This window comes from Monodelphis domestica, chromosome 1 (genome assembly GCF_027887165.1).
Source record: "Monodelphis domestica isolate mMonDom1 chromosome 1, mMonDom1.pri, whole genome shotgun sequence".
In the NCBI taxonomy this organism is placed as follows: Eukaryota; Metazoa; Chordata; class Mammalia; order Didelphimorphia; family Didelphidae; genus Monodelphis; species Monodelphis domestica.
In genome coordinates, this window is record NC_077227.1 from 88,652,647 (window position 1) to 88,796,825 (window position 144,179).

General features: G+C 36.5%; 1 non-coding gene across 1 annotated transcript; it reads right to left on the reverse strand.

The window, feature by feature from the left end:
- Positions 1–33,496: 33,496 nt before the first annotated feature.
- LOC130456630 (U6 spliceosomal RNA) lies at positions 33,497–33,603 on the reverse strand. The gene has a single exon (XR_008915699.1). It is a non-coding gene; the product is annotated as a U6 spliceosomal RNA (small nuclear RNA).
- Between the last annotated feature and the right edge of the window lie 110,576 nt (positions 33,604–144,179).

Below are 144,179 nucleotides of genomic sequence, written 5' to 3' on the forward strand. Positions count from 1 at the left end.
GGATATCTTGATTTGCTAAGAGGAAGCTATGTTTGCAATAATGACCCCCAAAGTCTCCATGCTATCCTATCTCTAAATCTTTGCAGGGAACATGGGGTAGTGGAAAGAAGTATTGAGTCTGAAGGAGGCATTGGATTTGATGTCTAGTTCTTTCATTTACCTATGTGGTCTTAGCCAAGTCACTTAAACTCTTATGGTCCTGGTTTTTTCAGCTGTAAAATAAGAAGGTTTGGGACAGCTAGGACAGTTTTTAACTTTATTTTTATTCTTCAATACTTATTTCTTTTTTAAGTTCAAAGATATTCTGTTTTCCCAATTACATGTAATAATAATTTTCAACATACGTTTTCCAAAATAATAAGATCCAAACAATCTGCCTCCCTTACTTTCCTCTCCCTCCTCAGAGATGGTTAGCAATTTGATCTGAGCCATACATGCGTTATCATGAAAAACTCACTTTCATATACAAAACCAAAATAAAACCAAAAATAAACTGATCTGAAAGATGGTATGTTTTGATCTGCATCTGACTCCAACAGTTCTTCTCTGGAGGTAGATAACATTCCCCATCATAAGTTCTTTAGAATTGTTCCAGATCATTATATTGCTTGAGAGTAGCCAGGTCTCTCAGAGTTGATCTTCATACCAGATCCTCAGCATCAGTTCATGTAGTTTCTAGACTTTTTCTGAAATCATTCTGTTTACCATTTCATATAGCACAATAATATTTTGTCACCAACATATACCACAGTTCCTTAAGCCATTCCCTAACTGATGGACTGATGCCCTCTCAATTTCCAAATCTCTGCCACCACAAAAAGAGTTGTATATTTTTGTACAAGTAGGTCCTTTCCCCTTTTTTATTATCTCTTTGGGTGTATCCCCAATGTTTAGGAAAATACCCAGCACTTAACACAAGTCTTGGCACATAGCACTTAGCAAATATTTATTGATTTATTTAAGTGCCCATAGGAAGTACTTAATAAATGATTTTGTATTACGTACTCTAAAACTCTGTCTCTCATCATTATAGCTAACATTTCTATACCTATGTGCTAGAAATTTTTTTAAAACCTTACCTTCTGTCTTGGAGTCAATATTGCGTACTGGCTCCAAGGCAGAAGAGTGGTAAGGGCTAGGCAATGGGGATCAAGTGACTTGCCCAGGGTCACACAGCTGGGAAGTGTCTGAGGCCAGATTTGAACCTAGGACCTCCCATCTCTAGGCCTGGCTCTCAATCCACTGAGCTACCCAGCTGCCCCCTGTGCTAGACATTTTGCTAAACCCTTTATAATGATTATTTCATGTGATTCCCACAATAACCCTATTAATTAATTAATAACAATTCTATTGTTATTCCCATTTTATAGATGAGACTAAGAGATTAAGTGATTTGTCTAGAGTCACACAGGTAGTAGGTACCTAAGTCTGGATTTGAATTCAGGTCTTCCTGCTCCAGGTCCAGCTCTCTAGCCACTGTATCACCTAGCTGCTCTTTTCCAAAAGACATATTTTCAGAGAATATATAATTAATTTGCAACCCAGCATGGGATTTAATAGAAATCCCTATACTGATTCCTAAAACCTTTAAGACTGATAAATCTTAAAGATCAATGATTCCAATTCCCTCATTTTACAGATGAAGAAACTGAGCTCAAGATAGTTGAAAGATTTGTCTATGGTAATACAGTTGGTTAGTGAGGACTGGAGTCAAGTAGAGTCCTTATTCTCAGCTTTTTCTGCTAAAATAGAGAAAAGTGATAAAAACTTTATGATAGTGATTTGAGATGGGTTTTTAGGAACATAATGATGCCTACAATCATGGAAAGGGGAATTAGTAGAAACAGGGTTAGATGACCTGCTCCCCCACCCTACTGTATTCTCTACCTGTTCTCCCAGGGTGTCCCTGGTCATAATTCTGTTGGTAGACTCATCTATGCTAATTGACTAGCTTCTTGTATCTGCTTTCAAGGGAGAGTTGCTCCTTCATCTCACCCTGTTATGGAGAGGAGAGAGGACAAAGAGAAAGAGGAGGAGGAGGAGGAGATGATAAAGAAGAGGAGGAAAAGAAGAAGAAGTGGAGGAGGAAGAAGAGGAGAGGTAGAAGAGGAGGGGGAAGAAGAAGTAGAGGTATTAGAGGAGGAAGGGGAGGGGAGATTTAGCATGAAATTTTGTTCTAAGTTTCCTAAGAAGGCAGACATGTTCTTTTCTCATTCGCATCTTCTTCATCTTTACTGAGTTGGCCTTAGCTTTCTTTCTTGCCATCAACAGAAATCATAAGCAGCTCTTAAGCTGTGTATCTCTGAACCTTCAGTACACAGAATGCCTGCAGTCACTCATCAAATGTTATTCTTCATCTTTATCTTGTTAGCATAATGTGCAGCTTCATTAAGCAGCCAAATGAATCATTTAGTAATTGAATATAATGAATTTAATTTTCTAATTTTTTTTCATAATGAAACAAAGTCATATTTTACCAACAGAACACGGATTGTTCAAAGTTGCGATTCTGAGCTCAGTTTTGGCCAGGAAAGGAAAATGGAGGACTGGGAGCTTTTCTCCACCCCCTTCCTTCTTGCCTTAGAATTTCTCAGAAACCTTTAGCAAGGTCTTGGGAAGAGGGGAGGAGATGGGAGAATGGCCTCTTGGCTGAAATTTTATAAAACTACAGAAAATCTAAGTAACTCCCAATGAAGGGAATTGAGGCAGCCCTCCGGGCAGCTGAGCTATCAATTTGATGGGGTACCTACCTTAAGCCAACCAATTTGAGTAGGGGAGATTTTTTTTCTCTCCTAATATCAAACCTTTCCTAATGCCAAAACATCGAGTGACTCTAGTGACCTGGACTGATAATATCTACCACCCTTCTCACTAGCCAGTGACTTAAGAGGTTCCAAAGAAATGAAATCTGATCATAAAACAGTACTTGAAATATCAACATCTGAGGACTAATTAGAGCTGGACCAATGGGCCCTAATTGCCTAGCTGAAATGTACCAGTTGAGGTCTTCCTATTGTAACTTGACTATATGTCTCAGCCCTGATTAATAGAGCCAGGGCTGAAAACTAAAATGCAGTTAATTTATTGTAAGTTTTATTAGGCATATAAAAGGAGAGCAGGAATGACTAGCCTTTCGTTGCTCGAGATACATTTCATCTATGACTCAGAGCAGATTCCTCACAGATTAAGCTTGTTAATTTTACTTACTGCCAACATTCTTCCCTGCATTGCTGAAGCAAAAAGCCATGGGCTCTTGTCTAAAATGGACAGAATGAAAAGAGCCGGGGGGCCCCGGACAACAGTTACATTAACCACTTTGTCCTTTTAATTCATCTAATTACATGCAAGAAAAAAGAAACAGCATTTGCAGGCTGCTGTCCGTCGTTGCCTTGATGCAATGATGCCGGCCAGTGCTTTTGTGGGCTTTTTGTTGTCTTATTAGAGGAGCTTTTGTTCAGAGAGATGTTAAAGCCATTTTCAGAAGCTAGCGAGATGAAACAGTTTCAATAAGGACACAATGTACTTGTTTAAATTACCTTTCAAAATGCTAGAAACCATTAAGGGGGAGGCGCTGCAAATAAAAGTTGGATTTTTTGTTATAATGTTTTACCCTAATAACAGCTTTTATTTTATTATCATCCATTAGTTGACAATATTATTCTATAGATTATTAGGCAGCAATTTTGTTATTTTATCACACTTTCCAGCACTCACTCACTGGGCTGGAAACCACAAATCTCGGTATAATATGCTTTCAATTTTGTTAAAATCTCTATTTAACTGGTTGGGCTGTGAAACATCTTGGAAAATGTGTTTTTAATTTCATCCTAATTAACTTGACAGTTGACAGGCTGAACAGTGGAGTGATAGTGTCCCTTTTCCAAGGTGCCTGATATTCCTTGACTTGGGTTTATTTGTTATTTTCCCGGTCCTAATGAGTAAAAGTAGCATTGCTAACACCCATGAAAAGGATCCCTTCTCTCTGTTGAAAGAGTAAGCTATTTTTTAAACCAATTAAAAAAAACCAAACACTTAATTTCCCTGTCTAAGAGGTAGACTTATAGTCCTATGGGGTGCTCAGCTGAGTCTCATTCCTATAGATGTGATGGGAAAGGCTCCAATAAATGTAAAATAAAGGCTGAAGGAATATGTCACAGGATTTTCTGTTACCTATGTAGAAAGGAAACTCATTCCCAGAGAAAGGCTAACAAAAAGGGCCATGCTTATTCGATTTCACATGTACTTAGCTGGCAAACTACCTAAAATTCTCGACTATATTGGGGTCATCCGAAAGACCACATTGTTTCTTGTGTGTTTACACAAGAAATGGCAGGTTTAAGAGAAGTTGCCCTTACTGTTTAAATTATTCTCTAATTCTTTTTTTTCTTTTCCAGAGATTGGAGCTCTCAGAAATGGTGCCAGGCAAGAACTTTTGAGATGAAGGGTATGTCTACAGCTTCTGATGAACCCCAATAGCAGAGAGTAATATTTCTGGTTTTCCCTATCTCTGGTGTTTCTATTCTCATCTGAAGAGGCTGATATTGGAAAAATTTAGTCTCTATTTCCATTCAATCTTGTCCCGAGACTGTCCATTGTACATTTGGTGATCTTACAAGAAGAGTCCCTTTAATTACTTGCTCATTTATGCAAGTTGATTGATTTTTCTCATGGTGATTCAATTCAATGAGTGTTTCTTAAAGCCCTACTATGTGTCTACAATGATGCTGCACAGGTGGAAGGAGAATGGGAAAGAAGTGAAATAAATAATCCTAGAATTTAGGAGCTTTGCCCAAATTCTTCTACCAACTAAATAGCAATGGACAGATTAATATTAATAATGAAAACCAGTGCTATTTTAAGGAAACTTAAAAATTATAAAATGTTTTTTTTTAATTTATTTGAACCTCTTTTTAAAATACTTTGAATTGAATACTATAGAGAGCATTATTTCCATTTTATAGTCTCAGGAAACTGAGACTCAGAAATTAAGTGCCTTACCAATATCAGAGAACTAGTAGATGGCAAAAGAAAGACCTGAACCTAGGTTTTCATGACTCCAAATCCATTACTCCATCCAACATTCTACTATGCTTCTAGTTTTCCATACGTCCCCTCCAATGTTCCACTCCCTTCAACTCTCTATCTGAACTATGGTCTAGGATAAAAATTCAGAATTTTGGTCTCAGAAGACTTGGGGGCTGATTAATAACTCTGTTACCCATTATCTGAATGATCTGGATAATATTTCCTAATCATCTCTGTACCTCACTTCTTCATCCATAAAATGGGGATAACTATACTACGTACTTCAAAGGTTGTTGTAGGGACAAAATAAGATAGAATTTGTAAAGCACTACATAAGCGTCAGCTCTTACAATGGAGCTGGCATGTCATAACACATTTTTGAAAGTATGCATCACACTGTAAAATGGTGTATACTACCTAAAAATTCCTTAAATTTAATGCCCTAGGTGCTGCCAAAAAAATCAATACTCTATTTTTTCAATTGTGTAAGTCTGAATTTCTGTAAAAGAAATTTTACTTATAATCAAGATAACCTCATCTCCTGTTTCTGGCCCTTTGTCACCCAGGGCTGTAATATACTCTGCTTCTCAGAATGCCTAGCCTCTTCCAAGCATAGCTCACATGCCAGTTATTAGTTTTTCTAGATCAATCCCCTAGTCATTAGGACTTTTTCCCTCTTGAAATAACTTTGTGTTTCTTTGCACATATTTGTATTTCTTGCATAAATGTTACCTCCTCCTAGTAGAATATAAACTCCTTAAGCACAGGGATTTTTTTACTTTGGTTTCTCAATCCTCAGTGCCTAGCAGAATGCCTTGGACATAAGCCCTCAATAAATATTTGTTGAATTGAACATTTAGTATGAAACCTTATGTTAAAGATAATGAGCATTTATTCATTTGATTAAGCACCTACTATATGTTTGGCCCTGGACTAGACCCTGGGGGAATAGATAAAAGAAACAAAAGACATAATCTCTACCTTTGAGGAGTCCAAAAATTAATTGGGGACACAAGACTAATACATATAAAGAAGACAATTGGATAATAAACTCTGAGACTAAAGAGAAATTAAAAAGAAGTTTAGGATAGGAATCAACATAACCTTCTTAGTGTAGCCTGGAAATGCTTCATGAAAAGGGTAACATTTGAGCCACCATTCATTTACTTCATCACTCAACAAGCCTATCAAGTACCTACTATGCTGGAAAGATTCTCTAAGGAGAACCTAAGGAAAGAATCCCACATGATGAGAATATGTGACCAAAAATGTATGAATATGAATCCATCTAAATGTGTTTAATGTATTATTCCAGGTACCACACGCAAAAATAAGAACCCTAGTTGGTTGACTTCACAGTGTCCATGTGGAATGCTTTTGATTAATCAACTCTCTTACTTTTATACTTTGTTTTTAACCAGTAATGCTAGCCTGACCATATGAGGTCCTTAACAGTTGATTTTCATTCTCCTTGTTAATTAGCATCATCTTTAATAATGGATTTTTTTTTCCTATCTGTGTCAGTAGTGAGGATTTCTTACTAACTGAAGGTGAGATGGTTAGGACAAAGCCAATCAAGTCATTGTTAAAGAGTTGGGTTTTTTTAAGCTTTCAGTGTCCAAGGTAGGGGGTAAATGGAAAGTTCCCTGTGCAGCAGCTAGTACTATAGTATTCTGCCATTTTAACAGATGAAGGAACTCTGATAAAGGTAACCATTTTTAGATCTGAGAGGAACATAAACAGAAAGAAGTGAGGGGAAATCCAAATGATCTTTGATCGAGTTTAGTTTTTCATGTCTTTGTGGTTTTACTCTTGATCTCAAGCTAAATGTTTTTTTTTTCTGGGTTTTATGTAGACACTAATGCTGAACGTCAATAGTTTCCAATCCTAGAAACAGTTCAGATATAAAGAGGTTGTCTTTTCTAAGTAATTCTTGCCTGTTAATTCCATAAACATGTATTAAGTGCATACTATGTACTAGGCATTAATAGGTACCAAGATAAATAAAACATAATTACTCACCTTAAGCAGCTAAAAAATTTCAATTCAAATTATTTTAAAGACTTTTCTCTTAAATAATATCCCATTTCCCCCAAATACATGTAAAAACAATTTTGACATTCTTTTTTTAATATGAGTTTCAAATTCTCTCCCTACTTGTTGCCCTCTCTCCCACTGCCCTTCCTCCTTTACCATCACTCCTCCTTTCTTGAAGTGGTTAGAAATTTGACATCAATTTTACATATGTAATACTATAACATTTTTCTATATTAGTCATTTTGTGGATTAGATCTCAAAAAAAGGCAGAGGAGAAGAGGGGAGAAAGAGGAGGAGAAGGGAGAGGAGGAAGAGGAGGGTGTGGAGGACGAGGAGAGAAAGCAGAAGGAAGATGAGGAGGAGGAGGAGAAAGGAAGGAAAGGAAGGAAGGAAGGAAGGAAGGAAGGAAGGAAGGAAGGAAGGAAGGAAGGAAGGAAGGAAGGAAGGAAGGAAGGAAGGAAGGAAGGAAGGAAGGAAGGAAGGAAGGAAGGAAGGAAGGAAGGAAGGAAGGAAGGAAGGAAGGAAGGAAGGAAGGAAGGAAGGAAGGAAGGAGAGAGGGAGGGAGGGAGGGAGGGAGGGAGGGAGGGAGGGAGGGAGGGAGGAAGGAAGGAAGGAAGGAAGGAAGGAAGGAAGGAAGGAAGGAAGGAAGGAAGGAAGGAAGGAAGGAAGGAAGGAAGGAAGGAAGGAAGGAAGGAAGGAAGGAAGGAAGGAAGGAGGGAGGGAGGGAGGGAGGGAGGGAGGGAGGGAGGGAGGGAGGGAGGGAGGGAGGGAGGGAGGGAGGGAGGGAGGGAGGGAGGGAGGGAGGGAAGGAAGGAAGGAAGGAAGGAAGGAAGGAAGGAAGGAAGGAAGGAAGGAAGGAAGGAAGGAAGGAAGGAAGGAAGGAAGGAAGGAAGGAAGGAAGGAAGGAAGGAAGGAAGGAAGGAAGGAAGGAAGGAAGGAAGGAAGGAAGGAAGGAAGGAAGGAAGGAAAGAAGGAAGGAAGGAAGGAAGGAAGGAAGGAAGGAAGGAAGGAAGGAAGGAAGGAAGGAAGGAAGGAAGGAAGGAAGGAAGGAAGGAAGGAAGGAAGGAAGGAAGGAAGGAAGGAAGGAAGGAAGGAAGGAAGGAAGGAAGGAAAGGAGGGAGGGAGGGAGGGAGGGAAGGAAAGGAGGGAGGGAGGAAGAAAGGAAGGAAAGAAGTAAGGAAGGAGGGAGGGAGGGAGGGAGGGAGGGAAGGAAAGGAGGGAGGGAGGAAGAAAGGAAGGAAAGAAGTAAGGAAGGAGGGAGGGAGGGAGGAAGGAAGGACCGAAGGAATGAAGGAACGAAGGAACGAAGGAAGGAACGAAGGAACAAAGTGAGGAAGGAATTTAAATACAGTTTGTTTTGGTCTATATTCAGCCTCCATGTGTTAAAGATCTAACTTATTTACTGATATAGTGTGTTGTTCTAATAGAGTGTACAATCCTTGAGGTCCAGAATGGTTTTCTGTATCATCAATGACTAACACAGCATCTGGCACACAGTACAGAGTTAATAAACACTCACTGGTTTAACTTGGATTAGATGTTTCAAATTCTGAATCACTTTCAAAATCTCTAGATCCTCCATCCAGATTCAGACCAGATGTAAAATTCTAATCTACAAAGTCCTACTCATCCCTACTATGAAGCAGTCATTTGTTTTAAAAACTTCACAATCACGTTAAATATTTGTGATTGATAATGATAAAAAAATAATAATAGGTAGCCTTTATATAGTGCTTACTATGTGCTGGGCTAGTGCTATGCTGAGTGCTTTTTTAAAATTCTTACCTTCTGTGTTAGAATCAATACTAAGTATCATTTAGAAGGCAGAAGAGTGGTAAGAGCTAGGCAATTGGGTTGCCCAGGGTCATATATCTAGGAATTAGATGAGACCACATTTGAACCCAGGTTCTCCCATCTCTGGACCTGGCTCTTTATCCACTGAAACACCTAGTTGCTCCTTTCTGATGACTTTTAAATGTATAGAGACTAGTAAAATTTCATCAATAAATTTGGTAATAACAAATAACTGCTTCAAGTACTCTGAAAATTCAGAGGAAAGAATTAAGCTCCTCGGTTTATTTGAAAAAAAAAAAGAATTACAACATTACACACCACAATTTTTTTAATGGGGTCAATTATCAGCAAGTACCTATATGGCAATAAGCAAATCTCTTCCCCTCTCATCCATAAGATGAGGAGGTTGGAACAAAACAGAAGTGTCAAGCACATGCAGCCACAGGCCTAAAGGCGACAAAATTCCTGAGTATGACCAGAATCAGATTAAAATGTAATTGGGAAAAAATTGATAAAATAAATAAAAATGAAATAGATAATAGATAATGTTAATATATTATTTTCTAAATCATTATATGACTATCTACGATTTTTATGTTTGGTTTAGTAGTCCCATGTCTATTTGAGTTTGATGTTACTGGACTAGATAATTTCTAATGCCTCTTTCCAATTCTGAGTCTATTATTCTGTGATTATGCACTTAGTTGACACCCAGTCAGATTAATATAATTATCTAACCTGCCAGTGGAGAGGTGAAGATTTCAGAATCTCTGTTATCTACAAAAAGAGAGAGAGAATGATAGAGTAGAACAAACACTGGATTTGGGGAAGAAGACTTGAGCCTGAGTCTTGGCTCTGGTTCTTACTGCTATCTGCCTCTTACTAAGAGAACAATAAATTCATTTCCATAAACTTGTGAAAATAAGACTGTCAGTACCCACCTTATATGTTATAAGCAAAGTATCTTTTAAATTGTGAAGTTGCTCTAAATGTGAACTGTTCTTAAGAAAAGATATACAATTGATCATAATAACCCAATAGCACAAAACATGAAAACAACAATACTCTCTTGATTCTGATTCTGCATTCATTCTAGTGACTTAGGAAAAAGACTAATACTAGCAACCTAGAGAACAAACATGTTGTTAGCTACAGCTCCAGGACAGAGTAAAGATTTTTATCAAGTTATTTATGTCCCTGCCACTTGGATTTCAATATCTCCTTAATCTGTGTGTCTTTGCTCGTTTTCATAGATTTCTAACTTGAAGAGACCATAGAAGACTGAGCTAGATTACAGAATTCTGGAGGCTGGGTCCCCAGGTAATATAGTTTGCTAGTATGGAACAATGTTTAGGTTAAGTCCATGCCATTAGTTGCTTTATAAATCCAACTTCTTTCTATCTCTCCTACCTTGTTTCCTATTATGAGAATCCTCCAACATAGCTTGGCCACACTCCCCAAATCCATTGGACCCATCTTGAACTCTATGCCTTGGATTATATTCTGTCTCCTTGGAATTTCCTGCTCTCTTCTTTCTATTCTACTTATTGGAGTCCCTCCCTCCTTCCAGGGCTAGTCAGATCGCATCTGGAGTGTTGTGTTCAGTTCTAGATATCATATATTAACAGAAACAATGTCAAGCTAGTCCAAAGGGATGATTCTAGATCAGGGAATCAAAATCATTTCATATGATGATCAGTTGAAATAAACGAGGTGGTTTAGCCTGGAGAAGAGAATACTTAAGGGTGGAAAGGATCGTTATAATCAAGTATTTGAAAGTTTATTATTCAGCAAACAGATTAGACTTTGCTTTGCTCAAGAGACAAGAACTTGAACCATTCATTGGGTGATAATAAAAATAATTATTCCTGAATTCAGATTTAGACTTAAAATACAATTCTAGTCTACAAAGTCCTAGTAATCCATATTCTTCACTTGGAAGAAGTAGCTATTTATTTTTAAAAGTCTCATAACCCCATGAAATGTATAGTATTGAAAAATGTGAATTCTGTACTCATACAATAGGTAACAAGCCCATAGTGGGTAGGAGAATATAGGCTGGTGTTACTGAAGATCTAAATAGGAAGGAATAGCTACTGGAACATATCCAGGAGAACCAGTGCTCAGAAACTTCTCTTGAGAAAAATGTCACCAGATAATTAATGACCAATGAATAGAAGGCTAAACTTTTGTAAAGCCAGTTTAAGCGCAATATAAGGAAGAACTTAACAATCAAATGTACTTTTATAAAATGGAATGGGTTGCTTCTCTGTAACTTCCCAGTCACTGGAAATGTTCAAACAGGGTCTGAGTGACCATTTTTCAGGGATGCTGTACAGAGAATACATCTATTTAGTCAAGATACTGTGCTAGTCTTTGGGCTCTCTCATCTTTAGCATTCTGTGATTCTAAAAGCCAGTTTACATGTCATTCCTTCTAAGGAGCTTTTATCCAACAACTCCACAAATGATCACCTTCTCCTTGAAGTTCAAAATGGACTTTATCAGTGGCACTTATTTGATGTTTGGTATTATCTGCCCTCTATCATTATTTATGTTTTTATGTTCATAACTTATTCTGATGACACCCTGGCTTCAAACAACAAACATTTATTAAAATGCCTACACTGTAGTAGGCATAGAGCTAAGCTACTAAGGATATGATGACAAAATATGAAATGACTGCTACTCTCAAAGAGCTTACTTTCTCTCAGAACTGTAAAGATGTAGATACATACAGAAAAAATATTAATAATGCAAGGTAGTTAACTATAAAGTATTTAGGTTGGGAAGGTACCAGCAATTTGGGGAATCAGGGAAGAATTCATGGAGAAGGTGGCATTCAAGCTGAGCCTTGTGGGAAATGAGGGATTCTATGAGGCAAGGATGAGGAGAGAAAGCATTTCAGGCAAGGGGAATGGCTGACACCAAGACACAGATAGAGCATAGAATAATATGGGCAAGGAACAGATAGAAGGCCTGTTTGACTGGACTGGAGGGTGCAGAAAGGGGAATGATATCTAGTTAGAAAGATAGGTTGGAGTCAAATTGTGAAGATTTTTAAGAGCCAGAGAAGAATTTATAATTATTTTTTGGAGGCAACAGGGGACCATTGGATTGTATTGAGCAAGGAAGAAACATGGGCAATTCTTCACTTAAGGAACATCATTTTGGCAATTGTGTAAAGGATGGATGAGAATGAGGAGACATTTGAAGTAGGAAGAAATGGAATGGAAAGGAGCACTGAGTTCTTCTATCAAGTTAAAATGGCTACAACATCAAACCCAAGGAGGGATTATTTTGTCTGTCATACACAGGTCAGCCATGTTAAGTTAAGACAGGTTAATCATTGAAGTTTGGCTACCAGGTGACTTTGGGGGAGCCAAAGCAACCCCATAAAATAAGATTACAAAATGTAAAATAGGCCTTAAATCCATGTGGCACTTTTGCATTTTTTTGTACTGATTGTAGCTGAGTATTGGAAAAGGGAAGTAGGAGTGGGGGAAAAAAGTAATAATGATCACACCCTTTATAAATACTATAAATTTAGTTGTTGGAATTTATAACCAGCCAGTTGGCACATGACTGGAGGAACTGAATTGAATCCAAGCTAACATTCTCATGAGAAATAAAACAGACCACATAAAGAAATTATAATGGTCAAACAACTCAAGTTCTTGGAGAAGCAAGCAACTTAATGAAATTGGTTTCAGCATATTTACACAGGCAACAGGAACTATCATTTCAGGCACTTGATCATCTTGTTTTTCAGTTCTTGCAATTAAATCACACCAACAGATCACCTTCTAATAATTGCAGCTTATGTACCAATATCTACTACAAAAGGTGAAAAATCAAGTAAAGAAATTCTGTGAAGAATCTAACAAGATCTTACAACTTGAATCTACATATATTTTTTTAATGCCCAGTGATGTCATTGGGAATGTGAGCACAAGGAAAAGCAGCAAAACCTGTGTTGAGAAATAGTTGATATTTATCCTTCATTTTAAGGGACCAATGACATCATGAGATGAGGTCTTGACTTGTTTTTTAATTAGATTTAAGTGAAATAGAGTTGTACAAAGTTGTCAGTCTTACTCTCTCTTCCAAGAGTCTTGAAGTCCAGTGGGAAGACAAAAGTCAAGATGACTAGTCATTACCAGTATGTAATGGATAACCTTGATTTCTCTGATATCTGACCAAGCTCTATGTGCTCCACAGCTGCCTTCTTGGCTATTGGAACAAATAGTTCTCATTTATCCATTCCATGGGGTTACATCTTCCTATACTTGGAGTGGACATCTCCCTAAGTCACTGAAAGGCTTTTCAGTTACCCACAATCTGGTTTAGCCCAACTGCTAAGACAGTTTTGCCAGAGTGTGGATGCTATGCATGCTACAGCTTCTTGGAGCTACAGGTGAGAACTGGGTGACAGGTAAACACCAAACGCAAGCAAGCAGCTCTGAAAATGGCACAGTTAACCTTACACTAGAAGTGCTAGTTCTCTCTGCACAGTCCATACAATAACAGAAATGCAGTATAGTTGGGGATAGGGAAATGAAAGAGACCAAATGTTTATAGATTACTTAGAAGTCTCACATTTACACATTATGAATCCTTTCTTCTAACATGGATATAGGCAACATCAAGTGAGCATCTAAATAAAACTGAGACTCTTAGGCGATACTTTGTTAACAGGAAAACATTCTAAAATAAGCAATCATTTCTTCATCAGCATTATTGTGAGCCCTCAGCTCTTCAGCTGGTTAAAGTAAAATGCCAAATCTCAAGAATCACAGAAAACTCAGCTTTGTAATGAACTTCAAGATCATCTCATTTAAGCCACATCTGACGCAGAATCTTTTCTATAGCCTTGTCAAAAAGTGGTCATTTGGCTTCTTCTGGAAAACCTCTGAGACATACGAGAATATTAGATATATTACCTTCTAAGTGAGTCAGTCCACTTCTCTTCATTCTGCCATCTGCAGAAAAGGGCTTCTTCCATATGACAGCCTTTCAACTATTTGTAGATCATATCCTCCAAGACTTTTCTTTTCCAAGCTAAACATTCATTTCCTTCAATCAGTCTTCAAATGATAATGGTCTCCCATCTACTTACCAAGCTAGTCATCCTCCTTGGAGATACTCCAACTTGTAAATGTCTTTCTCTAAATACAGCAGCAAGAACTGATTAGAATACTCTGGATGAGATTTGATATTGAGTATCATACACAGAGTATGGTGAGACCTGCACCTCTCAATCTAAACTATTCTTAATTCCAGATCCTGGAAAACCAGAGGGTTGTTTTGCTCATAACAGATTTACAGAATCTTAATTTTGGAAGGGACCTCAGTGCCCTGGATCTGACCATGAGTCTCCTCTACAACGTTCCTGGCAATTGGTTATTCAAGCTGGGCTTGAATACCTCCAATGAGGGGTAACCAAGAACTCTTGATGCAGCCTGTTCCACTTTTTGATAGGTCTAATTGTTTAAAATCATTTCCTTAGCTCATGCCTAAATCTACTTCTCTGTGACTTCCACCCTGTTTTCCTCATTCTGTCTTATGCAGCAAAGCAGAGCAAGTAAAATTACTCTTCTACAAAATAGCACAGTACCTGGTATATAATAGGTGCTTAATAAATGTTTACTGATTGATTAATAATCCTTGGGATACTGGGACACACCAATCATATTCTTCTGTGCACTGACTCTTTTCAGGCTAAACTGTTTTCTAATTCCTTTACCAAATTTTCATACAGGGCTCCCCATCCTGGTTGTCCTTTAAATGCTATCCAGATTATCCATATTTTAATGAAATGAGAAATCAAGAACTGAGCACAACAATCTAGATCTGTTCTAGACACTGCAGAGCAGAATAGGACTTTCTGCTTCTATTATAGACATAGCATTTCTTTGTGCAACCTAAGATCATGTTCCCTTATTTGACTGCTCTATCACATTTTTTATTCACTTTGAGGAAAAGGGAGGGAACAAGAAACAAGTACTCTCCTGGGAGGTAGATCCTATCTTACCCATTTTACAGCTGAGGAAGCTGAATCAGACAAGGGGTGAGTTAATTGCCCAGGGCCATACAGTGTCTGAGGCTGGATTTGAATGAAGGTCTTCCTGACTCAAGCCCAGCACTCTATCTCTGCATGACCTACATGTCAAATTTTGACTTTGCAATATACTATGACTCCAAGTTTGTTGTTGTTTTGGGGTTTTTTTGCATGAGCAGCTATCTAAACTCTTCCATTTTGAAGTCAGGTAGTATAATAGATAGGCTTCTGGACCAGGATTCAGGAAGATCTGATTACGAATCCTGCCTCAGCCATTTACTAGCTATGTAAACCCTAGGCAAGTCACTTTACTTCTCACTTTAAAAAAAAAAGAGAGAGAGCCCTTACTTTCTGCCTTGGAGCAGAAAGGATAAGGCAATGGGGATTAAGTGACATGCACAGGGTCACACAGCTAGGCATTTTCTGAAGTCATATTTGAAGCCAAGATTTCCTGTCTCTAGGTTTGGCTCTTTCTAACTAGCTGCCCCTTAACCTCTCTTAGCCTCTATGTCTTCATCTATAAAATGGGAATAACTGCATTCACCCCACAAAATTATTACTGTGACCATGAAATTAGATGATACATATATATAGTATTTTATAAACTTAAAATGCTATATAGATGCTACTATTTTGAAGTTGATTATTTGAACCCACATGTAGAACTGTATTCACCCTATTAAATTTTGTCTTATTAGAAGAAACCACTCAGTCTGCCCTCTCATGATCTTTTTGGATGCTAGTTCTGCCATCAAACTTAGTAGATTTTCCACCTAGTTTCCTGTCATTTACAAATTGGATTACCATAACATCTATGCCTTTATTCAAGTCATTGAAAATAAAATTATTCAACAGCAGAAGACCAGGAAGAGATCCCTGGGGCACTTCACTAAAGAGTTCCTTACAAGTCACTATTAACCAATTATCAATTACTCTTTGGCCTTCTTCATTTAATCAGCGCCAAATCCATCTACTTTCTTCTGGCCCAAACCCCTCCATCTGGTTCAGAAAGATGGCGCTGAAATCTTAATAGATCATATCAACATCCTCACAGTGATTGTCCAAACTTGTAACCTTTTCAGAGAAGGAAAAAAGGTTAATCTGTTGGGACTTGTTCTTGATGAAGCTATGTTAGCTATTAATGATCACTGCTTCCCTCACTAAATATTCACATACCAATCCTGTTAATAATGAATTCTAAACATTTTCCAGGAAGGGACACAGAATTTACCAACATATAAATTCTAAATCTTCTGGTGTTAAGCCCATTTTTTTCTCTCTACTATGCTCTCTTTGTTGCCTACAAATGTATTGCCTCCGCTGTTTTTTTTTCAATATTCCATATTAGAAACTATGTTGCTAAATACAAAAAACAGTTGAATTTATGTCGATTTATAATTTTGAGTGTAAGCATTACTTTTATATAAACAAACATGTATGAGGTTTTTAAAACTCCCAAAACTCAAGGTTTTCTTTCCCTTATTTTAGTTTTTAAATCTAGCCAGAAGCCAAGGGAGAAAATTCTTTCTGAAAGATGCTTTGTCCATTTTAAAGAGGAGACTTTTGTGTATGTGCTTTGGGGGAAGAATTGGGTCTTTTTCTAATGAAAGTAAAAGGATATTCTTCTTTCTCTTTCTTTCTAAAACTGCTACCTAGATTTGTGATCATTCCTATAAGCATCAAATTAACACATTTCCACTATTCTTCCAAGTCTCTGTGATTTCAGTATCCCATTTGGCTAATCTGCTAGTGTTTAACAAATATACTGTTCCTCATGGCATGATCACTAGAATAGAAAGTGACTTCGATTACTTGGCCATTTTTTTATGGTAATTCAGAATTTTCCAGCACAGATCTCCTATCCATGTGGAAGTCATACAGACCTCTCTTTTGATGACTTTTTTTCATAAAGTCTTCCATTCACCAAACCCAAATGAAGTTTAGCTGGGACACTGTACCGTCTATGTGTTTTACCACAGTACGCCATGTGTGGCCATTAGAAATAAAAGGAAAATCAATAGGGTTTCATTAAAACAGCAGGCAATCAGGGCGCTGGGCACTAGCTTAATTACAGTTTCAGTAGCATTTGCTTTAATTGGAAAGAATAAAAGAAGTGAAGTGGAGTGAATGAAGAAATTAGCATATCTATCACTGTTGTCACATTGGACTGGGTTTGTTCTTTAGTGTGTGTCTGAAACCTTTGGAAGGGGGGGGGGAATATGGAAAAGCAATTAACAAATAACTCAAATGGCACCTTTGTAAAATTCTAATTAAAGTTTTCCATAGTCTTGAGAATGTATTTGTTTTATTGGCTAGATAGATGAGATACAATTTTGTGAATTCTACTAGTAGCTTAGCTCTGGAAGTGCACTAAAGACATAGAAGAGTCTTTCTTTGTGCTCCATGATTAATTTTGGTGTGCAAGAAAAAGCAGCCCTGGAATGAAATGGAACTCTTGTTTTATACACTGAATTTCTAATTGGGCTTCCAGCTTATGAATGTGGGATCACTGAAGATCTACCTTAAGGAAGACTAAGCCCATATATCCAACATTAAAATCTGGAGTCAGGACCCCTGGATTTGCCATTTGCTAGCCTTAGACCTTAGACAAGATAATTAATCTCTTTAAGTTTTATGGAAATATGGAAAATGTAATGCTTACCCTTGCTCAGGGTTTATGAGGACCTAATGAAATAAAAGGACACAGAAATGCTTCAACATAAGAAACTATTACATAAGTATGAATTGTATTGTTTATTATTATTAACATGCCAAAGTTAGGCACTTTCCTTTCCCCTGGGCCAAATGTCAGGTTGTGTGGTACATGCTATGCTCTGAAATGCATAACTTTATTTTTAAATTTTAACTATTTATTTTTAAATATTTTTCCATGGTTTTTTGATTTATGTTATCTCCCTCCCCTTTTCCCTCCTTCCTCCCAGGGCTGAAAAGCAATTCCACTGGGTTGTACATATATTATCACTCAATACCTTGAATATCACTTTAAAGTAAAGCAATGTAGTTAGCATGAAAGATTCAAAGCATGTTATTATTTCAGTTCTCCAAAAACCTCAATAATCAATTAATCATTGAATAATCTTCCTCTATTCAAGCCAACTGCAACTCTTCTCTGCTCACAAAATGGTCTTTGGGAGCTCCTGGGGCTAAAAAACCATCATATCATAGCCAGGTTGATGATAAGCCTCTCTGAGCTTGTCTAAGCTGGTACAGAGATGACAGAAATATATAGTCTATCTCTGGGCCCAAAAGTCTTTCAGATTGATAGGACTGACCAGAGCTCACTTGTGTTCTGCTGGCATAGACTTTGATAATCTCCACACTCTTGTGTGTTATCAGAAGAAGACTTTGGTGGAGGAAATATATATTTTTGTGGCAGGGTGAGGGAATTGTAGCTATGTCAAACCCAATACCAATTGAAAATTCAAATAGAATTGTCATAATGAAGCAATTCTTCTTTCTGTTAGCTACTCTCTCTCTTCCAGTTAGCCTTAAAAATAAGGATTCATTCGAGAGAAATTCATGATATCAACTTCAATTTATCGATCAACAAGCATTTATTAAGTAACTATCATGTGCCAGATATGATCTTTTAAAATAGGATTCATTGAATGAAAACATATTACATCAACCTCAATCTATCAATCAACAAGCATTTATTAAGTAAGTACCATGTTCCCGGCATGGTACTTGGTGTCAGAATACAAATAATAACAGGGAGAGATAGTCCCTGTCTTTTGTGGTGTTTATATTCTACAGAGAGATCACAAATAGGAAACATAAAAAAAGTGATGGAGAATCAGGAAAGGTCTTTGAAAAGCACTGGAGGTTCACTAACACTTAGTAGTATTTGGCATAGTAAGCCTTTAATAGGTTCTTTATCTATTTTTCTATTGAAATCAACAACATAAATCATTTCCCACCTCTGGGCTTTGGTGTCATTAAGAATAAAATGAAGGACTTTATAACTTTTAGACTGGATGACTTCTAAAGTCCCTCAACTTTCGCAATCTATGTTCTTAAAAGACTTTCCACTTCAAATATTCTAGCTCTAATTCTCTATAATCCACAATCTCCTAAAGATGTAATTCTATGGAATTAATATTGAAATTCCAGGGTGAAGATAACCAGTGAGGACCACTTAGTTTTTCTCAACATATAATAAAATTCTTTTTGTATAAGAGAACCCCCTAATTCCTACTTGAAAAAAAAGGTTGCTTTTCCTGTATCATTTGTGTTGTGAGACTGCTAAACCATTACCTGGGGTCCATGGACCACCTCCCAAGGTATCTATGGATAGATTTCAGGAGGATCAATGAACTAAGATAAGAAAAAAATACATCTTCACTTGAACTTTTGTTTTTCTTTGTAATCCTGTGTATTGATTATCTACATTTAATACTATTATTCTGAAAAGTCCATAGGCTTCTTTAGTCTGCCAAAGTATGAAACAACAATGACACAACAAAGGCAAAAGGGCATCTCTTCCCCCATTCCCTTTTTGACAGCAGAATTTAAAGTAGCCACAGTTGAAGACAAGAATTTTTCCCCCCTCAGGCCAGCTAACTAAACAGCACCATATTGTTCAGGTAAAGGAAAGGCCAACTCCAGGAAAGATGGAGGGCAACCTCAGAGGTCAGAGGGAAAGAGAAAAGGGAATGTGAGAAAGAGATCCCCATGCAGAAAATTACAGGGACAGAACAATTAATTGCCCCTTTCTATAAAGCACTGTGGTGTGATCCTCTATTGGTTTCTTAGAAGCTTGGAGGAGAAGGTTGCTGGGGAAGATTAGGTGGGAGGGGTAGAGAATGGAGCAGGCTTGAGTGTGAGCAACCCCCAGGCAAAGTTCTTCTTCCTCTTTCTCAAGTCTTCAAAATAACAAGAATAAATCTTTACACCCACTCTATCAGGATGTACAACAATCCCAGCAGTGTGCCCTGCATTCCAGAGTTTTAAAACATTCTCATGATATTGATTAAAAACAAGGCACCCTATATTTCACACACCTTACACAGACTCCGGAGTTTCCGATTTATATCACCTACTAGTTGCTATGTGCTATTATATCGCCATAAAACTTAATCAAATTCCCTACCAAAACTAGGATCTGAACTTAAATTTTTAATAGAGGTTTATAATGGAAATGCTGACACAACCTTAATTATAGGAGTGCAAGCGACTGGCTATAATTCAATTGAGCTTTATCACTTATTGTCCCTTTCTGGGGCCTGAGGGAAGAGAGGGTACAAAGCCCAGCCCTATAAGTGAACCATCCAGTTTCTACATGCAGAGGTTCATGGGAGCTCTCCCAGCCCTGCTGAAAATGTTTTCTCTTTTTCTGCTTCATATGACTGACAAAAATGTCCAAACATCTGAATCCTGAACTGTCAGACCTTTAGGCTCAAGTTGTTATTCCTAGGAAATACATGCAAGTTTTCCCAATTCCTTGGGCCATATTGATTCCCAATGGACTATAATCTTCGTGGCGCATTTGTCACATCAAATCCACTGATATTCATTGAACACTTACTTCTTAAGTGCATGATCACCAGGGTTCCTGCTTCCAGGGAGTTTATAATCTAGTTGGGGAGATGGTCATTCAACCTCTGAGTGGAGCTGGATGACTGCTAAAGCAGAAATATTGTAGAGGGGATTTCTTCATAGGTCTAGTCTAGATTTGATATACTCTGAAATTCCTTCTCTTTCTAAAAAAGCCATGGTACATTTTAGGAAGAGCACCTATTGGAGAACCTAGGTTATGGGGAAAAGGTGAATCACTGCTCCACTCAAGGTGTAAATGGCAGTAAAGATGTGTCAGTTATTCTTGGCTTCTCATCTCCATTGTCCCCCTTGCTCTGTGTTCTGGCTTTTGATGTTTCCCTTTATTTTCCATCCTGGAAATGTAAAAACTAGTTTCCTACCTGGTAGTGGCATCTTGCTTTCAGACTCACCATACTGGTACTAGACTTATCATGGAGCTCTATCACAGCTCAGAACTCCTGAACTCAAGCTATCTGTGAGCCTTACTCCTCAGAAGCAGGGAATATAGGCATACATTACCTCATTTCCTAAACTATGGATCACAAGCTCTGCAGTCTGGAATTGTGAAATGTCTCAGGTGCATGAATCTCCCAATTCATGTGCCTCAATGATAAGTTTCTGCAAGCCTATTCCCTCTCTCCCACATATACATATTGTAAATTGTTGGGATAGTATGACTCAGGTTTATGGGTGAATTGTTATGTTATGATTCCTATTGGTTTGTCTTTTGTTAGTGTTTTGTAATTAAAAATCAATGGTGTCATATTGGCAAATTTGTTTTAATGGAAACAATACTGATAAGTCTCAGTAGCTAATAAATAAATGTCTTCCCCCATACCAGAGTTACCTCTAGGGTTCCTTAAAGTGACTTGAGTCATGTGGTCACCTTTATCTAGGGAATACCCTAGCCTACTAGTGTAAGGGCAGATGGGTGAACAAGCCATCCCCAACCCAGGGAGAGAGAAGAATTTGAGGCCAGGATGCTATATTTTTTATGTGTGATGTGACTATAATTCAGGAGAGGAATTAGGACTCCATATAAGATCTGAGATCTGAATAGAAATGATACATAATTCCATGGGAGCTGATGAAATCAAAGACAATGACAGACAAGAAAATATATTGAAAGAAAAGGATGGAAAATACAGTCTAGGATTTAAATCTGCTTAAGGGACATAGATAATACAGCCAAGAAAAGTTAAAAGGATTGGTCAGATGGATATGAGGCAAGCAAGAAGAAAGTAGTATCCCAAAAATCCAGATAGGAAAGAAAATTTGGGAGAAAGAATGGTCAATAGTATTAAAATTGTAGAAAGGTAAAGAAGGATAAGGTCCAAGAAAATCACATCGGGTATTGAGTAACTACTATGTGCAAAGTCTAATCCTGATCTTGATATAGATATACAGATTGGTAAAAGTGGGATGTAGCATGGTTTAGATGTTAAAAGATGGGCTTTGGAATCAGGAAGCTCTGGATTCAAGTTCTGCCTCTGATACATCCTGGGTGCATGACAATGGGGAAATTACCTAATCTCTTAAAGTCCTAAGCAAATGTCTAAATCCAACTTGTTTCAGGAGAAGGAGGAAAGGGAAGAGGAAGGGAGAGGAGGAGGAGGAGGAGGAAGTAATAGGTCATGATTTGTGATTTAATCTGAATGGGAAATTACCAGTGTGGAAGTCCCCTCCACCAATGCAGATCAGCAACTCATTTAAAAGAATCATAGAAAGAGAGCTCAGTGGTCCTCTCTCCTAACATACCACCAAAAGAATATTGCTTTTTACATAATGTAGTTGTAATAGTAGTCGTAGTCATAGTAGTAGTAGTAGTAGTAGTAGTAGTAGTAGCAGCAGCAGCAGCAGCAGCAGCAGCAGCAACAGTAGCAGTAGTCTACTTATGTGATTTCAACCAGACAAATAATGATGATGATGATAACAATCACAATATTCTTTGGGGATACAGGTTTAACTAGATAAACACTGAGTTCCTTTCCAACTCTAAAATTCTGTGATTCTCTTAATCATCAATGAATAGCTGATATATATTGGTGAAAGGAATTTACATTCTAGCATTTCCTCGCTCAGATTAAATCACATGTAATAAATCACCACTACCATCTTTATCAACAATATCACAGTAGTTATGCAAAAGAAATTAAACTAGAGAAGAATTCTGAGGAAGGATGAATTAAAACTAATTGGGGAATGAAGAGAAGGAGGCAGCCTATGAGCTTAATCTTAAAAAATGGTTGCATTTGGGCAAATAAGGAACAGGGTCATGGGGATGGAATGAGGGCAGCAGGGGGAGCATTCAAGGCAAAGGGGAATGTCAAGAACAAAGGCAATCATTCAGTAAAAAAGTAGTAGGATTCACATGAAAGAATAATGTGAAATGTTACTAAATAAGTTCTTCTCAAGACTTCACATATTCCTTCCACTTTGCAATTCTAAGTTTTACCACATTTGATTTGACTCTATTTTTTGTTTCTATAGGAAGAGATAACATTTAAATGTTTTGAGAGAGAGCTGGTTTGCTGTCCATTTTCATCTCTTGCTGTTCAGAAGCCCAGCTAATACTGAGGGAATGAGCCATAGGGTATCTCCTTTTGGGGCAAGGAGATTTGTGTCTTGCCTAAAGACTACTGACAGTAATGAATGGCATTAACTGTAATTTTTGAGGAGGCTCTTACAGCACCTAGCACTTGGATCCCCAGTCGCCACTGGATTAGCCAATTAGCCTCTTACTTCATGTCCAAGAATCTTGACCTTGCCCACATGGGAATATTTGGGAAGGGAAACATCCTCATATAATGGAAATATGACTTGAGCAGAAGAGGCCGTAAATTATGACAAACAACACATACACACAGAAATACAAACACACACACACACACACACACACACACACACACACACATCTTCCTTTTTGCCAATGAGTGTTGTAACAATCAATAATTAAAGGTAAAAATATATTTCTACCAGTTTAGCAGTTAAAAATCATGTTAATTGAAAAAGCTACCTTTGTAATTGCAAATGGAGAGATTACCTGAAATAGTAGCAACAGACTCATTTCCTAATAAGATGAACAATATAGTTGATGACTGAAGCATCTGTATACAGTTACATACACCATTTCTATGCTGCAGGTTGCCAATTTATTTCAGCAGCGAAAAGCCTGATTTATTGTTTGTAGCATTACCATCTGTTGTAGTTATTACAGAAATTATATATAAACCAGTTAGTAAACACTTTGCCCCATTGTCTGTTGTTTTGATAATCACCCATAATAACATCTAGCATCAATATGGTCTTTAAACCCGATTTGGGAGTTAATGGAATAAGAGGAGGCAGTCAGTATATGCACCGGGGTAATGTCATTAGGAATGTTTGTGAAGAACAAATTAAATCAGCTGTAAATTGTGCTCTCAAGTCAGCCAGAAAACCAGTCTTGTTCAGGAGAAGGGATTTATATTTTAACCTCGTGCAGAAAATGCACTTAAGCAGATTAAAATAAAATAGGGACTTCGTCAATGGATGTAAATGGTAATTGCTGTAGCTCTAATGGCTTCCTGTTGGCTGTGTCATGCAGTGGGCACAGCTATTTTAAAAGTTAACCAGTGCTTGAGGTCATACTTTTACAGATTCAGTCATTAAACTAGGCTAGACATGTCACTAAATGGCTGATTATTCAAATGATGAGCCTGCTCAGAGGTGATCCATGTCATATTTTGGACATGGCGATTTTCAGGTACAGTTGTCATAAAATAAAGATGAAATGAATTCAAGTATAAGTCAATGGCAGCACCAGTTTGGGGTCTCGCCTGTTTTGGATGGTGAATTAAAACCTTGGGCCCCATTCTCAAGCAGGCTGGGCTAAATCTCATTTCTTGTGACTCTCTACAAGCTTAGTATGACCTGTCTTCTCTTATCATGAGTCATGAAGATGAGTGTGTGTGTGTGTGTGTATGTGTGAAAGCACTTAGCATGGTGTTTGGCACATAGTAGGCACTTAGCAAATGATTATAATATTTACATATTAGTAAATGTTTGTTGACTGACTGAAATTAGTGCTATAAGAAGAAATGGAGCCGGCAGTTGAGCTTGAGAATCTATAGATATAGATACCTCTAAGCTTAGCAGGGAAAAAAAACGAGTGCTTACACATATGAGGCAATTGAGAAGCCAAATGACTTAAAGTACCAAAGTACCAACTCTAATTGTTTCAGGGGCAGGATTTGAACCAGGGTTTCTCCTGACTCCAAGTTCAGCACTTATTTTCCCTCCAATCATGAAGAATAAAACCAAGTAGGAGAAATGGTACAGATACAAATTACAATTTTGTTAGGGAGCTCTAAGGCCTTTCTGATGACTGTGTCAAACTGTGGGCACAACTTTTCATAAGAGGGGAGTCCTGGTAGAGTAGATGGAAGAACAACCTTTGAATAAAGAAATGAAAAAAGGAAATTCTGGGTTAATTTCCTACTTCTAATACATACTATAAACAAGTTACCTCACTTCTGGGTTGTTCAGGCAACAAATTAATACAGGTTATAGATATAGGCAATTAAGTCCAGACTCTCTCTGTCTCTGTCTCTGTCTCTGTCTCTCTCCATTTCTCTCTCTCTCTCTCTCTCTCTCTCTCTCTCTCTCTCTCTCTGCCTTTCTCTCTGTGTCTCTATATGTGTCTGTATTGTATATATGAGTATGTGTCAGCATGTGTATGCATGTATGTATAGCATGTGTTTCCATGTATATTTGAGCATCCATGTGTATTTTATTATGTATGTGTATATAGATGCATATACATGTACAAATCCATTCACAGAAATAGAAAATGATCCTCTAGCTAGTTGGCATAGAAAAGGTAACAAGAACACTAGTGATACAACTCAATGTCCACTGAGGAAACTGTCCCGAGAGATGACTGGTGGATATAGGCAGATAGGAGTAGAGAAAATCCTCTAGCCATCAGCATTTCTTATGGCTCCTCTCTGAAATAGCTACCTGTTTCCATGTAAAGTGACCATCAGAGTTACCCACACCAAATGGAATTTGGAAAATGGAATAGGCACAGGGAAGAAAATAATGAGCATGTGAGGCATGTCTCTACATTAAAAAGATGGTGGGAGGAAGAAAATGATGTCCTTCACAATTTGGCTTCAGTCCACTTTTAGGCTTACTAGAACATTACTCTCTTTAACACATTACCTTCTGTCCATAGTGACCTATTAGCTGTTTCCCAGACACAACATTGAGTCTTCTTGCCTTTGCAGAAGCTATATCCAATTCATACCTTCCTCATATTCTCCTCTTAAATTCTTTAACTTCCCCCAAAGCTCAGGTCAACTGCTACCTCAAAGGATCTTGGGTTTTAGCTTGAGGGGCTTTAGAGGTCAATTAGTCCAACCTTCCTTTTTTCAGAGGAGAAAACTGAAGCTCAGATAGAACACAATCATATTTCTTGTACTCTAACCATTATGGATCACCACCTCTCCTACATGATATCTATCTTGAATTCCCTAGTTGTTTATCATTCCTCTTTGGAAATTACTATGTATATATTTTGTTTTTGCTTTTCTACATTCATATTTCCCTTGAATACAATTTAAGACCCTTGAGGTCAGCACTTGTTTTCTTTATCTTTGCATCCCTAATGCCTAATATAGCACATAATATATAGTAGGTACTTAATAAATACTCGTTTAATGAATGAATAAATGAATGAAAAAGCTGTGCATTCCAAACTCCGGTCAGCATTACATCCACTGTTAGCCTATTATTTATTTTCAAGAAGTTGTTTGTTTCTAAGATTAGATTAGAAACTACTTTGAGTGGCAATTAGGTGCCTTGTGCATCTTTGTGTCTCCAAAAGCCCATTGTCTCAAAGTTTGTAGATTTGATAAAGAATTATTAAATAAATGGACCAACATACAAACTAACCAAAGTCTACGGCAATGTGCTATGTTCTCCAGGGGCATCCTAAAGATGTCTTTGGATGACTAATAGAAACACTTCATAAAGATCAACTCTAATAGTGCTTCAGACCCAATACTTTGACCAACAGGATTAGGTTCATTTTCTGCCTCTTCTTAACAGTGAGCAAGTTTATTGCAGATGATCATGCGCCTAAGTATGTAAAAACACCATGGAATCATAATACTTTCTCCATCATTGAAGTGTATCTTCATGGTCTGAAAAGATTAAGTATTCTTTGGGTCATTGCTCTGTTTTATTCTTCTATGTAGCCTTCAAGGTGGAAAAATACTCTTTCATTATGGTAAATTAAGTGCAAAAGATTACTTATTTTTTGCTGCTTAATGAGTTAGCAAAATAGTCTTCTGCTAAAGGGGAATCACATTCCAGCTAGCAATGGGTCTTAGAGATCGTTTAGTCCCAAGACCTCCCTTTATGCATGAGGTTTCCAAAGCCCACAAAATCACGTCAATAATAAGTGGAACATTGATTTGAAAGCAGGACTTTGGATTTCAGACTCAGTTCTACAGTGAACAATCTCTTGCCTCTTGTTAGTCCTGGAAGATACTTCCCCTTCCTTTAGCTTTATCATGCTCCGCTTTTATAAAAGGAGAATTACAGTGATCTGCCACTGATCCATTCATCCAACAAATAGTCGTTGAGGACCTACTGTGTATTAGTAACTGTACAATATTGTCCTTGAGATGAATGAAAAAATAGAAAAAAAGAAATTATTTTTAATCCATATAAACAGCAAGAATATTCAGTAACACATCACTACAATATCAAAAATATATCGTAAAAAAGGAGATACAGATCCCATTTGATACAATAAATCTTTTCTTCCCCTTGGAGGTGGTATTAGGCATGGAGGGATGACTGCAGAAAAAAATATGTACACCCAAGTGACTATCCTAAAGGAGAAAATGTTTAGACTTGAGGTCTATAAAAAATTCTTAGGTATTTGATATTTTTCATAAACTAATGTAATTATTTTAATTAAGAATCTTTAAAATATTAATGGGGGGTGTCTAGAGCAGAGTTAATTATAGCCATTCGACTGGCCCAGATGTACTTAAGGCTCTGTCAGCAACCCCATTAGAAAATGCTGTTTTTCAGGGGGTTATAACTCAACCATATAAATTGGCCACAGGCTAGGCTTGACATCCAAGTTTGCAGTTTGGGAATTCATTTTTAATTGATTTGAATATTTTTGAGGTATAGACATAAGGGAAAATAGATTTGGCAATTTCAGATGTGCACAGCCCTAAGTACACAGGTTTTTTTGTAGAGAACTGGCCATCAGTAATCTGTAGTAAACTATTCCTTTCTGTCATCTCTGAACAACTCTAAAAATGTGGTGGACTCCCCCCACCCAATATAAGGGTTTTGTACCAAAGGGTTTCAAGTCCCTTACTTATCTCTAATATTTGTTTCTAAGTTTCCCATAAAATAAGTATGATTAATCTGGAAAAGGCAGAGTTTTTTTTTTTTCTATTCATGTTAACATGTTTTAAAATACCCCCTTCTCATTATGGGTAACTTCAGTACCCCAGGCGGATAGCAGCTTTACTCTCCCTTGCCTGAAACCTGATCATTAAACCAACTTCACTATTATGAGGTATCTAGCTTGAAAATGCATTTTATCCCCTAAGAATATGCCATATTAGTGAGAAAATTACTCTAAATGGGAACAAAACTGACAACTGTTGCTTGCAGACTAATGGCCTACTGTATATATTGTACCCAAAAAGCATGTCATCACCTGCCTGTTTAGTATATCATCCATCCGAGGCTTCTGGTTGGCTGAAAAGGTATATTAAGGTTGCAGTAAAGATTAGGGAGGGGGGTGAGAAGGAAGATTTGGATTTTTTTGTTCTCTTTCTTTTTTGCTTAAAACCAACATACTGAGTAACTCAAAATCTATGTAAGCCCAATACCGCTACTTTGTAAAGAGAGCTGTCAGCAGGTAGAAATACGTCCTATTCTTGCCTCTATATAGAATTCTTCTGTAGTCATTTAATGTAAAATCACATTATGTAAGTAGCGGTACATTTTCTCACCTACTGGGTAGTTGTTCAACTCAACCTACTTAGGGACTTGGGGGCCACCACAGATACACACAGACAACACAAGATGTCGTCTCAATGACTCTCTTTCAAAAGAGAAAAAAAATTTATCACTGTATTATCCAGCGAGAGCAGTCACTGGGAAGGGGGGAAGGGAAGGGGGGGGAGAGGAAAGGACCCTAAGAAGTCCACAAGATCAAAATACGAATGCTGTAATGAGGACAAATTACGTTTGTTTCATTTCCAATCCTTGTTACTATCTTCCTCATGATAATAGATTCAGATTTTGTGCCATTTTCTGTTCTTATTAAGGGGAAAGTGGTATCAATTTTAATGCCTCATCTGTAAAGTAAAAAGCACACCCGCTAATAGAATGCATTTTCCATCCACCGACCAAACATTGGGAAAGTCTCACAGCTGACTGGCAGCGTGTTGGAATAAAGGACCCTCCTCTCACTGCCTGTATCCTAATAGAGGCTCTGAAAAGGTTGGTGCCCAAACAATGCCAACCATTAGAAGTTTATTTCTTTTTTTAACTTCTTCTGCTCTGCTAATTCAGACATAATTTCCTACCATTTTTATTACAGCATAATTCATTCATTTACTTAGATTTTTTTTGGCATTTGGATTAGTATCCCTCTAGCTTCGGACACACAGTGAAGAGCTTAGATACTTAGCTTCATAAAGCACAGGAACCTGAAGGATACAGGCTCACAAACCTTTATAATATGAAACAGCTACACATTAAATTAAAAAGACAGCTAAGTGAGCAGGGCATAAAGGCTATTGAGCACATGATAATTCCTCCTCAGATTGGAAGCAGAAGGAAAATGATAGGAACACTGGCTACAAAACCCAAGCCTTTACATGGGACCAATAAAATCCAAGATCATTCCTTGCTTCCACTAAAGTATCATTTCTCCTGCTCTCTTCAACCTCACAGAGCTCCTACTGCCAGCATCTGGCATCCTGACTAACAACCCAACTCAGAAATAAGATCCTAGAAATGTCATCTCAATTCTTTCCCCTCCAGTCATGGAAAAGAAATATTTTCTCCTTTCCATTTTTTGAGACTAGAGTTCGAGATAATGTCTTAAAAGAGCCTATTTGAATCTGTGAGGCTAAGGGCAAGGGCAAGGAGCTGTCAAAATAATAGCTGTAAGGTTCTTTGAATGCTAGTAATTTTGCTGTTTATTTAAGTGACAATTAGTAAATATTTGTTAAGCATCTGCTTGCTATGTACCAGGACCCATGCCAGGTGCTGAAAGAGAAATATAAAAGATAGCTATAGATCTACATAGATATACATATGATAGGTTCTTGCCTTCAAGGAATTTTCAAACTAGTTGTAGAGATAAGACATATGCACATGAAAAGATAATTACCAATAGAAGGCAGTACAATATTTCATGCATCTCTGACATTTTATAGCTAAAAGGTACCTTAAAGACAAAATTCAAAATCATTCAAATTCAAACCCTTTACTTTACATATGAGGCAAATGGGGTTCTGAAAGAGCCTCTGGGATCCAATACAAGATCAGTAGGGCATTTAAAGGCCTTATAGAATGTGATTCAGACTTACCTTTCCAGATTTATTTCCCATTACTCTTCTTCTTGCACTCTACATTCCAGTCAAATCAGATGACCAGCTGTTCCCTGAATATCTGCTCAGTCGTACAAGTTGGTCCCCATACCTGGAATGCACCTTCTCCTTTATACTCTTTCTACTAATCCTTTATCTCAGCTCAGGTGCCACTTCTTTCCTAAAGCCTTCCCTGATCTTCCCCAGCCTCCAGCAGTTCTCACCCTCCTGAAATTGCTTTTCTTTTGCTTAGAATCACAAGTTGAGATCTGGAAAGGCCCTTAGAAGACATCTATTCCAACTCTGTATTTCATAGAATAGAAATTCTGGTCCAGAGATGTCAAGTGATTTCCTCAAGGTCACACCACAAATGGCAGAGCCCAGACTTGATACGGAATTCTACATTCTTTGCATTAAAACTCATTAACCTGTGTACATGCTGTAGACACCACCTCTTCCAGCAAAAGATAGCTCTTTGTTTGTCTTTAGTGCAATACCTTTTAGATAGTGGCCATCTGATAAATGCTTATGGAATTGAATTAAGTGCCTTCTGAGAGGCATGTACTTGATTAATGAGAGAACAAGAATTAGAATCATGGCCCTCCTAATTCTCCCTTCTGTGGAAAGTGGTAATTCAGTGTTAGGGATAAGGCACTAGATTTGGGGTCTAGAAAATTGAGGTTCAAATATCTCTAGACAATATAAAATATTTAGGAATTTTTCTACCAAGACAAACACAAGAATTATATGAATACAACTACAAAACACTTCGCACAATTAAAACTAGATCTAAATGAATGGAAAAACATTAATTGCTTATGGGTAGGATGAGTTAACATAATAAAAATGACACCCCTACCCAAATTATTCTACTTATTTAGTGCCATACCTATCAAGCTACCAAAAAACCTTTTTTATAGAATTAGAAAAAATTATAACAAAGTTCATCTAGAAGAATAAAAGATCAAGAATATTAAGGGAAATAATTTAAAAATTGCAAAAAAAGGTGGCCTTGCAGTCCCAGATCTCAAACTATACAATAAAGCAGTGGTCATCAAAACAATTTGGTAATGGCTAAGAGACAGAAAGGAGGATCAGTGTAACAGACTTGGGGTAAGTGACTTCAGCATCCTAGTATTCGATAAACCCAAAGATCCCAGCTTTTAGGACAAGAACTCACTATTTGACAAAAACTGCTGGGAAAATTGGAAAACAGTATGGGAGTGATTAGGTATAGATCAACATGTCACACCCTGTACCAGGATAAATTCAAAATGGGTAAATGACTTAAATAGAAAGAGTGTAATCATAAACAGCTCCAGGAAGGGGGAGGGAAGAAGAGAGGGAAAAATCATGAATCATGGAACCATGGAAAATATTCTAAATGCATCTAAAAAAAGAAAGAAAATCTAGGTTCAAATCTGTCTTTGGTACTCACTAACTGTGTGATCCTGGGAAAACCATTTTCCTTCACTGGGTCTCAGTTTCTTTATCTGTAAAATAAGGGACTTGAAATGATCCCCTACAGATCTAAATTGATTATCCTATGACCTTCTAGAAGGATTCATTGACTTTTGTGTCAAGAGCATAGCAGGGAGCTGGTAAGTGAGCATTAGCTTGACTGGTTTCAATTCCTGCCCCCCTCCCCTACCATGTGTATGAGACTAAAGAACCTGTTTGTGGAAAGGAATGAGAACTTGTAATTGGAAGGGCCAGGAAGAGATCTGAAGCATGTGTAGGCATTTTGTAACTGGTTCCAGTCTGGCAACCAAGGGATGAAAAGAAGCCTTTCTAGCTTGCTACAGAACTGGAGTGAATTCAAAAGGACTTAGTCAGCCAGAGCTAGCCCTTTGCATAGCCTATGCTTCTGGCATCAGCCTGGCAATAGTATGGTGGGAGAAAAGAATGCTGTAAAGGGAGAAGTCCTTGAACCCTTTCTATGAAAGGTCCACATGTGGTCCATAAATATGGCGCTCAGTTTTCTGTCCGTATTTATCTTTCCTGTTTAAGGTAAAAGATACTGAAATAGCTTTGATCTTGTAAACAATGAAAGGCCAAGAGATTGGGTTACCAAAACGTCCAAGAACAGAATCCATGTTGGTTTTTTTAAGCTAGCCAGTCCCACATCAATGCTCTGAGGAAAGAGGGAGGAAAGGAAGGAGTGACATTTATGTATTACCTACTATGTGCTAGGCACTGTGCTAATCCCATTGTAGTACCTACTATGTGCTAGGCACAATCTCCTTTCAAATATTATCTCATTTAATCCTCACAACAACCATGGGAAGTCATTGCTATTATTATCTCCATTTTATAAATGAAGAAACAGAGACAAACAGAAGTTAAATGACTTGCTCAGGGTCACACAACTAGTCAATGTTTGAGACCATATTTGAACTCATTTTCCTGACTCCAGGCTCAGCATTCTATGTACTGCAACACCTGAATTCTCTAAAAGTTGCTAAGGAGAAGCAGCTAGGTAGCATAGTGGGTAGAGCATCAGACCTGGAGCTGGGAGGACCTGGGTTCTTCCTAGCTGTGTGACCCTGGGCAAGTCACTTAACCCCAATTGCCAGCCCTTACTGCTTTTCTGCCTTAGAATTGATACTTAATATTGATTCTAAGACAGAAGGTAAGGTTTAAAAAAAAAGTTGCCAAGGAGGAAGAACTTTAGTGATTTAGTCCAGCTCTAGCTGATGAACCCTGGAGTCATCTAGGAGATATGCTATATTTGGACATGAACTTGATGAAGCCAATGACATATATAGAAAGTATGTTAAATAAAGCCACTTTGACCCTGAAATCAAAGGGGTAGAGGAGAGAGTGTGACACCCAGGAATTGACGGTTAATGTTTGCACTTTTATTCTTGCTGTGTCTATGAAATAAATATTTTAATAAAATTGAACAAGAAATGTTTCTTAAGTTTTCATACTGAATTTGGAATCCAGAAGTTCTAGATTCAAATCTCACCTCTGACACTTAGGAGTTCTGTGATTATGGACAAATCATTTAGTCTCACTGATCCCTAGTTTCCTCATCCACATAAACAGGGAATTAGACTAAATGGACTCAGAGGTCTTTCCTTGCTCTATATCTATAATTCTACAAAAGCAACTTTCCAACCAAAATGGAAATGTGGGGTCTTCCTCTTTTCCCTACAAATAAAGAAAAGGAACAGTGACTGATACAAGCTTAATAACATGTCTTTGGCTATTGTTGGAGAGAGCTGTGTGCTTATTATGACTGTAAGATATTTCAAGAAATAACACTGGTACCAGTATAGAGGCAGAACCTACAGGAGAATAAAATTGAAGATATTTTAAAATAATATTTTTCCAATGTATCATTTTTCATGCCATAAAATTCCAGGCTTCATGGTCTATAGATTTTTATCTTTTTTTTAATGAAATGGCTCACAAATTTGCATGTCATCCTTGCCCAGGGGCCATGATAATCTTCCCTGTATCAATCCAATTTTAGTGTATGTGCCTCCGAAGCCAGCCCCATAGGTTTTTCTTCTGTGGTTAATCCTACATGTCCCAGGAAAGGCTCAAAGACTCCACTGGCCAGAAGTACACAGAAAGTACCATTTTTATACCTTACAATGAATATACAAATATCTTGACCAAGCTCTGCAGTCAGAATTCAAGAGACAGAAGCAAAGATCATATTATAAACAGCATCAAATCAACCATTGTATGATCAATTCTAACGGATTATATAATCCATACCGTAAAGTACTATTTTTCTACTGTGGAAGGCAAAAGGCATGTTCTTGTGAATTTCACATATATTTAACCATTAAATGCCATGGATAATAGAGGAGCAAGCAAGATGGAACAGGAAACTTGTTAGGGAATAATCAGAGAGGAGGAGTCCTGGAGGAGAGGCTCAGGAAATGAAAAATAGATGATAAGAATAAGGGAAGTGGTGCTGAAATCCCAGAGTGATGAATGAATCCACTAAGAAGCAAAAACACAACTAAACAGCATAAAGCATCAGACTTACACAAAATGTTGTAGTTGTTAGACTTGGCAAGCCTCAAAAAAGGAGTAATTCTTTGAATTTGACATGAGGTATATCCAAAAGAGTGAGGTTAATAAGTCCCAGACCATTAAGCCTGGAGTCATTTGCATGATTGTCCATCCATCCGTCATGCTTTAGAGATTACAAGTGAGAGATACCTTACCAGCTATTCTTTAGATCAAAAACCTGAGCCAATGACTATTTTATTTGTAATAGTATCACCTTTGTCCTCTCTTAGGACACAGGGCTAGGTTACTGCCCTGGGGAAGGGAAGGGAAGCAGGGACAGAGGGGTGCAAAGCAAATTCAGTCAACATGAAAAGAGGTGATGCTTTTACTCTCTCCAGACTCTTATCTATCACAGACTTCCATATGATTACTCAAATTCCACTTGTTTGGGAATCTACAGGAGAGGGAAGAAATGGCTACAGACAGTTTAGTAACAAACAGAAACAAATATTATGGGATGCCCATCATTTAATTGGCATGGGCTCTAAGGCACAATTCAGTTTGAAATCTGCACTCTGCGATTTGTGTTTCCAACTATTTATGCCCGTGTCCAAATAAACCCTGAAATCCATCATCAGGAATGCCATTGTGCTGAGTCATCACCCAGCCAACGCTAGCACTGAACTCTTGAACTGCAGTGTATTGATTAGAGCTTACAATTGGGTAATTGTATTTACCAACAGAGCCCACAGTGACATCATTATTCTCCCGCTTTGTTTCAGATCATTTTGCTTAAAAAATATTATCGTAGACATGATTACAGCAAGCCAGAGTACATTGCAGTTCTTAAGGGGGAATAGCTCAGCCTGGCAGAAAGAACTAGGCTCTCCATGGAAAAGTTTTCATCTGTAATCCACTATATGCCAACTAGACTTAGGTCTTTCATTGAGCACTGTCAAGGCTGTCCTTATGGGCAAGTCAAGCAAACGAATGCCTGCTTAATGTGTTTTAGGCAGCAAAAGGAAAGGACCCATTTACCAGGAATATATATTTATGGTAAATATATCCACTATTAGTAGGAGGGGACAGCTTTTATTAAAAGAACTTGCATTTAGATAGGGTATTAACAATTATAAAGTACTTTCTATGTTTCATCTCTTTTGAGCTTCACGATAACCCTCATCAGGGTACTCATCTGGGCAGGGCCAGAGGGAAAGAGAGGTAGGGGGAGAGTCCAGAATTGTGAAGGCATCAGTGTGGGGAACTCCTGAAATGTTCACTCCCTTTACTAACCAATGCAGATAAGCTATAAGGTAGAATTGTTATAGGTGTAGACAGTTAACTGGGACAGTAATAAATTAAGTGCCACACTCATTGTATAGCCATGTCAGAGGCAAGAGTTAAATTCAGAAATTCCAGACTCCAGGGTTCACCCTCTAGTCCCAATTTCTTGCTAAGGTTTGCCCCCCTCTCTGACTCCTGATCTCCTATAAATATCATCTCCCACTGTTTGAATGTGCATTCCTTAAAGCCTAGGACTGGTTCCCATTTGTATTTATATCCTCATCACTCAGAACTGTGCCTGACACATTATAAGCACTTAATAAATGTTTTAATCATTTATTCATCACCCCTTCAACATCCTCCTGGAGGGAATGGGACATGGGGAGATAAGTTTTGATGACCTACAAATGATTGTTAGGATGAATTGATAAAGCGGTAGGGAGAGGTAGAGGAAAGGAAGGTAGGTCAGGAGCCTGGGACACTGCAGATCCATAGTGGGGGAAGTCTGGGAAGTTAGAGAACAACACGTAGGCACTGATCAACACAGAGGGTAACATATAGGAAAAGGGAGCACCCCAAAAGGGGGGAGCACCAAAATACATTTCACCTACTTCACAATTTTGCCTAGGGCTGACTCTGAGTACTCAAAATTACATTGTTAGCTAGTCCTTAAAGCTTATTAGGTCATTTCAAAACATTCAGGCAACTGGGGAAAAAGGAGAAATGCTTAAAGCCATCTTCCATTAAATCTAAATTATCATTGCCCTAAAAAATAGGTAGTGCAGGTGGATTGTAAAGCATTAGTGCTACTGAGGGATCGGCCCTGGTTAAATTCTCATTGCCCGGCACCAACTTGCTCGAGTGTGAAAATCAGATTTCCTCTGCCATAGCCTAGATAAATTCAGCAGGCCCAGGGGAAGGAAGGTCTCCCAGTGATATTGCTTATGATGGGTGCTATAGCAATTGGGGGCAGTTCATGCTTCAGGCTACAGAGCAGGGTAAAAGCTATACAATATGGCTTTCATTGAAGTGGCAATTAGTGGAAATTATAGAACAGGACATTGTGAAATTGTCATCATGAAAAGGATTTCCCCAACCCACATGCAGTCCAGTTCTCCTTAAGCCAGCCAAGAGCTAAAGAAATCTCTTTTTAAAAAAAATTGAATCAGCCCTTGGTCTATAATTCCAGTTATAACAACATTGGGGAATTTGTCTACTCCCTTCTGCTGGCTCATGTCCAGCTGCATTTAGGGAAGCAGGGGGGATCTACTCTGACTATTACATCTTGATTTTACATCTTTGATTGACAAAACTATTCAGAAGAAAATTGCTGGTGTGACTTTATTCATGACTAAGACAATGAAGGAACAGAACTTCTCAGAGCCTTTAAGTCTGTTGTAAATAGTCATTCCAGTTTTTATTTTATTTGAGCTAAGACATTGGAGCATGGTCTAAATCTAATGTGAGTCCCTGAGGAATTGGGAAGAGAGAGGATCCAGAAAAGAATAATCCAAATGGTTAAAGGATGAGATAGTGAAACTCACAAAGAAAGATTAAAGATAGTAGGATAAATTGAAGGAATGAAAACAACCTAAATAGTTACTTCCAAGCATTTCAAAGTATGTAATAAGAAGGGTGATGATAATATATTCCCCAACTACATAAGGGATAAAACTGAAAAATGAATTAAAGTTGTAGCAGGAGAGATTCAGGTGAGATGTAAGGAATAACCTCCCAGCAGTATAAAGAACTATAGATTACTAAGGAAACTGGCAGAATCTCCAAATGAGCAGGACTTTAAAGAAGTAATTTTCTACAATATGTCTGGATGGCTTGGAAGAAATCTGGTCAGTCTGTCAATAAGCATTTTTAGGTATCTGCTATGTGTTAGGACCTAATACATTTTTTGTTTAACCAGCACTTAACATGGTATACCATGTTAAACAAAAAAAGACATAAAACAGTCAATGTGGTACAATAGGGAGGCTACTGAATTTGGAATAAGAAAGCCTAGGTTCAGATCTTGACTTTATCAATCACTCCCTGGATGTCTTTGGACAAGTCACTTAACATGTTAGTTTCTTCCCCTAGAAAACAGGAAGAAGTATATGATCTTCATGATCTTCCAATTGTAATCTACAGTTTTATAATCCCATAAGGATTTACTAAATGCTGAATTAAATAAACTTTTGAAGTCCAATATGCCCCAAAATAAAATCAACCATTGTAATTTTAACACTAACATTTTACCTTATGCAACTATTTCAAGGGAGGATTTTTATAAATAAAAATCAGTTCAAATAATATTTTAAATTGATGGTTTAGACTAATTGTATCACATCCAGAATCTGTGAAAATGACTGACAGTTATGACCCTTTAAATCCCTTTGATCTAAATCTTGTAACTTAAAGTTCATGACTAGTTTACATCTCCATAAAACCAATTGGTCTATTTTGACTATATTATCTAATAGCATTGAAGTTCATCATGTCTATGTGTTAAACAGGTTTCCCAGAGTTTACATTTAACAAAACATGCCAATACAATTTTCCACCTTGGAGGTAAAAATCATATACTCTCATGAACTAGAAAAAATGATGGTAATATAATAATGATGATAATAATTACAATAATAAATAAACCCCTCAAAGCCTGACCCATCATCCATGTCATGGGCAGGGAGGTAGAGAGGGACAATTAAAGGAGTACTACCCAGGATAATAAAGATCAGGAATTCTCTGTGCCCTGAGACTTCTACAATATCTGTGAAGGCCTTAAAGGAGTGCTGGAAAGCTGGTCACTTGGGATCTGATGATATCAATGACCTGGAAAACATCCTGGCTCATTTGATATATCAGATACCATAAATCTAAGAAGTAAATTAGACCCCATAAAATTGCAGGTCAGCCTCCTCAGAACTGCTATAATGCTTGGCTTAACAATGGAGAAAGCAGAATGAATAGTATTTCCCCATGTTTTGATATAATAATAAGGAAGATATGCAGGCAAAAATCTTCACCAAAACTCCACCTGCCTGGAAATACTTTGGTATTGGAAGTGCTAACCACTAAAACAATGAATGAATACTTTATTATTATACGCCACAACTATATCATAACACAATTAGATACATCTTACCAATTGCAAGTGAGGGATACTTGGAATTTTGGAGGGTTATGAGATCCTCAATTCCTACTTACAAACCAAAATCTTTCAAATCATTGCAGGCAATTATTTTTTAAAAATAATCCTTAACCTTAGATTAGATGAAATAAGGAAGGACATTTGAAGATTTACTTAAAACCAAAGTAAGAAAAGCAAAAATAAATTTGAAGGCATTAAAAGACTATATTTAATGTAAATTCTAAAAGTGCTAGCAAATAATAAAATAAGTGACAATGGCAAAACTAATGCCAGTGTTTTGAATTATTTTGAGGGGGGTATACTCAATGGAATAAAAAAAAAACACTTGTAATTCAATAGCACAAATTCAACTAATAGATCAATGATACCAACATAAAATCATTCTTCAAAAAAGCTTATATCTGCTACAACCATCATGAACAAATGATTTTTCCTCATAGAATTTGACAGAGGGAAGAAAACCATTTTAGGATCTCCCAACAATTGTATATGCTGGGGTCATTGCCACAGTAAGAACCACAAGAGTAAAGGGGATGCTATCTAGAACTCTTATTAAGGACAACTATCATATGCCATCATGGCAGAATCACCTAGAGAAAACTATTGATGCCCTTGGAAAAGTATTAGAAGATTATGCAAATAATGTAATCTAGTGTGCACAGTAGAAAAGTGGATGCTATATAGCCCAGTTAAAGACAACACCAGAAAAGAAATATGCAGAAGAAAATCTATAAAAGTAAATAAGAAATTGTTGCTACCCTTAATCCACAAGTGAAGACCAAAAAGTTAACACAATAAAAGGAAGTAAAATAAGACAAGAAGAAAACTAAAGCATTCACTGGCAACATTTTACAGAGAGACAGAGAGATACCTAGATATATATATGAATATATGTGCATATACTTACTATAAGATTCTCCATTGGTGGAGATGAATGCCCTGCTAAGTGTAGGGATAGGATAGATATGTTAACCACAACCACCAATCATATATAGTAAATTTATCCTGGGATTGAGTAGAACGAACTGATAGACACTCACATAGGAAAAAGCTGAGAAAAAGAAACTGTTCTCCAGCTGTATAAAGATTTTCTGATCCAGATAGGGATACTGAATGGGATGTACCCAATGAAAGAAACTATATATATATATATATATATATATATATATATATATATATATATATATATATATATATATATATACATACATACATATACATACATACATATACATATACATATATATAATTATTATTATTATAGGACAGGAAAAAAAGATCCTGAAGCAAAGTTTCCTTCCCAAAACTGCTATAGAGACTCCTAGGGTATATGTTCAACCTACAGAGCTTGAATATGATTGATAAGCCAACCCAGAAGAGTTGCCTGCCCAGGTAGAGGCACATAATTCTGTAATGACGCTGATGATCATCCCATATCAACTTAGCTACAGCAAAGGGGCAGAAAGATTATTCAGTAAAAGAACTATTAGAAGACATAGTTACACATGTTTACACTAGAGATTATCCATGTGAAAAGTACCTTTCATAAAATTGCATATATTTATTCTACGTGTTTGAGGGTGTTTGTTTATATGTTTTATGTTATGTTAATTTGACTATTTATTGTGTTATGTTCAGGCGTTAGTAATGCCTGGGAATTGGTTAGCACACACATTACTACTTCTAGTTAAGCTGTACTTTATCAATACTTCAATTACTGAAACTAGCTGTTTAGTTATTCATGCTTTAACTTCTCAGCTATGTACTATGTATATACTTTTGAAATGTGTATGTGTTATAAATTTAGATTGTAATCAGATATGTTGTCACTGTAGCATACTTCCAGGTGCTGTTCTGAATAGTGTCATGTCTACTTTTAATATGTATTTTTTCTTTTACTTTCAGTGCTACAAAAGATTCACTTAGGTTAATAACATGTTATATGTTATAGGTTTTAGACTTGCCACAGATGATCCTTCCTTCTCATATTGAAAGTGATCAGAAATTAGCTTGAAACTAAAAGTCATTTCTCTTAGAACAGCACTGGTGAAATATTGGCATGCGTGCCCAGCCAGCATTGGGGAAGTTGCTCCATTCCCCCCTTCCTAGCACCCGAGGACATTTTTTGCATGTCCCACCCCTCTGTCCACCTGCCCAAAGTTAGCACTTTCTCCCTTAGCTCTCTGGGGGTAATGCAGAGGGCTCACAGGCAGTTTGAAGTTGCAGTTTGGGCATGCAAACTTGAAAACCTTAGCCAATGTTGACCTAGACTAATAATATTTAAGGGAGCAAATACATAATTCTAATCTAGTACTCTTTCACTGTGCTAAGTGATAATCCTCTTGTTTCCCCTCTTGACAGGGAATAAAATCTCCTGTGGAGAAGAGTGGGTGTAGAAGAGGCCAGAGATATCTATTCTTCCTCTCCTTGAGCCACACAAAGATCGCACCATGCCATATGTGAGAGGTGACCCTTACAACATGTGGGGCCTCACTACATTATAAATAAATAAATGAAAATAGGTGTGTTATATCTATTTTATGTTAAATGTCTATGTGTAGATATGCATGTATATATATACACATATATATGTATATATATATATATATATATATATATATATATATATATATATCTGTGTGTGTACACACACATATCAAAGAGGATAGAGAAAAAAATAAATCAGAGTAGAAAGAGAATCCCCAAAGTAAAAAGGTATGGAAAATTCCTGGTGGTCTAGCCATATGATTGAAGGAAATCTAATTCAATGAAAGTATAAATAGGATCAAATATAAAACACAAAAATTATACACGGCTATTTTAATGAACAATCAGCTGATAGACAGGAATGATCTAGAGTCAGGCCAACACTTTGAAAACCCATTGTTAGATTTTCAGTGCGAGCTTTTACACCACAGGAATGGTAATAACTACAAATAAGGGCTTAATTTAATGTTTTGGTAATTGTCTAGACTTAAGAAAATGTGAATAATAAAGATTAAACTTAAAAGTGTGCCTGCATACTTTTTTAGGAAGGGAGTTCAGTTGTTAAATATTTATCAGCACACCCCTGTGTTGCTCTAAAAAACATTGCTGGAGTACAGTACAAGGCTCAGGGGATGAAGTCATCACAAGACAGAAGCCATGCTCACTCTAAAATAGCAATCACAATCACAACCCCACAATAATAACAATACCTGACATTTATATAGCATATTGAGGTTTACAAAGTACTATACATTCATGATCTCATTTGAACTTCATGATACCCTTCCCTTGCAACTCTATCAAAGAAGGTGTTTAAAATTCTAATTTCTTCTCAAAACTGGTAAACAGTCAGTCCACATAGGATTTACAATTATCAGCTAAAATTCTTTGCAACAGTGCAAGAATTACTAGGAAAGTATTAGTAATTTGCTAATTTTCTCTAATGTACAAGTCTGACTCCATCTTTTTTTAACAGAACAAATCACACATTAGGTCAGAATATTGACCAGTCACATGTAAATATTCACAAACTGTGTCATTCAAAAAATCTATAAATACATGCAAACACATGATTTTGCTGAAGGGGGAGGGAATAAACATTTATATAGCACCTACTTTGTGCTCAGCATTGTGTTAAGCACTTTACAAATATTATATCATTAAATTATATCTTCATGACAATCTTGTCAAGCAATGCTGTTTACTACCTCCATTTTACAATTAAGGAAATTGAAGGAAACAAAAGTTGACTTTTCTGGGGTCACACAGCCAGTAAATGTCTAAAAGTTGATGTGGACTCGGGTTTTTCCTACCCCAAGTCCATACCTCTAACCACTATCCCACCTAGTTGCCTCTAAAAAATGAACAAAAAGTAAACACAAAAAGTCTCGAGGAATACCAAGAACAATTCATTTTTTATTCAGTAAATTCATTGATTGAATAAGCCACCTAAAGCACCATAATTCTCATACCCCCTTTATTAATTATCTCAAAGCCTTTGATTTAGTCCTGAAATCATGTATTAGTCATGTTCTACAGATATATGTAACACATTTTTCAACAGTCTCTCCCAGAGACTATGGATAATGTTTACTAAATCCTGAAGAGACATGGGAATCTTTTAGAGTAACATTTGAAAAGTCTACCAGGAGACTAAAAGTTGAACTATATTTTGGAATTTTCTAAATGCAATGGCTAGGGAAAAAATGACTGAAACCATGAAGAGAATTTATCTTCTGAGTGATGGAGTTTAATCTTGTGAAAATTTCTCATGAAGGGAATCCTTGAGAGATTTTTGCTGCTCTTCTGAGATTGCTGAATGATGATTCTATTCCATAACTGAGAAATCAGTGGAAGCTTTGATGACTAGAGTGACTGCGTGGATCTTTCTCAAAGCTAATGTATAAGTATTTATGTCTTTGTTTTATCATTTGTTATGCTGGCAATAAATTTTATAGCACATAAGGTTAATGTTTATTTAAGCCTAGAAGAAATCAAGTTATATGGCTCCCTGAAAAGCACATTAAACAGCTACTCATCTTGTATAAATGTTCTCCAATAACATCAAAATGTCATTTGGATTGAATGTGTAAAATACCTAATATATGCCAAGAGAGAATAAACATTGAAGATTCTGAGTTTGAATCTTGAGATGAAATTGAAATAATGCAGAAAGGTGAAATATATACAAATATCTTGGCTTCTGTGGGCATGATACAATAAGCATAAGGTAGAACTTAGGCTGAGTATGTAAGGAGACCAACTGGCATGCTGAAGTCAAAGCTCAATATGTTAATAATATATGACATGGGTTAATACCAGAAGCTAGATATTTTGTAGAGTAAGACAAAACTACTACAATGCTGATTGATTGATAATCAAGGCAGAAGCTTCTGGAAAAAAATTAAGAAATGTTTCTGGGGAATAACAATGGCACAACAGCACTCAGTACTTCAAAATTAAAGATATTGATTGAATTAAATTGAATTGTAACTTTCTAATCCAGTATTTCATATAATCACAGAGCATTAGTTCTAGAAAATTAGAGATTATATTACTGAAATGAAACTCTGGGTCCTCAGGTTCTATATAACATTTTGCCTAATTCTCCTGCACCATCAAATATGCTATTTCTACAAATAGCATATCCCACCTATCCAACTGTAACCTCCCTGAAGGCAAGAATTATGTCAGTTTTATTTCTATACTCAGAGTCTATTACAGTGCCCTAGCAAAGCAGCCACTCAGTAAATGTTGAAGTGAATATTACATCACCACCATTTTCTAGAGAGGAAAACTAAACTGGTACTTGTGACCTTCACAAGATTCCTACACTTAGTAAATGCTATATTTGGAAATAAATTCTCCTTCTCCACATGTATATCATACTTCACAATCCCATGAATCAGATTCCTTGATCATCTATTCTATAAGGGCAATGTGGGTGAACGGGAAAAATGGGTCACTGCCTATGGAGAGAAGGACTACTTTCAAAAGGGGTGTAAATTCCCCCAAAAGGATGTGGGGCCATTGTGGATATAGTCTTAAAGATTGTTTAAAATTTGTATGAAAGTACCTCAAAAAAATCCAAATCTGTTTTTTCTCCTTAGCCTTTTAAAATTTTATCTCCTACAATAAACATTTTTAAACAATGAATTCCTCCTCCAAAAAAATATTAATTTCATCACACAATCATTCCTGGCTTGTTCAAATCACACCTTGAGGGCAATGGCTATGGACTTACAAGGTTTGAGGTCCATACAGGTCAATGTTTTGGGTTATCCCCTTTCTCCAACTATTGCCTTTTTCATTCCCTAAGCTCTATATGGAATATCTCCTTGCCCCAAATGCCTGGGTCTAGGGTTTAAAGGAAACCATCTTCCTTCTAATTCAAGTGCATGTATATGGACTTCTTTAATATTGAGTGTTTTTTTTTTAAGAATAGAAGGGAAAGAAGGGAACCAAAAGCAAAATACATGTAGAAAAAAGAAGAAGAAAAATCAAATCTCTAAAGATACAGCCTGATATAATACAGAAGAGTATTCAGCTGTAAGAAATCCTAAGTTTTAATAGATCCATCTCTATTATTATTTTGCTGCAAATTATTTCACCCCTGTGGGCTCAGTTTTTCTTGGATTAGACAGTCTTTAAGGTCTCTTCTAGCTCTATCATTCTGTTGTTCTACATTCTAATACCCTATGTTTTAATGTTTTTTCAGGTCTAAGATTCTGTGATTCTACAGGATGAAATCAAAGAGCTTCTTATTTGAGACCAGGGAAATCTGATATGTCCTTTGTATCCCAATGCATTCGCAATGGATCTCTAACACAGGGCAAGGAAGCAAATCTCTGACTTGTTGATTAACTGTTCATAAGATAGTGTAACTATTCATGAATGCTGATTTTTTGATGAAAATAATCAAGATGATTTCCTATTTTCAAAATACTGACAAAATAGCTTTTTTATCTCCATAGACAAAAAACTAAGTGAAGACTATTTAATTCAAGATTGTGTACAACATGCAGCCTAATTACTACATGATTACTTAGCTAAAAAGTAGATATTGGTGAAAGGTTCTTTCTGCCAGCAGTCAACCCCAAATTAATAGCATACAGTGCTGATTGGAATCAAAGATAAAATTAAATTAATGTGCCTCTAAGCCAACTAGGCTTACAACCAAAATCCAAATACAAAGGGAACAGTAAACTTTTTAAAATGTAAAAATATTCTATTCTCTACAACCCAGTACTCATTATCAACTTTAATTAAACCACGAAAATATCCACCTAACATGGGAAATAATAAATCTATGACATTTTACACTTTGGGCGTAAGTGAAATAAGTATGCAATGGCAAGTTTAGAAAAGGTCTAGATGATATAGTTGAAAGGACATTAGACTTGGAATTAGAATGTATGATATGGAATCAAGAAGGATCAAAGTTTACAACTTTGATACTCAATTATGCGATCTTAGACAAGTCACTTCACCTTCTCTAAGTTTCAATTTCCTCTTTGCGGAGGAAACTATCAATCTTATCAAGTTGTAAAAAAATTCAATATACTTCAGTATTATTTAATATTTAATATACTTTGATACTTCTATGAATTCTACAATTGAGGTATAACTTTGCCCCAGTACATTTTTTTAAACCCATACTTTCTGTCTTAGAAAGGTTCTAAGGCAGAAGAGTGGTCAGATCCAGGCAATTAGGGTTAAGTGACTTTCCTAGTCACACAGTCAAGAAATACATGAGGTCAAATTTGAACCCAGGATCTCTCCTCTTAAGGCCTGGCTCTCTATCCACTGAGCGCCCTAGCTACACCACCCCTCTGTACATATTGCAACTTATCTGGTAAGTTTCATCTGCTATCATTCTTTTTTAATAAAATTTTTATTTTATTTTTTTGAAAATATTTTTCTATGATTACATGATTCATGTTCTCTCCCTCCCCTTTTCCCTTCCCCCTCCCAGAGCTGATAAGCAGTTCCACTGGGTTATATATTATCACTCAGAACTTATTTCCATATTATTTATTTTTGTAATTGAGTAATATTTTAAAATCAAAACCCCAACCCATATAAACAACTGATAAATCATTTGTTTTTTCTATATTTCTTCCCCAACCATTCTTTCTCTAGATGTGGTTAGTGTTCTTTCTCATAAGTCCCTCCAGATTGTCCTAGATCATTGCATTGCTATTCAGAGCAAAGTCTATCACATTTGATCATCCCACAATGTTTCAGTTACTGTGTATAATGCTCTCCTGGTTCTGCTCATTTCACTCCTCATCAGTCCGTGGAGGTCTTTCCAGTTCTTATAGAAATCAAGCAGTCCATCATTCCTTTTAGCACAGTAGTATTCTATCACCATCAGCTACACATTTTGTTCAGTCATTCCCCAATAGAGGTACACCCCCCCCATTTTCAGATTTTTTTGCCACCACAAAAAGCACAGCTATAAATATTTTTGTACAGACAGGTCCATCCCCATTTTTTATCTCTTTGGAGTACAAACCTAGTAGTGGTATTGCTGGATCAAAGGACATATACTCTTTTAAAGCACTTTGGACATGATTCTAAATTGCCTTCCAAAATGGTTAGATCAATTTACAACTTCAGCAATGCATTAGTGTCCCTCATATCATATAATTCTTATCTATATCTATTGTACATATAAACCATATACAGAAGAATAATACAATGTACTAAAAGCCTTCTTATAGGTCTTAACATATCATGGAATACCAATGTAAGATTTAGGTAGTTCATCCCTTGCTCTCACTATTCAACTAACATCCCTCCTTTTTTTGACCATACATGTTCTTAATTATATCTTCAACGCTACTTTTTCTGTCCAAGTAATCACTAGGAATATTTTGCAATCTACTATGCATCTTTGCATTGTCCTTTGGTTCACCTAGTTTTGATTCTTCAGAAATCACCATGTAGCATGACTTTTAGCCACGAGGCATCACTAGGAGAATGTTGATGTTAAAAAGAAGGGTTTTTGTGCAAGGGAGAAGTTTTGAGATTACTGAAACTATAGTCCAATATTGAAAATGCAGTCCAGTCTGTTGTATTCCTATTACATTTGGGGCCCAGTTCAGTGGCTATCCAGTAAACATGTACTGTTTAAGTCATTGGTCTACCCTTCTTTTGCTACAATCTGGTCAATATGCTTTCTTTATCCTCTTGTTTTTTGGGGTTTTTTTTCCTGTCTGGATTACTAACCCAACCATTTTAAGGATATTCCTTGAGGAGTGTCTATTGTATTCTAGGACTAAATGATCTTTTCTCTTCTTGCTAGAGATCAGTTCATCCCAGATTTTGGGGAAAATAACAAGCACAATTCCTTCCTATAGGCTAGCAGTTCACTATTGGAAATCAATTGGCGAACTAATATTTATTAACTACCTGCTAGGTCAAATATTGTGCTAAACCCTGAGGTTTCAAAAAAAAATAATCTCCTGTTCTCAAGAAATTTATATTCTATCCTGAGAGACAAATGCATATAGGATAAATATATGCAAAATAGATAGGTTATTAAAGACAGTACAATTGGAGATAGAGGGTAGAAGCAGTTGTGGGAATCACGAAAGGCTTGAAATAGAAGATGGATTTTAAATTGTGTTTCAATGGAAGTAAGGGAGAAAATATGGAGGGAGGTCATTCTGCAAATGGCAGATGGATAACACAAAAGCAAGGAGATGGGTGATGGAAAGTTGTGTGTCAGAAACAGCAAGTAGGTTAGTGTGACTACATCAGATAATATAGAAAGGGGAATAATATATAATTAATAATAATAATTAAGGGAAGATAGTTTGAGGCTAAGCTGTGAAGGACTTTAAAAGCTAAACAAAAGAGCTGATAGAGACAATAGAGAACCATAGGAGGTTATAAATACATCATATGAATCTCATTACAAATAGATCTAACACAGAAAGGGAGAATTGGTGCTCTTGGAAGTTGGAGTTTTTCTGAAAAATGACATTCAGACATAGTTTTTGGAAAGATATAAAATCTGCTAGATCCAGAGATTAAGAGGGTCTTGAACCATCATGGTTTCTGTTGCACTGAAGCTAAAAAGCATGTGCTCAAAATGGCATGAGGTTGACTTGTAACATCTGAACTTGAATACAGCAAGTCCTAAATTTCCTGGCACTATCAGTCTCTTATTGATTATGGATTCCCTTTAGCACAAGTTCAGGAGACTGTTAGGGTGGATGAAAAAAGTAAAATTTTGCATAATGGTGACATCTGAAGAGTCAGGAGTGAAGCCCTGAGAGGAATAAAGGAATAAAGAATAGGATTGATCTGGGCATTTTCCTTAAAATGGAGGTTCTAGTAGAGGACAGTGGGATGTTCCAAGGTGAAGGGTTTGCAAGAGCCTAGGGGAGACAAAAGTCTTGAACATCAGAAGCAGATCTAAATAAAGAATCAAAAGAAAAGGAGTATCAATACCATAGAGAGAGAAGCATAAGCAAGGAAAAATGGTCATGTATGCTGAAATTGACAAAGCAAAAAACCTCAAGATGATAAATTATTGTATATGTATCTATAGATTTTGCTGCTTATTAATCTTTACCTTCACACCCCAAAGATTTCTATATTGATATGTATCTGTGCCTCTGCCCAGGTTTTCACCCAAGACTGGATGAACGCTTTACTTACCTCAGTGTCTTAGAATTCTAACTACCCAAGATCACTGATTCTGAAGTCTTGATCATCAGGAGTTTTGGGGGTGGGAAAATGAAATCTTTGCCTGTGGGGAGAAAAAAATAAGCCTCGTTTCATGTCATTATACAAAACTTCTCAAAACTCTTCCTAGTTAAGTCCTGTCCTGAAAGTTACAAAAGCAAACAAAAAAGAAATATTCAGGTTCATCTCATGACAACAATAAAGGAATATATACCATAATTAACTCAATTTCTTTCTTTGAAAGGAAAACTACGTGTAATTAAGAGGATAATCATATACTTTTTTGCCCCAAGCTAGCTGGCTATTGGAATAGGTAATACTTGTACTGAGGGAAGGGGAAAGCAGTTTGAAAACAGCAAAAAGGACAATCAGTTACTAGAAACATTGTCTAACAGTAAGATGTAGCAATCATAGTGATGATGACCTTCATTCCATGTTTCAGAAGTGCTTTTTTTAAAGCCCACAACCATGGCATGGTGGGAAGAACTAGGAAAGAGACAAAGAGGAATATACTTATAAATAAATTTTATAAAGGAATTTTTTTTATTTTCCAAATTTTAAATGCATTAAAACTCCAGAATCAACTGTGCAGAAAAAGTTCAAGTTTAAAACGGTTTGAAACACATTTTAAAAAATGATACCCCGAACTGATTAAGGGAAACATAAAACAGCAAGATAAATATTTACCAAAGTGGTTGTCAATTGACATAGAAGCAGCCCAGGTAAAGTACAAACTAAAGGAGGATTGCCTATAGACTACAAGGACCTCCTGATGGTCCTATTTGCAAATGCTATTATTCTAATTATATCAAGTCCCATAATGTCACAGATGCTCCTAAATAAAATCCAAAACAACTCAAAATATTTTGGTCTGACTATCCACACTGGAAACATCAAGTGGATGTAAGATAGTCATTGTACAGATTGTGATATCCAATTGAATGTATACTATCCACTAATAGCACAATGAAATGAGCAAACAAAATACACATATAAATAATTATCCCTCCTAGTGTACATATCCCTGCCCCTGATACTTTTAACCCTTTCAATTACTCCCTTTTGTGGGAGGAACTTCCCCTCTTTCATTCTTCCTCTACAATTGTTTCTCCTATTTGTCTTTTTTATTCACATACTTACTGCCCAAGTTCAAAGTCCTTTACCTCTTGCCTAAGAGGAGCCTCCTAAATGATCTCCCTAATTCAATATTTCCCTTTTTCAATCCATCTTCCACATACTCACAAAATTGATTTTCCTAAAGCATAGTTCTGACCATTTCACTCACCTGCTCAGTAAACTCAAGTGGTTCCCTATCTTCTAGGATAAAATATAAACTGTTTGGCATTTAAAGCCTTTTTTTAGAGATTTAGCTCTTTTCACTCAGCTCAGCACTTTTCCAGCAACATTATATATTCCTCATCTTTATACATTTCATGATTTAGTTAAAAAGCCCTTTTATAGGTCCTTATACACAACACAATTTCATCTCCCATCTCCATGCCTTTGTACTCGGTAGTCCATGCCTTCTTCAATTCCACCTCTTAGACTTCTTAGCTTCCTTCAAACTCATCTTGGTTACCACCTTCTACATGGAGATTTTCCTGATCTCAGCTCACTGTCATTATAGCTACACTAAAAAAATTTATCATGCATTTATTATATATGTATATTATTGTTTCCCTACAAACTAATGCAAGCAACATAATGAGCTTGAGATCAAGGACTGCTTAATTTCTGTCTCTGTATCTCTGGCATCTAAACTGGCACATAGAAAGTCCTTAATAAATGTTTCCTTGATTGACTGCTTCCTCCCTCAGTAGTCCTTCATTGTAGTGACTCTCTTTCTTGTATTCAGTTAGGATGTTTATGTTTCTAAGCAACTTTGCCAGTTGCACAACTCCTGCTTTTAAAAGACAACTCTAGAAATTAAACAAGAGAGGAAGAGAAAGGTGGTGGTGATGATGATTATATAGAGAGATGAAGTGTCCGAGCTTACCCTGCTAGCATATCACAAAAGGAATACATCTGTTGAATTCTATTCTTTGTGAGGAGTGAAACAATTTGTTTCAAACAAACTCACATGATTTATTTCCATACTTATTGCCATATTCTATTCAGCTTTGCTTTCCCTCCTTTATTAAATAAAATAATGCTCACCTGACTCAGTCTGGAATTGTCACACTTCCTTCCTGATTTGGATTGCTCAAAACCATACATTAGGAGTAAAATTTAAAATGGCGGCCAACTGAGAACATTATACATTCTAATATTGATGAAAACATATTTCTCCAAATCTGTCAATGTTACTACAACTAAACTTCCTACTGAATCTTTCTGTGTAATTAAAGAAAAGTTATTTCAATGAAAAGAATGAGTTAAATCACTTATTTCCTTTTTGGTTTTAATAAAAACAGGTCGAATGACTGAATTTTCATTTTGCATTCATTCATTCAAACATTCATTCACTTAATAGCCATTTGGTAAATGCCTTCTACATACAGAGTCACTATGCAAGGTTCTAGAGATGATAAAGTTATAATTAAAATATAGTCTTTCCTTCATGGAGTTTACAACCTAGCATTAAGCACATAACCCAAGAATAAATAATCAAGTAAGGGCAGCTAGGTGGTGTAATGGATGTGTCCAGCTGGGAGGTAGAAAGACCCAACATGGGCGGTGGAGTCAAGATGGTGGCTTAGCAAGCAGCAAAAGTTCAGACCTTGTGGAAGACCCTTCCTTACCGATACAGACTGAATGCTCCTAGGGCACAGAAATCCAAGCTGAACAACAGGACAGAAGCGGGGAACCCTCCTTCTGGACTCAAATCAAAAGGTACGCCCCCCAAAAGCCGGAATCCTAGAATACCCAGGGCTAAGGGGAAGGCAGAGGGTAGGTCCCAGGACCCCTTCCCCACAACCCAGAGGGCTGAGCCCCCAGCAGCAGTGGGAACCTCTGAGTGGGCAAAGGTGCTGGTTTGGAGGGTCTACCTTGTGAGCAGAGGGGCGCCAGGCTGGGAGCATCCAGCTTGGACAGCAGGGAGGAAGCCAGGAAGAGATGGGCCTTGGCTGGGTCCCTCCATCAGGCTCCAGCCTCACCTTTGCCTCAGGGCACAACCAGATCAATCCAGCTGAACCCAATTCAATCAGAACTCCTCAGAGTTCAGGGAGGCAGGCAAAGGCACTTGCAAACAGCAGAGAAGCAGCTGGAGAGAAGTGGAGAGAGCCTGGGCAGCCCAGCCTTCCAGGAGTCTTCAGAGCCTCAGAGCTTCATACCACATACAGCCCGACCCAGTTGAACTCAATCCAATCAAAAGCCCCCAGAGGACAGGGAAGCTAACATTCCTCCCCTAGAGATTGTACCAAGAGATCTGACAAAGCTCCAAAAGGGGAGACTGACAGCTCCAAAACCAAAACAAAATGAGAGGAGCAAGAGCACAGCCAAATACGGGGAGCAAAGAAGGGGTAAACTCGAGCAAACAACAGAAAAAGAAGAAAGAAATTACAATAGACAGCTTCTGCACAGGTAATGAGCAAAGAGCGAATGAAACAGGGGGAGGACCCAGCAAAGGAAAAATCAGAAATCCCAGCGAATTGGATACAGGCTTTGGAAGAACTCAAAATGCAATTCAAAACACAATTAAGAGAGGCTGAAGACAATTGGGAAAAGAACTTAAAAACTAAGATGTCATGTAGAAACAGAAAATAGTGTCTTGAAAGCCAAAATCAACCAGTTGGAAAATGAGGCAAAGGAGATGAAAGATGAGGCAAAGCAGATAAAAGATGAGGTGAAGAAGATGAAAGATGACCTCCAAAGAAAATCCGACCAAAAGGAAAAGGATGACCAAAAACCTAAGGATGAAATCCAGTCTTTAAGAACCAGAATACAACAATTAGAATCGAGCGACCTCACAAGGCAGCAAGACTCTATAAAACAAAATCAAAAGAATGAAAAAATTGAGGAAAATATGAAGCATCTCATTCACAAAACAGAGGATTTAGAAAATCGTTCAAGGAGAGACAATTTAAGAATTATTGGCCTACCAGAAGACCATGACAAAAGAAAAAGCCTGGACATTATATTATAGGAAATTATTAAAGAAAACTGCCCTGAAATCCTTGAACAAGAGGGAAAAGTGGAGATTGATAGAATCCACAGATCACCTCCTGTACTTAACCCCCAACTGACAACACCCAGGAATGTTATAGCCAAATTCAAGAACTATCAGACCAAAGAAAAGATATTACAAGCTGCCAAGAAGAAGTCATTCAGATACCAAGGAACCACAGTGAGGATAACTCAGGATCTGACTGCATCCACACTGAAAAAAAGAAAGGCATGGGATACGTTATTCCGGAAAGCAAGGGAACTACGTCTACAACCAAGAATCAACTACCCAGCAAAACTGATTATATTCTTACAGGGGAAAGTATAGACATTCAACAAAATAGAAGAATTCCAAGCATTTGTAAAGAAAAGACCAGACCTGAACAGAAAATTTGATGTCCAAGCACATAACTCAAGAGAATCATCAAAAGGTAATTAAAAAAGAGGGGAAAAAAGAAAAACAAAAAAAATTTTTTTTAAAGACTCAATAAGTTAAAATGATATGTATCCCTATAAGAAAAGAGGTCATTGGTAACTCTTAAAAACTGTTGTTATTACCTGGGCAGCAAAAAGAAGTATACTTAGAGGGAACAGCAACAAACTGTATAGGATGAAAGGACAAAACATAAATAGGTATATAGATATATGCATGCAAAAATATATACACATAAGTATGCATATATATATATAACTAGAGCTTAAAAATAGGTTAATATTAAGAGAAATGGGAAAAGAAACAAATGGGGGTAAATTTATATGTCATAAAGAAGCTCATGGTGGGAGGGGGGAGAACATCAATACACTGAAAGGGTAAAGAGGTCAGAGACAGGAAATACTCGACTTTTACGTGATTTGAAAGTGACTCAAAGAGGGAAAAACAATCCAATCCATTGGGGGCAGAGAATAGATTTGCACCCTATAGGGGAGTAGAAGGGTAACAAACGGTCTGGTGGGGAGGGAAGCAGTACAAGAGAGGGAGGGAGTGGGGGGTTAATTTTTGAAAGACTATGGGGGGGGGGGCAGCTGGGTGGCTCAGTGGATTGAGAGTCAGGCCTAGAGACTGGAGGTCCTAGGTTCAAATCTGGCCTCAGACACTCCCCAGCTGTGTGACCCTGGGCAAGTCACTTGACCCCATTGCCTAGCCCTTACCACTCTTCTGCCTTGGAGCCAGTACACAGTATTGACTCCAAGACAGAAGGTAAGGGTTTAAAAAAAAAAGAAAGAAAGACTATAGGGAAAATAAGGGGGGGGGAATAGGGAGGGGGGTAGAAAGGGAAGTGAAATAAGGGTGGAAACAAGGGGGACTGTTCAAAAGCAAACATTGGTGTAGAAGGAAATAGTGAAAGAAGAAAAGGCAGGAAAAGGAGCAGAAATCAAAATGCTGGGAAATACACAGCTAGTAATCATAACTCTGAATGTGAATGGAATGAACTCACCCATAAAACGCAAGCGAATAGCAGAGTGGATTAGAGTCCAAAACCCTAATGACTTGAACATAAAGAAGGAAACTATAAGTAAATTAGATGAGCACAGAATAGTATACATGTCAGACCTTTGGGAAGGGAAAGATTTTAAAACCAAGCAAGACTTAGAAAGAGTCACAAAATGTAAAATAAATAATTTTGACTGCATCAAATTAAAAAGGTTTTGTAGAAACAAAACCAATGTAACCAAAATCAGAAGGGTAGCAACAAATTGGGAAACAATCTTCATAAAAACCTCTGACAAAGGTTTAATTACTCAAATTTACAAAGAGCTAAATCAATTGTACAAAAAATCAAGCCATTCTCCAATTGATAAATGGGCAAGGGACATGAACAGGCAGTTCTCAGCCAAAGAAATCAAAACTATTAATAAGCACATGAAAAAGTGCTCTACATCTCTTATAATCAGAGAGATGCAAATCAAAACAACTCTGAGGTATCACCTCACACCTAGCAGATTGGCTAACATAACAGCTAAGGAAAGTAATGAATGCTGGAGGGGATGTGGCAAAGCGGGGACACTAATTCATTGCTGGTGGAGTTGTGAATTGGTCCAACCATTCTGGAGGGCAATTTGGAACTATGCCCAAAGGGCGATAAAAGACTGTCTGCCCTTTGATCCAGACATAGCACTGCTGGGTTTGTACCCCAAAGAGATAATAAGGAAAAAGACTTGTACAAGAATATTCATAGCTGCGCTCTTTGTGGTGGCCAAAAATTGCAAAATGAGGGGATGCCCTTCAATTGGAGAATGGCTGAACAAATTGTGGTATATGTTGGTGATGGAATACTATTTTGCTAAAAGGAATAATAAAGTGGAGGAATTACATGGAGACTGGAACAACCTCCAGGAAATGATGCAGAGTGAGAGGAGCAGAACCAGGAGAACATTGTACACAGAGACTGATACACTGTGGTAAAATCGAATGTAATGGACTTCTCCATTAGTGGCAATGCAATGTCCCTGAACAATCTGCAGGGATCTAGGAGAAAAACACTATCCACAAGCAGAGGATAAACCGTGGGAGTAAAAACACCGATGAAAAGCAACTGCTTGACTACAGGGGTGGAGGGGATATGACTGAGGAGAGACTCTAAATGAACACTCTAATGCAAATGCCAACAACATGGAAATGGGTTCGAGTCAAGAACACATGTGATACCCAATGGAATCATGGGTGGGCTATGGGAGAGGTGGTGGGAGGGGGGAGGGAAGAAAAGAAAATGATCTTTGTTTCCAATGAATAGTGTTTGGAAATGACCAAATGAAAATTTAAAAAATTAAAAAAATTTTTAAAAATTTAAAAAAAGAAAGACTCATCATCCTGAATTCAAATCTGGCTTCAGATACTTATTAACTGTGTTACACTGGGCAAATACTTGACTTTTTTGCCTTAATTTCCTCATCTGTAAAATAAGCTAGAGAAGGAAATTGCAAATCATCATCTTTGCCAAGAAAACACTAAATGGGATCACAAAGAATTAGACACAACTGAAACAACAACAAATATGCAATAATCATCCAATAGTTACAAAGCAAAATAGAATGTGACTTGCAGCTTAAAGGTCATATCCAATGGAGGGAGATGAGGAAGGATTTAATGGAGATTTCATCAGAGGTAAAACTTTAAGGACAGAGAGATCTCAACAGGGAGAAAGGGTTTCAAACAAATATGTTGGCACAATGAAGGTATAAAACAGCTGAGCCTATGTCAATATAAAATCAGAATCTTGCCCAATCAACACCAATAGAACCTCTCTGTGATCAGCCTCTTTCTTAAATACAAAGCCCAGAATATGGTACCATGTATAAACGGCATATTCTTATAATATTCATTGATGCCAATAATTGTGGCACTAGTAATAAAACAGATGCCTAGCTCTCTAATCATTCACTGTGTGACATTGGACTTTTCAACTCACCTTTTTAGAAGGAAGACAAAATATTGAATTAATTTCCATAGAGTTACACAGCTGTATTTTACCAAACATACCTCTCTAATAGCGTGTGTCCCTCTAATAGCAAGCAATATAGATTATAAGTCTTACTATGAATAGACACTATATCAAACTGGAATTGGGTACATAGGAAACTCAGAGTCATTTTGTCATCATCATATGGACTTCCTGCTTAGAGGAAGAAGAACCAGTGTGCAGCAAATTTGAAACATGAGAAGAGAAATATGGAGCAGAGGGTTCAGTAGGATAATTTGCTGACCCAGAGTTCCTAGAAGCAGAGCTATGAATTTTAAACTTCTGGTCACATTTGACTGAAGCCTTTGGTCAGAGTGTTATTTAATCCAAAACTGTAGAATCTCTCAAAACTGATATAACACTCATCTCTATCATTTGAGTCAGGACTCTTCTATCTTTTTACGGTTTAAAATCTTATCAACTAATAGAAGGTTCACTTGGATGAGATCACTTATCAATCCACTTACTTTTGGGTGCCATGAACTATCTTGGTCATTGAGGACTGACTATATTTTCTTTGTGGCTAAGTACAGACATGTATAATTAATCATCTTGTCTCTTTCCTATTTGGAAAAAAATAGGATCAAATGAAATTCTAAGGAGGGTTACTTCCTGTTTAGATAGGAAGAAAAAGAGGTACACAATGCTAGCAACTAGATAGTAGTTCAAGTCATACCTTCTACCATTTAGTATCAATCAGGTATCCTAGAACAAAAGCAATATGTTATGATTAGAGTGGAGCCTAGGGCTATGTGTTTTGCAGAGTATTGTCACAATAACTCACATTTCCATAGGGAGTTAAGGTTTGTGCCATACTTTGCTCATAACAACTCTGTGGAGTAGGTATTATTTCCATCTTATTATAACAGAGATTTAATAGACAAGTTAGAATTCATCCAACCCAGCCCCCTCATTCTACAGAGGAAGAAATTAGAACCCAGGAAGATTACGTAGTTTGCCCAAGGTCACAGGTTAGAAACTGGCAGAAGTGAAAGAAAAATGTGGGCCCTTGTCTTCTCACAATTCCATGAGATAGGTAGTGTGTTATTATTTCCATTTTCCAGATGAGGAAATTAAGAAATGAAATGACTAGCTTTTGATCACATAGCCATTAAATTTGAACCACAATTTGAACACATGTCTTTCAACTCCAAGTCTTAGTCTCCTTCCAAAACAGCCAACTACTTCTTATTTAATGTTCATTTTACCTGAATAAAAATGTTGAGAGTTTAACAAATGGGGAACAAGCATAGTGTTGTTTGAAATATGGGAAAGCATGGGTAAGAGGGTAGCAGCTAACTAGACAGGCAACCCCTTAAGCAAAGAGGCAGCCTATATCAGCACTGACTTTAAAAAAAAATCAGAACTGAGCCTTTGGTAGCTTTGAGAATAGGATAAAAAGTGTTATTTTTCATTAAACTTATGTGTAAACTCTGTTGACCTCTGGGAATTTTTATTGTAAGATGCCTTGAGGCAAGCCCATGAAAAGATCCTTTAAATTCCAGTGTGGCTAAGCTCTTGGTGCTCAAATATCTATTGCTGTTTGAAAAAGTATCTTGGCATACCAGAAGAAAATAAAAACTTTCCCCTGCTTCACCTTACCTGATACATCTGTCCAGTAGGCATACCTATTGCCAAAGCAAATCCCATAAGAAGTGGAGGCCAAGAGGTTGCTGAAACCCCCCCCCAAAAGTCTAAAAGTCACAATAGTAGGACCAAGGGGTGTTTACAGTATGCTTTCAGAGAACTCTAAGTCCCAATGAATCAGTATAATAGGATCAAAAATGTAGACCTAGAAGAAACTTTATAGGTCATGTAGTATATCCTTTAATAACATACGAATAATGTACTATATCTACTTCTTTAAACTTTCAGATTTTTTTCTCAATCCTTGCCTTCTTTGACCTCTCCATTCCATTCAAAACTGTCCCTCAATAATGTTCTCCTCCCATATATTCCATGGCACTGCATTTCTCTGGTCTTCCCACCTGTATGACTTCTCCTTTGTCTTCTCTATTGATTTATTTTCTTCTTCTCATTCCCAAATGTGTCATGCAAGGTTTGTTCTTTGTCTTCTTTTTTTCAATTGTCAACCTTACTCACTCCCATGGTTTAAATTATTATATCTATGCAGAGAACTCCCAAGTCTGTCAAAGCAAGTTCCTATCTCTCCTCTGAGAAATCGCTCCATTATTTCTAGGTATCTGTTGTATAACTCCACCAGGATGCTCCATTGACACTTCAAACGTATGCCCAATATTGCTCATCATCTTCAACCTTGCTAAAACCTGCCTTCTTTTCTAATTTCTCTCATTTTGTCTATTGTATCATCATACTCCTGACCACTCAGACTAGTACTATTAGACACATTATTGATTCTTCCTTCTCTCTCATCTCTCTCATCCTGTGCATTGCTAAGTTCTGTCAACTTGATTTAACAACATCTTTTATATCCATCTCTTCCTCTACATTCATACTAATACACTTTGGTTCAGTCCTTCATTGGTTCTTTCCTGAAATGTTAGAATAACCTCTAATAAATCACCCTGTCTCTAGTCTTTGCACTTTACTATCTCCCTTGTACTCTTTTCCTCTCCAAAAATCCAATGGAATTACGATCTGATCATTATGGGTATTCCTTCCAACAAGTCCAACTTCAACCCATCATTCATGCTCATTCTGTACAGTTTTCAGGGTCATCCAATGTTCTGTGACTTTTTCTCACTTTCTCTTTGTATTTCAAGAATGCCAATGGAGTACAAGGACTCTTCATTGGATATGCCTTACTCCTGCTCCATAACCATCTTCTTTTTCAATCACTCTTGTCTTTAATGGCATTCTCCAAGATGCTTCTTCCAAAAAAAGTTCTTATATGCAATGTGTTGTGAGCTATTCACACTGAATCTAGGCTTCTCCATTGTGCAATGAATGGACCGCCCACTTTGGTTCTTCAAAGGCTATAGGATATACATAATCACACAATATCACCAGAAAGTTTTGTTGCTAAAAAGACAGGCCTTTGCTTTAAGGAAAAGTTCATTTTTGTTTTTAAAAAACTGTAATCCATCTTACACTCTGCTCTCGTATTCAGTTCTGGGCTCATTTCATTGTTCATTTGAGTGCCCAACTAAAATTTACATACTAATAGTTGTTCTCTATAGGCAGCTCCTTTAATTGCATATCACAGCCTGGACAACAGGCTTTCATCATCCACTTGATGTTTCCTCTGTGGATAGTTAAGCTTCATGCCTAAATGAGAGGCAGAGCTGGCAAGAGCTTGGGATAAAAGAGATCATATTCTTCTGACTTCCCACTTCAAGAGGGAATATACATGGTTCTAGACTCTATTCAGGTTCCTGAAGAGAGATTCTAGGAAGAAAGTGGCATGTAGAGGGGCCAGAACTTCAATCATATTGCTATCACTAACATAATACACTAGAGAATGAGGAATTTCCCCTCAGGTAAGATCTGGGATATTTTCTCTCTCAGCTGAGACAAAATATCTTTCTTCCAATGGGAGAGCTCATTTACTGCATATACTATCTAGTTCATATATTTTCTCTGACTTCTATTTCTACTGGTTTGGGTTTGTTTATTATTTGCTATGTATGTAACTAGCATTTGTTGGGAAGGGAGTCAAGTCTGGTATTTATGGCTTGTGGTACTCCTTCCCCATTAAGGAATAGTGATCAGGAACTCAACTTCAAATTAAAAATTATTTCCCCTAGATGGACAATATTTATGGGGCAAATTGATACAATTCTAGCCTAGTACCTCCTCTCTTTGAGGAGAATGAAGTGGCTAAACTCTGGCACCAATCTCCTTCTTGCCCTCCTGGTAGGAATCAAAATCTCCCTTGGAGTAGGCAGATGGAGGAGGTTGTAGAGATATCTATTCATGCCCTCCTCTGAGCCATATCCCATACATGGGCAACACCTACTACACTTACTCCTTGTACCTTTTACAGTTAGAACCAAACAGATCACAAGAAATGTCTTCCCAGTCTAATCAGATGGATTACAATGGATGACAATCCAGGCTTTAGCCAACCTGTCTATAGTTCTCAACTCCATGAGAAATGGAGAGAAAAGAGAAAAATAGGATGTTCAGGGTTCCATAGGTCTATTTTACTTTGCTGAGTGATAGCTTTCAACAAACAAAGCAGAAAACCTTTTCAATTTTTATAACCTTACCTCTGTGACAAGCTAGGTCATTGTACAGACTTCCTGAGCAATTTGTCTAGGGTTATACCATTTCCCCAAGAATCCTGAGAAATCAGCATTATTTTATATCTTCTATGGGTTCACCAACAACATGAACAAAAGATATCCAAGACTAAAAAAAAATTGGAATAAATAATGGACATATTACTAAAAACCAGCAAGGACCAATACAAATCCACCCATGGCAAAATTAGCATTCAATCATCTTCCAAGCAGACCCTGTTAGGTTTCTTTTTGTTACTTTGGTTTTTTCTCTTTCTTTTTTGTTCCCATCGTTTTCCTAAAATGACTTATCCTGTCATCTCTTGCCCACAGGATCAGGGCCCACATTTTGCGTTGGGAGACGTGATGAAGAGCTGACACTTAAAAGACCTAAAGTCATTCTGACAGAGGCAAAGCCCAGCAGAAGCCTGGTCATTTACATTTTTGAGAAAGTGCCTGTGAAAACCAACTTTTCATGAGACACTGCTGATTGAAAACAAGAGCCCAAGTAGCTTGACGAGCACAAGCTGTAAGCTTTCAGATGCTTACTTAAAAATGCCTGAGCCTCCCCCACTTTGGGGCAGCCTCACCTCTCCCAATCATCCTCCACAAACAACTTGAAGAACAAACTTAACTTTTCTAAACAAAAATAATTTCATCATTTTGTGTGGCATTAACACCCTGCTACTTCGATATGTTATCTATATTTTTCTTGTTGACATCCAACCAATTCAGAGCTAAAAATCCATCCTCCAGTTTTTCTGTGGGTCGTAAATCATAAAAAGGTTATATTTTATGAAAGCTGAAGCTGAGAAGTAAACAGCATATTTATATCCAAAGAGTTTCATCTATTAAGCAGCAATGACAGGGCCCTCTGGGCCAAAATCTAGTTTTCTTACTTAAAAAGCTTAGTTCTTTTGTAGACTCCTGCAGGGACCTATAACAGTTGGAATTGGGTTTTTTATGCCTTTGAGGCCTCCGAATGAATGTTACAGTTTTCCATTATTTTCTTTTTTTCTTTTGAGAAAACTAGGCTACCTGCTTATTGCCTAAAACCTACACCCCATGACTGTTTGGTTGTAAAATCTGTCTTCTACCCTTTCTTCTCACATCTTACCAACAGCCCCAATCTTGGTTTAGATGCAGCCACACACTGGCTTATTTGACATTCCATGTGACCTAGAGGACTAGATTCTGGGCTCCCCAGAACTAATTTTGCCTTCTGTCACTCATTGCCTAGGAAGGAGTCTTCTGCCAAGAGGGAGAGTCTGTGCTCCACCTACTCTGCCATGCAAAAATCATTACAGCTACTCCTCCATCCTCCAGCTCCCTCTCTCTGAGAGAACAGTTTGAAATCTAGACCATTTTGCAATGCAGCAAAAGAAAAAGGGACAAGTTTGAAGCTTGCATTTCACATCCACAGTCTGCTATTAAAATGTTAGTATTCCTGCACCTTAGGCTATTAAAAGATGATGGACCTGTCCTCCTGTGAATGGTGTAATTTGTGGTCATGAATATATATTCATCCATATATCTCCTACCCTGATTACATCACACAAGGACAGGTTCAGAGTCAGCAAATTGATCACCCCCTAAACTAGCCAAATAATCACTAACAATTAAGAAAATGAAATATCTGAGTCACAGTAATCTTTTTACCCACTTCGAACATATATTTGTTCTTTTGATGTCCTCTGTGAATAGGGGTGCTTTATCTGACTGATGATGGACTAAACAATGGTTCAGAGTTGTAATATAGAACTCAATTTGCTGGAACTATCATCTGAAAGGCCTGGACAATTTATTGAACACTGCAGATGAAAGAAAGAGGGGGGAAAATTTAAAAACTTACCACTTCTAAAATGAAGAAAATAGAGCAGTAAAGGGTATTGTAATATACTTTAATCTTCCTTAATGTAGAAAAATATGAAATGCCATTAAATCTTCCTTTGAAATGGATGCAGCCGCATTGCTCCAGCACCAAAATCTAGTTAATGAATCTATTGTGAAGGCAAATAAACAGAAAAGCCGGGGAGAAGGAGTGATCTCTGTATTATACTGACTAATTCAGAAGATGAAAGGGAGAAAAATTAAAGTTAAATTCATATAAATATTAGAGCTAAGGAGAACACTGACAGGTGTTAAAAAAAAGTAAAGGCTGGGTTTCTATTTGGTCAGGAGTGAGGAACAAGCAGACACTTTCTGTGGAAGAGCAAAGTCAGTAGAGATGAAAGTGTTATGAGGGGCCAAATAATTAACATTTTAAAAGGTTTTTAGTAATAAAATGATTCAACAATAACAGCAATTTAATCATTTTATTTGAAAAATTAAATTGATTGCAAGCATTCATTTGGGAGGAAGTGGCATTTATGGAATTTGGATGAAGTTACCAAATCAGGTTTCCATTTTAATCACTTTAAATGTATTCAATATGCAAAAAGAAAAATGAATATGGGGATGATTCAAAGCACAATAACTTGAGAAATATTAATAGTATTTCACAAGAATCTGACAGAGCTAGCCTATTTGATGCAGTAAAATCACTAATGTAATTCAAATAAATGGACTTAAAATGTGGTTGGTGCTAAGGTTCTTTTTATTATGCAGTATTCCCAATACCCATCTGCCACATTTTTAATGGGGTAGAATAAGGGAAGAGGATTAGAACTTGTGATTTCATACATATTATGAATACTTCCTAGTGTGGAAACTCCTATTCATGCAGATCAGTAAATGATCTTTGACTTGAAGTTTGAGAGTTTCCAGGGATACTGAGATTAAGTAATTTGCTCTTTGTTCAAATGATTTCTGTGTCAGAGACAGAACTTGAAAACAGATCTTCTTGACTTCGAGGTTGGCATTCTAGACATTTTGATACAGCCCTCTAATGTGTAGTATTCCTCAGTAAACAGCATCAAATGCTATATAGCACATTTTCTCTGGCACAAATGCTACTACTCTGATGTGAACCTCTAATAAATTGTGATATTTTCCTTGAATTAAATAGCAGCTATTAGGATAGTGGGTTTTTTTTTTCTCAGAATCATCTATTAGCTAAAATTGAGTTTTAGGTAAATCCAAAGATTTTAGCCATTTTATAAATATTTTATATCATCCTCCTTCCCACTCCCCTAGTTCCCCCCCCCTTTTTTAAAAAAAGCTCTATCCCACCATCTAAATAAATAAGTTAACATGTATTTTTAAAGGGTCTACAATGTCCCAGGAACTGTCCTAAGCACTGGGAATATAAAGAAAAAAAAGACAGTCCTTAGCCTCAAGAAGTCCACAGTCTAATAGAGGAAACAATGAAAATGGATAGGCTTCCATTCCATTGGTTCAATATGGAATTCAACAGAGGGAAAACACTAGCTTTAGTGTCTAGGGGATTGGGAAAGAACTTAGTCACAAAGGATTACTTAGAAGCTTCTCAACTTAGGCAAGGGAGAACCCAAAATAAACCACTGCTCTTTGTTCTGGCTGTTTAGGAGGACAAAAATAGGAGCAAAGAAACACACTTAGGCTTGAGGTAAGGAAAAGCTGCCCAACAATTACAATTGTGGGAATGGAATAGTGAGTAAAGATATCATTGAAATCAATTAACCCAAAATTAACCAATAAAGACCTACTATGTGTCCAATGTCATCATGCTACTTAATTCTACTCTACTTAAAGGAGTATAGAAATAGTTTAAATAGAACTCATATCTAGAGCCTTGTTATAAGATTGTTCTCTTTTGTGTTGTGGATCCACCTTGTCCAGTGTTTGGGTATTTTAGTATCTAAGGCCTCTTAGATAAAAACCAAAGTACCCCTACTTTATATTTAATCCTTTAGACATCAGCTTTCTAGCTTACTATCAACCAAGAATTCTTGTTCTCCTTATCAAACTCAAGTCGTACAAAAGGGACTTCTTTTCTGTCCACCTACTGGATTCTATGATGCAGTAAGGCAGACCCATTAGACCCAGAAGAATATAGCTCCATTATGAACACTCTATGCCATATGTTTAAGTTAAAAGAAGCTTTTTTAATCCATGAGATGCTGTTGAGTGAAGTACTAGGAAAAGTAATGTGGGATAGAAAATGGGAAACTTGAACTTTTGGAATACAAAAATCAATCTTCAGTTTTGAAAAATCTAAGCAAGAAAATCATATCTCACATTCCTTCCAGTAATATTTCCTGGGTTCTCTAAATACTGTTAGTCATGTTAACGAGGCAATAGGGTGTAATGGAAGAGCTCTAGATTTGGTAAAAAAAAAGGACGGGCGTCTGCTTCTACCTGTATGACCTTTGCAAATCACTTCCCCTGTGTGGGTGTCATTTTTTTTTCAGCTGTCAAGTGAAAGAGTTGAACTAGATGACTTCTAAGGTCACTTCCAGCTCTAAGTCTATGATCCTAAGTTTCATACAAAATTTGGAGGATTGGGAATACATTCTTAGAAAAGAAAAATTCCCTTTATCGGAAATGGCATGAGAAAAGGCAAACAGTTAGGTTTACCACCATTTTAGTAACCTTGTAAAAGTCCCCTAGTCTCTCTAATCCTCACTGTACTCATCTAGAAAAGAAAATATTATATTAAAAGAGCTAGAACACTACCTCCAACTCTACATTTAATCCCTATCTAAGAACAAATACTAGCTGTGTGGCCATGGGGAAGTCACTTAAAATCTCACTGTCCCCTGGAAATGAAGGAAGGGTTCTTAACCATTTTTTTGGTATGTCAATTTGAACCCCATAGATCGGTTTTCAGAATAATGTTTTTAAATGCATAAAATAAAATGCAAAAGATTAAAACAGAAAATAATTTAAATATGATTATCAAAATTCTTTTTAAATAACAAGTTTGTGGACAGCAAGTTAAGAACCTCTGCCCTAATCCTTGGAAAAGTTCAGAGATTTAATAGAATGTTAGTGTCTCATTTCTTTTTTTAATTTTAATTAGATAATTTAGAACATTTTCCCTTGGTTACAAGAATCATAATCTTTCCCTCCCTTCCCTCCACCCATTCCCATAGCCTACGGGCAACTCCACTGGGTTTTACATGTGTCCTGATCAGAACCTATTTCCATGTTGTTGATGTTTGCACTAGGATGATCTTTTAGAGTCTACATCCCCAGTCATATCCCCATTGACCCACAGTGCCTCATTTCTAAGTCCACACAAAATTCCATATAATCATAATAAAATATTGTTTATGTTAAGTGATTAAAAAGTCTTATACTCTGGCAAAAAAAGGTGCTATTTCCCATGCCCAAATGGCAGAATTGACCAGAATCTGCCTGCCTCAAAAACCAAGATGTTGGTATCCTAGCAAAAATTAGGAGGAAGTCAGGTAGGACCAGGTACAAGTGAGTACAATAAGGAGCATTCTATTTGGAGGATAAACTGGATCTGTAGTTAATCCATGTAGGGAACTCTCAGTGAAAAAAAATCCCTACACCAATCCAGATAGCATTTGCCCTGAAACCTCCGTCTAATCATAGAGAATTTTCTTCAAGCATGGAAAGGTTAAGGTACATGCCTATGGAAAGACAACCTACATATCAGAGGCAGAAGTTGAACTTGGGTCTTCCTGACTCTTAGGTTGACTCTATTCACAATGCCAAATCTGCCTATTTTAATACATATTATTACATTTTATTAATAATCCTTTATATTAATGTATTATTTTATTATTACATTTGCTACTAATGTTTCTTATAAATATATATTTTTAAAGCAGAAAATTCCTCTCTACAACATATAATTTTTTACTTTCTGATAACTAATGTCCCATGTGTTATAGTGAAAGCTCAAAAACTAAACTGAACAGTCACAAAAAGAGGAAGCAATTTTCAAATGCTGCCCAGGGCACACCAGTACTTTGTTTCACCTCAGTGGTCTAAGCATCCTTTCTACTCAAAGAAATAGTCTTTCATAGGGGGTTCATTCCAAAATAGTCACTACATAGATGTATACAATTAGTGCCAAAACTATTTGAGTCAAGCTTGATGTGTCTCTGTTCACATTTCACTGACTAAAAGTCTGTTCATAACGTTATCTTTGTCCCAAGACCAAATTGTGCCCCAGACTTTTCAGAACTGTTCTCATGTTCGTCTTTGTATCCCAAACGGCTAATGTCATGCCCTAGCACATAGTAGGTGCTTAAAAATGATTATTGAACTGCCTATTAATCCCAAACCCCTAGAAAAACAAGGAACCTTTGTCACTTTCCACCTGCCTGCCTTTTCCTGTTTCTCACCCTCAGCCAGACCTTGAGTGCTCCTAAGTGCCATTTCCTAATCAAGTTCTTAACAGAGGAGCCACTTGCTCCTAGGAGCTGGTTGGTCTTTTCATCTTCCTCCTCCTCTCATTCATTTGCAAAACACAATTATCTTCCAAAACTGCACGAGCAAGAAATGTGCCTGGCATAAGTACAGGAGGTAAAACATCTGCCACTGTAGAATATAAACCTGAGCACCGTTTCACTATCTGAAGCCGTTATGTTTTCTGTGGACCCTTATACCACTGCTCTAGACCTGGAAGATCCTTTTCAGAGACAACGTTGTTTATTGATCCTTAAAGGTGATTTTCCTAGGCTAGGCCTGTCTATGTTGCAATGTAGAGATCATTGATTTTTATTTTCTTTTTTGGTAACTGGGCATGACTGCGGGGGATTGTGCTGTTAGCACAATTGTGGCACAAAGGTGGAACCCAGGGAAATTCGACACACATCGAAACCTCAGCCCAGGAGGAGGAGAGCTGGCCTCACCATCTGCAACTGCAGCTCAACAAAAACAAGCACAGCCATTAACACACACTCGGTGCATCTGGAGCAGGTCTTTTTAAATAAAATTGCAAGATTAGGAGCACAGCATCACCTAAAACAAAAGCCTTAGTGATCTCTGGAAGACTACTTTGGTAAAAAGTACAGCTCATTTCAGAAAATCAAAGCAAAGAAAAATATTGAATCCAATTCGAAGGCATAATGCATTATTATGGCTTTATATGGATTTTATGTATAAATTCATGTAAAGTTAAGAGGTTGAAGTGATCTCTTACATTCAGCTGTATTATCAGTATAGCACCAAACAATTTTCTACATCTTATTATGTTCACAGTTGACATACTATTAGAGAAATGTGCAGCTGTCTTACTCTGCTATTCATTTCCTCATTACTATTTTATAAATATATGATTAACAGTTATTGCAGCTGCCTAATTCACATTTATTGCAAATGCAACCCCACAAATGAATGCTCAAAGCAAAGAGATGTGGTTTTAGAGTAATTTAAATTTTACAGTTCCATTTACCCTGCTTTTTAATTTACTGTATAATGACCCTATTAGAATAAAACACATCTGGAAGTTCTTTGGGGAACATTTAATTTTCTGTGGCTTCAGTACTAACAGAACTTGTACCATAAAGGCCACAGATGCTTTGAACACTGTACAAATTTTCACATTTTATGCCAAGATGCTAGTTAATTGTACAGATGAGACAATTAGAGCAAAGCATGAGGTAGAGTTTCTTGGTGCTGGCAAATGAAGAGACAAGCCTCTGACCCAAGAGCATCAATATTTGCAAAGTTTTCACATCAAAACTCAGAATTACTCTTATTGCTTTTTGATCTCCATTTGCCCTGCTTCTCTTTCCTATAAGAGGATATGTCAGACTGTATTTTCCAAAAAGGATTCTGTCCATTTCTTCTTGGTCAGCAATTCCTAGACTTCCGGACAGCTCCCTGAATTCTACCTTTATTTTTTGCCAGTACATGTAACTGAAAGCAAGGAGATTATGAACGTTCTTGAAGACAATGAGTGGTCCATCATCTATGGCTGTCCTACTCCTAATCAGTGAGGAGGATCCAGATGCTCTGAGTCTAGCCTGCCATATTAACAGAATCATCCTGAGGATTTGAAATTGATTTGAATATTAAATACAGATCACTGCTGCAGAGCTCTCTGAGATGTGAAATACTGTGAATCCATTGGCATTGATTGGTTAATTTATGTCTACAACTAATCGAAACACAAATCTCATTAGCCACAGGTCACTAGATGTGGAAAGAAAAAGAAAATCATTTTGGTAGCCTAGTTGGCTGTAAAGACACAATTATAGGGCAACCTGTTTTCCAGGCTTTTGTGTTGATGTCCTACTTAGACTAACAAGATGGAGAAAGGCATGGCATCCCTACTGTACTTTCACTGAATAAAAATGGGCTTAATATTCCATCCACCAGAGTTGTCTCTTCTTTTAATACCACAATAAACCCAGCTTTATTACCTCTCCATGTACACAGAGCCCATAAGCTGTTTAGAGCAGCCATAAGAAGAAGGAATACAATGTTAATTGTTACTTTTTCCATATTTAACAGTTTGGGAAAAATTTAGTCTTGGGCATGGGTTTCCTCACCCCTTCTCCTGAGGCCTTTTGGGGTTCTGACAATACTTGCATTTTTATAGCTCTGTCTTTAAAACTCAGTCAAGGCATTCATTATCAAACCTTGCTTCCAAACAGAAACCAACATGATTTTAGGATTGCCAAATTAGGGTTTAAGTCCTGAAGGTCTACTCCAGTTTTGCCCTGGATTTTAACAAAACTTTAAAGAGATGAAAAGATAATGACAGATGGACAACCTCTGACTTATGGTTCCATGTATAAATGTGCCCATCTGTGTGTGTTAGTCAGCCAATAAGCATTTATTTAGAACCAACTACATGCCAGACACTGTGCTGAATACTAAAAATGAAAAGCAAAAGACAGTCCCCACTCTCTAGGAGCTCACAATCTATTGGGGAAACGACTTCTCTAACCATGTACAAATAAGGTATAGGCAAGATAAAATGGAACTATTAACAGAAGGAAGATGTGGCGGGTGTTGGGGGGAGTCCAGGAGATTAAAGCTCTTCTATTTTCCCTCTACACTGCCTACAAGAAATCATAAAATCCTTTCCATTCAATTCAACCCAGATTTGACAAAAGCATGATTTGGGCCAACAAGGCTACACAAAGCTATCGCTTTCTGAAAATACTGAGAGGATAGTGTTTAAAAGTAAACAGATTAATACTGGTGACAGGAGCACAGATCAAGTAGAAAACCAGAATGTGGGTTTTCCTTTCTGCTAATTCACTAATTGTGACATCTTCAGCAAGACACTTAACCTCTATGCTGTTCTTAAGTCAAATAAAAACAAAATAGATTACAAAAACTTGTTGAAAAGTCAGTGAGGATTAGTAGAAGGTGGGGAATGGGAAAAGCTAAGCTTAAGTTTGCCTATAAACAAACACCAAAAAAAAAACACACACCAAAAAGAGCAAAGCATAGTTCAAAACATTTTCAGTGACCCATTATTTACAGATCATTGAAAAAAGCCATAAAGGATCTATAAAAGGCATTACTGTCTGTCATATCAGTGCATCATGAGGGAGTGTTAATCCACTTACTATTGAAACAATAGACTATAAACATTCCCTCAGACCCATTATGCCTGAGAGAATTTGTGCATGTTTTTTAATGCACTATATAATTCCAGTAGGAGAGCACATACACTTGGTAGAAGTGTATTTGTATAGATAACAGTGGGAAACACATTAGGGAATAAAGGAATCACCTAAATTCTCTACTTTGAGAATTTATTCCATTCTGTGTTTTCTAAGCAGGTCTTCACGGAATATCTTCCCCACAGATTTGAAATTGATCGAGAAAATGGCCCATGTTTTGTTTTTATCTTTCTAACCTAGAAATATTTTCACATTTAATAAGACCTCATTTTCACTCTCTGGATAGCTATTCTATTGCTCAAAAACAACTCTACATAATCATCGGAAAACGGAGTTTTCCCATTTATCATTTCCTAAAGAAGATTTTTAAAAAATTGTAACTTGGTATATTGCTCTGGGAAGCTGATTGATTTGTGAGATTTCTGTCAGCTTTCCAAAATTTCATAGTTACAGTTTACCAGGGAGGGAGGGAAGAGAACAATCTAATTGGGTGAGGCTATAGGACTTTACTCTAAGGCATCAAATTTAGAAGAAAATTACAGCATTTTCATCATTTCCAAAATGTAGAAAAAATAAACATGAGCACATAACTAGCAAAATCAATTAGTTAAGACAGAAAGCTACCAAATGACCAGTAGTGTTGAGCTTCTCATCCGCCTGCCCTATCTGTTTCCTCACCCTTTCCTATGCTAGCAATAGTCCTATATTTGCATCTTGGGATCTTTATCCATTCCTCCACTGGAGGAATGGATTCCCACCCCCCAATCTGGGAGAAACTATTTGTACAATTTATTACAATGGTTGACCCAGGCACAGAAATTCCTAATTATGATTCTGAGGCAAAACAACCAGATTTAGGAACCCCAGACTCACAGAACCCTTCCCTGTCTACTTTTCTTGTTTACTTTCTCCCCTCCTCCTTAAATTAGTCCACACCTACCAACCCCCTCCCCAGTTGAATTTTAATTCCCTTGAGAACACCAATTTTTCTTTTTCACTTTATCTTTGTCAGAAAGACCTGAGTGCAGTGACCCCAGCCAAGTTATTTAACCTCCATGACTCATCTGTGAAAAGAGGAAGGTGGCCTTGATGGCCTCCAGTGTCCCTTCCAGTTATAAATCTATGATCCTCATCATCTACCACAATGTTTTACACTTAGAAGGTGCTTCATAAATGACTGTTGAGTTGAATCCGATTGAGCATTGTGCCAAAGAGACAGAGAGCCTAATGTAACTGCCATAAATTTCTGGGGCCCCAGATAAAAGTGGAGAATTATTGACAGCTGGTTTTGTTGGCCTGGATCTTTAGATATGGATTTTCCAGTGTTGAGTTTGCCCCCCCCCCTGAATTATGTGCCTTTTATATGCATTCTTCCCCTGGAATGTATTATCATCTTGGCTGAATATATTTTTAAAATTTTCCCCCTAACTGTGAAACACTTTCTGCTTGTGCTTTGGGGGAAATGGAAGGAGAGAGTAGAAGACATTCCACAAAATTTCTGTGTATTCACTTCCTCTCCTATAGCCTTGCCAAGCAACCAGAGAAAATGCCACACAGCAGACCTGCATAGTGCTTCTCCAAAAGAAAACAGCTGATAACCCCCATGCATATAATAAACCTGACTGACGTGGTTGATTCATCGCGTTAATTATGTGGTCGAGTATAAACATATTTTATGGACAAAAGTAATGATGGACAGATTCTTAATACAAAAGATTTCAGCTCATTTGAGATTTAACCATTTTTTAATTTAATAATAAAAAAGCTACAATTGCAAAGGTCAAATTTAATTCCACAGCAGCATTATGAGCTGCCAAACACTGCGTTCCAGACCCTCGCCTGGTGTAGGATGACTCAGTCAGTCCCTAGGGAAGAATGTCAGCTGCATTTGGAAGGGCTGGATTGGAGTTTGAATGAGTATCCCTCCATGAGATGCACTATATCAATTAGGGAAATTCTCATTTCCCGACCTGTTCTAATAGCAAATGTCTAATTTATTTTTCCAGTTTAATAATGGTGATTTTCCTTTCAGCATTGATTTACAGGCCCTATTTCCTCCTATGGCTGAATTTCACCAAGCCCTTGTCTGTTTATTTTTAAACAACATTATGAGACCTAATGTTGTATTTCAAACTGCCAATCAAAAATAAAAGAACAGTTTCAAGAATACCTTCAATACTTGAGTCATTTCTTTGCAATAAAGAAAGGTTTGCTGTGAACTGCTCCCCCACCCACCCAAAACATGATGCCATCTATGGCAGCACTAAAGAGGGTTAGGGACAAATTACTATTTTTCATTGGCTCCCTACCAAAAAAAAAATTAACATTGGTCAAAGGCAAGGAAGGAGGCTAATTCACCACCAAAGTACATATTTGTGATCAGGTCCCATGTTGTATAACTTTACTGTGGTGGTGGTAGTAGGGTTTCATTGCTGTCATAGTGCTCTTATGGTGGAAAGAGAACCAGATTTGGTGCCAGAGGACCTTGGTTCAAAATATAGTTTTGTTATGTATCATCAGACAAGTCACCAAACCTGACTGGGGTTCAGTCTGTTTATCTGTAAAGTGAGGAGTATGGACTTGATGATTTTCCATTAGATCATGAGTTCCTTGAGAACAAAGAATGTTTTTGCCTCTTTTTGTATTTCTAGTTCTCAGAATGGTGCCTGGCATATAGCAGGAAATAAATGCTTACTGACTTGACTTTAAGGACCACTCCCAACTCCACAGCTTTAAATCCTTTGATGCTAGAAAGGTCTTGAAACAGATCAGTAGCTCCTCAGTACATCTCTGAAATCCGTCATTTGCCAGTGAAGAAAAAACCTGGGGTAACATAGAAAGCTAAAAAACATATTTCCAATAAAGTCTCTATTTTATGGAAATCTGAAGCAGTGATTTTTGTTGCATGGAGTATTCAATTCTCTGCTTGATATAGAAAATCAAATATGACCACAAATAATTGGGAAATTGTCCATTTAAAGAATGTTATTCCATAGTAGGTTCATTTTACAAAAATTGTCGTACAAAAATCAACCACAATTAAATGAAATATATCCCAATATAATTAAATCATTGACCATCACTGGAGATATTTTTCCCAAAAAAAAGTTTCTTGATAAGTGGCACCTTTATAAGATAACTAAATAATATTTGGAGGTTGAGAACAATGAGAAAAATTGATTTACTCATAACCATGAAGAGAAGTTCTATCAGAAATGCCATGGATATGAATATTTAATTTATTCACTTTTCATCCAATGTTTATTAAGCACATAACAAACATAAGAGGATTGTGTAATTACTGGAGAAGATATACAATTTAGTCAACACATAGCCTCAAGGAGCTTAAAATCTAATAGAGGAAAGAAGACAAAGACAGGTAATGATATAATCTTGGTTTCAAGATAAACATTTGCATTAGACTTTCTTCAATGGAGAAGAGAAATCTTAGCACTGTGTGCCTGTGAGGAATGGAATAGGCACCAAAACTTGGAAGAAAATAAATTTTCTTCTTTCTTGAAGCTTTTAGAGAAGATGCATGTGCTTTGAGACCCTCCTCAGGGAAAAACAGAGAGAGAGAGAGAGAGAGAGAGAGAGAGAGAGAGAGAGAGAGAGAGAGAGAGAGAGAGAGAGAGAGAGAGAGAGAGAGAGAGAGAGAGAGAGAGAGAGAAGATTCCAGGAAGAGCAGATAGCTAGAAAAGTAAGCACCTCAAAATATCCCTGATTACAGCTTGCCTCTCTAAAACCTTTGGAGAATTTCCCCTTTGATGAGATTAGAGACTCTTTTGGTTGAGTTCATACAAGAATAAAGTGCCCAATCTCATCTAAGAAGAAATTTCCCAAAGATTTTAGAGAGGCAATTTGGAAATAAGACACATAAAATGAGGCAGGCTCCTCTACATGAATGCCCCTTTCCAAAGTCTTTTCTCTAGTTCTACATTTCTCCCCAAAGAGGATCTGGACCCATGTATGTCTCAAAGCAGGAAGGAAAAGGTGTCTTTCCCAAGCTCTTGTAACAAATCCACCCCTCACACAGGTACAGAGCTTTAAGTAATCTTTCTCTCTACCACTGAGGAGAACCTCACAAAAATGCTACAGATTTGGAACCAGGGTTACATATAAAAACACAATATGGCATATTAATAAGCACATAGAAGCGATACAAAACAAAATGTTTTGAAAGGTCTAAGAAGGGACGGTTGCTATCAACCAGAGAGACTTAGTAGTAGATGTAGTATTTGAGTCAAACTTTAAAGTATGTAATATAGTTCAAACCATTAAGTAGGAAAGAGAAATTTCTCTACTCATTTGAAATAGTATACAAAGGCATGGAGATGTAAGAACATAGATTGGGTTCATAGAGCAAGTAATAGTTCAGTTGTCTAGAACATAAGACAAATGGAAGGCAGTAATATGCAATAAGACTGGAAAGGTTCTGTGGCAGCAGATTGTGAGTGACCTTAAATTCATAGAAAAGGGTTTTAATTGTATTCCATCAGCAATATGGAGATATTGAACTTTTTTTTTGAGCAGAGAAAAGACATGGGTGGATGTATGCATTAGGAAGATTATTCTGTTCAGTATAATAAAGAATTGAAAGAGGAAAGAGTAGAGAAGAGAAAATTAGGAAGCTACTAAAAAAGTCCAAGTAAGTAATGTGCCATATTAGGATGGTAATGATATAAATAGAGGAGAAAAGGGATGGATAAAAGATATCAAGGAGATGGAATTGACCCTAACATACTAGAATCATTGGATTAATAATACTCAAAACATAGGATTATATATTTAGAGCTAGAAGAGATTTTAAATATTATTCTAGTATCACCCATTTTACTATGATAAAACTATGTTCCATTCAGAAGTTACTTGCCAAAAATTATGCTGGCAATGAGTGACAGAGCCAGAATTCTAACCAAGATCCTCTAATACCAAATCTAAGGATCCTCCCTTTATTCATGGTGCCCTAATTTTATCTATATCTTAAATCTAAATTCTGTATTCCCATGCCATCATATTTTAGTTTGGAAAACCTGAAAGGGTTTTTTTCCCTTATCTTTGCTATACTTATCATGTGGCAAATAAATCGTATTTACTCTAAATTGACACCAGAGAGCATTACCAACTAGTAGGAGGGCATAGAAGGGCATATTTTAATTCATTATAAATATACTGGGCATAAATAGTAGATCCTTCTGGTCTTCTCTGGCTAGAACATACCCTATAGAGTGCTAAGTCTATTCCCTGGGGAAATATGTGTTCAACTCTGAAGGAGTTGGCACTTTGGGACGACAGAGTAAACCCTGAATGATCACTTTTTCCCTATTCCTCACCTATGACTATGGTGAGAGGAAAAGATGCTTCAATTTAAAATGAGGACACAGCTTTCACTTATTCTCTTTTTTCTTTGGCTCAACATATTAAAAATAACTACCCTTCCTTGGACTTCCTGTAAGATATGGGAGAAGGGGCACCCTTTTCCCATCCTGACAGAAATGAACTGCTCACACTATGTTCTTATTCTTCCACTTAGGTCCCATTCCAATGTCTGCATTCCTATTGTCTAAGAACTAGCTTTACTAGATTTATAGGGGTTAATCGCAAGAATATTAGCCAACAAGTGTTAAAAATTTTTACCACAGCAGTTCATAATACCATCTATTAAAGTAAAGAGGGATTGTAGCCTGCAAAGAGGTAATATTCACAATGACAAAATAATGGATTATTGAACCATGTACTGAAGCATGCATATATTATACACATTGATATTCACATCAATTCAAAGTTTGTACCTGAAAAATTGACTCATATAGAACCTTAGAACTGGAAGAGAATTTGGCAGTTATCTATTCCAACTTGGAGCAAGAATCTCCTTTAGAATATACTAGCCAAGTAGATAGCTAGTCACGACTTGGACAGGTTCATTAAGAGTAAATTTTCACTTCCCGAGGCATTCCAATCCATTTTTGTACAATTCACATTGTTAGAAATATCTTTATGATATCATATTTAAAACTGCTTCTGGGATCAAGGTTATTGAGGCTTTCCTCCACTCCCACTTAAGGACTAAAAACTGTCCAAACAGGCAGCCCTTCTCACTACTGCAAAATATTTTTAAAGTTGTCTTTGGTTCTCTATGCTTATCCTTGTTGTGTATCTCTACTTCCACAGCCATTAGCCTTTAATCTACCAATGGTCTGATAGATATTGCTACTGGTTCCATTAGACATTGATATCAATTTCATAGCATCCACTGTATCATCCTCCCAGATCATTAGGATCTCACAAGTTTAATCTCTAGACAATTTCATATCAGAATATTTGTTCACCTAAAATCAAGTAAAAGCATGCATAAAGGGAAAGTAGAAGCCATGTGCTCACAGATGTCATGACCATATAGAAGAGGAGGGTTCAAGTCTTTCCCTCATTACTTTACAGATGCAGTTTAAAGTAATGCTGCTCCTATACAGACATGAAGAAGAAAGAGCATTAGAGAGATGGCTTGCCAGTTTTGTCTATATACTGTTTTTGAAGCAAATCATAAGTCCTTTTGGCTCCACAGCCACTTAAAATACTTTTTATCTAGTAGAAGCCCCTCAGTCCCTTGAAACTACCTCCCCTTAAATTTCTACATGGACACATGGACTGGAACCAAGCAGTAATTCTATGATATGCCCACACATTAAAACAGTATAACAAAACATGACCTTAAGTGAGTGGTTCAAATAAAATTCTATAGGAAATTTGAAGGAGAAATCCTTTGTGATGAAGTCAAAAAGTAGTGAACAACACAAAAGAGCTATTAAAATATGAGTCATTTTAAAACAACAATGAGGAACCACTTCATACTTATGAGATTGGCTAATATGACAGAAAAGGAATATGACAAATGTTGGAGGGGATATGGAAAAATAGGGATACTACTGCCTTATTGGTGGAGTTGTGAGCTGTTTCAACCATTCTAGAGAGTAATTTGGAAGTATGCCCAAAGAGCTGTAAAATCCTTTGACCCAGAAATAAACCTGCTAGGTCTGTACTCCAAAAAGATCAGAGGACAAGAGAAAGACATATATGTATAAAAATATTTATAGCAGCCCTTTTTGTGGTAGCAAAAAATTAGAAATTGAAGGGTTGTTCATCAATTGAGGAATGCTTGAACAAGCTGTGATATATGATTATGATCTAATACTATTGTGCTATAAGAAATAATAGCAGGATGCTTCCAGAAAAACCTGGGAAGATTTAATTGAACTAATGCAAAGTGAAATGAACAGAACCAGAAGACCATTGTATACAATAATATTAATACTGTATGATGATCAACTGTGAATGACTTAGCTATCCTCTGCAAGACAATTCCCAAGGACTTATGATGAAATAAAATACCTCCAGAGAAAGAAATGATGGTGTCTAAGGGCAGACTGAAGCATACTTTTTTTACTTTGTTATTCTTGGGTTTTTCATCTATATTTTCTTTTGCAATATGGCTAATATGGAAATGATTTGCATGACTATACATCTAGGTTGATGTCTTTCATTCAATTCAGTTGTGTCTTACTTTGTGACCTCAAGGACCATAATGCATGTCCATGGGTTTTCTTGGCAAAGATACTGGAGTGGTTTCCCATTCCTTCTCCAGTAGACTTGCCCAGGGTCACACACTAGCACATAGTAGGCACTTAATATTTAGTGAAATTAATTCTTGACCTTGGGTAACTGCTACTCTCTAGACCTTTGTTTTCTCAACTATAAAATTAGGAGTTGACCTAAATGGTCTCTAAGGTCCTTTCTATCTTTAATGTTCTATGGTTCATTAGTACCAGTGGTTGAAGTCAACACACACACACACACACACACACACACACACACACACACACACACACACACACTATATTTTTCAGGCACCTCTTTAGTCATACACAGCACATTTCAAATAAGTTATGTCATTAGACATCCACATTATTTATTCTCAAGCCTGTTCCCAAGGATTAATCTTAAACAGATGCCTGGTCACTTTGCCACCAATAAATGCTACAGAAAATGTGAAGGGCTCCTTATGTCTTTTACATTAACCTGGAAAGCAGTCAGTTTCCCTTGGAATCCAAGAATGGCCACAAAATGTAATTATGATTGTAATGAGAATGAGTTAAGCTTAACCTATTTCTCATTTTCATTGCAGTCACTGCCACAAGATAGAGGAGAGATTAATGCCAGGTCATTTCCTGTACTTGTTACCCTTTGTGTCATTAGAATCAAACATCATAATTTGAGCATCTCATGTATACCATGACTTATAATGGTGAAAGGTATGCAACACTGACATTTTCAAACTTTCTGAACTCCAGTTTATGTTTGCTATTAGCAATCTGGAAAGGAATCTAGAAGCAGTCAGAGCTCAAAGGCTCCTTCACTGTCCTTTTTGTCAGAGGAGAGAGAGAATAAGTAAATTCTGATAGGGATAATTATGTATCTCAGTTAGTAACTGAGTTAACTCAAAACAAATAATTACTATATAAGGATTTATAGGTGGGATGTATGCAGTTATTTTACATATGTGTGCACATATATATTTTCAACAATCTTCCAATCAACAACAAAAGCAACAGTCTTCCCATCAAACACAAATAATGGCAGAGCCAGACCCAGGGCAGGGTGACCAAGACTTTGTCCCAGGGTGCCATATATAGAGGGCATTGAAAGGACTTCCAGTCTTTCAGCAAAAGAAATAACAAAGAATACCTGTAGAAAATAGAAGGAATACCAACTCTGGAGGCAGAGGACCTGGACTCAAATCTCACCTCATAGATTGGGTCTGACGGCCTCTGAGGTCCCTTCTAGTAATATATAATCCAATATCCTAATTTGTAGGAGAATTATTTAATAGGGAGGGGAGAATGAGGGAAGATGCATTTATGCAGTACTTCCAATGTGCCAGGTACTGTGCTAAGCATTTCATAAATATTTTATTTGATTCTCACAACAACCCTGAGAGATAGGTACTGTTATTATCCCAATTTTACATATAAGGAAACTGAGGCAACCAGAGGTTAAATGGCTTATTCAGGGTCACACAGCTACTAAGCTATCTGGATTTGAAATCAAGTCATCCTAAATCTGGGCACAATCCTACAGTTACTGAGCCAAACCACTCCCTAACTAATATAGAAAATCATCAAATGCACAGCTTCCTTTACTTTCTCATCAACTACATTCCCACCCTATATTAGGTCTTCTTTGATATGGAATTGCCTTTTTAAAATCCTCACTTTCCCAGTCAGACTCAATTCTGTGTACTGGTTCCAAGGCAGTAAAGGGGTAAGGACTAGGCAATGGGAGTTAAGTGATTTGCCCAGGGTCACTAGGAAGTGTCTGAGGTCTGATCTGAATCCAGGACTTCCCATCTCTAAGCCTGGTTCTCAATCCACTGAGCCATGTAGCTGTCCCCAGCATTATATTTTATCTAGCATTGGCCTCCCTAGCATCAGCGTCATAGTGTCCCAGATGTACCCATGGATGTTGATGTGCCAGTTTGAGGGTTTACTTTATGCCACTTTCCACCAGCACAGTTTGTGGTACTCCAAAGAACAAAAAAAAAAGTTATAACCTGAAAATTGGAGGAGTCGATGTTCCTGCTGCTGGTGCTACATGGTAAAAGAAGCAAACTAGATCCCTCTCCTGATTGCCTATATCCTTGCTTGAGTCTCTTAGGATTAGGAATCTCGTGCCTAGTTCCTCAACTCTACCCTTCCCCACATCCCAACTAGGGTAATCTTCTGGAATCCTCCTCAGAAATACATGCATTTGGCCCATGAAATTCATGTCCTATTTTTGTCAGTAAAAGATCCAGGGACTGTTGCTCAGCCCTAAAGAAGGGGCTCAGAGAAATAAAGTTATTAAGTTGAAATGTAGGCAGGAGAATCTTGGATTTTAAAGAGAAGTTGTGATCATTTTAAGCTTCGACCCACCCACCCCCAAGCCCCCAAAAAGCTACCACAGCAAGGAGAGAGTTAGTGGGAGAAAAAGTTAAAAGTGACAGGTCCATGTTAGACTTCTCCTAAAATTCCAAAGTGCAACCTTTCTAAGTTTCTTCTCATTTCAGAAAATTTCTGGATTTTCTTTTAAACCTGCTATCATATCCAACATTTTTTGTATGGCAGAAGCTTGGGGGTTTTTCCATTTCAGAGACATTTTATTTAAGGATATCGACAATATTCAGAAGTAGATTATATTTGAATGCACACAAGTACAATTAACCACAAACCCTACTTCTTAGAAGTGTGGAAATGGAAAGACCACTGCAGCAATGAGGGAGAGAGAAGGAGGGAGAGAGATAGGAAAAGAAAGAGAGAGACAGAGACAGACAGACAGACAGACAGACAGACAGACAGACAAAGAGACAGAGAGAAACAGGAGGCAGTATATTCCAGGAAAGTCAAACCACCACTACCACCATCTCCCTTCAGATTCTAACAGAGACAGTCACTGATTAACTTTGTGAGGGACATTTCATTAAACTGCTAGAGAGAGAAATAGGAAGTGAACAAAGAGAGAAATTATGCAACACAGATTTAATTCTGGATTGTATTTAATTTTGCTAATGACTCTCATTATAAGTAGGACCCAAGTCCTCAGAAATACTTGACTGCTGCATTGTCATAGAATACCATCCCAAGAAAGAATGAAACAGTCATTCACTCTACAAACTGGAGATTGAATGAATTACTAAGAGTGCAAGAAGAAAGTTAAAATAAGAAAGATGTCCAAAAGAACCGTAGTCATTTGAAGAGAAGAAATGGGAAAATGAAAAGGAGAAAAAATTAAAAATATCCTCTCAAAGAAATAGTCATACTTTGTAGATCAAGGGCTAGGTATAAGCTATGTGTAGCCCTCAGGCACACTGACCTCTAACCTATGTGAATTATGTGACAATCTCATTGAAAAAACAGCAATGTCATTCTTCTTGATAAAGTCTCCCCAGTACTTGTTACCGTGACTTCAGGACGTTTATATATTAGATTGCCTACTATATAATTTGTTATGGTGAACATGAAAGATGAATACATTAAAAGCAACATACATATATATAGTAACTGTGATAAGTGTGTCTCTTTTCCTAAGGACTAAGAACATAATTTCACAAAGGGGCACTCCTCTTACTTCAGCTGCTCCTTCTCTGAAAGTACAACTTTCTTCTTAATATCCATCAGATAATGGAGAAGTATTTTCTGAAAGGGCTTTCACCAAAATGATGAACAGTAAAAAGCGATGGATGATAAGAAGACTGAGAGGTATTATATAGGTGCGGGGACCTAAAGACACATGACGAGTGTCTCAATGAAAACTATTGATGAAGCACAAGCATTTATTAAGCACTTCTAATATACAAGGAGAGAGCAGTGTGGTGCAGAGAATAAAGCATTGGATCCTGGAATCAGAAGACTTGGGCTTAAGTCCTCCGAAGTTGCTTAATTTCCAAGTCCCCGTGGGCAGCTTTCTTAAGAATATATTACAGATGAGTTGTGTATTCATAGAGATGGAGAAGGCTCCCACTCTAACTGTTCCCTACACAGCTGAAATCAAAGGTGTGTGCAATTTTTTTAATTCAAGGAATTGTGCTATTTGCCACAGAGACACAGTTAAGGTATAAGACCAATACTTGCCCCTTTCAAGCTTTGACCAGTTAGAAAGTGGAACAAATACCTGAAAAGAGGAACCAGCCTCTAAACCATTTCTCCTTGCTCTACCCCTGCAAGAGTTCTCTTACCTCTTCCCACTTCACCCATAGTTTGTCCAGTGTCTCTTTATATGTTTTCCTCTATGAGAATATAAGCTCCTTGTGGGCAAAAACTGGCTAATCTGTTTGTTTTTCTGCCCTCTGCACTTAGCAGTGTCCATCCAGCACATGCAAATGGGATGGAAATAAGCAATAAACATTTATATAGTCCCTACTACATGCCAGGCACTGTGCTAAGCGCTTTACAAATATTATCTCACTTAATGAATGTTTCATGTATCTATCTATGTAATTTACATTATGAGGTAGCATATGGTTCTTAGTTTGATACTCTGATGCATCTGTTATCTCATCTGTTAGCCCAATGAAACACATAGGCTAAACATCACTCTCACTACATGATCTCTTTTTCCTTTTCCTAGCCACACATTTCTCCTAATTGGTCTCTCCGCTTTCCCCATTCATCCTCCAAACAGCTGCCAAATGGATACTTCTGAAATACAGCTCTGACCAAGTCATCACCCTGCTCAAGAGGCTTCTGCAGCTCCCTCTGGCCTTTAGGAGGAACTACAAACTCCCCTGTTTGGCATTCAAAGCCCTTCACATTCTATTTCCAACCTATCTTTCCAGATTCATGACATATTATTTCTTCTTTGCACATGCTACATTACAGCCAAACTAGCTTACTCTTGTTCTCTGAATATAATGTTCCATTCTTGCCTCCATGTATGTGCAGAGGCTTCCTCATGGCTCTAATGCCTTTTTCATTTCCTTTAGGATTCAATTCATGGGGCACCTTCATTAAAAGACCTTTACTGATGCCCCTGGATTCTTAGTGGTCCCCTACTCTCCTCCACTGAAATAGCTTTGCATTTTTTGTATACAAACTAGATTTACTTATCTGCAAACATATTGTATCTCCCCATGAAAGTTCCTTGAGGAAATATATTGTTACCTTTCAAATTATGTGTCCAAAGTGTAGAAAAATTCTCAGTGCGTAGTAGGCATTTAATAAATGATTAATGATTTGACTTATAGTATCTGCCTGCTCCTCAGGCTTCACATAATGATGGTCACTCATAGGGAGAAAGCAAAACTACTCAATTCTTGTTTGTATTTGGCTTTTTCCTTCTCTTCCTGGAATGGAAATTACAGAGCAAAAATAGCTAGTAGAAAGTTGATAAGCAAGATAATAAAGAGATAGTAGTAAGAGAGCACCTAGCTTTCTTTGATGAATTCAAGTCACCTGCTCATATAAATACCTCTTTGGGCACTGGTAGGTGTGATTGATGAACCATTGTCAGTGATATTTGAAAGATCCTAGAGAACAGAATTACCAAAGGACTGGAGAAGGATAGGGCAATGAATAGAATCTGCAAACTCTAGGCCATTGAGACTAATTCTGATTCCTAGCAAATTTCTAAAATATATTAGTAAAAATGTGATAGATGAAAATCTTAAAAAGGAAGTGGTGATCACAAAGAACCAGGATGGTTTTGTCACAAAAAGATCATGTCCAAATCTAACCAAGAGCTAAATAAAAAAGAATTTAAGTACCTGAAGGGGATATTAAAAAATAAGACATGGCAGATCTAGTGATTAATTAATGTGAATATAAAGGAATATACATATTTTTCAGCTAACTATGGCAACTTTATAAAAATTGTCCATGTAATTAGGACACAAAAAGCCCCACAAAATACACTAAATCAGAAACAAGACCAAAATTAAATTTAAATATACTCAAAGGGTCTTTAGAAAATTATTCAAATTTAATTAGACTAAAGAATTTAACACTAAAGAATCTGTGTATTTAAGCACAAAGGATATAAGCAATAAACAATTTCTCCAAATAAATTACCACAGTGAGGAAAGAGATGAAAACTTTTGAATTACAGCAAAGGAGTTCTTAGTGGAAAATTTATATTAACAAATTCCTTTATATGAGAGAGAGAGAGAGAGAATAGTGCATTCAGTAATCAATTTTTTTTCAAAAAAACAAGAAACATAACACATAAAAATACAAAAACAGCTATTTTAAATCAATGATGATATTAACTAAACTGTAAGCAAAATCACTATTAAACTGCTAAATAAAATCATAGTAGCTAACATTTATATAGTGTTTTCAAACTATTGAAAAATAGTTTTCATATGCTAACTTATGACCTTCATAACAATCCTATAAAGTAGGTGGTATTATTATCTTCATTTTAAAAATGAAGAAACAGGATCAAAAAAATTAAGTGACTTGTCCAGGGTCACACAGCTAATAAATTTCTAAGCCTGGATTTTAACTCTAAATATAGAGTCTTCCTGACTCTTAAATCCTGTGCTCTCTACCACTGTTCCATCTAGCTACTAGTTAAGAACTAAAGCTAGGAATTGTTTTCAAACAAATGATTATAAAAACATGTAAAGAAATCATCTGATTTAGAAAAGAAAGAGGAAAAATGAAATTGTTACTGTCAAAAAGACAAAAAAGAAAATTCACAACAGAGGAAGATAAAAATAAAGGAAGTTATCAGAAATAAATAATAAAACAAACAACTTAGATGAAATGAATAGACACTAATGAAATTATAAAATATTCAGATCAACAGAACAGAAAATAGAAATTTGAAATAATCTAATTTTAGGAGGGGAAATTGAATGGGCCATAAATGAACTGCTAAAGAAGAAACCCAAGGAGATAGTTTTACAATCATAATGAATTCTATCAAGCATTCAAAATTCAGTTAATCCCAATATTATACAAACCATTCACTAAAATAGGGGAAAAAGAATGCTACAAAAATCCTAAAAAGAAACAAATATAATCTCAATATCTAAACCAAAGGAAGACAAAGGAGAGAAATAAAACAAAAATAAATATCCCTTAAAAATATATGTAGACTCTAAATGATCACTCTATTGCAAATATTAATAATATGGAAATAGGTCTTGATCAATGATACCCGTAAAACCCAGTTGAATTGAGCATTGGCTATGGGAGGTGGAACAGAAGAGGAGAGGGAAAGAACATAAATCATGTAACCATAGGAAAATATTATTAATTAATTAAATTAAAATTTTTAAAAGAATATTGAAGCAAATGTGTTAAATAAAATATCATAGAAGATACATTTTAAAAGATTAGACACAATGTCAAGAGTGTGTTTTTACCAGGAATTTAAAGTTTGTTCATTATAAGGAAAACTATAAACATAATAGATCATATTAATACCACACATATAAATCACATTATTATGATGTTGGAAAAGCTCTTAACAAAATAAAATGTTCACATCTCTTCTTTTAAAAATCAGTAAAAGAATATGAATAAATGAACTTTTATTTAACATAGTAAATAGTTATCTATCTAAATCTAAGAACTGATATTACATATAATTGCTAATAGCATTTTCAAAAAGAATATGGATAATACATGGATGTCCATTATCACTACTATTTTTACATAAATTAAGAAATATCATGTACCTATGTATTAAAGGTCATATATTAAAGTCATATCATAAACAACTTAGAGAGGAATAGAAGGGATATTTTTTGTAACCAGGGGTTAGACAAACATCTGTGATCAAATAAGGGAACAAGAGGATCACAGGAGATAAAGCAATTTTAATTAAATAAATTCTAAAGATTTTTTTTGCACAAATAAATCCAATAAAGCTATGATTAAAGGTAAACAGTTAACAAAGAATAAATCTTTGCATCAAGTTTCTCTGATAAAGATCTCATTTCCAAAAACATAAAGAACTAATTCAAATCTAAGTCAATCGAAGGCATAAACAGAAAATTCAAAGGAAAAAATTCAAGCTATCAATTGCCATATTAAAAAGTTCAAAATCACTAATATTACAGGAATATAAATGAAAATGACTGAAATTTCACCTCATACTCACCAAATTGACAAAAATGCTTTTAATAATAATAATAACACTTGTAGGAGTAGGAATAAAAAACACATTAAGGCATTGTTGATGAAGTCGATCTAGAAAGAGGTTTGAAACTCTATGCCAAAAGTCACTAAATTGTAAATATCATTTGACCAGAAATACCACTACCAGGGTGACACTTCAAAGAAAATTTTTTAAAAAGAGGAAAAAGAACATGTGTAAAAATATTTATAACAGCTCTATTTGTTACAGCAAAAACTTGAAACCAAAGGGGTGCTCATCATTTGGGAAATGGGTAAACAAATTGTGGTATATGGATGTAATGGAATATTACAATACCTTAGAACATTAGCTCTAATGACATCCAGAAAGATTCATATGAAACAATACAGAATGAAGTTAACAAAACTAGAACTATCTCTATAATAACATTATAAAGAAAAATTACTTTGAAAGTCTTAAGAAATAATGAATATCTATGCAGAATTCCAGAGGATAGATGATGAAACAATCAATCCACCTCCTAACAGAGGTGATGACCTCAAAGTGTAAGATGAGGCATACATTTTCAGACAAAGTCAATATTTGGATCCATTTTTTTTGATTATGCAAAGCTATATAAAGTTTTTATTTTTTCCTTCTCCATATCCTCTATGAGGCGAGGAGAGAAGGGAATTACAACATTATCCAAAAATAAAAGAAGAAAAGAGAGTTGTTGAAGCATTTTTAATTCACAAAAGTGAATGAACAAAGGAGCTTCAGAAAGAAACGCCAATGAGGATAGCCTTGAAAGTAATGTAATTTATGATATATTTAAAGGAAAAACAAATATAATCAGTAGGGTTGCCTAGTTTCATGTGCAATTTTTATCTATTCTACTTTGCATATGGAAAAGTTCATTTTATTTGGTGCTACATTTCTGGAGCTGATGACTTCCTCCTCATGGGAAGTCTTAAAGCAGAGATTTGGAGGAGCATATCCACTTGGCAGGTATGTTGTAGTAAAGATTCTTTATAGGTCTTTATGCATTTGAGCTAAGGAAAGGGAAAGTTCAAGGATGATTCCAAGGTTACAATTCTAAATGATACCTTCAACAGAGATAAGGAAAAAAAAAACAAATGAGCAAGTTTGGGAAATAAGCTTAAGGGTTCCATTTTTAGACAAGTTAGGTTAAGTCATGTTGATGTTACATCCAGAAGATGTCTGGCAGGAAGATAGAAATATAGCAATAGAGTTCAAGAGAGATTAGGGCTAGGGGAAGGTGAAACTTCCTGAAAGGAATGGATTTCTTGACTCTAGCATCCCCAAATATATTGAGTCAATAATCTCACTCTAAACATCCCCATTTCATTTAATTAATTTTCTGCCACTTCTTCCTATACAAGGTGTCTCTCACTCATCCTTCTTTTCTTCCCACTGTGACTGGGGGGACTTCATTTCCCAGCATTCTTTACTCTTCCAGGAGGTCCCCTTTTCTTGCATTCCTGGGTTGCACCCTTGTGTGGATTTGTTTATAAATTTGCTAAAACCCACACTGCAGGGGCTTTGGGACTTTTGCTTTAGCTCAAGGGCGGCAGGTGTAGGTATCTGGCTTCCAGGATGCAGCAAATTTCTTCTCTTTAAAATAAATTAAACTTTTCATATAAAATAAAAACACATCACTCAGCCATCATGCAAGGACAAGCTCTTCTAAAAGTCACCCAGACTATTGTTGATAACCCCCTGATATCTCTGCTTTCAGTCTATGCCCCTCTCTAACCCATCCTTTACATAGCTACCAAAATAATAACCTTGTGAACAAGCTGGGTTACTTCCTTCATGAAAATCTTTATGATCTCCCACTATTGTTTAAAAGATAACATTTTCATCTCTTAAGCCAAGCAACCTTCTCCAAAATTCTTTTCCAATCTTCTCCAAATATCATGCTACTCATTGATTCATAGGATTAAAAGTTGGAAGCAACTTTAAAGATCATACAACATAAACTCTGTATATTACAGATGAGGAAAGTGTGGCACAGAGGCCTGGAGGGAATTCTTTACTCACCTCCACTTGTTAAAATTCTTTCCCCAATGTCCTACTCAGCTGCCACCTTTCTTCATGGAGCCTTCATCCCTTTCCCCCTGTGTGACCATTGCCTCTCCAAATGTTCTTAGAGCATTTTGCCTGGTCCTTTCCTTCACTCCTATCACATTCTACCTTGTATCATCCTTATTTGTGTTCATGTATCCTCCCAAATAAATTATAAGTTCTTTATGGTAGGATTTTTGTCATTTATTTTTAAAAACACTTTGTGTCTTTAGCTCTTCAAGTAGTGACATATATAATGGGCACTTGAGCTGCCTGAATACAGAAAAGGTTCCAAATTTGTTTTTATATCTCCAACATCTTAATAAATATTTCTTGATTGGTTGATTCATGATTTGTGCTCCAAATCCCATGGTTAGTAAGAAGTAGAATTAGGACTAGAACCCAGAATTTATGGCTTCTAATTCAGTTCCTCTTGACCTTGATTCAGAATAGAATATTCTCATCTGCCATGCAAGTTTTCTTTAGGATTTAAATAGCCACCTTTCTATTTTATTCTGGTTTATCAAGAGAATTTACGCACAGCTGAAGTCATATTGAGACATCAGTTAGGAAATTCAGTCAGGCAGGTTAAATGTTAAGTTCCTTTCTACAGTACAATTTTCTAACCTCCTTCCATGAATCAAAGTGAGTAAAAGGTTCTTCACTTACAGACATAAAACAAATTGAACAAATTATGTTACTTAACTGAGGAAGAACTAGTCACCTCATTGATTTCTGGTTTAGTTTCTGAAGTTCTTCCCCACCCCCCTAATTAACATAAATTTTCAATTTTAGATTTTAAAATGTTAAGTTCCATGGATCTCATTAGCATATTTTATTGTAGCACAATGCCCAGCCATTATCACTGTGGGATGAAAATAGAAGGGATTTCAAGACTGGCAGGCCAGGGACAGCCGACTCATATAACTGTCTAACTACAGAGACAGCACTTAAATTCCCCAAGCTGCTTAGCAGGATCATGAATCACAGTCATAACCAGGCCATGAATCATAACCACAGGTAGGAACCATTTTTAAAGACAATATTAGTGACTTAGGAGGACACGAGAAGACTCAGAGTCAGCATGGAACTGTCACAAATTTTAAAGCATGAACACTAAGCGTAGTTTTTTTCCTTTTATTAGGGACTCTAGATTGTGGGAAGGGCATTGTTTAGCATTCTTCATGAGTGGTCACTAAGGCCAACAGATGAATATTTTTTTAGTTTATTTGGAAAAGTCCTACCTTTAAGTAAATACCCATCATTAACAAGTATTGCTATCTTTCCAGTTTGACATTTACATGATAATTAATTATTACTACTTGCATATGCCCAAGGCAATTAATTGATACAGTGGTTAGAATGCCCACTCAGGAGTCAAGAAGACTCTTCTTCCTAAACTTAAATCTAGCTTTGTACACTTACTAGCTGTGTGAATTTGCTCAAGTCACTGAACCCTGTTTGCCTCAGTTTCCTTATCTGTAAATCCATTGGAGAAGGAAATGGCAAACCACTCCAGGAAACCCAAAATGGGGGGCATGTAGAGGACACAACTGAACAACATGTGCCAAACTATTTCAAAACACTCCATTTTATCAATTACATTATGGAAAAGGTTTCTGATTTGCATCACTGGGTGGGAGTTTTAAACTAGGAGTTTCTTTTACCTAAATAATCATAAGTCTGCTACACCTAAAAATACATTCTATGTATTTCTTATATATATATATATGTATGTATGTATGTATGTATACATATATATTCTTGTGTATGCTATAAATTGAGAAGAAGGTCCCACCAGAAAACTTAAGCAATCTTGGAGAATTTGAGACTGTTAGTCACCCTCCATAAATTGGCATGTTTTCATTAACAGCTCTTTTATGTATCATCCAGTTTCAAAACATGGCAAAACCTATATGAACTAGGAGATCATTGTGCGCATTAATGGCAATGTTGTAATGATGATCAACTGTGAAAGACTTGACTACTTTGATCAGAACAGTGATTAAAAATAATTCTAGAGGACTCAAAAAATTGCTATCCACTTCCAGAGAGAGAAACAATGAACTCTGAGTGGCAATTGAAGTATAATTTTCTCACCTTTTTTTTTTTGCTTTTTTGTGATATGACTAACATAGAAATGTTTTGTATGATTTCATATGCATAATTGATATATTGTTTGGGAGTGGGGAAAGTGTGAGGATAGAAAGAATCTGGAACTCAAAAATTAAAAAGAAAATAATGTAAAAGATAAAGTTTTTCAAGGGAAAAAAAGAAACAAAGAATTTAAATTTTAAAATAAAATGTAGGCTTCTTTGGATATCATTAACATTCACCAAAACCTTTTTAAAGCAAAGAAACTACTAACTCTCCTTTTTTGCTAACTGATAACATACACTGACAGTCATTCAACAAATATATATTGAATGTTTATACTTTTCATGGCACAGCTAAAAAGAAAAGTAGAAATAGGCATGCCCTCAAGGAACTTACAGTCTAGTAGGGAAAGCAAGACATTGTTATGAATAAGAAAACCCCAGGCAGAGTGGAGTAAGTGTCATAAAAGAATTATAAACAAAAAAACCTATGAGTTCAAAGGAAAAAGAGGAAAGAGATCAAAGGATTCCTGAAAGAGGACATCATTTGTCAAGCTCTATCAAAGATTAGCTCCACTCAATTTTTTGTTTTTCCTTAGTCTCCAACTAAGATTATATAGAAAATGAGCTAAAGTTATTCATTATGCCTCTGACTATTTGGCTTACTAAATTGACTCTTAATTCAAAGCACTGGATCTGGAGTTGGTTATCCTGGGTTCAGATACTGGTTGTGATGCAACTTTACTACTACTGTGCAACTTTGAGAAGAATTATTTCACCTATTAAGAATCAGTTTCCTAACTTATAAGATAGTAAGTTTAAGCTATTTAACTAAATAACCTCCAGAATAGTTTTAAATTCTAAATCCATGATTCTAAGATTCAGTGTAAAATGCCTTGCTTTCCAATGCCTCAGATTTAGTTATGTCTCCAGTAAAACAATCATTTCACCAATATACCCAATGTCTAATGTATGTCTCAATAGAATGAGCTCACAATTCTGTCTCAGAATCAGTAGCTTCCTTTAAAATACAATTCAGGTCTTACTTCTATATGAGGTTTCCCTGAAGCAATGAATTCTTAGTCCTCTTTAATTCCTATAATTGTTTTATATTGTTTTAAAGATATTTTGCATTCACTTATCTGTGTATATGTTATATTTCTCTAGCAAAATGTAAACTCCTTGAGGGAAGGAATTATTTCATTTCCTCTTTTGTAAGTCCAATAACTAGTATCTAGCACAAAGCTTGACACATAGTCAGCACTTAAAAATTATTGATTTGGTACTATCAACAAAGCAATGGGTTCAAATCAAGAAAACATCTAATGCCCAGTGGACTTACGCGTCGGCTATGGGGGGTGGGGGGAGGAAAAGAAAATGATCTATGTCTTTAACGAATAATGCTTGGAAATGATCAAATAAAATATATTTTAAAAAAAAGAAAAGAAAAAAAATTATTGATTTGACTTTAATTAAATTGTCACTGAAAAAGAAATTTTTTTCTTTGCATCTGCCCTGGATAGAACAGTGCTTAATAACTGTTATTGGGTTGGATTGGATTGTCTCATTCTACATCTTGAGACTTTTATAAGAGAAACTTGCACTAAAGGTTTTTACCCAGTTGACTCCTTTCTAATTTTAGCTGCATCTTTTGTTTTTGTTTTTGCAGAAACATTTAAACTTTAACAATCAAAATTGTTAATTTCATTTTATCATCCTTTCTATTCCTTATTTGATTAAGAATTCTTCCCATATCTATAGATCCAAAAAGAAATTTCTTCTTTGTTCTTCTAATTTAATGATATTAATGACCTTTCATATTTGTCATGTATTCACCTGGAGCTTATCTAACTGCCATATTATCATTCAATAAACATTAATTATCTGCTACTTGTCTAAGTGCTGGAGATACTAAAAGCCTCTGGTCTTCCTGATTCCACATCCAGCAGCCTAGCTAATATGCTGGGCCTTGGCATCTTCAAATGTACACAAAGAATGGGTTGGAATCAATGACCCCTACGGTACCTTCTAATTCTAAATCTATACTCCAGTGACACGATCCCATAATCCCAAGAGAAACTCACTCTTTTTCTCCCTGAAGTTATCTTATTAATGCTGGAGAAGTCAAGGGAGAGGATTGCAAAGATGAAGCAGTTGTTTCATTTTATATCCCCAATACCATTGTGGGATCTAGGGGAAAAGGTAACATGATGGATTTGGAATCATAACTGGTTTCCTATCCTCCTTCTAAAATCAACTAGCTTAATCTTTTCTCATCAGTCACTTTCTTCCTCAGAAAATGGAGATAATAAAAATTGTGGGATCTACCTCACAATGTTATTGGTTTTATCAAATAAGATAATGTGTACAAGGTACTTTATAAACTTTAATACACTTTGCAAATGTCAATGACTAGGTTCCTAGAGTGCAGAACTCTAAATACTGGCTTACTATGTGACCCTAGACAAGTCACCTTACCTTCTTTGAATTTCTCATCTACAAAATATGGACATAAGTGTGTATTTGTGTATTCATACATATAAACAATTTACCTCACAGAGTTGTTTGTTGTGTGGAAAGTGTTTTGTAAACCTTAATGCACTTTAGAGAAATGTGAATCAATATTACCTTTATTTCTGAGATGAGAAAACTGGGGCTAAGAGTTGGTTAAATATGAAGTCACTGACCTGGGTCATTGAGAGTACAGGTTGCTAGCCAGAGTGCTGAAAGTACTTCAAGACATTAGAGGAGAATTGGGCAGAGAGAGAGAGAAGGATTATATTTGCCCTGCTCCCCTCACTGAGTATCCATGCAAACTATCGAGGCATCACATGACAGCAGCAATCAGCTAAGAAGTTAATTAGTTAAGAGAGCAAGATCTACTGGTTGCTTAATAGCTTACATTTATTAGTGGCAACTAGATGGTTCAGTGGATAGAGTTATGCTAGTCCTAGAATCAGGAAGACCAAGGTTAAAATCTGACCTCAAGTGCTTCTGTATGACACTTGTAAATCTTGAAATTTCTCAGACTTGTGAATGTTAAGAATTTCCTCATTGGGGAATTCTGAATTGGAAGAATTCCCTACTGGGAACATTCCCCATTTTGATGTGAGAACTCTCCAGGATCAGAAATGGGAGGACCTCTACTCCAACCGTGCTTAAGACTGCTTAAGGGAGAAAATTCCTTGCTAAACAATGAAAGTACTTAGACCCATACTTATAATGAGGCAAGGAGTTCTTTGAGCCATGCCTGTTTTTAAAATTGATACAATGGGATACTAGGTACCTATAAAGGTCGGGCAACTTGTAAACTTGCCAGGAGCAAAGAGGTGAAAACTTATTCAGAGGTTTTCTCTTGAGGGGATTAGTCGACTCAGCTGTGTTTTCTCTGGTTCAGATTTACTCAGAGGTTTTCTCCTAAAGGGATTAGTCGACCCAGCAGTGTTTTTAGAATGGGTTGTCCTTTGGAAAATGTCTACAGTGATTGGTAGATGTAAGGACTTAGGGGAGGTGACTTAGGAGAAAACCCACTATATAAGAAAAAGCAGAATCTCTTGAAGGACAATCCTTTTGGAGAAAGCTCTTATGGGGATCGCTTGGGAAGAATCTTTTGAGAGAGGCTCTAGAGAAAGGAAGCTCTTGGAGGACAATCTCTAAGGAGGTCTCGATAATGCTCCTCTGAGGGGACTCTGTCCCTCTGGAGGCTCTGGAGAGAGGCCCTTTGAAACAGTCTCTGGCTGGATCTCTCTTTGAGGAGGACTCTGGCTGGAACTCTCTCTCTCTGGTGAAGTCAGCTGAGATGGAGCTGGCCTGGTGTCACTAGAATCCTTGCTTAGACAGACCTTGTGGTGAGTGATAAAAAACTGACTGACTGATCTCTCTCTCTCTTAAGACTCAGGTCTAGGCCATGTTGGCTTAAGGCCCTTCATACTTATTCCTTTCTTACTCTTTCTCTCTTTCTTTAATTCCTCATTGTATTATTAATTAAAGCCTCTATAAAACCCAGTTGACTTGGATATATTCATAATTGGGAATATTTCCCTGGCGACCACCTTATATTTGATTTTAAACAAAACACTGTAGTGAAAACAATTTACTCACCCACTCTTATATCTACTACAATTTATAGCTTCACTATTTTAAATGTTACACACTGAGGATTAATTTAATCTCAAGTCTCCTGAAATGAAAAATGGGGATCACAAAAACATCCACATCATATTAATTTTATAAGAATCAAATGAAGTAATGTTTGAAAATGCTTAGTACAGTGCCTCATATAGAGTAGATTCTTTTTTTTTAACCCTTACCTTCCGTCTTGGAGTCAATACCGTGTATTGGTTCCAAGGCAGAAGAGTGGTAAGGGCTAGGCAATGGGGGTCAAGTGACTTGCCCAGGGTCACACAGCTGGGAAGTGTCTGAGGCCAAATTTGAACCTAGGACCTCCCATCTCTAGGACTGGCTCTCAATCCACTGAGTTACCCAGCTGCCCCTATAGAGTAGATTCTTAGTAAATGTTTATTCCTTCCTTCCCTTATCCTAGGGTACTTTATAAAGCTCTTAAAGTAAATTTATTTATCAAAATAAACCAGTGAAGTATGTGATTACAAGTATCTTTATCATCATTCTAGAGATGCAAAAACTGATATGAAGAAAGGTATTGACTTAATGTCACATAGTTAGGAAGGGACAAAGCCAGAACTTGACCCCATGTTTTTTTTTAATTCCAAATCAAGTTCTCTTTATGTTATGCCATGCTTCTATAGCTCTACACATGTGCCTACTATATATGATGATTCCATCCATAAGCATCATTTTGTTCATCAAGATTTCAAATTATAAATTTATAGTAATCCATAGAGAAAGAGATAAAAACAGTGTACAATGTATTAGAAAAGAATGAAGGCTCTGAGGGGATAGGTATTGGAGCAACATGGATTCTCTAGCTGGGAATAAATGTTTCAGATCTAAGAAAGACTGTTTTATTTTTTAAATATTTTAAATTATTTGTCTTTTGTATTCCTAGTTCCTAGCATAGTACCAAGAACATAGTTCACACATAATAAATGATTGCTGATTGGTCATTTTATTTCTTACATTAAATATCTACTGCTAATTGATTAAAAGCAAGTCTGTGATGGAATTGTATGACTTCTGCCTGAACTTCTAATAGAGTGATGCATTTAAACGGCACTGGATCCTAACAAAAGTCTAGTCACTAGAGCCCTGGACTTTTTCCGAAGGAGTCTGACAGTGATGAAATTACATTTGTAGTTCTCTCCACTAACTTGCTCCTTCAGCTTTTAGCAACTCTATATGACCTTAGAAGCAATCACAGGAGAAGGAACTTAAAAGTCACTTTAAATTTCCTCCCAAATGCAATTTTGGAATACCACTGGTGAGGTGTAGATTCTGGACAAAATTTAAAAGAGAGTAAGGCTCTTCTTTGTCCATTTCAGACTAAAATGAATGTTGCTGCTAACATTTGACATCAATCACTCAATCACATGTTGTCATACCATCATTCAGCTCAGTGGAAAAAAAGAGAAAAAGAGTCTATGGTTAAAAGTGTCCTATTGGGCAGAAAATCAATTTGGGAATTCAGGAAATTACAGAGAGTACATTAAGTGATGTTTTATTAGAGTCATTCAAAGCTATAGGTCAAGTTGAGTGAAAAATGGAGTAAAAATAATTGCTCCATTGAAACATACACTTTTATATAGATATATTAATCCTATTTCTAATACATATTATATTATACATATGTATACATGTATGTATATTTTATATAAGGATATATGTTGCATATATAATGAAAAGTAGCGTTAAATTAGAGGGGAAAACTGGGAATGAGAAATATGTCTCTCCTAAAAATATTTGTCTCCTAATAAATTACCTCCTAATTATGACACATATCATTTGTGTCATCCTGGACAAGTCACTTAAACTCTTAGTGTCTCAGGTGACTCTAAGATTAGAAGTCACTAATCTGCATTGGTAGAGTGAATTGCCTTATTGGAAGTTCCCTACAGTGATGCAATAACATGTATAGATAGATAAAAATACACATATCCACATATGGATACGGTTATACATATATCAGTAACAATGAATTAAACACCTACCACCTATGTTCAAGACTTGCCCTCAAGGAACTCACATTTCTACCAGAGGAGATAACATTTGCATGTTATGACAAAATAAGTGCAAGGTAATTTGGGGGTAAGGCATTTATCAACTAGGGAGAATAGGAAAGGCCTCATATAGAAAGTAGTACTTGAGCTGAACTTTGAAGGAAACTGAGATTCTATTAATAATATGTAAGATCTCATTAGCTTTTTTGGCAGCCACATTATATTATTGATTCATACTGAGTTTGCAGACAACTAAAACCCCTAGGTCTTTTTTGTGTGAGCTGGATTTTAAGCTACACTTTCTTTCCTTCCCCATGTTATATTTGTAAAGTTTTTTGTCACTTAATATAAAAATTTCCATTGAACCTAAGTCCTTACCTCTCTTTCTTAGGATGCTTCAACCTTAGGACAGCTGAAGGATCCTTCGGGAAACTGGTCAGTTCCAGGAATGGGATTATTAAGTGGGTAGAAATTTGAATGTAATCAAATGTAAGCAACTTGAGAGCAAAGGATGCTTACTTTTGTCTTGGTATCCCTGGTACCTGGCACTTGGGAAAAGGAAAAGGGGACCCACACTTATGATTTCATAGATAGAAGAAACACCCAATGAGGAAACTCCCCTTATCAAAACAGATCAGCAACCCTTCTTCGACTAATAGTTATCTGGAGAAACTGAGAAGTTAAAGAAATTGTCTAGGGTCACAAAGCCTACTAAGAGAAGCAGAATCTTCCAGAGAAAAAAACTTGAATCTAGGTCTTTTAGGCTCTGAAGCCAATGGGCACTTTAAAAATGCCTGTTGTATTTAATTGACTTGGGAAAGATAGAGTAATACTGCTTTGCATGGCAATTTATTGGCTCTCCAAATTGTTGGTTACGAGTAGTGCCCCTCAATCCTAAGAGACATGGCTAAGGTTTTACCACCATCGTCATTTTTTGTCCCTTTTAAGATAAATGTTTGAAATCATTTCTAAGTCTTTATAAAAGAAGACAGATGAGATTATCAACACAAGTTAATGGAAATGTGATTGAACCCCTTAGGAAAAGGGGAACTTCTTGCCCTGACAGCCTCTTGTCAAAATAAACACATGCTCATTTTTCATAGTGCAATTATACATGCTAATCTTCTGCCAGCCTGCACAATACCATCATAGGCTTTCTATTTTCTAGCATCCATGAACTTCAAATATGTGAGTTTGTTTTTGCCCATAATTAGCATGATGTATCTTAGCCTATTCAGAATAACTACTACATCCCTTCCTGGTAATGAAAAGTGATTAATTACCAATTAGACTAAGTATCCAATTTCATACAGTTCAGCACTGGTCGACGCCACCCTATCTCTAGCATTCTAATTGCAGACATTAAAAGTTCTCAGTAATTATTGCAGAAAGATCAGTAATATTAAAAATTTTGGTTGCTGCTATTATTACATTTTCTCTAATGTAGCCAAGACTTAAATGTATGTCTGAGCTGCCAGCCGGTTCATCAGTCTATTTCCACTTGTTTGGAAGAACTGGTTCTTATTCCCCATTCTCAGTTACCGTTCCAGCAGGTCTATTATCAGTTCCATACTCCACATTTTGGAAAGCTTTAATTAAATGAAGCAAACTAAAAATCACCACTGTGTGCCTTTAGCAAAGTAGTGATGTAATTATCTCATTTAACAGATAACTACTTGCATTTCATTTTTCAAAGCACAAAGAGAAAACTACCTCTAAATGACACTTTTTAGACTCATTAAATTCACTAGAGAAATATCAAATTAGGAGTTTCCTCTACAAATGTCATCATAAACTCTGACAGCAGATATAAACAACAGAAGTATTAGAGAAAATATCCTTGCACCCAAAAGGGAAGCATGTAGTAGTTCTTTATGTTTCAACAGGATTTTATTTTTATTCACTCTATATTCCTCTCAAAAAAAGCAAATGAACAAATATAAATTGATAAAGTATTTGTGGTTCTATGGTAAACATTTATGAAAACTCAAAGTTTTGTAAACATGTGCTCATTAAACCATCCTGAGTCTCTACCACAGAATAGACTCTCTTATGACAAAGGAGCAAATGTATCTTGTAATAATGAGTAGTACAATCTTCCTCCTGTGTGAGCCTCCCTCCCCAATGACCAGTCAGGAAATTAATGATAGTGCACTGGAACCTTAGCCATGTGACAGAGGACAAAGTATGGAATCACAGATCAGAAAGATTGTGTTCAAATTCTACTTCTGATATAGAGTAGTGTGTGGTCACAGGCAAGACTTCTCTGAAATTTTGATTTTCTCAACTGTAAAATGGAAATGACCTATGGATATATACTTCACAAGGCTGTTGGAAAGATCAAATTAGATCATCTACACCCATATAGCTGCAGATAGATTGATAAGTTACTAAAAGCTTAGACAAAGAAATCATGAGCAGAGTTCCCCCCAAATAGAACTAGAAGGAACCTGAAAGATCACTCAATTCAGTCTTATCCTTTAACAGAAGAAAGAAGACTTAAAGAGTGAAAGTAACTCAAAATATCACATAGTGACTTAGTAGAAAAGATGAAATTAGAACACAGAACTCTTAACTCCCAAACTGCTGCATTTTCAATGTTTCACTTTCCCACCAATCAAGTAAAGCATGTCTTTGTACTTATGATTTAACTAGCCAAGCTTACAAGCTGTTGAGAGGGGAAGCCATTGAAGTCTTTTGCTTCCACGTCATCTTCATTGTCAATATAACCTTCCTTTTTCTACTAACCAATGAGTTATCCCTTGCAACAAAAAATAATTAAGAAGAAAAAAAAACAAAGCAGTCCATCAAAATTAGCCAACACCTCAACTGAGCCTAATGATACCCACCCACAACTCTTTAATGAAGGGAAGGAGTGCATATCTTTGTCCTTTTGGAGACAGAATTGGTCGGTATCATTATATAGCTTCATTTTACTTTGTTCTTTGCAATTATATAATTATAGTCATGTATATTTTCCCTTGGTTCTGGCCTTCACTCTGTATCAATTCATACATCCTCCCCTGCTCTTCTGAATTCTTCATGTTGATCTTTTCTTTTGATTCAGTAATATACTATTACATTCATGTTCCATGATTTTTAGCCATTCCCAATTTAATTGGCTTCTGTTTTATTTATAATCTTTGCTACTATAAATAGTACTTCTGTCTTTCTATTTTTCACCTCCTTGGGTGTCTAAGAGTAGAATCTATGAATCAAAGAGTATGGACCTTTTAGTTGCTTCAGTAATTATTATTTAGAAATTATACTCTACATGTTCACTATTGCCCAACATAAAATTATTCTTCATGTTTTTCTGATCTGAGCTCCACAATGTTATCAAAATACTCAAATCCAAAATTAAAAAATTTTAATTGAATTTGGTTTTCCTCTCCATTTTCTCCTCTTCATTTCTCCATTTTCTCCTCTTCTCTTCCTTCTTCTTTTTTCTGGATCTCATTGAGCCTGGAAGTGAAGCAGCCACTCATGATACATTCCACTGCTGTTCCATTTCACTTGGGCTGGGTCCTCTGTTAAGTAGCCTAATGGTCTCCCACTCTTGGAAGCTCACCATTTTGGCATCTAACAGCACAATTAGTCTTAGTCTTTTGTAGCTAAGAATTTCCAAGCTCAAGTAAGCTTCTTAATGCTCTGGTCATAGGAATTCATGCACCACTATATCCAACACTGAATTAATTTTTCAGTGTAATTCTTGGTAATTCTATATGCACTGAATCAATTTCATTATAATAGGATCTCTATGTTCTACATGGACCCTCCATAAATAATCTTTTATTATTTTGAGCTCAAAGATTTAGATTAAAATTAAAATTTTAATTGAAAGAATCTTGAGGATTGAGCTTGTATTATTCTCTTTTGGGTCCTTCCTACAGTGCTTTATTAGTAAGTGCTTATTTAATTTTTTACTTAATGTTGAATAATAACAAATTGTCTAAGTATATCACTAGACTAATAGAGTGAAAAGAGCAATGGATTTGCAGCCAGAAAAGTTGGGTTCTAGTTCCACCACTATTACTACTCCGTGACTTCAGGAAAATTTCTTTCCCTCTCTAAGCCTCATGTGTACAATGAGGGAGCTAGACTACATAATCTCTAAAGTCCCTCCCAATTCTAAATCTTTGGTCCAATGAAATAGCAAAAGAACCATGAGAAGACCTCTAGGATTTTGGACTCTGGAAAAACATGGATAAGTATCATTCAATATGAGAATCCATGGATGGGTTGCAATCTGCATCACTGGGAAGAATAATCATCAAGGGAAGAACATGATTATACTGAAGTATGGACAGACATATTAAATGAAATAAGTGTTTCCACTATCTTTCCCAGAAAACAAAATAAAAGGAAGCTAATTTTCCCACATACTAACAGTGGTACCCCCTATTCTTCATGATTAAAAAAAACACAAAGAGCAGGAACTTACTCATTCTACTCACAGTACCTGCCAAAGTCAGTGTGACACATTAACAAGAATGTTAGACCTAAAATCAGGAGAAAGTCCATTTCAAAATCCTGACTCCAACACTTTCTCTCTGTATGACCCTGAGCAGTTTCCTAAGTGGCTCACTGGAAATAGCCCCAGGCTTGGAGACAGAAGAACCAGGGTTCAAATCTGGTCTCAGATACTTCCTAGCTATGTGACCCTGGGCAAGTCATTTAACCCAAGTTGCCTAATTGTTATCACTCTTGCCTTGGAACCAATACTTAGCACTGATTCTAAGACAGAAGATAAGCATTTTAAAAAGATTCAGTTTGTTTAAATTCCTCTTCTAGCTCAGAGCTATGATTCTTCAATATTATAACCTTCATTTGCAAAATGGGAAGGGTAATCCCCAAATTATCTCACAGTGATGTGATTCTGGGTTGGATATTTACATAAATATTTACATAAGGATGTCAATTCATGTGAAATATTTCATAAAACATAAAATTACTATAGAACCACAACTCATTGAATCTAAATAGGAATGATGAGAAACTGAAAATTACTGGGGGAAAGAAAACATATACATACATTCCGGCATAAGTCAAAATCATCACATTTGTAAGAAGAGCTCATGTTTATACTAGCAAAGTATTTCCAATGTAATCATCACAACAATCCTGAGTGGTAAACGGTACAAGACTCATTTATGCCCCATTTGACAGAAAGGAAACCTGAGGTTCAGCATCTTACTCCCATGATCACACAGGAAGTAGTGGGGGCAAGATTCAAACCCAGATCTCCAATCTCAAATTGAGTACTGTTTCCTTTCCACTATATATTAGATGTATACCTGCCAATAGATGTTTAGGTCACATATTAGCCGCTATAATCACAAATAGGATGGTTAAAGTGGTCTACCATTTAACACAAAACATTTACAAATTTCTTTTTAAAGGTTAATTGAGTGTGTCATTTTAGTCGCTTAGTAGCCATTATTGTAAGATAACAGACCACACATTGTGGTGAGAGGCAGTACAACAAGCATCATGGATAGGTAGCATTCTAGATTTGTAATTGAGAAGTCTCAGGTTCAAATACTGTTCCTGATATGCATTAGCTGTGTAACCATGGAAAAGTCACAAGCTCTCTGAGCCTTCAATATCCTCAACTGCAAAAGGAGGATAATAATATTAATAGCTACTTTTGACAAGGTTCTTCTGAAGCGCAAATGAGATAAGGTAGGTACAGCATTTTGTGAATTTCAAAATACTATGTAAATATTAAGTATTTTTGTTATAATAATTATTAGCATAAGTAATTGGAAACCTAGTCATATTATAATATCCCAGAGAATCCTAGCACTGTGTCTGAAAACTATCTATTTGTCATAATAGAGACTATAAGCTCTAAGCAATATTCCAGGATGGATAGATTGGGTTGTCTGGTTCAATCCAATGATGTATTCTTATTGGACTTTATTACCTATTCATTTTATCCCCTTCCTTGTGCTTTTTAATTCAATGTATACAGCCAACTTCATATGGTGGGAGAAAGCTATGGCCATAAAACCTGATTGATATGACCCATCACTATTTTTAGGGTCTGTTGCACAAACTATTTTGACAGTCGAAGCTCATAAATTATTACCTGCATAGGGAGTGACACGATGAAGAAGACGTTACACCTGCTGCACTGTGACTGCTGGGCTATTACCAAGAAACTCGGGGTGCAGGAAGCTGCTTCCTTCCTTTGTTACTGCTTAGCCAGAAGATAAATGTCTGAAACCAAGGACCCCAGGCGCTCAATAATAAAAACCTTTTAGAGACTAGAGCCTTGCACTAGTTAAAAGAAACCTGTTCCATTTTTCTGGGGGGAAAAATGGGAGTGCAGTTTCCCAGTGGCAGACATCAAGCTTTTTTTATTTAGACTAAAAAGTTCAAATCTTTATTTTTTTTAAAAAAGGCACAAAGCAGAATCATAATAGACAAGTCTGAGGACAGCACATTCTGGAATTAATCAGTAATAACTGGAGTTATATGTGTTGGGGTGGGAGGGAGGAAAGGGGGTCTGCATCTTCTAAAGTATTTGCAGGATTAATAAAAAATTTTTTCAACCCCAAATCCCCAATGAGCTATTACTGGTTCCCATAACATTGTTTTGTGCAATACTAATGGTAACTGCAGTGTTTTAATCTCTGAAGAAAAGAAACCTAGTATTGGAGGCTTAGATTTTAACAGAGGTTTTTCTTAGCATACATCACAGAAGACCAAAGTAAAAAAAAAATGGACTTTTAGGTCACATCCAAAAGTAATTATTGGCGGGGAATAAGCTACCGTTTAACAGAGAGCTCTTCCCAGAAGTGTAGTAAGAGGTGAGACCGATTAGAAATAGAGTAACAAGTTTGTTCTGAACACCCATTTCATAATTGAATAAAATGTCCCTTTTCCTTTTTTCTTATGAAAGTAATTTCCTCTTTTAAAAAAAAAATAAAGTGAATTGAATTACCTAGGCACAAATGTCACCAACTAGGTTGAGCAGACATCACCCTGGATTTCAGTCCAAACAACTCCTAAATTACTTGGGGATTTCATGGAGTTGGGGGTTGACAGCTAGTAGGAACAAAAAGTATACTGCTATTTCTGGTGCAAGCACACTAAAGATTTATTTCTTAATGGATCAGAAATTAAAAACTCCTTGGAAATTCCCTTCAGAGACCAAACATAGGCAACTGGACTCTTAGAAAAAAGGTTTTTCCATATAAGTTGTAAGAATTTGAAATGGAAGGGGAGATCAAAGTCATTGTGATTGTGTCAACATGATGCCAAATCAACTGGAAGAACAATTTAGTTAAATAAAATGGTTACTTTGTCTATACAATACCAAAAGGCCAGTTGGACTGGCTTTTGCCCTTCTGACTTAGATGAAACCTAAATTTAAAGATGTAAGGAATCTTCATTGTATAAATAAAGAGACTGTAGTCCAGAGCAAAGTGGTTAGACCAACAGTACAAAAATAAGTAAATATCAGATCATGGACTAAAGGCTCAGATGATAATAGTTAGGGAAACATCTTGCCTCCACTCATCCCAATACTCCATTTGCATGTTTTTATCCATAATGAGAACAACTTTGCTTAGTACTCAGAAAAGTTTAAAAAATGAGTCTTAGCTTAAAAAATTTAGGTTAGTCAATAAATCAGTGAACTTTTTAGTGCCTACTATCTGCCAGTCACTATGCTAATCAGTAGGAATATAAAGAGAAAGGAAAGACCAGTCCCCATCATCAAGGCTCACCATCTAAGGGGAAAGAGAACATGCATTCAATCTAAGTACAGAAAATTGGAAATAATCAATAAAGGGAAGGTAATAGAATTAAGAAGTATTGGAAAAGGCTTTTCCTCTATGACATGAGATTTTAACTGGGACTTGAAGAAAGTCAGAGAAACCAAGAGACTTAGAGCTGGAAGTGACCTTAGTTATTATCTAGTCCAAATTGCTCATTTTACAGAAACCAAGACCCAAAGTGCACATGGAAGTTCCCCCTCAAAGGTATCACAAGTATTAAGCAATAGAACCAACATCTACATCCAGTGTACTTTGGAGTGTACTACTCTACCTATCCTTTAGATAATCATAGGGAATTGCTAATAGCATGCTGATCCCAGTTAAAAAGTCTTTGTGGCATAGTATGAAGCACTAATTCTAAAGTCAGGGGAACTGGATTCAAATCTTCTGCCTCTTATTTATATGATTTAGCAAGTCATTTAACTTTTTTTAGGCTTCAATTTTCTCATATATAAAGTAAGGTGTCTGGAATAGAATATTTCTAAGATTCCTTTCAGCCAAGTCTATCATCCTTCCAGTACTTAGAATCATAAGATAGTAGGATTTCAAAATGGAAAGACATCAACCTCCTCACTTTACAGATAGGGAAGCTGAGGCCTGGAGAGGAGAAGTAACTTGTGCAATCATACAGGGAAGGAGGGGTTATGATACAATTTTGTGATTGTCTAGTCATCTCAGAAAGTATCTCTTTTAGAAAAATGGGAAGTTGTGAGCTTTTGAAGCAAATTCAAATGCAAATAAATAATCTTCAAAATCTGATGGGGGAAGGTAGGAGATAACTGATATATTTCCACATGCAAACACACCATCCAAACACACAATGGGAGCCATTATGATAAAGGGAAAGAGCAATGGTTCTGAAGGCAGAGGATGTGGAATCAAATCCAGGATATGATACTTATGTGTAGCCTTGGAAAAATCACATAACCTTGTTGAGCTTCAGTTTCCTCATCTATAAAATGAGCAGGTTTGACTTAATAACCTCCAGAGTCTCTCCCAGCTCTAAAACTATGGTTAATTGATTCTAATTTTAAACTAAATAAAGTAGGACACAACTAAAGCAACTTCATAGCCCATGGATGAAGTATAGTTGAAGAAGAATGTAAAAGGGAAAGAAGATAGGTTGTATCTTTTGCAGAAGTCTGATGCATGGCTTTACAGAAGAAGGGTTGTCTTCTTTCCCTCTTACAGGAAGGGATGCTCAGCTCCCTTGTAGAAATGCTTAAAGATAAAGATTCAAAATCTTACCTGCCTGTAAATTCAGTGTCACTAATAATTCAATGGCAATATCAAAAAATAGGCTCCCAGGGGGTTAAGCAGGTATATAAATTGCAAAACAAAAAGATCACTAGGTTTAGAATCAGAAGATCTGGATTCTAACTCTAACATTGACTTGTGTTACCTCAATTAAGTCATTTAAATTCTCTAGACTTCAGTTTCTTCATCTGTAAAAGGAGGAGTTTGGTCTAAAGGCTAAGTTCCACCTTGAAAATTACTCTCATGCCCTCCACAAGACTAGCATTTCAAAAGAAACAAACCAGAGTTAGTTCTTAACAGTTCTAAGCATATTTAAATGCCTAATAAAAACTCATTGACTGAATGACTTACCTGGAACAAACAGTCCTTTAGTGTGACAACACTTTGATGCTACTAAACTGTCTATGAGCTCTATCCTAATATCATTGCAGCATGCATATGAAGAATGGAAGATCTTGTTGAGAAGGAGGACCAATTCTCTTCACTAAAAGGAAATTGTAGGTTATTATGCAGGGGGTGTGAGATGAAAGGGGAGAAGAGCATCCTCTTAGAGAATGACTTTGATTTTCTCGCTAACATATAAAGTAAGGCTCTTCACTGAGAGTATGTGAGGACATGACTGTCTGAGGTTTTAAAAAAGGGAAAAGGTTTAGAATAGCCACGATGGAGAGTAGAATTGGTAATCCGCTAAGTAGTATAATTGCCTTGCTGCAGTGAGAGCCCAAAATAATATAAATTTGTAGAAGATTCTCTCAGTGCAATTGTGTTACAGCTCTGTTCAGCAGCACAAGTAAGTGAGAGTCATCCAGGGCTGGTGGTTAGCAATACATGAGGAAAAACATCAATATCAAATAACTGTGGAGGAGATGATTCTTTTGACATTGTTATAGTCAAATCATTCTGAAAAGAATTGATGAATGATGCCAAGCTGGCCGGTCTGCATTCTTACTTTACAAGACACCAAGTCCCATGATCTTAGTTACTATGAGGGGTCAGGAGGAGGTGAGAAGTACAGAATGGACTTACTTTGTTTCTTTTCCATTACTCCTGACAAAGATTAGCACTTCCCCACTAAAACAAATGGAGTGCTTAAAGAAAAGCAGTATGCACAATACAGTCTCATTTGTCTTATAAGTGATCAACTAAGTTTGGATGAAGATATTTGAGGAAAGTCTTAAGGTACCATCTAATTTGTAATTCAGTAGCACTGACTCCTGTTATAAAATCAATATGGATTCTTAGCCAAATGTTCTTGGTCACCTTTCAAAGAAAAGTGGATGCTTTTGTGGATTATGCTAAGCAGCCTGGTATGTGTATGCTAGGTTTTTTAAAAGTCTTTTCAATATCAGAATCCATCCAAGGCCACCAGACATAGCTTCCAAAAATAGTATTTTTTGAGAAACAGTATATATTGCATGAATTGTGGCCACGATAATATTATTTCTTCTTTTCAGGAATAGCAGTAGTTTTCCTCAAAACATTATCCTTTAAGGTCAAGTTATTTATAGTGAAAAAGCTGCGAATTCATTTAATTCTTCAAACAGTTTCTCTACTGTTCAGCTCCCCTTACTCTCCTCCCCAATTCAATGCACAGAACAACCTGGGTTCTTATATATGTAATCATGTGACTTGATCAGATATAAATAGGGAAGGCAGAGAGAACGGCTAAAATAAAACCTTCTGATGAAGGCAGATAAGAATCTGCCATTTTCTATGACTTACAGGCTGAAAGTACTGTCTACAACACTGGCAGAGGAAAATGTCTTCCTGGCTCTCATCATCAGTAAATATGTCTTAGTGGTGGGGCTAGCACCAAGTCTTCCCAAATACAAAGCTAATTCTCTAACCATCCCCCATTCTTAAAATTTAAGATAGCAGCAGCATTTTTGTAAGTGTGCACACATGGGCACACACATGTGTATGTCTAAAATATATATATATATATATATGTATATATACATATGTATGTATATCAATCTAACAATAACAAATTTTTCAAAGACCTTCCTTACCAGCTAGAGCAGATAAGACCTGACTGATTTTAGACATTGGATATGTGTCACAAAAGTACTTTATTCACAGTGTATTTGTAGTCCCCACAAAGATGAGACCCTCACAATTAGCCTATCCATGCTAGAATAATTGGCGAAACTTACCAAGTGTGTATAACCAGTTCAAGGGAATGATACTAGATTAGAAGAAACTCAAGTTCTTTTTTTTCTTTTTTACGTCTATTTCTAACTTCCAGGTGAATTAGTACAATAGGTAGGTCCATAGTATATCACCTTGGCTCCCTCTTGCAAATTCGCAGGTCTCTGAGACTCCCTTGGGAAACCTGGTGACAATTTCATGACCTAAGAGTAAAAGTTAGAAGTGTGGCCTCTTGGATGATAAACTGATTTCAGAATCTGCCAGCCCCACTCTCACACATAATGTCCATGTGATTAGGAAATGACAGTCTCTCAGTGCCACAAAGGGAATTTTAATACTAAAATCTGGAATCAATATTCATTGGTAGGAATTCTTTATACCAGTGAAATCACAAGTCTAGTCCAAGAAAGAAAGCTGAAAAAACCCACATGAACTGATTCAGAATGAAATAATCAGGACCAGGAAAACATTGTTCATAGTTATAGCAATATTATGGAATGATCAAATGTGAAAGTCTTAACTACTATCAGCAATATAATGATCCAGGACAATTCTGAAAGACTTCTGAAAAAGAATGCTATCCATCTCCAGAGAAAAAACCAACTGATGGAGTAGAAATGCAGATGAAAGCATATAATTTTTTTGTTTATTCAGATATGTGTTTTGGGGTTTGAGTTTTATAAGATTATTCACTTACAAAAATGAACAATATGGAAAAAGGATACTTCTCTGTAAACTGTAGATGCTATGGATCATTCTTTCCTAAATTAACATTTATTCTTTAAAATTCATTGATAAAAAAGTAAAAAGTAAAAGTAAAGGTACCAAGAAAGAGAGACAGACATACTAACAATGAGAAATAAAAAGAGACAGAGATGGAGAAATAATGAGAGAGGAATGCCTCATAATCTTTCCAGATAGTGTGAATCAGTTACTTCTCAGAAAGATTGTATGTCTTCCTTTGGAAGTCTCATGAAAACATGTTTCATATTCACATAAATCCCAATAAAAATAACTGTGTAAGCCTCCAATTAAAATTACATTAGAATGTAGGTTCTAGGGGTGGGGGTGGAGTTATGAGTCTTTTTGTATCACTGGCACCAGCAAGTGCCTTGAGCATAGTAAGCATCTGCTTGTTGCACTGGATTGGATTTTTACTTTCATCCCAATAGAAATAATTATTCTTTAAACTTCACTATTTTTCTAGTAATTATATCCTTGTTACATAATAAAATACAGTCAAAATGCAGTATTTGGCCTGTTTCATTAATGAATACTGTTAAACCCTTTCTGTCTGTGAAAACCTAAGAAAATGTTGAAAAGTGTTCAAAAGTGAAAGGGTTGAAAAGTGAAAAATTAAGTCCATTAAGTAGGTTTTTTTTTTACTATCTGAAACATATTAGGGGAAGTGGTGTGGAAACTCATCAAATGAGGTGTTTTACTTGGATCCATGATTTCCTTCATTGTTCTCTTCACTGATGATCTCAACCCCTCCACTCATTTTCAATTTTCAGTTTCTGCAGATATGTCTGTTGTTTATGATAAATCCTCTACAAAAGACTTACCCAAAGTTTGAGAAGTTTTATTTGATCTCACGGGTACCAGTACAATGCTTAATTTGTCCTCTACTGAATTCTCCAATTCTCTTTCTCACTACTTAAGTGACAAACCTCAGTCTAGTCAGTCATGATCTCTGTGATGGCTTTCATCTCACTTAATGCTTTAGCATCATGAAAATCAAGATGAAATCTACCCAAAGGGAGTGTTCCTCTGAATAAATGGAAAAAAATAAAATCTTTTCTCACTGTGGTTTCTTTCAATCCAGTGAGTTAAAGTCAGACTAATTCTTTCTCTCTGCACTTGACTAAGTCACAGATAATTAGAAACCAATTAATAGTAATTCAACAAAATAGCCAGTTGTGGGCAAAAGGCAAAGAAAAAAATTTAGTTTGCATGTTTTTAAATGGTTAAAATGAGACAACAATAAAAAACAGAAGATATTTTGCCACTTCAGTTCAGAAAATAAGTTTTTAACTTCGCTGTGTATGTAGATATAACCATAAGAGAGAAATCTATTTAGGATCATTAGGATACGCTTTTAGGCAAGGCATAGTGGTGCATACCTGTAATGCCAATTACCAAGCAGAAGGATAAGGATGGCAGAACTTTTAAGTTCTGAAGTTTTAAGCTTCAGTGAACTAAGTCAAATATATGGTTTGTACCAATAAGGTGGGACCTTAGGATCAGGGGGGCCCTGCCAGTTGCCCTAATGAAGATCCCAGGTTAGAAATGGAGCAGAATACTCCTAGGCCAATCAGAGTGGAATCTGACTCATTGTCAGAAGTCCTTGAACTTCTAGCCTTTGCAAGACAGAGAGACCTAGACACTAAAAAATACATTTTAATACAATTTAATAAAAACATCATAAAATTTAGAGCAGGAAGGGATCTTCATTTTTATTTTATAAATGATGGAACTGAGACCCTGAGAAGTTAAGTGTTTTGTCCAAAGTCAACAGAAGAACCAGAATTTGAATTTATATTGTCCAACTTCCAATTCAATTTTCTATTATGCCATGTGGCTTGCTTGCTATTTTATTTTCATTTCTGAACTCCAGGACTAGAAGTATTTCTTATGTTTGGTGGAAATATGCATTATTTGTGACTCTTTCACCAGTCAGTCAACAAACACTTCTTAAGAATCTATTTTGTGCCAGGTACTAAACTAAGTGCTAGAATACAAAGGCAAAAACAGTGCCTCCTCTCAGGGAGCTCACAGTCTAATGGGGGAAATAACACTAAAAACTATGGGAAAGGAAGTTATATAAAGGATAAATTGAACATTAAGGAAGATGGAAATGGCTTTCTATAGAAGGTAGAATTTTAGCTGGATCTTAAATGAAACCAGGGAAGCCAGGATGTAGAGATTAGGAAGAGCACTCCAGGCATGGGTGAATCTTTTATCCAAACATTATTTCCATGAACTTTAGTTTGTAGGGTCTACAAAATGAAATCAGATTTATTTGCCCAATATAAAAAGTGCCAATATATTTTCCCAGCTATATTCCACAGTTACTTCTCTATCTGTACTCTATATTCCAACCAAATAGCTTTATTATCTCCCCAAAAATAACTCTGGATTTGGAGTCTGAAGATTTAAGTTCTATTCAAAACTCTTTTTACTTACTGTCCTATATCTATGGGCAAATCTCTCTGAGCCCTAAAGAATTAGAACAATCGATCTCTACCCTTCCCAACTTAAAACCCTATAAAGTCTTAAATCCCACCTATTCTACCTCCTCTCTACTTTTGTTCACACAGTACCCCATACTCAGAATGCTTACCCTCTTTCTTTTCCTCACCTAAATTTTTTGACATTATACCAATCCTTCAAAGTCTAGCTCAAATGCTACATTCTTCATGAAGCTACCCCTGTCGCAAACATCCCTCTGGAAGTTCTCCTTCCCTGATACAATCTCATGGTACTTTATATTCCTTTCTTGTACTTTTTACACTGTAAGATAATTAGACTGTAGGATCCTTGGAGAAAAGTACTCTTGCATTATGTGTTTTTTTTATTTCCTCCAGAGCCTAGAACCATGATAGATAGCTAATAAATGTTTATTGAATAACTGAAAGAATATTTTGTCCCATAAATATTCTTTCTAAAAGATCATGCTTAGTATGTGTTTTCCTTGAACATTTCAATCCCCCACAGTGACCATGCCACATCTTCTAATAGAGAAGCATATACAGATAGTGTTCATCTCTGCCTTTAGCATTTAGAAGAACCCATTCATAAATTCTATGTTCCATTTAAGCTAACTTTTGATCTGAATTCAGATGGCCATCCAAATGAGTAAAAGCAGAATTTGCAATGTACAAAATTAAAATAATCTGTGCCATTAACAGAAAATCTATTAAGCACATACTATGTTAAGCCCATTGAACACAACAAAGACTTAGATCTGGGAAAAGAGTATATTCTAAAGCTCTTATTTTTCTGAACTGTTTCAACAAGACATCTAAATATAAATTCATCAAATCTGAAATGATACCAAGTAAGAGATTGATGACTATGTATTAATGATATCTTTTGGCAGTGACTTTAATCTTTTAACTAAATGCACAAAAAATGGTCTACAATATCACAATGAAGAAAACACCAAAGTCTTTAAAGTAGATACTTAAAGAAATTCTGTATTTCATGTTTAAAATAGAGTAGAATTCCACTGTAGCACTGCTGTCATGGTACAAGGATAAAACTCATATGACAGACTTATTCAATTATAATATAACATAGAAGCAATATGATCCAGTGTAAAGAAGTATTTGGATTTGGAGGCAGAGGAACTAAGTTCAACTCCTGGTTCTGCCACTTTCTACTACACTTACTACTATTATCTGTGTGAAATTAGGAAAATTGCTTAACTCCTCTGACCTCAATTTCTCCTCTATAAAATGAAATAATTGGATCAAATGACCTCTCAGGTCATTTCCAGCTCTAAATCTGTGAAATTCATTGTTCATCTATGTGTATATATATATACCTTCATAAGGGAGGGGGCAGTTTGAGTCATAAAGAATACCAAAGGGGAGAGAATTCCAACCTAGGGCCAAATTTGACCAAGTTATAGTTTATTGGAACCCAGAAGTAATATTATTTTGGTAATTGATGCTATATTTATCCTATTGAGAAGAGTTTATAAAAGTATAAGGATTTGAGTAGATGAAGGTCTCTGAACAACTATCTGTAAGTTAATCAACATTTTAAAAGGATGCTAAATATGTGATAATATCTTAAGCACACTACCTAAATGAACATCAAACTAATCAGCTAATATCTTAAAAATTATTCTACTTCTGTTTCCCTCCTGGTTATTTCTCTCCCTCCCCCCCCCACCTCTCTTCTCTGTCTCTCTGCCTCTCTATCTCTGTGTCTCTATCTCTGTCTGCATCTCTGTGTCTGTGTGATATTCCATCTGTTTGTCTGTCTTTCTCTCCTTCCATACATCTCTATCTTTTCTTCTATATCCTTCATATTTTAATTCTGGATCTCACCTTCCCACCCACTCTGCCTTTCATTCTCTTCTCTGCTCATTCTCTTTTGTTACTATTCCCCAATTAAATGAATAGATATGGGATTTAATGCTATTTTCAGGAGCTGTTGTACTCATTGGATAAAGTTTTACGATTGGCATTCTTAAATTTTAAAGTTGAGTTGAGCACTTTTTATTCCTCTGTGTAAAGAGGTAAGGAAGCTAAATGATGGGCTTTCTGCATTTGATTCACAGATGCTGTTGTTCTTATTTTTGCAAGGGGTATAGATGGAATGGACAAATATCTTCAACAGAAAAAAAATGTTCTCCTACATGACCCTACAAAGCCAGGCTTTATTTATTCACTGAGTAAACATTTATAACAAAATTTTACCATAGAGGAAAATATGTATATGATAAGATAAGTAGATGAGTAACTCAAAGAAAAGAGTGTCCCTGGTTGATGCAGATATCAGTCAATGAAAAAAATTATTGCTTATCAAAGGGATCACACTATGGCCACTTAACTCTTTTAGGTTGAAGGTAGTGTTCATTATGTCTGAATAAATGGAAAAACAAAACCTTACCTTTCTTTTTCCTTTCCTTCCATGACATTTCTATATGAGCAATTAGTTTCATTCTGTCCCAATATGTTGAAATATGTAAGTAATATATATTGACTAGAAGTAGGACTAAGCACAAGACTATGGGTCAATATAAATCCAACAGCCTTTCTCTTGGAAAAACTACTCAAAGTTTATTTTATTGATGGTAATCAAAATTCATGAGAAGCACAAGCTATTAGCACTAGAGGGACTTTTGAAGTTATCTAGTTTAGGCCATTCCTTTTTAATAATAACAAGCATTTATGTAATACTTTAAGGTTTGCAAAACACTTCATATTCTAGATGTTACTATTCTCCCTATTTTACAGATGAGAAAACTGAGGCACAGAGAGTTCAAATAACTTATCCAGGGTCACAAAGCTAGTAAGTGCCTGAGTGGTTTCAAACTCTAAATTAAGCTTATTAAATAAACTATCTCTAATCCACCATATCACTTAATTTATGCAGTTGAGAACACCATGGTCCAGAGGTCAAGTAACTTGTCCAAGGCTACAGGTTGTTAGTGGGAGAGCCAGTTGTAGAACCCAGGTCTCCATTCTGGTCCTATATAAAGGTCATTGTCACAATAAACACCTGCTAATATAAGATTTTAATGCAACTTTCAAAAACATATTAAACATTTTGACTGAGATTCCCATCAACCTTTGCCCCACCAAATATCTATTAATCTGGCACTGACCTTCTAGTTGGGAGGATAGACAGGCACATATACCCAAGTGTATCCATAAGCCTAAGAAGTTTCAGAAAAAAAGGAACAATACTTAAATCTTCCCATTTTGGCTAATATCTAGACATTCTGTACCATGATTTCCTTCCCTTTAATGATGAAAAAGTCAAGCCTTGTCAGCTTTGAAGCATCTTTACCAGGAAGAATTTGTGGACACAGAAATAAGTGGGACCAAAAGTCCCAAAATACAGAAAACTGGAAAGTAGAGAGGCTTTTCCAAGTCTATCTAGTGCTGGCAAGCTGTCATTTCTGACAGTTTAAAAGCTAAACTCCAAATTTCTAATCCTACACAACAAAAGGAGAGATCAAGCATTTCAGCAAAGGATCCCCATTCAACTAAGAGTTTTTAGTTGGATGCCTCTGAGATCAGTGATGGAGCAACTCAAATCCTGCTTTTTGAAAGAACTGGGTTAGGGGAGAAACAATTATCTAATAAGCTTCATTTGGAGACTTTGAAATAGTAGTTACCCATATATAGAATTGAGATTTTGTTTTGTTTGGGGAGAGGAGTGGGGTTTGCTTCAAATTAACAACCATTTCAGGAACGATTTCTTTCTAAGGCTGTTTTTCACAAGTACTTTTCCGTCTGATGGATATTGTTTATGCTGTACTGCATGACACAATTATTAATTAAATTTCATTGAGTTTTCTGAGTGCTGTACAGTATCTTGTAAAAAACTGGTCTGCCATTCCTTCTAATAATTCTAATATTCTAATAATTCAGATGAAACCAGTGCCATTAGATTCCTGATTTCTCAGATCAAAGAAATAGTTTATTATTGTCTTTCAAAAGCTGATGTTTAACATCCACTTTTTAGAAATCCTAACACTGAGATCTTTGTAGGAACCATTTTAACTCTTTAGTAATTCCCCAGCAAGTTTAATTTAATAAGCTATTTCATCAAGTTGGAGGGGGAAAGAACAGAACTTCACATGTTTAGATTCCAATCTAACAAAGCAGAGAAGCTTCTATGAGTGCCCATTGCTCAGATCCTGCCTCTTCCATCATTACTCCCATCCCAGCCACCTGTGGGCTTGGAAGCCAATCTCAATTGTCTAATGAGTGTCTAATAGGCGAGCTGACATCTACTAGATGCCTTTTTACCCTCATTCCCTTTGAGTGACCTAATGGTGTTTTGAATGCTAGTCCTTAGTGGAAGGAAATAACTTGTGCATTGATATTTTCCGCTTCATCTTTCTTTACAAATCTGCACTTCAAAACAAACATAAATAAATCCATTTCCCTCAACCCCTAAAAGGAGGTTTAAAAACCTTTAAAACCCTTTGACCACGACTAATACCATCACTCTTTTCAACTTCACTTCTGAAGATTAATGCAGGACAAAAAAATATGAAAGAACATAAGTAAAAATTAAAACAAAAAAAAACCTAAATCCATATCTATTTGCTAAAATGAAGTACAGAAGCCTCTGCCTCAGTATCCTATTTTGAAAGGAAAAATTTGCTATTAACTCATATCGCATCAAGGCTGAGTTTTATATCCCTATAATAATACATTGCTATAACTTAGGTTATCATTATAAAGAAAATGTTGGGCACTCAATACTCGTTCCCTTTTCTCTTCCTTCTTACTCTCTCTTCTCCCTTCTCCTCCCATCCCCCCCCCCACCCCGGTTTCTTTTTTTCTCTGGATATGCAGTGACCATCCAGCATGTAATTGAAAAAGGAAAGGACTGCTTGTTTGCTGCCTGATCTAGAAATGATTAAAGGTAGGAGTTTTTCAGACATTAGTGACAGAAAGAGTATAGTTAAAGCTGCTTTAAAAGGGGAGAGGCCTCATAAAGAGCCAGTACTCAAACCACTATTAAAAGCATCACGCTTGTTAAAACCTGTAAAAAGGCAGGAAATCAGGGAGTGAAATGTAGCTTCTTCACCAATTACGGAGGGGAGCATACACCTTAAAGCACTCTTTGAATTGTGTCATACCAGCCTCCCTCTCTCCTCCCGCCCTCCCCTCTCCCTTCTCTTCTCTGCTTGTGCCAGGCCATTCATTGGATACATTAGTGATGAGAGAGAGGGAGAGAGAGACACACAGACCGAGGGGGGGGGGGGGGGGGAGGTTTACAATGCGACACCAAGTTCACTTCTCCTTGTTATTTGCGACCCATTTAGAGCTGAATGACTATGTTCAGAGACAGCTCTAAATGACTCCCTCCACCTCTTCACTGGGCCACTTGTTTTTGTCATTTTTTTATCCTGAAGAAATAATTGATAAACCGGGCCAGCGCCCACCTTAAAGGCGCCCTGCGCGCGTGCAGAGCTAGCCACCTGGTTAAAATTCCTCCTCTTTCTTTTCTCCATCTCCCTAGATCTATTTTGCTCTCTGCTGTTTAAACAATACTTCATCAAATGCAGCCTGAAGCAAATAAGAAAGCACAGTAGAGTAAATAAAAAAAGTAAAAAAAAATCACAGGCTGGAGGGTAAGTACTTTTATTCCTGTTCTTTCATTGCCTGGGGAATTATTATTCCATCGCGGGTTTCCGGAGGGAGGGGGGAAAGGAGACGCGTGTTATTCACAGAATGGATTGCTCCTCTCACCGCTTTTCACTCCTTTGGGCTCTCAAGAGTCCACTGATTACAACAAAGTGTGGCCATCTATTCCGTCTTATTGACAAAGGTCCTTAATTACCGCCGCAGCAGTAATACCTGCTATTAAATTCTGCTAAACAGAGGCCGCAAATTAGCTGTGGATCTCAGTAACCTTTTGTGTGTAATTACGGGAGCGGGATTGACGGGAGGGAGAGAGGATGGGGGGAGGGGGCCTCGGGGCGGGAGAGGGAGAGGGAGGCTGGATAACTGACCCCAGCCAGAGCAGTGGGGAAACCTTTGTTTATCACCTGCGGTGGGGGCCAAAATGTGAAATTAAAAGCTCTCCATCAAAAGAAGGCCTTCGCCAGTCCCGGGCAAGGCAACGGGGCCAAAGCGGGCTGGGCTCTCCTGGTGTTTATGCCCATCTGGAGCTCAGTGATTTAAACCTGCAGCTGATTAACCTGAAGGGTGAGAGTAATTCGGTACATAAGTAATGCAAAGTCTAAAATGGCAAAAAACTTGGACCACATTTTTTAAAGGTCTTCTATATTTCATGAAGGCCTTTAACTTGCATTTAAGAGCCTGTTTAATGCAATTGCAAGCTATAAACACCTGTCACTTAAAAAAAAAGTATGAACTTTTAACATTTCTACTAATAGAACCCTAAACTAATGGAGATGAAATTTTATATGCGTGTATATATGCATATATCATAGATTATATATAGTACATAATGGGAGTAAACTAGAGCCTGGTCAAATTCATAAATCCAATCATAATGACTACTTATTGTTTCTATTGAAAACAATTATTTGGGGGTAAATTTCACTTAGGCAGATTCAACTTTGCCTTTCTACAATGATGGACTGGGTTCACTAGCATAAATATACACTTAACAAGGAGTGGTCAAAAGGCAATGGGCTTGTGCACAAAGTGTGCACAAGATGATTTCATTTCATTACGGTTTTAATTACTTTGGAACAGGGAGCTATTAAAATTCATGAAGTTCTAGTCACAATCCAGGCAGCCTAGAGCAGCCTACTTCTAACATTTGTTCAGAAAACAAATAACAGAGAAACTCAGAAATAACACTTCTCCGAAGGAGAATCGTGACTTGCTTTGCCTTGTGTATGACACTTAAGGATAGTGACCCCCCCAAAAAATGTAGTATTGAATAAATTATGGTACATTAACACAATGCAATATTAGAAACACCCTAAGAAATCTTGAATGTCAAGAATTTGTAAAATTTTGGGAAAACTAAGAACTCATTTAGAGCAAAATAAGCAGATCAGGGTAAATAATTTACAGAATGACTTCAATAATATAAAAAACCATAATATAAAAAATAACATCCTAGAAATTCATTAGAATTCTGATCAATGCAGGAGCCAATGTTGACATCAGAAGGCTAAAAGGTAAAGGATATCTCCCTCCTTTTCAGAGGCAAGTGGTAGACTATAGGTATAGAATCAAGTCTATATTAGCAGCTTTGAAAACAACAGAAGCAACTAAGTAGTACAGTGGATAGAGTGCCAGGCCTGGAGTTGGGAGGACCTGGGTTCAAATTTGACCTCAAATACTTTTTGGCTATGTGACCCAGGCAAGTCGCTTAACCCCAATTGCCTAGTCCTTAAAATCAATACTACTAGATGCTAACACAGAAGGTAGGGGGCTAAAAAAGAAAAGAAAGCAATATAAAAATTGTAGTGTTTGATCTATGCTTGGCTTTCATTGAACTACCAACCCATCCCTTGTTTAAAACTATCCAACTGAAAGTCTAGACTATACTGTTCATAGACTCTTAGAATTTCAAAGCTGGATATCTTCAAAAGCATCTGTTTCCCAATACCTTCATTTTACATACGAAGAAACTCAGTATAAGTGAAATTAATCCATTTGCTTAAGGATATAGAATCACAAAATCTTGGGAAAGGAAGAAAAATTTGGAAGTTTTCTAATCCAACCTAACCAAAAGGATTAATCCTTTCTCCAATACCTTTGGTCATCAAGATTGAGCATGCCCAGTGATAGTGAATTCCTTGGACAGGCCCCTTCCATTTTGCAAACCTTTAAATTCCTGAAGATATCAATCATACCTCACCTAAATATTCTCTTCTCCATTTCTTTCATCTGGTCCATAAATGAAATGGTTTCATGGTTTCAATTCCCCCCCCTCCCCCACCATCTTATAACCCTTCATTTGGTTGCGTTCCTCTTAAAAGGTTTAACCCAGACCTAAACATACTACTTCATCTGTTTGCTGGGAACTTGAACCTAAATTTTCCAACTCACGGTCTATCACCTCTTCTTCCCTACACAACACAACCTAAAATCTCTCTATCAAATGCAAGTCAGCTTACCCTAATCATTTTGAATGGAAATGATAACGTAGCAGCCACCTTCTGATTCAATTCAGCAAGCATCTATCTATGTTCTATGTTCTATGTTCTATGGTCTATGTTCAAGGCACTAGAGAGACAAAGACAAAATGAATGCCTTCAAGTATGCCTTATATATATATATAGAATATAAGTATTCTACTTCATGCTATTTTACATTTCTGTTTACAAAGTGCTAGTGTTACTTGATATGTAACAATAGATAAGTTACTTAAACTCTGGCTATATCTCCCATTTCTTATCTCTAAAATGAAAATACTATTTGTACTACTACTTTATGGGAAAGTATTTTGCATGCCTTGAAGCTCTGCACAAGTATGAGTTGTTGTTTTCCTGTTTTATAGATAAGAAATAAAAGGGTTCACCCAAAGTAAAAAAGCTAGGAACTGTCAGGACAAGGACATGATTTCTGATTGCAGAACCAGGCATCTTTATACTCCACCATTTTCCTCAGAATATAACATTTATGAAGATGATGCTACAGTGCTGAAGTTTAAGGTGCTATCAGTTGAGTCCTGTTGATGGACCTGGGCTGTTATTGCCCCAGCTTGGTACCAACATCACATATATAGGATAAAATAGTGCAGCAGATAGGCAGACCTGGGTTCAAATATTGACTCCAGTGCTTTTTAGCTGTGTAATGCTAAGTGGATTATTTCACATGCCCCATCCCCTAGCATCTGGTTTTCTCATCTATAAATTGTCATGGTATCTATTTCAAAGAGCAAAGGTACCTACTTCAAATAACCATTGTAAGAAGATTGTCCAACATAATTCCTGAAAAACATTTTGTTACTCTTAAAGAGGTATATAAACGACAGTAATTGTTGCTGTGAAATAGATAGCCAAACCAAAGATATGGCTAACCAGTCTGTATGGGAATGAGACTTGCAAGTTTAACTTCATTAAGCCCACAGAACCACGAAAGACAGAATAGAGTCTTATCTAGGCCAGTCCCCTCATTTGTATTACTATCATGAGATATTACCATCATAAGAGTGTCAACAAAACCTTCTCCCTCACTATAGAAGCCATGCTTCTATGATTTGGCTTCAAAAACCCATTGTTTTCAGGACACCTGCCAGCTGATTTTTCATGTTCCAAGAAGGAGGGAGGGAGGAAGGCACACTAGTCCACTAAAACAACTGGTGAAATTAAGTGCTTAATTTACAAAACAAAATGGAAATAGTACAAGGGGTCTTTAACCCAGCCATACCTTCAGCTATTTAGTTAGTTACAGGACTAGCTCCCCCATTAAGGATGTTCTGGCCTAAAGCCATATCCAACGGAGCATAGTTTTTTATAAATAAATACCTTTAATTTTAGCAGGGTAAAACAAAACACCATATTAGATCATACCCTATTATTTCCGCCATATTGGGGGGGGGGGCAGGTAGATTCCAGATCCCCCTTAGAACTATTAGGTAGAGGTTGATTACTTCGTTAATAAGGCAACTAGAAATTTGAAAGGAAATTAAACAATATTGACTAATGGATTTTCTTAATTATCCCATTAGGGCTAATCTTGCTTCCTCCTATCTTGATGACCTATTTCTCCCAGAGACCTGTGCTACCTAGGCTGTTTGGTAGGGTGTTCGGAGCTGGAATTTTGGTTGAAAGCAAAGAGGATGCTTCGGCAATTGATCTCTCCTTTCTGGCCTAGGCTGCAGAGTTTTGCCAAAAAAAAAAATGTGTTCAACTCCACTCTTCTTATAACTGGTTTATCTTGTTTATGCAAAAGGTTCAATATTAAAATCTTTTGAGTATTTTTGTGGAAGCAAAGAACTAGAAATAAAGATGATCACTGGTGAAAAAAGAGCTTAACAAACTTGTAAGATAGAAAACAAAGAATATAAGAAAGTCAGAGAAACAGGAAATTTTGTATGAAAAGCTACAGTGAAGTAAATTGAACCAGGAAGCCCTTATATACAGTGATTATAATAATTTAAACAAAAATAAAGCTAATAGGAAGCTGAAGTCAATTATAATGATCATTTGAATCATGGAAAACAGATAATGAAACCTGCCTCCCTCCTCTCAGCAAAAAAGTGATGGACTGAAGATGTAAAATTTTGAATACATTGTCAGATACAGGCACCCTAGTACTTGATTTTGCTTAATTTTTTCTTGTTCTAGACTGCTCATTATGGAAATAGCTGTAATATAAAAATATGAAGGCACCAATAAAACTTTTTTTGCACTAGAAACTGAATTATAAGGAATATGCTAGGCCATAAAAAGAAATGGGAGGAGAAAGATACTTCCCTGAACCTCTGTAGAGGTCAAGATCAATGGGTGTAGTAGACATCATAACATCACACTTTTTCTCAACTTGTTCATTGGTTTTACTGATTTTTTCTTTTCTTTTTTTCCTCTTCCCCCCAGCATGTAGCACAATGCCTGTCACAGCATTTAATAAATGTTTGGTGACTGACTGTTGACTGACTTCCTGCTCCACCCCAGGTAATCTATTTTATAAATCTAGATTTTTCATGTATTAAGTTTACTTAATGTAAGGAACACCTGTGTACAATCAAAAACTTGAATTCTGATCATTCAAATTGAAACAACTGGTAACATTTAGAGGAAAGTAGGATAAAATTCCTAGTGATTTTGAGGTCTTGGGTAATAAACTGAAAGATTTGGGGCCCAGATCTTCTCCTCTAACTAAAAGCTGTGACTTTACAGGAAGAAAAGAATGAATGACTAAGTGTATAAACAGAGTCAAAGAATGGGATTGGGTTTTCTGAACAATGATTCAGAATGCCAGAATAATAGGAGACAGGGAATTTCACAAAGATGGGGAAGAATTGATTGATAATGAATAAAACTTTAGAAGGAAGTAATCAAGTCATATCTTCTTTTAAACTCTTACCTTCCCTCTTGGAATCAATACTGTGTATTGGTTCTAAGGCAGGAGAGTGGTAAGGGCTAGGCAATAGGGGTTAAGTGACTTGCCCAGGGTCACACAGCTAGGAAGTGACTGAGGCTAAATCTGAACCCATAACTTCTTGTCTCAACTTAGGGCTCAATCCACTGAGCTACCTACCTACCCCCATCAAGTCATCTTTGACATCCAAGAATTATCTTTTTTTTACTTAAAACTGTATTTTATTATTAATTGAATGAACATCAAAAAAGAGGATTATATGTGAAAACATGAACCTTGATTACACATACCTTGCTTTTTAAAGTCTATAATAAATTCAACATGAAAGTAATCCTCATTTGATAGTTACTAGAATTATAGATTAAGGGAATGCCATAAATATAATGTATTTTACTTGTCATATAATTGATTTGGCAAAGATCTTAAAGACATTCATTGGTATAATATACAAAAATGTGAGCTAGATCATAGTAAAGTGTGTTCCTCACTGGTAGATCAACACCCAAAGCATATTAATGAATTAGTATTTAAGTGGAAAGTCAGCTGTATAGTGCCATGGATCTTCCTTGTGCTACTAAAAATTTTATCAGCAACTAAAATGAAACAAAAGAAATGCTAATCAAATTTGTGGTTAATACAAAAATGTACTCAGTAAGCTAGAATGACTGAAATGCAAAAGGGACAAATATAAGATTATGCATTGGAGTTTCATATGTGTGGGATAGAAGAGACCACTAAGGAGAATTCCCTAGGAAAAAAGATCTGAAGATTTCATGGAACTATAAGTTTTATGTGAACCAAAAATGTTATAACTTCTTTTTTTTTAAAGTTAATATAGTCTTAGGTTGCATTTAACTGAATAGTGTCCCTAACAAGGGAGGTAACCATTACACTATAGTTTAAACTGGTCAGAACATCTGCAATATTATGTCCAGGTTGATCATTGTTATGCAGGGATAGCAAGGATAAACTTAAGCACAATTTGTCTTTGGCACCTCTACTTCCCTCTTGAACATCCTTCTCCTAGATAACAATACACCTCAGCCTCTCCATTTCTTCCTTCCCCTGGCATTTTTATCTGCATTCCACTCTCCATAGGAACCTGCTTTCAAGTAATCGTCAAAAGAGTCCTAGATTAGAATTAAAAAGTCTTCAATTCTACTCTCAGAGCAGCAAGGTAGTACAGTGGATAGAGTGCAAACCTGGAGTCAGGAAAACTTCTTACAAAGTTCAAATTTGCCTCAATTTCCTCATTTGTAAAATGAGCTAGAGAAGGAAATGGCAAGCCAGTCCAGTATCTTTGCCAAGAAAATCCCACCCACATAAAGAGTTAGACATGGTTGAAAAGACTCAACAACTACAACAATAATGCTAGTCTCAGATTTTCCACTATCAAGAAATATGATTTTAAGCAAATCATTTTCTCTCTCTGGTTCTTAGTTTCCTTATCTGGAAAAACACAGTATTCAGTTAGAATGACCTTTGTGACCCCTTCTTATTCTAACAATCTATAAATCTATGATATAAAGTTATCCCTACTAATATATTAGTTTATATTGTGGTCCTCCCCACCCCAAAAAAAAAACCTTTTTAATAGGAAGAATTAAAAACCAAAATGCCTTCGATTTAACACAAATTAAGCATTTGTTATGTGCTAGGCACTATGCTGGGAGATAGGGATACAACAATAGAATTAGAACAGTCTCTTCAAGGACTTGACTTTCTATTAGAATTTTAAACATATATAGGCAGATATGTTTGAGGACATAGGCCCTTCCTGGCATACCACAAATTATGATGTCTATTTTACCCTAATCATAAGACAGGCTTTGGTGAGGAAAGAGGGATATATAAGCTTATCCTAAATTCATTGAAATAAATCACCATACTCCCTTTTTAGGCCACAATTAAGATAGAATGAAGGGCTAAAAAAAAGCACTAACTTAATTCAATATGGAATTATTTCTGTTTTTAAATTTTAATAGTTCAAATTTAAGGCACAGGAATACAAACTAGTGTTTCAAGATTAATTAAGGTCAAATGTAAGCTTGTCTTACACAAACATTGTAGTCATAAGATTACAGTATAGTATACTGACATTCAATCTTTGGGGAAAGAAATAAACATTCTAGAATTAAAATAACCTTACTGTGCACTAATCCTTCTCCCTACCATTGATCTTCTGATCATGTCTCCTACTAAAAGAAAATTAATTAAAACTAGAGGATTTATCAACACTGCCCCCTACAAAAGTACCTATATTAATATGGAGTCTCAGCTTCAATAGTCCCTTACAAAGTGACTATAGATATTATTACTATATCTCTAAGGTGTAATAAAATCAGTTGCCTAGTGAGTTAACCTGCCATAGCTGGAGAGGGACTTGAGAGATACAAAAAGGACTAATAAAACCTGTTTCCCAAGTAACTGAGGGAGTTAATATCATTTTTCATAAAGTCTAAGGAGATACTTCCTAGAACTTAGCTTATTAATTCATTCTATGAAGAAGGTATTCCACAGAGAATCTTTCAGAGATTTTGACTGTCACCTTGAGAATTTCATGATCAGATTGTTTCCAGAATTGAAGAAAAATCATCAGTTGCAGTTGATGGATAGAGGTAACTCCAGCTCTCCAGGATACATTGTTGAAATATTTAAATAGCTTTATTACACTGTTAATAAATTGTATGGAGGACTTTGTGGTTTAAGAAAGAAAAAAAGAAAGCATATAGAAAAAAAAAACTATCTCTAGTTTATTTCTTAAACTGGAGTGGGGGCTCAGAGCTAAATGATTTCTTAATGTGAAAGTTTGAGTATTTCTATTAATTTATGAAGAAATATCAGAATATTTTCCCTTTGAATTTCCTTAGGACTCTGGGTGAGCATTAATAACAATAATAATTAATAGTTGAAATGAACTGGTATCAGTTTAGGGAATGACTACACTAACTAGACTAAATATAAAGGTAGTCATCTCTAAATCATACTCTCTCATATACCTCATTAAACTTCATATCTAATCAAAAATCCCTTCTACAATATCTCCAACAAATGGTCATCTTGCCTTTATTAAAAGACCTCCCAGGGAAGAGTCTAGCACCTCCCTTTGAGAGTGTTCTAATTGTTCGAGGAAGTTTTTCTTCATATCAAGCTTAAATTTGCCTCTTTTTATCTTTAAGGTTATTATACCCATTGCTTCTAGTTTTGTACTCTAGGGCCAAGCACAAATCCAATCTCTTTTCCATTTAACATACCTTCAAATGCTTATAGAAAATTATTAGGCCTTCTCAAAGTCTCTAGAATAAACAACCAACTATCATGCAAACATCATATGGCATGATTTTCAAGACATTCACTATCCTGACTGATATGTGAATATTCCCCCACTTTTCATTCTCTTTAAAAAGCAGTCATGGAAATTGACTACAATTCTTTATATGTGAACTGGTACAAAAGAGCTGTCATCTGCCTATTCCTGAACTTTAAAAAAATTATTTTTATTGTCATGCAAAATGCACTTCCATGTTGGTCATTGTTGTAAGAACACACTCATACATAACCATAAACCCAAAGTATAACCATAGATACACTACTGCGAAAGATGATTCCAACAGTTCTTTCTCTGGGGGTGAATAGCATGTCCCATCCTAATCCTTTCAGAATTGTCCCAGATCATTGCATTGCTGAAAGTAGCCAGGCTTTCACAGATAACCATCATACACTATTGCTGTTAATGTATACAATGTTCTCCAAGTTCTGCATAGTTTGCTCTGCATCAGTTCCTGCAGATCTTTTTAACTTTTTCTGAAATCATCTTGTTTATCATTTCTTATAACACACATATTCCTGAACTTTTGTCCCTTTTAAGGCAGCCTAAGACAACATTAATATATTTTGTTTGTTTTTTCTCGTTTTTAGGGGATTTTTTGGCTTGTCATATAACACTCTGATCTCATTTTGAACTTTCATTCCTCTAAAATCCCCAGATCTTTTTATCAAACTGTTGCCTATCTATGCTTAGAGTATACTGTATTTGTGTAATTATTTTTTTAGCTCAAGTATAAGACCTTATGCTTTTTTCCCCATTTTATCTTACTGGACTCAATTCAGCATTCTAGTTTAGTGAGATTATTCCAGATCCTCTCATGAGATATGTTAATCATTCTCCTTGAGTTGGATGACTTGAATTCATCAAGGTCATCTAGCTTCTTTCTTACTATCTTACTGTTTATCTTGAGTATCAATACCTTATGAAACTCCAGATTGCAAACCAAGTCTGGGGTGTTTTGATGCCTTTGTATAAACATAAGACTTCTAATTAAAGGATAGAATGGGGAGTTAGTCCTAAAGAGTTCCTAGCACACTTGAAGAAAGAATGTTATCTCCTCTTGAAAGCTCTCACATCAACTTTGCCCTCTCAAACAGGGAGTCTAGCATCCGAATTTTATCCTCCACTTAGGATCGCCTTTTCTATATGTAATTTCATGTGAAAGGTACCAAGTTTGGCTTGAAACCCAGGTTACACCTATTAAACAATTTCTTTTTTGTCCTTTCCAGAACAAAGATCACCCTTCTTGGTGGAGAAAAAAGAAGTAGCATAAGAGTTAAGCCTTTTTTCTGTCAATCCATTATCATCATTGTACCTACCCCAAACAATAATTGGATATGTTCTTTGATCCTGATCAGTCTTTTCCCCAACAGAGCTAAAATGAAATAAAACAAAGCCTTTGTGTTATCCCTAACTTTCACTAACTTCACCCAATTCTAAGTTTTAGCACTTGGAACAGTATTCTTATGGTGCAAATGGCATGTTTTGGTATGTATCATCCTCTATTATTACCAATCCTTGCTTCCATCTTCTGTATAAGTATTTTTAAAATCTAGATTGTTTGAGATCTCCTTATACAACTACAGTGATCTCTTTAGAGAATTTCCTTCTCTTCCTCACTGGAATTTTCTCTTTGTGTATCTACAATATCATTTGAGATATTCCCATCTGTCCTTGGATATAAAATTTTAATCTTTGAGAACACAATTATTCTTTATCTAAACCCTTTGAAATTTACTCTATTAAAATCTATAATCCATGTCAGACTGTCTTATATTACTTCCCTCATTACACATTCTAATTTTTTTTGTTTTGTTTTTCTGAAAGTACTAGTCACTTCCTCCCCTCTCAAATACAAACTCTTTCTTACTCCTGAGAAACAAATCTGGAGTAGATATTTCACCTTTGTTTCTTCCACCTTTTGAAGAATCATTAAGACAAGTTAAGAAATCATTATCTGGGGTCAGCTAGATGACTCAGAATGCCAGGTATAGAGATAGGAGGTACTGGGTTCAAATCTGGTCTCAGATACTTCTTAACTGTGTGACCCTGGGCAAGTCACTTAACCCCAATTGCCAGCCTTTATCACTCTTCTTCCTTGGAACCAATACTTAGTATTGATTCTAAGATGGAAGGCAAGGGTTAAAAAAAAAAAAGGAAAATAAGTCATTATCCATTTTGCTTTTGACAGAAAATGAAGTTCAACAGATTTGTACATAATGAAAACCCCTTCCTCCTCCACTACCATGGCTTCATACCAGGCTTATGATCTGTTTCCCATATTACACAACTACTTCCTCTTTCTGTATTGGTGGTCTGTAGAGGAAATCAAGTCATAAGAGATTAATTTATTTGATTGATTGATGACTAAAGGTTTCATATGGGCTAACATCCTCAGGAAAGAAAAATAATCTGTGAATTGACATTCTGTTTACCTTTCTATTATTAAGAATAACTATGTATAAATTTTTGTAAGACCGTGTGTTCATCATAGCTACTGCCCACATATGCATTACTCACTCAGAAATTTTTCTGATGTTTTGTGGCTATGTACAATGCTTATATATTCATTTAACAATTTGATTCATTCTGATTAAACTGTAATGTTGTTAATGAATTTTATATTGCAGAGTGGTGAGGCAAACAATTCAAAACATTAAGAAAAACATAAAATAAAAAGCTCATTTCTTTGAGCAGAAATAGTAATAATTGCCTTCTGTTAAAAATAAATACAATTCACTACCCATACATTTTCCTAAACATATCTATATTTTCACACACATTAAAGTTCACAATTCATAGATATAGTCATATAAGACCTTAATGGTCAACTGGGATATTTTCTCTCACCTCATAAATGAAAAAACTAGGATCCAAGGAAATGTGTTTAAAGTCACACCGTTAAGTATCAGAGGCAGGATTTGAACCAAAAGCCCTTTGATTCCAAGTCAGTTCTCTCTCTATTGTTCCATATACATACTTCTATCCTGACAGGATCCATGAATTCATCAGTGTTTGTGCCCCCACCCACTCCAACAACTATACCACAACTTAATCCTTATAAATTGACAAATACATATTAAGTATCAATTATGTGCCAGGTTCTGTGTAAGTGCAAAGACAAGAATCAAACTGCCTCTGCCCCCATCGGTGCTATAAAAGGGAAACAATAAGCACAAACACAAATATAGACAAAGTATATACACAGTAAACGTAAGGTGATTTGTGGTGGAAGTAGACAATAACACCTGAAAGGATCAGGAAAGACTTCATAGAGAAAGGGACATTTGAATTGAATTTTGAAAGAAATTGGATTTTAGAAAAAGACAGAAATAAGGAAGGATATCCCAGGGATGGTGGACAGGCTGTGCAAAGGCAAGGAAAGAATAAATATAATGTCATGTGTGTCCATTTTGCTGTATCTAGATTATAAAGGGGGGGACATGTAATAAATCTGGGAAAGTGGGACTTCTTCTCTCTGACTTAATAGAATGTGACAATTTCTGTTGCCAAAAACTTGTACAACAGACATATAATTGGCAGTTACTGAGCTTTTCCATCTTGGTAAAACCTGGTAAAACATAGCCTTCCAGAACCTAGGCTTCAGGGGCAACTAGGTGGCTCAGTAAATAAAGAGTCGAGTCTAAAGACGGGAGATCCTGGATTCAAATTTGGTCTCAAACACTTCCTAGCTGTGTGACCCTGGGCAAGTCATTTCACCTCAATTACCTAGCCCTTAATACTCTTCAGCCTTGGAATCAATACTTAGGAGTTAAAAAAAGAAAGAACCTAGCCTTCATTCTATGTCACAATACAACATGAGTAAGCCTTTTAATGGAATTATATATTGCCAAATAGTACATGGAAATCTAGTAAGTATTCTTCAAAATTTAGAATTTTTAAAATCAATTCCTGCAGATGAAATTGGAGTTATAGTAAATTGTTCAATGGAATTTCTAAGGCTATACTGAAAAAATGATTGCAAGTTTATTTAATATGAAGCTAAGAGATTTTTGCAATTTCAGTAGGTGATCTGGGGGCATATGGTACTAGAGCATCTGGCTTAACTTAAGGACCCCAGTACATTTTTGAATCATGATTCCAGTGACTAAATAGATACCTTGAAACAACTCATGAACCACATGTTTTGAAACAGTCCCAAGTTCCATGCTAGTCCCTTGTAAAATTGAGAAAAGATTTGTGCAATTAAGCAAAGCCTCACTTGAGCAGTTTTGTATATTTTTGCTCTGAAATTCCCTTTTCATAAATTCATTATAGATATGTATATATAATGAATCATATATGTGATGAGTAGGTATACATATGTATATATACATATAGTACATATGGACATATGTCTGTTTGGAGTATATGTATGCACAGAGAGAGAAAGAGATAGAGAATATAATAAACTGTCAAATAGCTGTGTGACGTCGAGTATGTTTCTAAAACCTCTTTGTTTTGGTTCCCTCATTTATTGATAGAGAATAAAAAAGACTATGTCTTCCTGAAGCTTAAGAATGGTAGGTCATTTCGTTAGACCCCCTATAGAGCCAGAAACTATACCAAGAAAAATGGGACTTGAAATTCAAATATAGCCTTCTGGTTTCTCATATGTGCATCTTTGCCCAGCTGCTAGGAGAATATATAAACCTCTTCAACAATTAAAACTTGAATCTACCTACAGACAAGACCCAGAGAAGATACTGGGGACATATTTGCTTAGAACCATTAAATTTCAGAACGAATTATAGGCAGGCTGCATATGCACAACACAATTTTATATTTAACTCACATTACTAACATTTTCTCCATCACCTTTGTAAGTTTAGACAAATAAAAACAATGTATCACACCTGGATTTGTAGCATTTACTAACTTCTGACATTTTTTCACACTGAAAATGTAACAATTGGCTCTTGGACAGAAGAAAATGATTCCCAGAAAGGAGGCTTGAACTTTTCAAAGCTTTCACAACTAATTAGTGGCAGAAGCACAACTTGAACACAAATCCCCTCACTCAGTCAGAATCCAGATTCGGCAGTCAGAGGGATCAGAATCTTTGACCAGCCGCAGTCAAGTGAAGATATAAATATGGACTAAAGTACAAACATATTCAAGCTGGGACTAGATCAGTGGTTACAAATCTTATTGGCTACCACTGTTAGTTTCTTGTACATTTCAAAATTTTCTAGTATCCCAATCAAAAAGTCTGCATGATCCTTAAAAGAAAAAGTTAAAAGCAACTAAGTGGCATTTTGAATATGGCACTGGGCCTGGAGTAAGGAAGATGAGTTTAAACTGGCCTTAAACACATACTAGTTGTATGACTCTGGGTAAGTCATTTAACTTCTCTCTTAATTTCCTCAAATATAAAAAGAAAATGAGAATAGCACCCATCTCCCAGGGTTCTTGTGAAAATTTAATGAGATAATGTTCCTAAAGTTCTTAGAGACATAGTAGGTAGTTTTAAAAAGTGCTTCTTTCCTTCAAGAAAATTTTTATTAAATTTGTTTTTGAGAGAAAGCATCATATAGTACATAGAGTACTAAACTATATTCAGGAGACCAAAACTGAATCTGAAAATTGTCTAAAAGTTGCCAATTGATAATTACTCCAGGTCTCATCAATAAATAAAACAACTTTATACCATGAACTTTACTTTTGTTTACAGACACTTACTAGTTATGGGACAATAAGCAAATCATTTTATTTCTCTAAGCCCCAGTTTCCTTACACAGTTGTAAAGAATTTTTAAAATCTTAAATACTATATTAATGCAAATTATTATTTGAACATTATACAATTCCTTTTGAAAAGAAATGAAAGCACGAGTCAAGCATCTCTGGTTTATACAAACAAGGTGAAGAAAGTAGTCAATCATATGGTAAATTCAATCAAGGTAAAGAGTAAAGCCAAAATGATCCAAGTAGAACCCAGTGTTATTTGGGTCCACAACTAAGATTCACCAGCCAGTTGCCAGACTTCCATTTTATACTGTCCTCAGTCATTCATTTGAGATCTTTTTTAAAAACCTGTGTACCTTCTAGAGATTCTCTAAAATGTGCTGATTGGTTAAATCCCACAAGTGTATAATTAAAATCTTATATCATGAGCACTACCTTTTGCCTTAAATAGTCCACTGTAAGTCTTCCTGGCCCAAAGAAAGGTTCAAGTTCACTTCATACTGGGCTGTCTGACAGTAGTCCCTTCTATCCAAGATGGCTGTATCCAAGATGGTAACCAGGAGTGCCCCTCAGTGGATCTATTGACTAAAAGGCTTTAAAAGAGGATCCTGTTTTAAAAACTGGGTGAGGGGATGGGAAGGTAAGGAGGAAGGAAATTGCTATATATGAATGCAAATTGTGATTTTCATTACAAATAAACATTAAAACCTTAGAAGTAAAATGTTTATTATAAAACATTCTCCCTCGTGTCATCTTTAAGTACTTTTAGAAGTCTCCTTTTTTTTAACTTTTTATTTTTTGGTAAAGTACTGGGCATCTCCAAGGTAACATAAACACCATATTGTCTACTTGTTACTATGGCAACTATTGCCCATGTAATTTGCTCATGCCTGTGTTAAAGCTAAGGTAGCTTTAACTTGTACCTATTACATATAACTTTTTAATACTGTTTCCTTTAATGAGTATTTTGTCTTTTGGTGTGTTGTTCACATCATGCCCATTTTTGTGCTAATTTTAGCCCTTATTTTGACTTGGTTTCCTTGCTCTCTGTTGTGCCCCACATCCATACAATATAGGAAAAAAAGAATTCCAAGACAAGTATGTTACATTAGCAGGGGATGGGGATGGGAAAAAGAAATGCTCTTCTTGAAAATAAATAATAATCAAATTCCTAATAAGTCATCGAAGTCATTTATTAAGTGCCTAATATGTGCCAGGCATTGTGCTAAATGCCAGAGATTAAAAAAGGGAAAGAGTCTCTACCCTCAGGGAGTCCACAGTCAATTGGGGCAATCAGCTTGCAAATAACTATGCTCAAACAAGGTACTGATGGGATGGAATGGAGATTCACAGTGGTGGGAACATACTGGCATTAAGGGGATAGATTGGGAAAAGCTTCTTGCAAAAGGTAGGATTTTAACAGAGTATTGAAGGACATCAGAGAATCCAGGAGAAAAAGAGATGAGGAAGGAGAACATTCCAGGCATGGAAAACAGATGGTGGAAAGGTCCAATGTTGGGAGATGGCCTCTCCTGGGTGAGGAAAAGCAAGAAGGCCAGTGTCACTGGCTCAGTATATCAAGGGAAATAAGACATAAGACTGGTGAGGTAGGAAAGGGCCAACTTATGAAGGACTGTAAAAGTTAAATAGAGGATTTTATATTTTATGTTGGAGATAATAGGGAGCCCCTGGAGTTTAGTGGAGGTTAGGGGGAAGAAAAGGAAAAGATGTGATGTGGTCAGACCTGAATTTTAAGATCACTTTTACAGTTGAGTGGAGAATGATTGAAGTTGGGAAAGATAAGAGGCAAACCAACCAGCAGGCAATTCTACCAGTCCAGCATGCAATTATTCAAGCACTTGAACTTGTCAATTACCAAAAATAATAATAATAACAAATAAAACAAAACTAATGTTATTAATATAGTATACTGGAAAAAAGGCTGAACTACAAGTTGGGAGCTCTGGGTTCTAGTTCCAACTCTACTTACTCTGTATGAGCTTTCACAGCTTTTTTCTTCTCAGAGTCTCAATTTTTCCATCTGTTAAATGGTAGAATTGGCCAAAGTGAACTCTAAAACATTCTGCCTCTTAAACTTCTAATATATATGTGTGTGTGTATATTATATATATATATGTATACACATACACACATATATCCTTCATCTTGATGAAGTAAGCAAATAAAAAGACCTAAAAATTCTTGAGTTTTTATCATTACAACACATTTTAAATAAAATATTCCTACTAATTTTATATCAAGGTTATCAGTCAATCATTAAAGAAATTGGGCAGCTGGGTGACTCCTTGGATTGAGAGCCAGGTCTAGAGATGGGAGGTCCGAGGTTCAAATCTGGCCTCAGACACTCCCCAGCTGTGTGACCCTGGGCAAGTCACTTAACCCCCATTGCCTAGCCCTTACCACTCTTCTGCCTTGGAGCCTTGGTTCCAAGACAGAAGATAAGGGTGTAAAAATAAAATAAAATTTTAAAAATAGCTAAAGAAATTCTAGCTCCATCACCCATGAGGTATGGTAGGATGAGCCCAGGCCTCTGGTCTTTGTAACCATGTTAAACAAGCATTGTGGGTGTTATGAGAAGCCCTGGTTTTCCTTGGTCTGAGGGAGAGCTGGGAACTGAAACTAATTCTTTTAAATGTTCCTTTTCATGTCAAATATGCCAAAGTAGATTAGATTTGAATAAAGGCTTTTCTTTCCTTTTTTCCCAAGAGTTATAATATTCTAGCTAGCACTGGCAACTTCTGTACCTAACTTTCAACCAAAAATGGTTTAGAAAATGTTTTGTGACTTTCTATGCCTAAAAAAGCTACAGCTGCACCATAGAGGAGGAAGGAGAGGGCAGCATTTGAAATCACTTGGCCTTACATTTGGACTCCCTGAAAGGAGCTACTTGTATAACTTCCCCAGAGTGAAAAATCCTTTGAGCAAGAACAGGGCCCTTAAGTATGTCTCTACAATGTCTTCAAAGTGCTTTAGGAAATGTTTGAGAAACCTGCAATCAGACGTTTTAATTATTGCGCCAAAACATGGAAATGTCCCATCTTCAAAAGTAGCATGCTCCCAAATCTGCTTTTTGGTGCAAATGTTCTCTCCCTCTGGCTTTAAATATTAAGTAACCTCCACCAGATCTGACCGGTTTGACTCTGTCTTATTTTGTAGATTACTGGATTACTGTAGGCTCAGAGTGGAAAAACCAAGGTGAAACCTAGTAGTGCTCTGCACTTCCTAATTGCATCAGAATCTTCTATTTGCTGGTTTAATCCTTCTGAATTCAGGCGTTTCCCATTCGGGGCTTTACACCATCTTTCACTAATCTGTCAAACACTGGAGACAGCCGGGCCCATTTTCAAATTGCTCGGGACTTTGCCACAAGCACCATATGCTGTTAATAAGATTTTCATTTGGAATATTGCCATGCCGTCTGTGTTTTCTATTGTATATAAATACTAAGATTTAATGGCTCCAGGTTTTGTTTAATGTTAACGTCAACTATATAAAAAAGAAAAAAGAGTGAGAGAATGAAGGGGGGCGAGGGGGAGGAGGGTCTCAAACGCCAAGCCCTGTAGTGAAATGCACTACTGACAGCTATTTGCAAGGTTAATGTTGTGGAAAACAACATCCATCTTTGGAACAGTTTCATTAGCCCCATCTAGCTGACCTCTCCACATAATGTTGTCAAATGTGACGTGCATCGGATTATTGGGAATATGGAGATCAATAAATATGCAACACCAGCGCTCCAAGTGCTCCTGGCATCGCCGCCATACAAATGCTATCTAACATTCCAAAGAGGAGCTGTCATCTGTCAAATCTGCTAGTAAATAGACAAGCTTAAGGGAAAAGCTATCAGTAATAGTAAAATATATGAGTAAAGATGAATTAGACAGGGAGGACAGAGTCAAGATTCTGATGCATTAAGGCTCCAAATGAAAAACAGCAGACAAACACTCTAGAGCAATAGCCTGCCTTATTTGTGGAATCAAATGCAAATTCTGAATGCACCAGGAAAAACCTGCTGCATTTGCCCTTACTCAAAGCAGCCTCTCTGCCTGCTGTCTGTGCATTTCCAGGGCTGGAGACATTGATAAAACTCTTACTAAATCAGAGATGCTGTTCTGCCTAACAAAGAAATTCAGATCCTACAGAGAGAATGCAAACTTTCACCCAAAATTAAGAAAGAAATAACCCTGAGAGAAATGTTTTTAATAAAATTTATGACTTGTTTGTTTCAACTTAAGAACTACTCAAGACCTGAGAAGTGCCCCAGTCAGTTTAAGAACTGCTCAGGACCTGAAGAGAACTCAGTTTATCAAACTGTTGAATCTTTGAGTGTATATCATTCAGCTTCTAGTTAGGATTATAGGGGGAAACCCCTGCCAGCAGAGAGTCATGAAAGCAAGTTTTACTGGTAAGGAAACACTTTCAACCAAAGTTGCTGATCATGACGAAAAAAAAAAAAAAAGGTCAAAGCCTGGGATTTGTTCCGGCTGAAGGCAGCTGGGCAAACCTCAATTCTTCCGACTCTCAATTCACCTGCCACCTCCTCAAGACTTCTCCAACATGCTTCCCCTGACAGTCTTGTTAGAAAATATCCTCGCTACAGCCTTCCCTCATTGATTTTTCTAGAGATCACATCTAAAATCCTCACAAGAGATAATACCCGTGTATGATCTTAGCTAAACATGGGTTTAACCTTCTTCTCTGACTCTTCTTCCCTGGCCCATTCCCCAACTCCAGTAAATGTTCAGCTAAAGTCAGTTTCGTTTTCTGAATAAGAGTTCAGAAAACTTAAAGAAAACACCCGCACATCCACACAGCACAAGCACCCAAATGCAGAGCTGAAGATGGCCAAATTCGTTTGATGCCTCCTCCCAGATCTATAATATCTACAGCAGATCTATGACTCCCAGGCTCTATATGGCACATGCGCCCTTTGCCAGCTCACTGAATCATGGATGGTGGCCAATACCTTTCTTTCCCTATATGCTTTAAGAAATGTCACTCATGTCTATGGAAAAGAGGACAAACAAGAAGCATAAAGGTATTTTTGAAGTATACTGTTATAAAGTACTTGGCTGGTAATTTGCAGCCTTGGTACACAACATACCTTTTAGCAAGGCTGTTTATTTCTCAGGGAGAATGCTCTAGTACTTAGGATAAAGGCCTCTGTTGGACCTCTTCATCAATAGCAAACCTTTAAGCACAGCACATCTCATAAATAGGAGTTCCACTAACACAGACTTCAAAAGGATAGAACCTGATAATTCAAAAATAGAGCTATATTAAGTGTTCCAGCAGTCCCTCCATAAAAGCAGCCGTATATTCCAAACGCCTCCTCTGTACAGCATGACAGCCTATTAGAATAATAGCAGGGGAAAGCATAATTACAAGTAATCATTGGCTGGAAAAGAGCTAGTTGTTTTTGTAAAGTAAAATGCCGTGCTGAGCCCCGCAGAAAATGCGACCGGTGTAGTAGCAGCGAGGGCAGATAACTATAGAAAATAGCCACAGCGCAAAACCTGCACTATTTATTTCTATTTATTAAGAACTCTGTGTATACCTTAATGTTTTCCCAGTGAAATAAACTTAATTTGCACCCCCATTTTCTTTGGATAAGATTATTACATAATTGTTACTTACCGATGACCATTTTCTATACATTTGGTTGGTCAAACAGTTATGTTGTTCTTATCCAGCATAGGATATTAGGTCATTCTGCCAAACAAGAGCTTCTAGTCTTCCTAGGCAGATTCACATATTGCAAGCAACATGGGCCAAAGGGGTAGAGAAAAGCTTTAATAAGCATTGGCTTTCTTTTTAATCCATAAATTAGTGTCTCCCAGGTATCAGGAGATTGTTATCATCCCCTCATTAGCTCAGGGAAAGTATTCAGAGTTTGTAGGCTATTTGAATTTTCTTCTGGTAGCTTTTGTTCTTCCCCTGCTTTTATAAGATGATTTCTTTGCAAGAAATTCTGTTTCATTTGTTATCTGAGAACTACCCTTGCAAATTATAACCATGTGAAAACTTACTAATATATATATGCATATATACATATATATGTATGTATGTTTCCCATTAGTATAACTGAAAACACAAACATACTCACATGAGGATTTCTAGCATGGTTCATATCTGAAAACAGTCAAGATAAAGGCATATTTTCAATGCAGAAAGCAATTGGATATCTGGTAAAGTGAGGACATAGTATGGTGGAAAAAGCATTTGATTTGGACTTTTAAAACCTAGGTTCAGATCTTGAACTTCCTTTCTGTTAGTTGTATGACTTTGAATAAGTTACTTTCTCTCTCTGAACCTCATCTAAAAAAACTACAAAGGGATGGGGTTAGATTCTGTCTAAAGTCCCTTATGATCATATAAGGAATCGAAAAATTGGTTCTACCCAAGGTCTGAAAGAATAAATTATTTATTCAACATTTATTGAGTACCCTCTACATGCAAGAGACTGAAGTAGATGAAAAAATTACCTTGGGCCCCATATAGCTAAAGCAAAAATAATTAGCACTATGACCCATCAAATGAGTACAATAGAGGGAGCTAATATTTAAATCAGGGGTACCTGGATTTTTTTTTGTCAACTGGGCTCCTTTGACAGTTGGAAGTCTATGGATCTCTTCTCAGATTAATGTTTTAAATGCATAAAATAAAATACATAAAATACAGATTAAATTACAAAGAAAACCAATTATATTGGAAAATATTTTTAAATAAGTTGCCCCTAAGTTAAGAACCTATATACTTTTCCATACCTATGAAGAAACTGAGTCTAAAGGGTGATAAAGTAACTTTTTCATGATCACATAGTGACAAAATTTGATTCAAACCTAGGGCTTTCTGGCTTCGTGTTCAGAACACTTTTGAACTACATCTTACATATTACCTCTCAAATGCTACTGACCTTCAGAAAAAGGAGAGATCACTTTGGCATAGGTCATCAGGAAAGGTTTCACAGAGGAAAGTAAATCTGAGCTAGGGTTTTGGAGGACAGATAGAAAGGAGCTTTAGGGGGAAAAACACTCTGAGAGACCTTACTTGATGGAGATTCTGTTGGACAGTGAACTTAAAAGGGCTTTCTTCCATTCCACCCATTTGTTGAGTAATTCATATCACAAGCCAATATGGTTCTGAGAACCATACTCACCTCCTCCACAATGTCTATTTTTAATATAATTGGGATATATAAATATAGTGAATTTGGGGTTATTTATTTTCCTTTTCTTTTGAGAGAGAGAGAGAGAGAGAGAGAGAGAGAGAGAGAGAGAGAGAGAGATACAAAGAGAGATACAAACTTTATCAGCTTGTAGCCAGGAATTATTCCCTTTAAGGTTATCCACAATCTGGTACTACTCTACTCTTCTGGACTTATCTCATATCAATCTAGGTTGAAGTAAAGTGAACCACAAGATTTCCACCATACAGTCCCCTCTATTTCCCACTTCTTTCTCTTTCCTGCTCTTTTTCTCTATGACTAGAACATTCTTCTCAGGACCTTCCCCTAAAGCTCTTAATCTCCCTATATTGAATTATTTAAAGCCCAACTCAAATGTCATCTTTTTTCAAGAAACTTTCCCTTATCCCCTTGTTCAGTACTGACTACTCCCACTTAGACCTCTTGAATAGCATTTCATTCTTCTTTCTCATACATATTACATATTATTGGGTATTATAGTTATGTGTATCTGTGCCATCTCTCTCAAGTAAACTGTAAACTCCAAGAAGGCAAGGACCGTTTTTTATGTGAACTCTGTATATCCTTCAATGACACACACACTGCTCTCTCTATAGAGAGTGATATGTGTGTTTGTAATTTAATTAAATTGAATTGAGGAACCTGATTCTCTAAATATCATTTTGAATATGGTTTGCAACCCATTGTTGTTTAGAACTGAGTGACAATGATTGAGGTCTGTCAACCTTTTCAAATTTTAATACTTGATCCTTTGCTACTTCCCATCAGTGTCTCTTGTTTCACTCTTTCTGAATCTCTCTTTGCCTCTCTCCAACAAACACACACACACACACACACACACACACACACACACACACACACACAAATAAACACATATACTCCTAAAAGTGCATTATTGAATTTTTGAAAATCTTTAATTCTGAAAAATTGAAGTTATCCTTTGTTTTGAGAACTACAGCACATCTTTTGGGACAACTGAAGACACCTGGAGATTTTGCAAGATTGAGAACATTAGTCCCTAGACCAAGTAAATGAAACTGGGTTCAAATTGAGGATTAAGTTCCTTTAATATTGAGATTACTTTATCTCCCCCAAATACCTGTGTTGGCAATTCTACTTATCAAGTATGTATTCAACAAATTTAGATGATGGTGATAATCTAATAGATATGTGAAGAATCTTGGGCTTTATCTCAAAATGTGTTTGAAAATTTGGGTGTCAATTTTTGGCAGAAATATAATCAAAATGTTTATTTTGGTTTATTTTGGTAGGAAAGTCAAGATGGTGGTTCTAACCCAAGAGCTGATTAAAAGGTAGTATGGAATAGTGAAAGGACCACTGGCTTAGGAGAGAGATCTGTTTCAAGTTACTACTCTGTCATTTAACTATGTGACAATTTTTGGCAAATAATTCAACCTCTCTGGAATGTTTCCTTTAAATGAGGATGCAGGATTAGACAATTCCTAAAGTCCCTTCCAAATAATTTGTAGCTCTAAGGAATCTAAATCTATAGATATCATTGACCATATAAAAATTAATATTTGTATAACAATTGTAAAGATGTCCTTGGTCTGGAAAAGGCACAAACTCAAATTATTCCTAGTTAATTTAAGGTACTAAAATATTGCTACCTGTTTTGAATATTTGTTCTACTTTGTGTCTTTCTAAAAGAGTAAGAGTTGGAGGGGGTAGGGAGAGGAAGAAAGGGTAGAGGAGAGGACAGAGATTGGGAGACATATAATAGCTATGTGCAAGGATTTAAAGGTCTACCATGTGAAAGAATGGTTAGACTTATTCTATCTGGCCCCAGAGGACAAACAAGAAGAAATGAGCAAAAGTTGAAAAAAGGACAAATTTAAGCTTGATGTTAGGAAAAAACTTTCTACAATTAAGTTTCTCCCACAGGAGAATGGACTGCCTCAAGGGGTAATTGGTTGCCCTTCTTAGTATATCTTCAAGAGAGTCTCAATGACAATATGTAACATATTATAGAATAGATTCCTTTGGGGTATAAGTTGGACTAAGTGGCCACTGTGGCCCTTCTAAATTCTTAAACTCTGTGATTTCTGTGTCACATCTATTATTGTTGCTTTAAGCTTTGCAGAAACTATCTAGTATTCCAGTCCCTACCTTCTTGCCACCATCATCATGTGTTAAGATGATTTCTGAAATCACCTATTTGAAGAAAGCCTCATTACCAAGTGATATGTTTTAATCACAGCCAATGCATACAGAAAAGTTTCAATGTCCATTACATTAGCTAGCCTTAAAAATGAATACAAATCCATTTTAATCAATATGTTGTAATAAATAGATATTAAGGAACCATAGCACTAATGTACAGGTAGACTAATTAAGGCACTAGCATTTGCAGCACTCACATACCTCAATTTTCTCTACAAAATCCTTATTGAACCACTACTTTAAAAAAAATAATTGCATTTGCAATTAGAAACACTGAAGTTACATTATCGATTTTCTGCTAAAAACCTTTTTAGTAAACAAGCACAAACTACATTCATTAAGTGTAAGTGCTTGGAGCTATGGTGTGAAATTCAATTCAGCCATTATCATGAATTACACTGATTATTGCTGTAATTATTTTCTCTTGGATACAACTGCATTTCTGTCCCTTGCTAGTTCTGTTGGACATATAACCATGTTCATTTTATAGCTAATAATACTCAACTGTAGTTCCAGCAATTACTATCACTTATACAAATCATTAAGTTAAGCTACGGGTACCTAGTAAGATAAAAAAAATTAAGTAAAACATCCTTTTTTACCCTTGAAATAACTAATAGCATTAGGGAACAAGGAAAATTACAGGTGTTAACTGATTTACATTGGAAGCCATAATCACCTGTACTTGACTTGATCAGAAATTTCTGTTGTCCTGAACAGAGAAGTACATATCTAAAAAAAAAAAAAATCAGCCTTTCTATAGACAGCATTGTCTCAGCATTGCCTAGGAGAACACTAACATGTAATGAAGCACTGTCAAAGACAACCTGTTTTAAAAATGCATCAGTCTGTGGGATTAGTTACACATCAGCAGCTTTTTCAGGGAATTAAAAATTATCATCATCATCATTTGGTAGAATGAGAAAAAATATATTTTTCTTAATATCAAAGCAAAAACTATACTCAATATGTATGGAGATATATTTAACAAGGCAGCTTTTAAGCAAGAAATCTCTGCTATTTATTCTTGCTAAGAAGGATATGTGTTCATATGAATTTTCAAGTGTATTCTAATGAAAAATGATATTTTAAAATAATAAACTTAATCCCCTTGGGTTAGGCTATTGCATGAAACGAGAATAATGCCAACTCTGGTGTTTTAAAATTACAGAATTATCTCTAGAAGGACAGAGAGAGAGAGCCAAGAAGACAGACAAATGAAAGATGGGAGGTGTGTATGGGGGGGGGGGGTGAACAATGTTCGTTTCAAGATGCAAATTAATACTTATCAATTTAGGAGTTTTAAGTAAATTTTATGTGAGGTCCCAGCTCTTAAATCATGGAAGGGAGATGAGGAGAGAAGAAAGGCTTATTCACAAATTGCCTAAGTATTGTTCCTTCCATTATGATTAAGAACACTTGAAAGTGAGCCTCAACCGGCTTAGAGACAGGTCCTTGTGCGACCAACCCCCTCGTCTTTTAGGAGCTTGCTGGGAAATTTCATTCCTTGTTTTCTCTTTTTACTAAACTTCCACTCCCAGAAAAACGGGGCTGATGCCATTACAAATTGTGTAAATAGCATAGGGATTTGCTTAGGAAATATTCCTCACCTGCAAACTCTTCTACAAGCCGTCCATTTCCTGGAGCTGCTTTATCTAGCACAAACTGAGGAATGGGGAAGAGGGGTAATTACAGAAATTTCACGCAGGCATTGGTTCTTTCTATCACTATTTCTTGTAAAATATCCAGTCACCATCAATTAATGCACCTTTTTCAAAACTCAGAAATGGCTCTTTTCCTGGATCTTCTTTCTTCCTCTCTGTTTTCAATAAACAATGTCTGATAGAAATGTGAATGTGATTTCTTGCTACAAATCGCGTCTCACTGCAAGAAGAATTTAAAGAGGCCCAGAGTATATTGAAAAAAAGAATCCCTAACCTATTCAGTGGGATGAAAATAGATTATGCCCTCACTGGGTGAGTCACATTCAAATGGCTGTAAGTGGATTGGCCCTAGGTTGCCATTTATAAGGTATTCGGATTTGTAGATAGCATCCAAATGTATGCTCTGCCTTTTTTTTTTTTGGTCCATTTAAAGTGTTAACTGGTAGTAAACATTTGGAAGGAAAAGATCCAAGAAGTCTTACTATCCTAAAACCAAAAACATCATTTTGGCTAAAGCTACTTTAGCTCCCCGGGGGAAACTCTCCAGAGCTAGAATTCTAGGGAGTTTGAAATCCTTGTCTTCGGAAGTCAGACTTCTCAGAACCATCCTTGAGACTGTTGAACATGAAGAAGCAACTTCTCTGTGAATTAAAGCTCTCTGGGTTCAAAAGAAATGAGATTGAGTCAAGAAATTTAACTACAGTGAAATCCCAAGTAGCTCAGAGTTAGTTTAACGTGCTTAGAACATACCTTGCAATTGACAGCACGGGGAAGGGGGGGGGGGCGGCTGGGGGGGGGGGGTAGCGCAGGGAATGTGCTCATATTCAACTATCTCATCAAGCTTCCGATGGGTATCAAATTGAAGAAGCCAAAAGGGCCAAATGGACAATTCAAAACCAGGTGAATGAAAATTCCCAGAGATATACAAGATTATCTTCTTCATAAAGAGACTTTGCCAAAGGGGCGCTCGGACAACAGGTAACATAACCTTCAAAGTCAAAGGTTTGTTGCATTAGTTCTGCTTAGCTAACCATGAATACTAATTGCAGGAAGAATTAACGGCATCCAATTCCCTAGGGCAGAGGCTCACCAAAGTTAAGAAGAAAGAACAAACAATGGTGACCGGTGAGAATGATTGGAACACACTCCTATTCAGACTCAACATGCTCTTTAACGAATCCCGAAATTGAAACAGTCAGCATCCGCCTTTGGCCCTCCCTCAAAGAATAGATAAAGGGATATAGTCCCAGGGAATTCTCTCTCTCTCTCTCTCTCTCTCTCTCTCTCTCTCTCTCTCTCTCTCTCTCTCTCTCTCTCTCTCTCTCTCTCTCTCTCTCTCTCTCTCTCCTCTCTCTCTCTCTCTCTCTCTCTCTCTCTCTCTCTCTCTCTCTCTCTCTCTCTCTCCTCTCTCTCTCTCCACCCCCCTCCGTCCTTCCCTTCCCACCCCTCCTTTGGTTCCCACTCAAACTTTTTTTTTTCCTTGTTCTCCATTCACTGCAGCTTCTCCATAGTCAAGTTCATAAGTAATTATGAGTAAAGACTATAGCTAGATGGCTCCTATATTCAAAAATATGCTCTGCCCCATTCCCACCTCCATCTCTCAGTCAATTACTATGTCCTATCAATTCCATGTGGGAGAATAATTTCTGGGATCCCTTTCACTCTTATCCACCACCACTCTAGCAGAAGTCCTTAATAGCACCATCTGTGGACAATGCTGTGGGCTCTAAAGAAGTCTTCCTCACTCAGTTCTGACCTCTTCCAAAATAATCTTTCTTACTCATGTATCTGATTTTTTTTCAGTCTTTGGCCAAAATATATTAGTGGGTCCTTATTACATCCAAAGTTCAAATTCCCTTGACTGGCTTTTTTTTGTAATCAATGAACAATAAATACAGTGGGATTTTGTATCTAGGCACTGATATTCCCAGTCTGTCACAGGATTATGTCACCTGAGATCACTGATCTCATATGTTCCTCTTTCTCATCCTGTTATCACTTATTTCTATTCTTCACACAGTTCACGCACCAAAATCTGAAATACATTCTTGCTTCATCTTCACTTACTAATCCTTCCTTCTAGGCCTATCTCAGAGAACACCTATTCCATGAACTTTCCCTTATCACAGCTAAAAGTATTCTATTCCTCTTGCATTTTCAGGGAGTCCTTTTATCAGTATCAAATCTCCCTATGCCTCCTCTAATTATTATGTACATTGTAAATAAATATTTAACTGTCTCTATCTTGGACCCACCACTAAAATACTTTCAGGCAAGGATAATGTATCTATGTATCCCATCAGTGAGCATAAACACTGAAAATGTAAGTGTACTATGAATATTTGTTGAATTTAAGTGACTTCAAAGTCATTCCACATTGTAGTACCATTCCATCTTTCCAAGCATTCTTTGTTCCTGAATTCTTTCCCCTGAACAGGGCTTTATTTTCCCCTTCCATGCCTTTGTCTGCTCTTTTAATTTTTTCCTCTTAGCCTTTTGAATTCTTGTCCATTCTTTAAGAAACCCAACTCAAATGCTACCTTCTAACCTCATAAAACACTTTAATTTGGAAATCTCTAACAAATAAAGGCAGAGATAGTTTGTCTAAACTCTATATCTCTCCCAGAGCCTAGCACAGTGTTCTATCCACAGTACAAGTTTAATAAATATTTTTAGAGGCAAAAAAGTAGCAGCAAATAGAATGCTGGACCTGGAACTACATCCTTTCATAGCTGTGAGACCCAGGTCAAGTCACTTCATCCATCTCAGGCCTAATTTCCT